Source organism: Larus michahellis, chromosome 1 (genome assembly GCF_964199755.1).
Source record: "Larus michahellis chromosome 1, bLarMic1.1, whole genome shotgun sequence".
In the NCBI taxonomy this organism is placed as follows: Eukaryota; Metazoa; Chordata; class Aves; order Charadriiformes; family Laridae; genus Larus; species Larus michahellis.
The window spans coordinates 220,870,936-221,014,014 of NC_133896.1; the positions used below are offsets into that span (position 1 = coordinate 220,870,936).

A 143,079-nucleotide genomic window follows, 5' to 3' on the forward strand; every position below is an offset into this window, starting at 1 on the left:
TGCTCTACACCGCAGCCGGGGAGAACGGTCCTACCTGGAGCCTCTGGCAGAAAGCACCAGGGGAGACCCGAGGTCGACCCCTAGGGTTTTGGAGTCGGGGATACAGAGGATCCGAAGCCCGCTACACTCCAACAGAAAAAGAGATATTGGCAGCATATGAAGGGGTTCGAGCTGCTTCGGAAGTGGTTGGTACAGAAGCACAGCTCCTCTTAGCACCTTGACTGCCGGTGCTGGGTTGGATGTTCAAAGAAAGGGTCCCCACCACACATCATGCGACTGATGCTACATGGAGTAAGTGGATTGCACTGATCACACAGCGAACTCGAATGGGAAACCCCAGTCGCCCAGGAATTCTGGAAGTGGTCATGGACTGGCCAGAAGGCAAGGATTTTGGAATGTCACCAGAGGAGGAGGTGACGCGTGCGGAAGAGGCCCCACCATATAATAAACTGCCAGAAAATGAGAAGAAATATGCCCTGTTCACTGATGGGTCCTGCCGGATTGTGGGAAAGCATGGAAAGTGGAAGGCTGCTGTGTGGAGTCCTACACGACAAGTTGCAGAAGCCAGTGAAGGGCAAGGTGAATCGAGCCAGTTTGCAGAGGTGAAAGCCATTCAGCTGGCTATGGACATTGCTGAGCAAGAAAAATGGCCAGTACTTTATCTCTACACTGATTCATGGATGGTGGCAAATGCTCTCTGGGGGTGGTTACAGCAGTGGAAGCAGGGCAGCTGGCAGCGCAGAGGCAAACCCATCTGGGCTGCTGAACTATGGCAAGATATTGCTGCCCGGATAGAGAATCTGGTTGTGAAAGTACGCCATGTAGATGCCCATGTACCGAAGAATCGGGCCACGGAGGAACATCAGAACAACCAGCAGGTGGATCGGGCTGCTAGGATTGAAGTGGCTCAGGTGGATCTGGACTGGCAACAGAAGGGTGAACTATTCATAGCTCGGTGGGCCCATGACTCCTCAGGCCATCAAGGAAGAGATGCGACATATAGATGGGCTCGTGACCGAGGGGTGGACTTGACCATGGACACTATTGCACAGGTCGTCCATGAATGTGAGACATGCGCTGCAATCAAGCAAGCCAAGCGTTTGAAGCCTCTTTGGTATGGAGGGCGATGGCTGAAATATAACTATGGGGAGGCCTGGCCGATTGATTACATCACACTGCCACAAACCCGTCAAGGCAAGCGCTATGTGCTCACAATGGTGGAAGCAACCACCGGATGGCTGGAAACATACCCTGTGCCCCATGCCACTGCCCGGAACACTATCCTGGGCCTTGAAAAGCAAGTCCTGTGGCGACACGGTACCCCAGAGAGAACTGAGTCGGACAATGGGACTCATTTCCAAAACAGCCTCATAGACACCTGGGCCAAAGAGCATGGTATCGAGTGGGTATATCACATCCCCTATCACGCCCCAGCCTCTGGGAAGATAGAACGATACAATGGATTGTTAAAAACTACACTGAGAGCAATGGGTGGTGGGACTTTAAAACATTGGGATACACATTTAGCAAAAGCTACCTGGCTAGTTAACACCAGGGGATCTACCAGTCGGGCTGGCCCTGCCCAATCAAAACTTCCACGTACTGTAGAAGGGGATAAAGTCCCCGTAGTGCACATGAAGAATATGCTACGGAAGACAGCCTGGGTTAGTCCTGCCTCAGGCAAATGCAAACCCGTCCGTGGGATTGCTTTTGCCCGAGGACCTGGGTGCACTTGGTGGGTGATGCGGAAGGATGGGGAAGTCCAATGTGTACTTCATGGGGATCTGATTTTGGGTGAGAATAGCCAATGAATCAAATTGTGTGTTGTTAATTACTAAGTAACACTGTCACTGTATGTCCTCATTGCTATACTTGCTATCGGTTGTACTACGAGTAAGGCACCGGGATGATGGGATAAGAACTGGCCTCAGCAGCTGGCGCCCAGCAACTTCCTCCAGATCTACATCTTCAGTCCACGGACTGTGTGCATGAGCCACACTGGGTGCACCAGTCACAAGCTCCAAAAAATACAGCATGCAACAGACCAGCACCACACAGCATCTCACCTGCCCTGAGAGGGTGTTCTAACAGATGGAGCCCAAAGCCATGGATTACAAGAACTCAACGGACACTTTGGAGGGACGGCCCATAAACTAAGGGCATTATATCTGCATGAATATATACGTGTATATATATATGACAGGGGAAAGTGGTGGCAATTCATTGGAACCTGTAAGAACTGGGCATGGCATAGATGGTATGGAATAAGGGGTGGATAATGTCCTGGTTCCAGCGGGGACAGGGTTAATTTTTCCTGGTATTCCATGCCATGTGAGCCATGCCCACCCTGAGCTGCCGGGGGAGGGGGCAGGAAGTCGCCCCTTGGAGCGGGCTGGGGCATCCCGGGTCGGGTCGGTTGGTCGGGGAGTGGCGGGGAGCGGCGGTTCTGTAATCGTGTTTGGATATGCCTCTATCCGTGTTATTATTGTTGTTTTGCTTGTTCCCTTTGCTGTTCTGTTAAACTGCCTTTGTCTCAACCCAAGAGTCTTCCCTTTTTCTTCCGATTCTTCCTGTATTAGGAAGGCCCGAGCGAGCGGCACGTGGTGCTTTGTTGCCGTCTGAGGCTAAACCATGACAATGGGGCAGGTGCCTGCCTCTCTGCCTGTGCTGCAGGGGCGTGCTCACTGAAGATGGGAGAAGCAGGTGGATCTTGCTGTGCCGCTTGTTCTTGGTGTCCTGGCCCCGCATGCCTGCCCAGGGAAGCTGGTGCAGGGGCCGTGCTGGCAGCACCAGTGGCCCCCTGTGTCCCCCTCAGTTTGGGACAGGCTGCGGGGACCTTGCTGCTGTTGGCTGCCAACACCTTGTCTATTATTTCAGTCATGGCCACAGCCTTGCAATGTGCACGGTCCCGCGGTGCTGCTGGCTGCTGGCTGGGTCCAACCACACCACCCAAGTAGCAGAATGCAAAGGCAGGGTCTATGAAAATGGAAAGCCGCCCACTGTAGGAGAAGATCAGGTTCGGGACCATCTGAGGAACCTGAAGGTGCGTAAGTCCATGGGACCAGATGAAATCCATCCACGGGTCCTGAGGGAGCTGGCAGATGAAGTGGCCAAGCCGCTTTCCATTCTATTTGAAAAGTTGTGGCAGTCTGGTGAAGTTCCCGCTGATTGGAAAAGGGGACAGGTAACCTCCGTTTTCAAAAAGGCAAAAAAGGATGAGCCAGCGAACGACAGACCGGTCAGTCTCACCTCTGTGCCCGGCAAGGTCATGGAGCAGATGCTCCTGGAATCTCTGCTAAGGCACATGGAAAATAAGAAGGTGACTGGTGATAGCCAACATGGCTTCATCGAAGGCAGATCGTGCCTGACAGATTTAGTGGCCTTTTATGATGTTGCCACAGCATTGGCGGATACATCATGTACCAGCTCCTGCCAGCCCCTGGCCACCGAGGGCTGTTGGGGTGAGAGGGGCTGTGTTGCCCTCTCCCTGAGGCTCTCCAGCCAAGGCAGACTCGGTGTCCCAAGGTTCTGCAGGTGGTGCTGCTGCCATGGTGTCCACGCATTGTGCCCGGTCGTGCTGGGTGACAGTCACAGCCTTGCCCACGACCTCCGTCACGGTGTACAGGGCTGTGTCGTGCAGAGCCTCGTCGGAGGCTGTGGGGCCGTGTGGGGCAGGTGCCTGGCTCTCGGTGTCCGGAGCTGCTGCTGGTGGTGTTGCTGCTGTTGCTGCCGCCTTGCTTTGGGCCAGGTTGTGCTGGATGACAACCAGAGTGCTGACCACAGCTTTTGTCACCATGCACAGGGCCATGTCCTGCAGAGCCTGGTAGGCTGTGGGGCTGCGCGGGGCAGGTGCCTGGCTCTCTGCCTGTGCTGCTGCGGCAAAGTGCGGAGCGCCAGCTTCTGCCAGAGGGATTTCAGGCACTGAAGCAGCCGCTTCATCCTCGTATGGTGCTGGGAAGATAGCGGCTGTGCTGGTCCCACCGTAGTGGTGTTCAGACATGGGAGAAGCCATGTTTTCTCCATGCTCACGTGCCGATGGGATGAGAGGGGCTGAGCTGGCCTCTCCCCGAGGCTCTCCAGCCAAGGCAGACTCGCCGTCCTGTGGCGCTGCAGGTGGTGTTGCTGCTGCTGCTGCAGCCTTGCTTTTTGCCAGTTTTCCCTGGCTCAGAAGGAGAGAATTTATGAGAGCCTCTCTGACCATGCTTAGGACTGTGTCTTGACGAGCTTCGTCCTTGTAGTCTGGGGGGGTGGCGTATGGGGCAGGTGCCTGCCCCTCTGCCTCTGCTGCAGCCAAGGCAGACTCGGTGCCCTGTGGCGCTGCAGGTGGTGATGCTGCTGTTGCCGAATCCGTACTTTGTGCCTGCAAGCGCTGCCTCACAAGCACAGAATTGATGAGGGCCTCTCTCACCATGCTCAGGGCTGTGTCCTGCAGAGCCTCGTCCTCGTAGGCTGGGGGGGTGTATGGGGCAGGTGCCCGGCTCTCTACTTCTGCTGCAGGGGCCTGCTGGCTGGGGATGGGAGAAGCGGTTGCCTTTGCCTCCTCTTGTGCCGTGGGAGCCAGAGGTGTGCGGTGCCCCTCTTGCTCAGGAGTTCCGGCCAGGGCACAAGCTGCCGGCTCAGCATCTGTGGGACCAGGCAGGGCAGGAGACGCGCTCTGCAGGTCACCAGCTATGTCACCTGCCAGCTCTGTGCCCAGGCTGCTGGGCCGGCCGCACTCCTCCTGGGGACCATCGTGGGTGTCCTGGAAGAGCTCCGGGACCGAGGCGTTGACCCAGATAGTGTGGATGCTGATGTCTTCCCCTTGGGACAGCTCCTTGTCACTGCTGTCTTTGCACTTCTCCTGCTCCTCGGCCAAGGCCCCTGGCTTTTCCTCCGGGCTGTCCTGCTGCCGCTGCAGGGTGGCATTGCTGAGTTGGGCCAGGCTGCGCCTGGTGCGGGCCAGGCAGCTCCTCTCCAGCTCCTCCAGGGACTCTGTCTTGATGGGCAGGATGGCCGGATCCTCTGCAAAAGCCTTGCCTCCATTGGCTGCTAACACCTTGTCTGATGTTGGTGTCACGGCTTCAGCCCTTCCCCGTGGTGCTGCTGGCTGCTGGCTGGGTCCATGGCTTGCAGTGAAAACTTTACACAAAACCTTGTTTGTGATGTCCCGGGCGGCGTCCTTCCCTGCTGCGCTGTAGGCTGGAGGGAGCTGCCGGGCAGGCCTGAAGCTCCTCACCCTCGCAGGTCTGCCCCGCTCACCGTTGATGCCCCGAGGAGGTGGGACTGGCCGTAGGCAGCCGCTGGCTGCAGTGCTGTTGGCCGTTTGCCAGCCTGTGGCAGGAGAGTTCGAGGGTGCTGGTGGCAGAGGCGGCAGCTTGCAGCAGCTGCTGGCGCGTCTTGATGGCCGAGCGGCGGTTGCGTGCCCGGCTGTCGCTGCCTGCCTGTGCTGAGTGTCTTCCTGCAGCACCACCACCCTGTTGCAGGGCAGTGCCTTGCTGCACACCACGCTGTCTGACTGCAAGAGAAGCCAAGGAGACAGGCTGCGTGACTGTGGCCCTGGTCCCCACGGCTCGGCTGGAAGAGGTCCTGCAGCCGGGCTCCCCCGCCAGTCCCCCGGGCAGCGCTCGTCTCCGCAGGCGGCTGCTGCCAGTCCCAGAGCCAGCTGGGAGAGGACTGGTCCCCTCGCAGACCACGGTGACTCCCGGGAGCGCCCCTGGCATGCCCGGGCGGCCTGCTGGGCATGGCACGGTGGGCCCAGCTTGTGACAGGGGCCGAGCCCGCCTGTCCCCTCCTGCATGTCCCGCCTGCCCATCGGCAGCTCCCGGGGTTGGGAAGACGTTTGGCCCCGTCTCCCGCGGGCTCCCTACCTGTGCGCGGCAGCTCCCAGAGGCCTGCAAAGTCTCTGGGCAGGGGAGCTGTGACAGCCTGTCCCCATGCAGGGGGGGCTTATCATCTAGCTGGACTTATGCAAAGCGTTTGACACTGTCCCGCACGACATCCTGGTCTCTACATTGGAAAAGCATGGATTTGATGGGTGGAGCATTCGGTGGATAAGGAACTGGCTAGATGGGCCCACTCAAAGGCTTGCAGTGAATGGCTCAATATCCACATGGAAACCAGTGAGGAGTGGTGTTCCTCAGGGGTCAGTACGGGGACCAGTGCTGTTTAAGATCTTTGTCAGTGCCATGGACAGTGGGACTGAGTGCACCCTCAGCACGTTTGCTGACGACACCAAGCTGTGTGGCACGGTCGACACACTGGAGGGAAGGGACGCCATCCAGAGGGACCTGGAGAAACTTGAGAGGTGGGCCTCTGTGAACCTCATGAAGTTCAACCAGGCCGAGTGCAAGAGCCTGCGCCTGGGTGATGGCAATCCCAGGCACAAATACAGGTTGGGCGGAGAATAGCTTGAGAGCAGCCCTGAGGAGAAGGACTTGCGGGTGCTGGTGGACGAGAAGCTCAACGTGAGCAGGCAATGCGCGCTCGCAGCCCAGAAAGCCAACCGCCTCCTGGGCTGCATCAAAAGAAGCGTGGCCAGCAGGTCGAGGGAGGTGATTCTGCCCCTCTACTCCACTCCCGTGAGACCCCACCTGGAGTCCTGCGTCCAGCTCTGGAGTCCTCAGCACAAGAAGGACGTGGACTTGTTGGAAGGGGTCCAGCGGAGGGCCACGAAGATGATCCGAGGGCTGGAGCACTTCTGCTATGAGGACAGGCGGAGAGAGTTGGGGATGTTCAGCCTGGAGAAGAGAAGGCTCCGGGGAGACCTTAGAGCAGCCTTCCAGTCCCTAAAGGGGCCCTAGAGGAAGGATGGGGAGGGACTCTTTATCAGGGAGTGTAATGACAGGGCACGGGGTAACGGCTTCAAACTGAAAGAGGGTAGATTTAGATTGGATATCAGGTAGAATTTCTTTCTTGTGTATTAAGGGTGGTGAGGCACTGGAACAGGTTGCCCAGGGAAGCTGTCAATGCCCCATCCCTGGAAGTGTTCAAGGCCAGGCTGGATGAGGCTTTGAGCAGCCTGGTGTAGTGGGAGGTGTCCCTGCCGAGAGCCTGGGTGCTTTGGGCCAGGTTGTGCTGGATGACAACCAGAGCGCTGACCACAGCCTTTGTCACCATGCACAGGGCCACGTCCTGCAGAGCCTGGTAGGCTGTGGTCCTGCAATTGTGTCACAACAACCCCATGCAGCGCTCCAGGCCTGGGGAAGAGTGGCTGGAGAGCTGCCTGGTGGAAAAGGACCTGGGGTTGTTGGTCACTAGCTGTCTTTCTCCTGCGACGGACCAGGTACAGACGAGCACTGGGGTAAAATCATCATCTTTTATTGGCCTCAGAAAACGTCCACAGCCGAGCAGACCATGCTCAGGACTGTGTCTTGACGATCTTGTCCTTGTAGTCTGGGGTGGTGCTGTATGGGGCAGGTGCCTGCCCCTCTGCCTCTGCCGCAGCCAAGGCAGACTCGGTGCCCTGTGGCGCTGCAGGTGGTGATATTATTTCAGTCATGGCCACAGCGTTGCATTTTGCACGGTCCCGCAGTGTTGCTGGCTGATGGCTCGGTGCCCCGCTTCCAAGGGAAACCTTGGCCAGGACCTCACTCGTGAGGCACCGGGCTGTGTCCTTTATTGCTCCTCTGTCTATTATTTCAGTCATGGCGGCAGCCTTGCAATGTGCACGGTCCCGCGGTGCTGCTGGCTGCTGGCTGGGTGCCCCGCTTCCAAGGGAAACCTTGGCCAGGACCTCACTTGTGAGGCACCGGGCTGTGTCCTTTATAGCTCCTCTGTCTATTATTTCAGTCATGGCGGCAGCCTTGCAATGTGCACGGTCCCGCGGTGCTGCTGGCTGCTGGCTGGGTGCCCTGCTTCCAAGGGAAACCTTGGCCAGGACCTCACTCGTGAGGCACCGGGCTGTGTCCTTTATTGCTCCTCTGTCTATTATTTCAGTCATGGCGGCAGCCTTGCAATGTGCACGGTCCCGCGGTGCTGCTGGCTGCTGGCTGGGTGCCCTGCTTCCAAGGGAAACCTTGGCCAGGACCTCACTCGTGAGGCACCGGGCTGTGTCCTTTATTGCTCCTCTGTCTATTGGTGGCTGGTGGCTCCCAGCGGCCTGCAAAGTCTCTGGGCAGAGGAGCCGTGGCAGCCTGTCCCCATGGAGGGTCAAGGCCTGGCTCTGCCTGTCCTTCGGCGCTACCTCTGGTTGCCTGTGGGCCACCTGTGGGCAGGAGGAGGAGAAGGCCTTGGGTGGAGGTGGCTGCCTTGGCACAGCAGCCCCCACAGAATCACAGAATGATAGGGGTTGGAAGGGACCTCTCGATCAGCTAGTCCAACCCCCTGCCAGAGCAGGGTCACCCAGAGCAGGTTGCACAGGAACGCGTCCAGGTGGGTTTTGGATGTCTCTAGAGACGGAGACTCCACCAGCTCTCGGGGCAGCCCATTCCAGTGCTCTGTCACCCTCCATGAGGAAGTTCCTCCTCATGTTTAGATGGAACTTCCTCTCTTCAAGTTGCTGCCCGTTTGTGCGCGGTCCTGTCACTGGGCACCACTGAAAAGAGCCTGGCCCCATCCTCCTGACACCTACCCTTTAAGTATTTCTAAGCACTGATAAGGTCCCCCCTCAGTCTTCTTTTTTCCAGACTGAAAAGACCCAAGTCCCTCAGCCTTTCTTCCTAAGAGAGCTGTTCCAGTCCCCTCATCGTCTCGCTAGCCCTTTGCTGTACCCTCTCCAGCAGTTCCCTGTCCTTGAACCGGGGAGCCCAGAACTGGACACAGTACTGCAGATGTGGCCTCAGCAGGGCAGAGTGGAGGGGGAGGAGGACCTCCCTCGACCTGCTTGCCACGCTCTTCTTGGTGCACCCCAGGATGCCATTGACCTTCTTGGCCACAAAGGCACATTGGCCGGCTCACGGTCATCCTGTTGCCCACCAGGACTCGCAGGTCTCTCTTGGCAGAGCTGCTCTCCAGCAGGTCAGCCCCCAACCTGGACGGCTGCATGGGGTTATTCCTCCCCAGGCGCAGCACCCTACCCTTTTCCCCTCATTGAATTTCATAAGGTTTCTCTCTGCCCAACTCTCCAGCCTCTCTAGGTCTCGCTGTGCGGCGGCACAGCCTTCCGGTGTATCAGCCACCCCTCCCAACTTTGTAGTGTCAGCAAACCTGCTGAGGGTGCGAGTCCCTTCATCCAGGTCCTTGATGAATATATTGAACAGGACTGGACCCCGTACTGACCTCTGGGGAACACCACTCGTCACTGACCTCCAACTAGACTCTGTGCCCCTGATCACGGCCCTCTGAGCTCTACCGTTCAACCAGTTTTCAATCCCTCCCACTCTCCATTCCCTTAAGCCACACTTCCTAAGCTTCCCTGTGAGGATGCTGTGGGAGAGCGTATCGAAAGCCTTGCTGAAGCCAAGGTAGACAACATCCACTGCCCTCCCCTCATCTCTCCATCCAGTCATGCTATCCTACAAGTCAGTCATGCCAGCAAGCCCGGCCCTGGCAGCAAGGCAGCTCCGTGCGGCCCCGTCCCACCACCGTCCTCTCCCTCCTGCCCCGTCCCTCACCTGGCGCCTCTTCTGCAGGCTCGGCAGCCCCTTGTCGGGCTGGGAGTGGCTGTTCGCCTCCTCTTCCATTGGCGTCTTCGGCGTCCTCAGCCGTCGATCTGCTATGGTCACCCAGGGGAGATGCTACCTCTTGAGGGAGCTGCTCTCCTGGGAGTGGGTACCCCCGGGCTCTCGCTCCTTAAATGCCCCCACGGTCACCGGCGTCACAATGGCTTTGGTATGATGCGGCGACCGCGTCACAGAGCCCTGGTGGTCGCCATGGAGATGCCCACGCCTGGGACCGGCTGGGACCAGCTGTGCCGTGGCTCTGAACCAGCTGGGACCGGCCGGGACCAGCTGGGACCGGCACAGGGCAGCCCCTGCTCTCCCCTGGCGGGGGCCCTGCCAGGCCCGAGCCAACAGCTCCCACCCAGCCCGGTGGCAGCGGCCTCTGCAGAGCTCCCTCCTGGGGGCGCTCAGCAGCTCGGGGTGCCCCCGCCCTGGGCCTTGTCCCCAGGCATTGCTCCTGTATCTGGCTCCTCCAGGTGTGCCAGGGTTCCTGTGGGACATGGAGGTGTCCCCAGGTGCGCCGGTGGCTGCTCTGTCCCTGCCCTTCTCCAGCGGTGCTCCTCAAGGAGCCCAAGCGCAAGGCCTTCACCATGGCACCTGGTGCCAACTCTTGTCGCACCCGTCTCGCCGTCCTTGGCAACGTCAGCCTGCACGGACACCAGGCGGGCAGGGGGTTTCTCTCCTGCTGTTGGGGGCTGCTGGCTGAAGCAAAGAGGCCTTGGTGTCCTCTGCAGGCAGCTGCCTTCCCACCCAGTGACGCTCCAGTGCCACCATCAGTTCTGGCTCCGTGCTTGCCATTCTACCTGCTCTGGCTGGCCCCTCTGGGAAGGGGAAGCATCCATGACTTTAGGAATGGGGACGTTTTCAAGAAGCAGCCCTGTGGTTTTTGAAACCTTCTGAGAGCTGGGGGCTGCGCGGTGCTCGGATCTGGGTGGGACCTGAGCAGCTGCTCTGACTGAGACTGCCCTCCCCGCAGGGCCTCTGCTCTCTGGCCATCCCCGTGGGCTCTTTGGTCCAGGGAGGAAAGGGGTGGTGTGGACGAGGGAAAGGCTGTGGACGTTGCCTACCTAGACGTTACCAAAGCCTTTGGCACAGCTTCCCACAGCATTCTCCTGGAGAAACTGGCTGCCCGTGGCGTGGATGGGCGTACGTGGTGGTGAATGGAGTTCAGTCCAGCTGGCGGCCGGTCACAGTGGTGTTCCCCATGGCTCGGTGCTGGGGCCGGTTCTGTTTCATGTCTTTATCGACCACCCGGAGGAGGGGATCGAGTGCACCCTCAGTCAGCTTGCAGAGGACAGCGAGCTGGGTGGGAGTGTCGATCTGCTGGAGGGTCGGAAGGCTCTGCAGAGGGATCTGGACAGGCTGGATCGATGGGACAAGGCCAATGGTGTGAGGTTCAACAAGGCCAAATGCCGTGGGGATGTATGGGGCAGGGCTGGGAGGTGCTGCGAGGGAGGGTTATGGGGCAGGCCCGGGGGAAAGTGTAGGGCAGGGCTGGGGTTAAAGCACAGGGGAGAGCTATAGGGGCTGTGGGGCTTGATCTGAGGGGCCTGCGGCAGGTGGCGGTAGCTGCTGGTGGGGAGGTGCTGCTGGGGCAGGAGGAGGATGGAGGTGCTCAGTGGGGGCCGATGAAGGCAGAGGTGGCCCAAAGCTGACCACGGGGCTATTGCATCCCATGGGCATCGTGCTCAGTATAAAAGCTGAGGGACCAACGGGTCAGCCTCTTCCTTCAACGGCCGGCGTCCGAGGAGGACTCTGATACTGGGTTTGCGTATATTGTATTTTTCCCTTTTTTAGTAGTATGGTCATCTTTTATTGTTACTGTTAAGATTTCATTAAAGTCGTTTAGTTTCTTTCCGACCCATAAGCCTCCGTCTGCCTTATTCTCTCTCGCTTCTCTTCTGGGAGGGGAGAGAGGTTAAAGAGGGCGTGTGTCGTTCGAGTAGTGGCCAGCCCAGCCCAGCGCACAGCAGGTTTTTACGCCTCGGTGCCTCTCCCCGCCGCGGTGTTAATTGCGGGCGGGGCGGGGCGGGGCGGGCCGCCCGCGGTGCCCAGCAGAGCCGCGGCGGGGCCGGTGTCGGAGTTTCGTTCCGCTGCGGCCGCGGGAGCCGCGCCGGGGCGCGTTGTGGGATCCCCCGGCCGGAGCCTCGGCGGGCGGGTGCGGGCTCTGCTCTGCCCTGCCCTGCCCTGCCCTGCCCTGCCCTGCCCTGCCCTGCCGGGGTGGGCGAGGGCGGCAGCGTCCCCGGGCCGAGCGCTGCCGCGGGGTCGCTGGGGGGGTTTCGGGACCGAGCCCGTGCCCGGCCGGGGGGAGCAGGGGCGGCCCCGCCCGGCTCAGCTGCTCCTGGCTGGGGCCGGGCGGCCTCTGCCGCTCCCGGCGCGGGTCGGGCAGAGGCGGCCCGGGGGGCTCCGGCGGCGGCGGCGGGCGGGTCGCGGCGGCCGCAGGGGCGGGGAAGGGCCCCGGCTGCTGCCGCCGGGGCCGGGGGCTCTCGGGGTTGGGGGGACGCCGGGCGGCGCTGGGCTCGGAGGGGGCGGCTGGGCCCGGCGCGCCCTGCCCTCGAAGTGCCGGACCCCAGGGAGCGCTGCCGGGGGGTCTAGCTGTAGCATGCAGTTTAGGAGGTGTCCTTAAGCAGTGAGGTGTTAGTTGTAAAGCTTTATAAAGAGAGGCAGCTGAATGTAACCGGTTGTTGTGTTTTTTTTCCTGATATTTAGACGGCGTGCTCTGAAGTACTTTCTTTCTGTCTGGCTTTCAGTGGCACGTTCCCCTGGCAGCCCAGTAGCATCTCTCTGGGGCAGTGCAGCTGGCTGGATGTCCCTCCTCCTTGGGTGGCACGCAAAAACCCCTGTAGTCCAATTATAACTCTGTATTTTGGAGAGAGCTAATGTAGTGGTATCAACTCACAGCTGTGCGAGCTAAACTGGTGCCAGAGGAAAGTCGAATACTGTTAGAGTGTAAGTATTTGTAATGAGTGTCTGTAAACGTGGGCACACCTTTTTGACATGAAGCGAACGACCGAGCTTTGTTCTTTATTGTTCCTTTTTGCTGGTCAGGGTTTGACCCGTCCCTCTTAGCTGCATCGACCCAGCGAGCGAGGTGGGCAGCGGCAGCAGCGCGAGGGCTGTAGTTGCGGCGGTGGCTCCGTCAGCATCGATTCCGGTTACGGCCCAGCCCGCTCCTGCCGCCCCGCACGCAAGGCAGTGGATCTCCCTGCGGCCGCGCTGGGAGGAAGTGGCCCGGCGTTTCCCAGCGCCAGCCGGAGGGTTTGCCGTTGTGCTAAGGACGTGTTCAAAATGGCATCGGTTAGTCTTAATCCTGACTTTAAGAGTTGAGCTGGCGCTGGCTTTTGAAGGTTGTGCTGTATTTGGAGCTGAGGTGTTTCCCTAGAATCCTCCTGTAGCTCAGCTGCTGTCCCATCCCTCGCTCTGACGGAATTCCTCTACTCTCTTCTGTGCTATTTTTTTAGCACACTGAACTCTAATTGGGGATTTTTGTTTTCCAGGTGCCTCGTTGTACGTGTCTCGTACTGCTCGAGAGATGCCCCAGCCCAGGTTTGCAGGCGGTGGCGGAGCCCCCCTGAGGGGAAGGGGCCAGCCCTGGGTCTGGTCGTTTTGCTCCTTTTTTGGGGGGAATAAGAAAGGGGTGTGTGTGTGTCTGGGGGGGTGGTGCTGTCATTTGGGACACTGCGATGTCACCGGGGCAGCGATGATGTGTCACGAAAGGTTATGGAGCAGATACTCTTGAGTGCCATCAGGCGGCATGTACAGGACGACCAGGCCATCAGGCCCCATCAGCATAGGTTTATGAAAGGCAGGTCCTGCTTGACTGACCGGATCTTCTTCTATGACAAGGTGACCCGCTTAGTGGGCGCGGGAAAGGCTGTGGATGTTGCCTACCTAGATGTTACCAAAGCCTTTGGCACAGCTTCCCACAGCATTCTCCTGGAGAAACTGGCTGCCCGTGGCTTGGATGGACATACACTTTGCTGGGTGAAGAACCGCCTGGCTGGCCGGGCGCAAAGAGTGCTGTGGTGAATGGCGTTCAATCCAGTTGGCGGCCGGTCACAGTGGTCTGCAGGGCTCGGTGCTGGGGCCAGTTTTGTTTAATGTCTTTATCAACGATGTGGAGGAGGGGATCGAGGGGATTTAATGGAGTCCATAGTGGTGTTGAAATACACAAGTCTCACTGTGAGTGTTCTTGATACGCAAGCAGGCAGGAGGATTTTGGATTTACTCGCTTCCTGGTGCGGAGTAGATGTAACTTAGTGTCTTCTCTGCATAGATTAAAGCCATTTTATTTGCAGCAGCTTTTGGCCTTGGGTTTTTTCCTAGGTGTGAGAACTTGCAGAGACGTCTGACAAAGAACCCTCTCTTCTGGAAAACGTGAGCTTAAATTACGTCATTTGAAGCGCTTTCTAAACAGTGTTTTATCCTGTGTTTCGTCATTTAAGGAATGGAAACACAGTCATCATTACTACTGAAAACTGGCTTCCAGAAGAACCAGGAAGATGTGGAACGATTTGTTAAAAAAAAAAAAAAAAAATTGAGGCCGCGTCCTTGGGTGGAAGAGGTTAGGGACGGCTTATTAAGGTGTTGATCTGTAGGATCCCCCTGAAGAATGCTTAGGCCCTTGGTCCCATTTTTACTTGGCACTTAGTTCTCAGCAGACAGATGACGTCCGAGAAGAGCTTGCCATCACCACTGTGATGGTACCAAACTGAGCAAGAAGACGAAGAATAGCCTGAGCCGCGTCCTCGCTTTTTTGCTTAAAAAGTGAACTCTCGCCTCCTAATTATGGGAGCGTTTGCTGTTGCTGAAGCCTGTTGCAAAGCAGCTCCTAGCATAAGGCAGCTGTGTTGCTGTCTCTTTTGGGTGGAATTCATCAGTTCTGAATTTAGCCATGGGCAGGTTAGGGATTTAATGTAAGCTGATCATCTAGGCTCCATCTACAGTCGAGAGAGAGAGAGATCTTCCATCATAAAGCAAGAAGGAATGGATCACCTCTGGAAATTCCTGTCTTCCTCCAGTGATTAGAGAAGGAGCCCTGAGGGCTGACTTAGTTGGGCCCCCGACTCTTAAGATCAGGCTTGCCATACAGAAAAGCCAGTCGATAGCGCTGTTGGTCTGGTTTTAGTCCCATGAGCTCTCTCTGTCTCTGAACTGGCATAGTGAAGCTCATGCATAGTCTAGTCATGCACTGGAGTCCCTTCTCGGTAAGGACCTGAGCAAATCCCCAAATACCAGGGGAGACCCTGCCTCGAAAAAATAGAAAAAAGGTGTCCAGGGCAGCGGGGAGCTGCGAGGGGAAGCACAGCAAGCGGTGGCCTGACCCAGGTGCTTTGCCCCGCGCAGGTGGCGAGAGCGGAGTTTCTCCTGCTGTGCCCATGATGGTGGCCCGGTGCTGGAGAGCGGCACCTACAACAGGTTGAGGGCAGGTGAGTAGGGCAAGGAGAGCCAGGAGCCGCATCCTGCTTAGGCCATCTCCGTGGAGGCACCAGCGTCCTGATGGATGGGTTGGTGATGGGTGCCCATGCTGTGGTGAAGGACGGCTGCATCTTGGGTTGTCTCAGTCTCAGGTGGCAGTGATTTCTCCTCTCTGTGCAGCACCGGTGAGGCCATATCTAGGCACTGGGTCCGGTTCCCACTGCCCAGCACCAAGCAGATTGTGACAAACGGGAGTGAGGTCAATGGGGCCGCTGAGCTGGAGGACGAGACGTTTGAAATCTGGATTTGCACAGTGAAAGAGAAGGTCAAGGGGCGTCTTATCGCTGTCTCTGCAACCATCTAATGGGAGAGGGTAGAGAAGACAGAGTCAGATGTCTCTCGGATGTGCAGTAGCAACAGCACAAGCTGTAACCTTGGAAACTTTGGGTGGCCATAAGGAGAGAAAAAGAAATCTTGCCCATGAGGGTGGTCAGATACGGGAAGAGGGGCCCGAGTGGGGAATATCTGCCCTCAGAGATGTTTGAAGCCCTGAGCATCCTGATGTAATTAGCCCTGCTTCAAGCAGAGGTTGGGGCAGAGACCTCCAGACGTCCCCTCCAACACGCATTGCTCTGTGATGCTGTGAAAAGAGAGCCCGGAGGTGCCGAGGCCTCTTGGGTCTGCAAGGCAGGGTGGGATCGGCTGGGGACCCTCCCGTGCACCATGTTTCTGCCCCCATGGAGCTCTGTCATCCAGACAAAATGACACAACCTGGGCTGCCCGTGTTTTCAGCCCGGTTCTGTTTGCTCATGATGGCTGGCAAAACAACTGCAGATATTTCGGTAGCTCACTGTGTGTCATCTTTTCCAGAGCTCAGCGACATGCCTGCCATCATGGCCTGACACAGGCAGGGATGGGATGTGGACCTGCCATCTGAATGGGGACTGGAGAGCAGAACCTCCCCTGCTGCCGCTTCCTGCAAGGCAAACCCCAGCCTGCCGAGGAAGTAGAACGGCTGCGGAGCATCAGGGAGAGTGAGAAAGAAATTGATTGTTGGACTCAGACTCTGACCTCCCCGAGTAAAAAACCAGAAGAGCCACCAAAAAGATCCCGAGCTGAAGGAGATCTGGTACCTTGCCCCTGCCAGACTGAAGGCAGTGGACAAAAGGAGGCTAGTGAATGGAGGGTAGTCCGTAATAGGGGAGGCAAGCGAACTCCCTCCTTGCCCACATCCCCTAACCAGGTGCCTCTGCACAACAGGTACGAGGCTCTTGGGGAGGTAGGCCAACCCATGGATGGCATGGAAGATGGTTTGGCTACCCCAGAAGAGATGCCGGGAGCAGTAAGGCCTACCCCCAGTTTAAAACCTGCCTCTACAAGGAAGAAGAGGCAGGTTATAGTAGTAGGAGACTCCCTTCTGAGGAGAACAGAAGGCCCAATGTGCTGGGCAGACCCTCTTGACAGGGAGGTATGCTGCCTCCCCGGGGCCCAGGTTAGGGACGTCACTCAGAAACTTCCCTGCCTGCTTCGGCCCTCGGACTACTACCCGCTGTTGCTCCTTCACGTGGGTGGTGACGAGGTGGCAACACATGGCCCAAGAGCAATCCAGAGAGACTTGAGGGCCTTGGGAAAGTTAATGAGGCAGTCTGGGGCGCAGGGTGTCTGTTCTTCTGTTCTCCCAGTTACAGGCAGGGACACTGTAAGGAACAGACGTGTGCAATCTGTCAACACGTGGCTCCGTGGCTGGTGTCACCGCCACAGTTTTGGGTTTTTTGACAATGGGATGGCCTACGCGGCACCAGGCTCATTGAATCGAATGGGGCTCATCTCTCTGAAAGGGGGAAGTGGGTCTTTGCTCATGAGCTAGTGGGGCTCGTTGACCGGGCTTTAAACTAGGCTTGTTGGGAGAGGGGGATGCCACATGGAGCTCCACCTGGGCATGGATGAAGACCCAGCAGAGAGCTTATGGGTCAAGATTAAAGGGAACGCAGGGGCAGGGGACATTACGGTAGGGGTCTGCTACAGGCCATGTGACCAGGACGACAGAGCGAATGAGGCCCTGCACAGACAGATAGGAGCAGCATCGCGTTCCCAGAGGCTGCTCATCATGGGGGACTTCAACCACCCCGATACCTGTTGGAGGGACAACACAGCAGGGCACAAGAAATCCAGGCAGTTCTTGGAATGTGTCAATGACACATTTTTTCTTCCTCAAATGGTAGAGGAGCCAACAAGGAGAGGAACTATGCTGGACCTTGTCCTTAGCAACAAGGAGGGGCTGGTGGCGAGTGTCAAGCTCAAGGGTAGCCTTGGCTGCAGGGATCGTGAAATGGTAGAATTCAAGATCCCGGGGCAGCGAGGAGAGCACGCAGCAAGCTTGCTACCTGGACTCCAAGAGAGCAGACTTTGGCCTCTTGAGGGACCTGCTTGGCAGGGTAACATGGGAAAAAGTACTGGAGGGCAGAGGGGCCCAAGAGAGCTGGTTACTATTCAAGGATCACCTCCTCCAAGCTCAGCTCAGGAACGGTGCATCCCAAGAATGAGGAGGTCAGGCAAAAATGCCAGGAGGCCTGCGTGGATTAACAAAGAGCTCCTGGACAAGCTCCAAAGCAAAAAGGAGGCCTACAGAGGGTGGAAGCAAGGACGGGTTGACTGGGTGGAATACAGAGAAACTGTCTGAGTGACCAGGAACCAGATTAGGCAAGCTAAAGCCCAGATAGAATTAAATCTGGCTAGGGGCAGCAAGGATAACAAGAAAAGCTTCTCTAAGTACGTCAGGGGTAAAGGCAAGACTAGGGAAGAGGTGGGCCCTCTCAGGAAGGAGGCAGGAGACGTGGTCACCCAGGATATGGAGAAGGCTGAGGTGCTGAATGACTTTTTTGCCTCGGTCTTCACCGGCAATCACCTTCGATCTTCACCGGATCCCAAGAGTTGACTGTACTGGAGGCAGAAGTGAGCCTAACTGGGAATGAGTGGCAAAAACATCCCATTGTGACTGGCCCAGAGGCTCCATGCATCCTTGGTATAGATTACCTCAGGAGAGGGTATTTTAAGGACCCAAAAGGGTACCGCTGGGCCTTTGGCATAGCTGCCTTGGAGACAGAGGAAGTTAAACAGTTGTCTACCTTGCCTGGTCTCTCAGAGGACCCTTCTGTTGTGGGGTTGTTGAGGGTCGAAGAACAACAGGTGCCGATTGCTACCACAACAGTGCATCGGCGGCAGTATCGCACTAACCGAGACTCTCTGATTCCCATCCATAAGCTGATTCGTCAACTAGAGGTGCAAGGAGTGATCAGCAAGACTCGCTCACCCTTTAACAGTCCCATATGGCCGGTGCGAAAATCTAATGGAGAGTGGAGGCTAACTGTAGACTATCGTGGTCTGAATGAAGTCACGCCACCGCTGAGTGCTGCCGTGCCGGACATGCTAGAACTCCAGTACGAACTGGAGTCCAAGGCAGCCAAGTGGTATGCCACGATTGATATAGCGAATGCATTCTTCTCAATCCCTTTGGCAGCAGAGTGCAGGCCACAGTTTGCTTTCACTTGGAGGGGCGTCCAATACACCTGGAATCGACTGCCCCAGGGGTGGAAACACAGCCCCACCATTTGCCATGGACTGATCCAGACTGCACTGGAACAGGGTGAAGCTCCAGAACATCTGCAGTACATTGATGACATCATTGTATGGGGAAACACAGCAGAAGAAGTTTTTGAGAAAGGGAGTAAAATAGTCCAAATCCTTCTGAAAGCTGGTTTTGCCATAAAACGAAGTAAGGTCAAGGGACCTGCGCAGGAGATCCAGTTTTTAGGAGTAAAATGGCAAGATGGACGCCGTCAGATTCCAATGGATGTGATCAACAAAATAGCAGCTATGTCTCCACCAACTAGTAAAAAGGAAACACAGGCTTTTTTAGGTATTGTGGGTTTTTGGAGAATGCATATCCCAGATTACAGTCTCATTGTAAGCCCTCTGTATCAAGTAACCCAGAAGAAGAATGATTTTAAATGGGGTCCTGAGCAACGACAAGCTTTTGAACAAATCAAACAGGAAATAGTCCATGCAGTGGCCCTGGGGCCAGTCCGGGCAGGACAAGATGTTAAAAATGTGCTCTACACCGCAGCCGGGGAGAACGGTCCTACCTGGAGCCTCTGGCAGAAAGCACCAGGGGAGACCCGAGGTCGACCCCTAGGGTTTTGGAGTCGGGGATACAGAGGATCCGAAGCCCGCTACACTCCAACAGAAAAAGAGATATTGGCAGCATATGAAGGGGTTCGAGCTGCTTCGGAAGTGGTTGGTACAGAAGCACAGCTCCTCTTAGCACCTTGACTGCCGGTGCTGGGTTGGATGTTCAAAGAAAGGGTCCCCACCACACATCATGCGACTGATGCTACATGGAGTAAGTGGGTTGCACTGATCACACAGCGAACTCGAATGGGAAACCCCAGTCGCCCAGGAATTCTGGAAGTGATCATGGACTGGCCAGAAGGCAAGGATTTTGGAATGTCACCAGAGGAGGAGGTGACGCGTGCGGAAGAGGCCCCACCATATAATAAACTGCCAGAAAATGAGAAGAAATATGCCCTGTTCACTGATGGGTCCTGCCGGATTGTGGGAAAGCATGGAAAGTGGAAGGCTGCTGTGTGGAGTCCTACACGACAAGTTGCAGAAGCCAGTGAAGGGCAAGGTGAATCGAGCCAGTTTGCAGAGGTGAAAGCCATTCAGCTGGCTATGGACATTGCTGAGCAAGAAAAATGGCCAGTACTTTATCTCTACACTGATTCATGGATGGTGGCAAATGCTCTCTGGGGGTGGTTACAGCAGTGGAAGCAGGGCAGCTGGCAGCGCAGAGGCAAACCCATCTGGGCTGCTGAACTATGGCAAGATATTGCTGCCCGGATAGAGAATCTGGTTGTGAAAGTACGCCATGTAGATGCCCATGTACCGAAGAATTGGGCCACGGAGGAACATCAGAACAACCAGCAGGTGGATCGGGCTGCTAGGATTGAAGTGGCTCAGGTGGATCTGGACTGGCAACAGAAGGGTGAACTATTCATAGCTCGGTGGGCCCATGACTCCTCAGGCCATCAAGGAAGAGATGCGACATATAGATGGGCTCGTGACCGAGGGGTGGACTTGACCATGGACACTATTGCACAGGTCGTCCATGAATGTGAGACATGCGCTGCAATCAAGCAAGCCAAGCGTTTGAAGCCTCTTTGGTATGGAGGGCGATGGCTGAAATATAACTATGGGGAGGCCTGGCCGATTGATTACATCACACTGCCACAAACCCGTCAAGGCAAGCGCTATGTGCTCACAATGGTGGAAGCAACCACCGGATGGCTGGAAACATACCCTGTGCCCCATGCCGCTGCCCGGAACACTATCCTGGGCCTTGAAAAGCAAGTCCTGTGGCGACACGGTACCCCAGAGAGAACTGAGTCAGACAACGGGACTCATTTCCGAAACAGCCTCATAGACACCTGGGCCAAAGAGCATGGTATCGAGTGGGTATATCACATCCCCTATCACGCCCCAGCCTCTGGGAAGATAGAACGATACAATGGATTGTTAAAAACTACACTGAGAGCAATGGGTGGTGGGACTTTAAAACATTGGGATACACATTTAGCAAAAGCTACCTGGCTAGTTAACACCAGGGGATCTACCAGTCGGGCTGGCCCTGCCCAATCAAAACTTCCACGTACTGTAGAAGGGGATAAAGTCCCCGTAGTGCACATGAAGAATATGCTACGGAAGACAGCCTGGGTTAGTCCTGCCTCAGGCAAATGCAAACCCGTCCGTGGGATTGCTTTTGCCCGAGGACCTGGGTGCACTTGGTGGGTGATGCGGAAGGATGGGAAAGTCCAATGTGTACTTCATGGGGATCTGATTTTGGGTGAGAATAGCCAATGAATCAAATTGTGTGTTGTTAATTACTAAGTAACACTGTCACTGTATGTCCTCATTGCTATACTTGCTATCGGTTGTACTACGAGTAAGGCACCGGGATGATGGGATAAGAACTGGCCTCAGCAGCTGGCGCCCAGCAACTTCCTCCAGATCTACATCTTCAGTCCACGGACTGTGTGCATGAGCCACACTGGGTGCACCAGTCACAAGCTCCAAAAAATACAGCATGCAACAGACCAGCACCACACAGCATCTCACCTGCCCTGAGAGGGTGTTCTAACAGATGGAGCCCAAAGCCATGGATTACAAGAACTCAACGGACACTTTGGAGGGACGGCCCATAAACTAAGGGCATTATATCTGCATGAATATATACGTGTGTATATATATGACAGGGGAAAGTGGTGGCAATTCATTGGAACCTGTAAGAACTGGGCATGGCATAGATGGTATGGAATAAGGGGTGGATAATGTCCTGGTTCCAGCGGGGACAGGGTTAATTTTTCCTGGTATTCCATGCCATGTGAGCCATGCCCACCCTGAGCTGCCGGGGGAGGGGGCAGGAAGTCGCCCCTTGGAGCGGGCTGGGGCATCCCGGGTCGGGTCGGTTGGTCGGGGAGCGGCGGGGAGCGGCGGTTCTGTAATCGTGTTTGTATATGCCTCTATCCGTGTTATTATTGTTGTTTTGCTTGTTCCCTTTGCTGTTCTGTTAAACTGCCTTTGTCTCAACCCAAGAGTCTTCCCTTTTTCTTCCGATTCTTCCTGTATTAGGAAGGCCCGAGCGAGCGGCACGTGGTGCTTTGTTGCCGTCTGAGGCTAAACCATGACAATGGGGCAGGTGCCTGCCTCTCTGCCTGTGCTGCAGGGGCGTGCTCACTGAAGATGGGAGAAGCAGGTGGATCTTGCTGTGCCGCTTGTTCTTGGTGTCCTGGCCCCGCATGCCTGCCCAGGGAAGCTGGTGCAGGGGCCCTGCTGGCAGCACCAGTGGCCCCCTGTGTCCCCCTCAGTTTGGGACAGGCTGCGGGGGCCTTGCTGCTGTTGGCTGCCAACACCTTGTCTATTATTTCAGTCATGGTCACAGCCTTGCAATGTGCACGGTCCCGCGGTGCTGCTGGCTGCTGGCTGGGTCCAACCACACCACCCAAGTAGCAGAATGCAAAGGCAGGGTCTATGAAAATGAAAACCCGCCCACTGTAGGAGAAGATCAGGTTCGGGACCATCTGAGGAACCTGAAGGTGCGTAAGTCCATGGGACCAGATGAAATCCATCCACGGGTCCTGAGGGAGCTGGCAGATGAAGTGGCCAAGCCGCTTTCCATTCTATTTGAAAAGTCGTGGCAGTCTGGTGAAGTTCCCGCTGATTGGAAAAGGGGACAGGTAACCTCCGTTTTCAAAAAGGCAAAAAAGGATGAGCCAGCGAACGACAGACCGGTCAGTCTCACCTCTGTGCCCGGCAAGGTCATGGAGCAGATGCTCCTGGAATCTCTGCTAAGGCACATGGAAAATAAGAAGGTGACTGGTGATAGCCAACATGGCTTCATCGAAGGCAGATCGTGCCTGACAGATTTAGTGGCCTTTTAGGATGTTGCCACAGCATTGGCGGATACATCATCTACCAGCTCCTGCTGCTGCAGCCTTGCTTTTTGCCAGTTTTCCCTGGCTCAGAAGGACAGTGTTGGGGACGGCTAGCAGAAAAGTACAAGTATGCAAGAAATTCGAGGGCATGCTGACCTTGCAGACCTGAGACAAATAAATCTGAGGAGCCAGGGAACAACTGGCCTTGCAGGTCTGAGATAAATAACCTTGAAGAAGTAGGGAGTAGGCAACAAGTTATCACTGTAGCTTTTAGCACATTCCAAAATTGTAGCTTCTAGCATGTAGCGAAACCGCAAGTAGGAGGGATTATTGTAATGAAACATTTAGAGCTAAACCAATTAGAAATGATAGAATTTGTGTAATTTATGTAACTGTTAAGTAGCTGTATAAAAAGCTTTCCGACGCGTCTAATAAACCGACATCTTGCTTGCATCAAGCAGCGTCCTGTCTCTCAATCGCGGCAAATTGGTGACCCCGACGTGATGGGGTGGTGAACCGCCTAGCTGAGCGGCTTGCTGCGAGTCCCACGGATCTTTGAATGAGCTGCTGAAAGGAAGCAGGAACTGGCCAGGAATCCCTCTGGATTTAAGAGGTGAGCTGTGGGAAACATGGGGAATCAGATGTCCCCCGCAGAGAGAGACGTATATGAAGTTATGAAAACGCTCCTCCAGAAACATAAAAAAGATATTTCCGGGCAGGACTTAAAGATCATGCTTAAGTGGGTACAAATGAAGATCCCCACTGTTACGGCCTCCAGTATTTTTACCCGGGAACTTTGGGACGATGTGGGGGTAAAATTGTGGGACTTAGCGACGTCAGGGAATGCCGAGGCTCAGCGTTTGCTTCCGTGGTGGAGAAATATCTTTGAGGCTATTAAGGCACAGGAAAGGGGCCATAAAGACTCTCCAGATACTAAGGGGGAACCTTCATCAGCTCAGCCTTTGCTTCCCCCTCCGCTACCTCCGCGACGCGCTAAGTCGCCCGGACCCTTAAAGGTCTGTGCCGCAGGCTACCCTCCTGAGGAAGATCCGCTTGACCCGGGGCCCGTTGATCCCGATAAAGAGCCTGACTTGTACCCCCCTGACCCTCATGATACGTGGGCGAATATTAGACGTCAAGCTTTAAAAGAAGGTGACTTGGAAATAGCGCGAACGATAGTCGCCCCTGTTATTTATCAAGGCCAGGGAGTGCAGTGGGAGGCTTTGTCCTTCCCAGTGATTAAAGAGCTGCGCCGTACCGTCACAGAACACAGGCTCTCTTCCCCATATTTTGCGAACCTGCTGTCTTCTGTCTTTGATACGTACGTTATGACTCCCCATGATTTAAAATCGCTAGCGCAATTGTTATTAACCCCTTCCCAGTATTCCCTGTGGGAGTCGCGTTGGAGGGGGGGCCTTCAAATTCTCCTCACCAGCTACATGGGTCATAATAATGCTGCTCTTGCCGCACTGACCATGGAGCACCTTATGGGTACGGGTCAGCACTCTAATCCAGCGGCACAGGCTCAAGATTGTCCACGAGAGGCCCTGGAAGCGATCCGCGAAGAAGCAAAAAAGGCTTTACTTAAAATACCCGATTCCAGTAAACCTCAAAAGGCATTCACCTCTATTATGCAGGAACCTTGGGAGCCGTACATGCAATTCATTGATAGACTTAAGCAAGCTTTAGAACGCCAAATAGATAATACCGAAGCTCGAGAAATTTTGCTATTAAAATTAGCAGTTGAAAATGCTAACGCCGACTGTAAAAAATTACTTAAATCTCTCCCTAACCCAGCTCCGACTTTGGTTGAAATGGTAGAGGCTTGTAATCATATCGGTACTGTGGACCATAAATTTGAAGCGATGGCAGCTGCTTCCGCAGCTATGAGAGGCATGTCTGGGGGAGGAAATTGTTACGGTTGTGGTAAACCAGGCCACATCAACCGAAATTGTCTCGCTTCTAATGGGGGGGGCTAAAGCCCAAGCCCCTGGGATCTGCCCCCGATGCAGGAAAGGGCGTCATTATGCTAATCAATGTCGTTCTAAGTATAATTTTCAAGGGCAGCCGATACAGGGAAACCGCTTGCGGAGCGCGGGGCAGCGACGCGCACAGACACAAGTTGCTGAACTTGGAGTTGTCACTGAGGCCGAGACGGATTAAGCCTCGTATAACAACATCTTCGGTTAGGAAAGAAAGACGGGTCCTTGTAGTAGGGGACTCGATTCTGAAGGGAGTAGAAGGTCCCATATGTAGACCAGACCCAATCTGTAGGGAGGTCTGCTGTCTCCCTGGGGCCAAAGTTAAGGATGTCCGGAAGAAACTCCCTACCCTAGTTAAGCCTGCTGACTACTACCCTTTATTGATTTTTCACTTAGGCAATGATGAAATTTCAGGAAGAAGCCTGAGGGCAATGAAGAAAGACTTCAGGGCCCTGGGACGGATGGTTAGGGGATCAGGAGCACACATAGTGTTTGCTTCTATCCCAACAGTTGCAAGGATAGATGAGAAGATTAATAGGAAATGCCAGCTGTTCAATGCCTGGCTCAGAGACTGGTGTCATCGGCAGGACTTGGGGTTCTTTGCTTATGGGCTGCTATTCAGGACGCCAGGCCTGCTGGCAACAGACGGCAAAAGCCTGTCTCAGAGGGGGAAAAGGGTTTTAGGGCAAGAGTCGGCGGGGCTCATTGACAGGGCTTTAAACTAGATTTGAAGGGGGATGGGGATAGATCCATGCTTGCTAGCAAAAAGCCTGAAGGTGGCATGCTGGCACTAGACTTGGAAAAGATAGGGGGCATAACCAGGCTCCTTAGGAATAAGTCTGGGGGTGGCAGAATTTCGGCTCCCGCCAGTAAAAAGGAGAAAGGACCTGTAGCCCAGCTGAAGTGCTTATACACTAATGCACGTAGCATGGGTAACAAACAGGAGGAGCTGGAAGCCATTGTGCAGCAGGATAATTATGATGTAGTCGCCATCACAGAAACGTGGTGGGATGACTCACATAGCTATAGTGCTGCCATGGATGCCTATAGGCTCTTCAGGAAGGATAGGCAAGCAAGGAGAGGCGGGGGTGTGGCCCTGTATGTTAAGGAGTGTTATGAATCCTTTGAACTAAATGATGGTGATAATGAGACTGAATGTTTATGGGTAAGAATCAGGGGCAGGGCTAACAAGGCAGATATCGTAGTAGGAGTCTGTTATAGACCGCCCAATCAGGATGAGGAGGCAGATGAAATATTCTGTAAACGGCTGGGAGAAGTCTCAAGATCGCGAGCTCTTGTCCTCGTGGGGGACTTCAATTTGCCGGACATCTGCTGGGAATACAATACAGCAGGGAGGGAACAGTCTAGAAGGTTCCTGGAATGTGCTGGGGATAACTTCCTGACACAGCTAGTGAGAGAGCCGACTAGGGAAGGTGCCCTGCTGGATCTGTTGTTTGTAAACAGGGAAGGTCTTGTGGGGGATGTGAAGGTTGGAGGCTGTCTTGGGAACAGTGACCATGAAATGATAAGAGTTTTCGATTCTGCAAGAAGCAAGGAGAGGGGTCAGCAGAACTGCTACCTTGGACTTCCGGAGGGCGGACTTTGGGCTTTTCAGGAGCCTGGTTGACAAAGTCCCCTGGGAGGCAGTCCTGCAGGGCAAAGGAGCCCAGGAAGCCTGGATGATTTTCAAGAAGGAAGTCTTAAAGGCGCAGGAGCAGGCTGTCCCCATGTGCCAGAAGACAAGCCGTCGGGGAAAAAGGCCGGCCTGGCTAAACAGGGAGCTAGTGTTGCAACTTAGGGAAAAAAAGAGGATCTATGGCCTCTGGAAGGAAGGGCAGGCCACTCAAGACGACTACAAAGAGGTAGTTAAGCTATGTAGGGAAAAAATCAGGAGGGCCAAAGCCCAGCTGGAACTAAACCTGGCTTCTGTTGTCAAGGACAACAAAAAAAGCTTCTATAAATATATTAGCAATAGGAAGAGGACTAAGGATTATCTCTGTCCTCTAGTAGATGGGGCTGGCAACATAGTGACCAAGGATGAGGAAAAGGCTGAGGTACTTAATGAAGTCTTTGCCTCAGTCTTCAGCAGTAGGACCAGTTGTTCCCTGAGTACCCAGACCCCTGAGCTAGAAGACAGGGATGGGGAGCAGAATGAAGCCCCTCTAATCCAAAGGGAAATGGTGAGGGACCTGCTTCAGCACCTGGAGGTGCGCAAATCTATGGGGCCGGATGGGATCCACCCAAGGGTATTGAAAGAGCTGGCGGAGGTGCTCGCCAGGCCACTTGGTATCATTTATGAGCAGTCCTGGACAACCGGGGAGGTCCCAGCTGACTGGAGGTTAGCAAATGTGACACCCATCCACAAGAAGGGCCGGAAGGAGGATCCGGGGAACTACAGGCCAGTCAGTCTGACCTCGGTGCCCGGGAAGGTCATGGAACAGATCCTCCTCAGTACCATTACACGGCACATGCAGGAGAACAGGGTGATCAGGCCCAGTCAGCATGGGTTTGTGAAGGGCAGGTCATGCCTATCAAACCTAATGTCCTTCTATGATAAGGTGACCCACTTAGTGGATGAGGGAAAAGCTGTGGATGTTATCTACTTGGATTTTTGCAAAGCTTTTGACACTGTTTCCCACAGCATTCTCCTGGAGAAACTGGCTGCTCATGGCCTGGACAGGTGTACTCTTCGCTGGGTAAAAAACTGGCTGGATGGCCGTGCCCAGAGAGTGGTGGTAAATGGAGTTCAATCCAGTTGGTGTCCAGTCACAAGTGGTGTCCCCCAGGGTTCGGTGCTGGGGCCGGTTCTCTTTAATATCTTTATCAATGATCTGGATGAAGGGATCGAATGCACCCTCAGTAAGTTCACAGATGACACTAAGCTGGGCGGGCGTGTTGATCTGCTTGAGGGTAGGTTGGCTCTGCAGAGGGATCTGGACAGGCTGGACCGATGGGCTGAGACCAATGGTATGAGGTTCAACAAGGCCAAATGCCGGGTCCTGCACTTGGGACACAACAACCCCATGCAGCGCTACAGGATTGGGGCAGAGTGGCTTGAAAGCAGCTCGACAGAAAAGGACTTGGTTGACTGCCGGCTGAATATGAGCCAGCAGTGTGCCCAGGTGGCCAAGAAGGCCGACAGCATCCTAGCCTGTATCAGGAATAGTGTGGTGAGCCGGACTAGGGAAGTGATCATCCCCCTGTACTCGGCACTGGTGAGGCCCCACCTCGAGTACTGCGTTCAGTTTTGGGCCCCTCGCTACAAGAGGGACATTGAGGTGTTGGAGCGTGTCCAGAGAAGGGCTACAAAGCTGGTGAGGGGTCTGGAGGACAAACCTTATGAAGAACGACTGAGGGAGCTGGGGTTGTTTAGCCTGGAGAAGAGGAGGCTGAGGGGAGACCTTATCACCCTCTACAACTACCTGAAAGGAGGTGGTGACTCTTCTCCCTGGTGACAAGTGATAGGACAAGGGGAAACGGGTTCAAGTTATGTCAGGGGAGGTTTAGATTAGATATTAGGAGACATTTTTTCACTGAAAGGGTTATTAAACATTGGAATAGGCTGCCCAGGGAGGTGGTGGATTCACCATCCCTGGAGGTGTTTAAAAAAAGGGTAGATGGGGCACTTAGGGACATGGTTTAGAAGTGGCTCTTGTCAGGGTAGGCTAAAGGTTGGACTCGATGATCTTAAAGGTCCCTTCCCAACCTCAACAATTCTATGATTCTATGATTCTAAGTATCGTCGCCGGTGGATCGAGCCATTCAGACGGGTGTGACCTCGCCACAAGTCTTCGCCCAGCAACAGCTGGTAGCGCCGGATTGGACCTGGCAACCTCACACGCAGTAACGTTGCTTGATTCCTCTGTTCATTTATTAGCAACTAATGTTTCAGGTCCTTTATCCCCGAAAACCCAAGGGCTACTATTAGGGAGATCATCAGTTACCTTAGCCGGACTTTTTGTATTGCCTGGAGTAATTGATGCGGATACCGTTGGGGAAATTAAAATCATGGCCTGGACCCCATTTCCCCCTTGCACAGTACCCAAAGGAAGCCGCATTGCACAATTACTACTGATCCCGCAGAACGCAAGCTCTCTTTCGCCTCACCCACCTCCGCAGCAAAGACAAGGAGGTTTTGGATCTACTGGGGATCCACAGATTCTCTGGGTACAGTCCATTTCCCAGAAGCGACCACTTTGTCAATGTACTCTTATTCATGGCACTCAGCAAGTAATCCTAAATGGGATTACTGACACAGGGGCCGATGTTACCGTAATTTCACAGGCGAAGTGGCCTCCACAATGGCCTTTGGCAGCTGTGCCTCAGGCGCTAGCCGGAATCGGAGGAGTTGGTAGAAGCCACCAGTCCTCGGAATTGATCCAAATCAAAGGCCCAGAAGGACGAGTGGCTTCCGTCAAGCCTTTTGTGCTGCCTGTTCCTATGGTCTCATGGGGACGTGATGTGCTATCACAATGGGGAACTTCCATTCAGTCGCATTTTTAGGGGGGGCCATTGAGGTGCGCGACACCCTAAAACTGACTTGGAAAACTCAGACGCCCATTTGGGTAGATCAATGGCCCCTACCACTCGAAAAGCTTCGCGCTCTCCAAGAACTGGTTACGGAACAATTAGCAAAAGGACATATAGTACCTACTACTAGTCCTCGTAATTCACCTGTCTCTGTTATTAAGAAGCAATCTGGCAAGTGGCGCCTGCTCCATGATCTCAGAAAAATCAATCATGCTATGGTAGATATGGGAGCTCTGCAGCCAGGGCTCCCTTCTCCAACTGTGATCCCCCGCAATTGGCATCTCACCATTATTGACCTTAAGGATTGCTTTTTTAATATTCCACTACACCCTGATGACGCTGCCAAATTTGCTTTTTCAGTCCCAAGTGTCAATATGCAAGCCCCTGTGCAACGATATCAGTGGGTTGTACTGCCACAGGGAATGAAAAATAGCCCGACAATTTGTCAATGGTATGTTGCTAAGGTACTTAGCCCTGTCAGGGTTGCGTTGCCTCAAGTTCTGTTATATCATTATATGGATGATATCTTGATGGCTGCGCCTCACCTTGAGCTCATGGAACAGGCCGTAGCCCTTGTCATGGCCGCTGTCAATTCGGCAGGCCTCTGTATTGCGCCCGAAAAAGTCCAGAAAATGCCCCCTTGGACCTACTTGGGTTGGCGCATCAGGACCCAGACGATAGTTCCCCAACCTGTGCATATACAGGCGGACATTAAAAATTTGCACGATGTTCAAAAATTATTAGGGACCATTACCTGGGTCCGACCCTTGTTAGGAATCTCCAATTCAGACTTAAGCCCTTTGTTTGAACTCCTCAAGGGAGATTCCGATTTACGCTCCCCTCGTCGACTTGGTCCTGAAGCCGCTGCCTCATTACAAAAAGTAGCGGAAGCCATCGCCTTACGGCAAGCACACCGCTGTGCGCCTGAATTGCCCTTCAATTTAATTATTTTGAACCCTGCACGTCAGCCATATGCTTTGATTTTTCAATGGGACCCTAACAATCCTGATCCCTTATTAATCATTGAGTGGGTCTTTTTACCCAACCAGCCCACTAAAACAATTTGGGCACAACATGAAATGTTTGCTTCCTTGATAATTAAAGCACGGCAGCGCTTGCTTGCCCTGTCAGGGATGGACTTTGCTTCTATCTGTTTACCTGTAACTAATATGTACCTACAATGGTTATTCCAACAGTCTGATGCTTTCGTGTTTGCCTTAACAGATTATACGGGTCAACTAACCTCACATCCTCCGTCCCACAAGCTTCTACATGCTCATTTTAACTTAATATCCATACCAAAGAGATGTCACCAGCCCCTCCAAGGCCTTACTGTGTTCACCGATGGGTCTGGAAAAACACACAAGTCGGTGACTGTCTGGTGGGATGACTGCTCTCAACAATGGGAGTCGGACGTTGAGACAGTCTCCAGGTCCCCTCAAATCGTAGAGCTTGCCGCTGTTGTTCGAGCTTTTCGTAAGTGGTCTACACCACTGAATCTTATTACTGATTCTGCTTATGTTGCAGCCGTCGTCGAACGGGCAGAGGCCTCGGTGCTGCGTCATACTTCGCATGCTGATTTGTTTGCTTTGTTGCAGGAGCTTGTTTTCCTTTTAATCTCTCGAACACATCCCTATTTTGTTTTACATGTTAGATCGCACACCTCTTTACCTGGGTTTATTGCAGAAGGCAATCGACGGGCCGATACGCTCACTCTGCCGGTACAAGTTTTACCTGACCGTATTGCACAAGCTAAGCTTAGTCATTCCTTTTTCCATCAGAATGCAGGGGGCCTCAAACGTCAGTTTGGCCTCACTTCTCAGCAAGCGGCGAACATTATCGCTGTCTGCCCTGATTGTCAAAAACATTCTTTTCCTACGGCACCAGGTGGGGTTAATCCCAGAGGCTTACAAAGCCTGCAATTATGGCAGAACGGATGTCACACACTATCCAGAATTTGGGAGATTAAAATACGTCCATTCCTCTATTGACACCTTTTCAGGCGCTCTATTTGCCTCCTGCCATGTGGGGGAGGCGGCGAAAGATGTTCGCAGGCATCTGCTGCGTGCTTTTGCTACCTTAGGCATCCCTGCACAAATCAAAACAGACAATGGCCCTGCTTATATCTTGGCTGCACTTAAAACCTTTTTTATCTCTTGGGGGATCACTCACATCACTGGGATCCCGCATTCCCCTACGGGCCAGTCCCTGATTGAACGCTCTCATCAGTCTTTAAAGCGCTTGTTACAACAACAGAAAGGGGGAGTAGGGACAGCCACCCCTGAAGAACGTCTACAGAAAGCCTTGTATGTTTTTAACTTTTTAAATTGTTCTTTAATAGATAACAACCCTCCGATCGTTCGCCACTTTAACACAAACACTTCTTTCGAAGCCAGCGTAAAAGCTCCAGTCCTGATCCGCGACCCTGAGACAGGTAAGGTCTTGGGGCCATACCCCCTTGTCACATGGGGCAGAGGCTATGCTTGTGTTTCCACAGAACGAGGCCCCAGGTGGATCCCAGCGAAGAGCGTGCGACCTTTCCGTGAACCCCTACCACAATCGGACGGCCACAACACCAATCCACAGCTAGATCATTCCCCTGAACAGCATACCGAAAAACATTCGGAGGATTGATGCAGTGCTCTTATGGACAATAGAGCAGAGACTCCAGTAGAACATATTCATTGCGTCGCCTGTGGTAATTGTGACCCTTAGGTTTTATGTGACTGCTATCGCTGTGGTAAGAGATGGTAGCGATGGTTAACATTGGCCAATAGATGGTGTGACAGTTGCCTAATATATGAAGTTAGCATTGTAAGAATTTAGCATTGCAAAAAAAAAAAAAAAAAAAAAAAAAAAAAAAAAAAAAGGGGGTGGGGGGAAGAGTCCGTCAAACATTATGATCCTGTTAACACTTTTTTGTATATGTGCAGCCTGGACACATGCCAATCCTTTGCCAGGGTATCACCCTCACCTTTTTGACCCCCGTCAAAATGTCTGGGTTACTCTGGCCAGGTCGCTCAATACAACTAGCTTTTGTGCCAGTCTTGCTACACCCAGCTCGCCCTTCACCACCTGCTTAGTAGGGGTACCACTGAATAACTCGACCTTTTTACTGTTTAATAACTCTATGACAACCTTACGGAAGCAGTACAATATTTCTGGAAGGCTTCCTTTTTCATGGAAAAATCTTAAGGACCTTTTTGAAAAATACGATAATTGGGATGATAAATTACCAATAGGGCCCGAGCCGCAGGAAATTGACTTAGTAGATTCTCTTAATGCTTCTCATTGTTTGTTTATTGGCCTTAGGTCATGGTCGGGGGCCCGAAAAGAGGGGCGCTTAGTAAAGGATTCTCCACCGACCATCATCTCACCTATTGGTAATGCTACCCTCTGGCAACAACAATGGTGTTTGAGCATTGCTCGAGACGCCACTCACTCAGCCCCCGGTACCATGCTCCCTAGGCGGCTCCCCTTGGGGTTCTTTTTTATTTGTGGAAATAGAGCTTGGTCTGGGATCCCTTCTAACCCTAGAGGAGGCCCGTGTACTATTGGACAGCTTAGTCTTGGCACTCCTCACTATCATCCAAGCCCAAAACAGCGGTTACGTTTTACTCGTGACACAATACAAGCATTAGAAAATACCTGTGACGATAATGTTAAGCTATGGAATCGCTGGGAGGTTTTTTTCGCCTCGCTATTTACCCCTGGGGTGGCAGCAGCGAGAGCCCACAGAAACTTAGATGCAATTGCCTGTTGGGTTGTTAAGCAAGCAAATGCTACCAGCCGCATACTATCTGAGATGGCTGAAGACTTGTCTATGGTACAACATGCAGTCCTGCAAAACAGAGCCACTATTGACTTCTTGCTACTAGCCCACGGACATGGCTGTGAGGATTTTGACGGAATGTGCTGCATGGACTTAGAGGACCACTCTTCTTCGATACATAAGCAAATTACACAACTCCTTGCGCATTCACAAAAGGTGCAATCTGATACGGACTTCTTCGGATTGGGTACTTTGGGTGATTGGTTTGGGCTAAAGGGCTGGCTTAGGAGCCTGGTACAATCTGCTGTACTCATATTAGTTATTATATTGGTAGGCCTTTTGATTCTAAGCTGCGCTCTTTCCTGTGTTAGGTCTATGGTGACTAAAGTTGTTCGATATACATGGTTTATTCAAAACGGCGATATCCCGAAGATTTACGGTAGTGTTAGTTCTGTCCAGCTCACTGAGTATGATGACGTTTAAACCCGCGCCTCAGTTCTGCCTTTAAAGAAACAAAAAAGGGGGAGATGTTGGGGGCAGCTAGCAGAAAAGTACAAGTATGCAAGAAATTCGAGGGTATGCCGACCTTGCAGACCTGAGACAAATAAATCTGAGGAGCCAGGGAACAACTGGCCTTGCAGGTCTGAGATAAATAACCTTGAAGAAGTAGGGAGTAGGCAACAAGTTATCACTGTAGCTTTTAGCACATTCCAAAACTGTAGCTTCTAGCATGTAGCGAAACCGCAGGTAGGAGGGATTATTGTAATGAAACATTTAGAGCTAAGCCAATTAGAAATGATAGAATTTGTGTAATTTATGTAACTGTTAAGTAGCTGTATAAAAGCTTTCCGACGCATCTAATAAACTGACATCTTGCTTGCATCAAGCAGCGTCCCGTCTCTCAATCGCGGCACCTCTCCATCTGGACATCAAGCCATTGACCACCACCCTCTGGATGCGACCATCCAGCCAATTCCTTATCCACCAAACAGTCCACCCATCAAATCCGTATCTCTCCAACTTAGAGAGAAGAATGTTGTGGGGGGCCATGTCAAAGGCATTGCAGAAGTCCAGGTAGATGATATCCATTGCTCTTCCCTTGTCCACTGATGCAGTCACTCCATTGTAGAAAGCCACCAGGTTGGTCAGGCCGGACTTGCCCCTGGTGAAGCCATGCTGGCTGTCTCAAATCACCTCCCTGTCCTCCATGTGCCTTAGCATAGCTTCTAGGAGGATCTCTTCCATGATTTTCTCAGGCACAGATGTGAGGCTGACAGGCGGAAAGGTTGCAGGTCTGCTCTGCTTCCCCTGCTATTTGCTCCTCCATCACAAGGTCCATTCCCTGGAGTTTGCTGCACTTCAGATGGAGCACCAGTAGCAAGCCGCTGTCAGAGGCCTCAGGTTGCCGTGAGTGCTCTTCTCCAGGCTGGTGGGGCCATGACTGATGCCCCAGTACCTTCTCACTGCCACACCGGGACTCCTGCCCCAATACCTTCTTGCTGCCACGCCATGACTCCTGCCTCAATATCGGCTGGCTGCCATGCAGTGACTCCTGCCCTGGTACCTCCTCACTGCCACGCTGGGATTCCTGCCCCATTGTCTGCTGGCTGCCACGCCGTGACTCCTGCCCTGGTACATCCTCGCCACCACTTCCTTGCCACCATTCCTGCTGTGGTACCTTCACACTGCCACGCCGTGACTCCTTCCCTGGTACTGTCTCACTGCCATGCTGTGATGCCTGCATTGTTGGCTGACTCATTATTTCAGGGCATTTATCTGAAATTTCCTTTTCTGCTCCTTTTACCGATCTCTTTTCTGTATTGATGTTGCTCTGAGATTTTGGAGCAGGGGACTTCAATACTTCTGCCAGAGCCTTCTGGCTCCAAACTTGACTGCTTTGCTGGCTTCTGTTGGTTACTCTTCTGGTTGTTCTCCAGCTGACCCCGATGACCCCCTCCTCCAGGCTGTAGGCTGCCCTCTGAGCTAGCTCCGCTTGGTCCCTGGAGTCCATGCTGAGCTAGGACTCCTGCCGCTGGGGATGCCAGTTGCTCTGACACAGCTCGTCCCGCAGGCAGGACTCTGGCCTCAGGGACCACCAGCTTCCCCCACTGGAGACCCGCTGCCAGCTGTGACAGGAGTCCTGCCTTAGAGAAACACTCACGGCACTGCTGGGCTGCTGAACCGTGCCACCCATCTTAGTGCGCGAACCACCGCTCCCCTGGCTTTCTTCTGCCCCCAGTTCTCGGGCATCACCTCCTGGTTCTGGTCCCATGAGGTGTTGGCTGCTGCGCTGGTGCTCTTGTCCCCATGCCTGCTGGCTGCTGCTCTGCGATGCCTGACCCTCTGCTGTAGCCATTTCAGGAAACAAAGCTGAAATTTCCTCTTCTGTCCTCTTCACTAGTTTATTCTCTGTATTGATGCTGATGAAGGGGACTTGGAGCTTTCTTCCAGAGCCGTCTTAGAATCATAGAATCACAGAATCATTTAGGTTGGAAAAGACCCTTGGGATCATCAAGTCCAACCATCAACCCCACTCTACAAAGTTCTCCCCTACACCATATCCCCTAACACCACATCTAAAAGACTCTTAAACACATTCGGGGATGGTGACTCCACCACCTCCCTGGGCAGCCTATTCCAGTGTCTCACCACTCTTTCTGTGAAGACATTTTTCCTAATGTCCAGCCTAAACCTACCCTGCTGCAGCTTGAACCCATTCCCTCTTGTTCTATCACTATTACCTGTGAGAAGAGACCAGCACCAGCCTCTCTACAATGGCCTTTCACATAGTTGTAGAGAGTGATGAGGTCTCCCCTCAGCCTCCTCTTCCTCAAACTAAACAGTCCCAGCTCCTTCAATCGCTCCTCATCAGATTTATTCTCCAGGCCCTTCACCAGCTTCGTTGCCCTCCTCTGCACTCACTCCAGCACCTCGAGATCTCTCTCATATTGAGGTGCCCAAAACTGGACACAATACTCCAGGTGTGGCTTCACCAGTGCTGAGTACAGGGGGACAATCACCTCCCTCCTCCTGCTGGTCACACTATTTCTAATACAAGCCAGGATGCCATTGGCTCCATCGGTGGCTCCTTGCTGGCCTGAGGGCTGATGCAGGCAGGACGGGGTCCCTTGCGTCTCTGAGGGTCTCTGGGTCAGGGAGCTCTGGCTGCTCACGCACTCTCCCCCCAGCAGGTCTCTGCCTGGGGCACGGCGGCTGGCATCTCCCCACGGCAGGGGCTCGCCAGGCAGCTGGTGGTGGTGTGGGGCAGGGTGGTGGTGTTGGTGTGGGGCAGGAGGGTTCCTCTGCCTTCTGCCCACCCCTGACCTCCGGAAGCCCCCACCACTGGGAGGTCACCAACCAGACCCACTGTTGCCTGGCGTGTCTGTCCCCCAGCCCCACGACTACCCACAGACTGTGCCCACAGCCCCACAGCTGCCCGTGCTGGTCCCCCCTACGCTGCTCTGCATCTGCGCCAGCCTGTCCCCACCACGGCCACACAACGGCCTCTAGCCTGAATTCTAAATCAGCACACGTATGGAGAGCTATACTGCACCCACTGGTTAAAAAAAGGTTTTTTCGTGAATTAACAATGTAAGGACACTAAATTACTGACAAGAAAAACGCCCAAGGAAGCAAAGGAAAACTTTAGAGGTAAAGACTTCCAGGGATGGGGCAGCCACAACTTCTCTGGGCAACCTGGGCCAGTGACTCACCACCCTTACAGCAAAGAATTTCTTCCTGAGATCTCATCTAAATCTCCCTTCTTTCAGTGTAAAACCCCAGGGCCTCCCCTGGCCCCGCTCCAACAGCTCCGTGTCCTTCTGCTGTTGGGGGCTCCAGAGCTGGAGGCAGCACTGCAGGGGGGTCTCCCCAGAGTGGAGCAGAGGGGCAGAATCCCCCCCTCGCCCTGCTGGCCATGACTAAATGCTAATGTATAACAGCCACTTTTTCTGGAGTTTACTTCTGTCCCATATGCCACCAAGGCTGTGGAGCCACCTTACACAGGATGAAAAGATGTTTGTAGGAATGTGGGGTTTGTCATCGGTAATTTTCTTCCAACCCTCACAATATTCGTTGGCTTTTTGAATTTTCTCACAGCAAATTCTATTGCTTTCCAATGTTTTAGAGTAAAGATGCAGTCACTTTTGGGTGTGCAGGAGGTCATCCAGCAGCACCCCAGTGGATACGGTAAATCTGTTCAGTGCAACAGTATCAACCTGCTTGAAGGGCCAAGGCAATTGCAATACCAGTCCTGTGGCTTTATACGGCTTGAAAGGGAGCACATAGAAGATAAAACGCATATAGAAGATAAAATGTTTCCCAAAATGCTGCTGGAAAAAAATGTGCCATTTTCTCCTTCCTTTGCAAGACTCTAGAACTCCCTGGGGAACCTGAACTTTTGTGAAGGATTGACCATGGAGTGAAGGACATGGCCGACATTCTACTGCTCTCAGAAGAGCCACAGAAAAGTCACAATCTGCAGATATTCCCTGTGGACTTGTCAAGCCTTCCCAAGGAAAATTCCCAAGTGACTTCATTGTGCTGTTGTGTGTGGTGCTGTATAAAATGGCTCTTTGCAAGTCCCAGCTGGACCTGAACCACTGACAGCGAGGGCAGGCCCTCGATTTCGGTAGGCTTTTCTCCATCTTTGGTTGGCTGCATTCATCTGCTGCCTGGTTGTTCCATCTTCCAAGTGACGGCACGCAGTGTGGACCAGCCGGCTTTGAGCAGAGATGGGACCTGCCAGCACAGAGGAGGCTGGAGCCATGTTGTGTTTGGGGGGCAAGGAGGGGAAGGAGCCTGGGGTGCCTTTCTAAAATCCAGGCTTCAAAGGAGGACATTGCCTGGGTGTGTGGCAACACGAGGGGTGAGAATTGTCCACCAAGACCTGGTGCTGGTGTCACTAACACTGAGTGGAGCTCAGTAGATGTGGGAGACCTCTCTTGGTCCTGTGCATTGGGCTGACTTTGCCTGCTTTCATAAAAGTCCATATTGTAGGGTGTTGTGCGTTATTCTGCTGCTCAGCTGGGCTCAACCACCCAACAGCACGGCATGCCAGGCAGAGTCAGCAGCACTGCCTACCAGACTTCAGGGACCGTGACATCCGACTGGGAAGCAGCAGTGACTGGACCTCAGTTGTTTCACCAAAGCCAACAAGATGCTGCACAGAGACAATCACCAGCCAGACAGGGCTGCAAGGAGATCTCCTTCCTCCACCACCCCCCTGCCCAAGGCACTCTGGTGATGGGAGTGCGGTTACACCAGCCAAGGCTAGACTGGGAGCTGAGCTACCTTCTCACCATACCTCTCTGATGCTTCTCTCCCCTCCCTGGCTGCCAGGACCCAGCTGTCCCAGGGATACCACCTGTCCTTAGACATAGGCCCATCATCCCCACCACCACCGTCTCTGTGAGCCTCCAGACATCCCTGCTTCCCACAGCAAGCTCAGTAGACGATGTGGCATCGCAATGTTTTCCAGCGTTGTGCCAGGCCAGCTTGTCCACGCCACCACCGTCGTCCTTCCACTCACAGCTCTGTCAGCCTCCCACGCACCCCACCATTTTGGGGGTGCTGGGACTCTGCCTGCGTGTGCCTGTGTGTCATATGTGTTAGCGCCTGCTGCCCTCTTTGTATTCACGCCAAGCGATGTAACATGAAACACATGTGTCCAAGTGAAATACTCCAATTAAAAAGCATCAAGGGGTTGGTGGGAGGCTGTTCTGCACTGCACGGTTGTGGTGGTGTCTGCACGGGGAAGGGTGGGATCAGGGCTCCCAGGTCCTTGTTGGGGACAGAACTTCTACTTGGAGAGTGGGACTCTCTGGTGAGAGTATCCAGCAACGGGGAGCAAATCATCAGTGTGCCCGAACTGGAAATTAAGAGAAATCTTTTCTTTTTTAGCTAAAAAAACACCGGTGCTCAGGGAGTCTCCATTGCTCGTTCTCTAAGACAAGAGCTTGTTCCTCCACAGAGGCCAGTTTTGAGCTGAATCCCTGGAAGTTGGAAGGACTGAGTGAAAAGTTTCCCTGTGGGAGTCAGACTACCAGCCACGTGCGTAACGGCATTGCCAGGCGCTGCTAGCTGTGAAGGAGAAAATTTATGAGCTGACATGTGACAGCGCGTAAGGCACTGCAGGCCACCACAGGACTCATTGGCCAGGCTCTGCCTGGACCAGGCTGATGAGGAGGAGGAAGGTGAGGAAGGGGCAGCAGGCAGGTGCGAGACCTGCGAGGAGGGCGGGAGTGTGTGGAGAAGAGGCTGGTCTGATGGGAGAAACGTGGGCAGCTGAGAACAAGGAGGACTGGAGGATGCTCAGATGTTTGCAGCATGTGTAAAACACAGCTGTGGAAACAGAGGGCTTACACACGGCAGGAGGGATCCCAGGGTGACTGTCCTGTGGGGTGACAGTGGTCTCGGAGGGAAATGGTGGCTCCCATGTGGTTGCTGCATCTCATCACGGTGCACAGCTGCTTCATGGCTGCAACTCCATCTGTGCTGCCCTACACACAAGGATCCCTGCCAGGCACGGGATTTCAAGGAAAACTGTAGGAGAGGAAGCTCGGTGCTCATCTCGACCGGGGTCATGGAGGCAAACGGCTCTTCCTCACGAGGCGGATCTGAGCCCTCCCAGCTGGCCCCCTCGGCAGGCTGGGGTTTGCCTAGCAGGAAGGGGCAGCAGGCAGGTTCTGCTCTCCAGTCCTCATTGAGATGGCAGGTCCACATCCCATCCCTGCCAGTGTCAGGCCACGATGGCGGGCATGTCGCCGAGAAAAGAAGACACACACTGAGCTACCAAAATATCTGCAGGTCTTTTGCCAGCCATTGTAAGCAAACAGAACCGGGCTGAAAACGCGCGCAGCCCAGCTTGCGTCAGTTTCCCTGGATGATAGAGCTCCGTGGGGGCAGAAAGGTGGTGCACGGGAGGGTCCCCAGCCGATCCCACCCTGCCTTGCAGACCCAAGATCCCACCCAGATCCAAGCACCCAGCACTGCTCAGCCCCCAGCTCTCAGAAGCTTTCAAAAACCACAGGGCTGCTTCTGGAAAACGCCCCCATTCCTCAAGGCACGGATGCTTCCCCTTCCCAGAGGGGCCAGCCCAGAGCGGGCAGAACGGCAGGCAGCGGAGCCATAAGTCATGCCGGCACTGGAGCGTCACTGTGTGGGAAGGCAGCTGCCTGCAGAGGACACCAAGGCCTCTTTGCTTCAGCCAGCAGCCCCCAACAGCAGGAGAGAACCCCCCCTTGCCCCGTGCCCGTGCAGGCTGACGTTGCCAAGGACGGCGAGACGGGTGCGACAAGAGTTGGCACCAGGTGCCGTGGTGAAGGCCTCGTGCTTGGCCCCGTTGAGGAGCACCGCTGGAGAAGGGCAGGGACAGAGCGGCCAGCGGAGCACCTGGGGACACCTCCGTGTCCCACAGGAACCCTGGCACACCCGGAGGAGCCAGACAGGAGCAATGCCTGGGGACAAGGCCCAGGGCGGGGGCACCCCGAGCTGCTGAGCGCCCCCAGGAGGGAGCTCTGCAGAGGCCGCTGCCACCGGGCTGGGTGGGAGCTGTTGGCTCGGGCCTGGCAGGGCCCCCGCCAGGGGAGAGCAGGGGCTGCCCTGTGCCGGGCACGGCTGCTCCCGGCCGCTCCCAGCTGCTTCAGAGCCACGGCACAGCTGGTCCCAGCCGGTCCCAGGCGTGGGCATCTCCAAGGTGACCACCAGGGCTCTGTGATGGCATCGCCGCATCATACCGAGGCCATTGTGACGCCGGTGACTGTGGGGGCATTTAAGGAGCGAGAGCCTGGGGGTGCCGGCTCCCCCGGGAGGATGCAGCTCCCTCGGGAGGTGCATCTCCCCTGGGCAACCGCGGCACATCGACGGCTGAGGATGCCGAAGATGCCAGGAGAAAAGAAGGCGAACGCCCACTCCAGGCTCAACACCGGGCTGCAGCGCCTGCTGAAGAGGCAACAGGTGAGGGACGGGGCAGGAGGGAGAGGCTGGTGGTGGGACAGGGCCGCACGGAGCTGCCTTGCTGGCACCGGGAGGGCTGCTGTGCCAAGGCAGCCACCTCCATCCCACGCCTTCTCCTCCTCTTGCCCACAGGTGGACAACAGGCTGCCAGAGACAGCGCCACAGGGCAGGCAGAGCCCGGACTCGTCCCTCCATGGGGACAGGCTGCCATGGCTCCCCTGCCCAGAGACTTTGCAGGCCGCTGGGAGCCGCTGTGCACAGGTAGGGAGCCCGCGGGACACGGGGCAAAACGTCTTCCCGACCCCACGAGCTGCCCATGGGCAGGCGGGAGGTGCAGGAGGGGACAGGCGGGCTCAGCCCCTGTCGCAAGCTGGTCCCCCGTGCCATGCCCAGCAGGCCGCCCGGGCATGCCAGGGCTGCTCCCGGGAGTCACCGTGGGCCGCCAGGGGACCAGCCCTCTCCCACCTGCCTCTGGGACGGGCAGCAGCTGCCTGCGGGGATGAGCGCTGCCCGGGGGGCTGGTGGGGGAGCCCGGCCGCAGGAGCTCTTCCAGCCAGGAGACGGGACGTGGGGAGCAGGGTCACAGTCACGCAGCCTCTCTCCTTGCCTTCTCTTGCAGTCGGACAGCGTGGCGCGCAGCAAGGCATTGCCTCGCATCAGGGTGGTGCTACAGGAGGAGACTCCCCCCAGGCAGGCAGCGACAGCCAGGCACGCACCCACCAGCACCTGCTGCAAGCTGCCGCCTCTGCCAGCAGCACCCTCAGCAGCTCCTGCCGGGGGCTGCCAAACGGCCAGCAGCACTGCAGCCAGCGGCTGCCTACGGCCGGTCCCACCTCCTCGCGGCATCAACCATGAGCGGGGCAGACTTGCAAAGGTGAGGACATTCAGGCCTGCCCAGCAGCTCCCGCCAGCCTACAGAGAGCTGTAGAGGACACAGCCCCGTGCCTCCCGAGTGAGGTCCGGGCCGAGGATTTCCCCGGAAGCGGGAGACCCAGCTGTTACCGCAAATGGAAGCTCTCCAAACCAAAAGCAGTTTAGAGAGGAGATACTGCTTTCTTTGACGTCGGGTGCTAGTGGGAAAACCCACAAATCTAGCACACCTTCCTGGGGATATTCACCCATGATTTAGACACAGAACAGTCTCATCCTTCCGCCTACCTAATACATGGCTCCACCTAGGCTTACATGTTGGTTGGGATGACCCAATAGTCTTTTTGCACATGTGTACCAAATTTTGCTGCGTCAGCAAAACGCTTCTGCGCAAGCGTGAGTGTCTTGGGGGTCCTTTGGGTAAGGAGGCCCTTCCTCACATTACCCTCTTAAGGCATCGAGTCATCTCGGGACAGTCAAAGTTTCCTCTAAGTTTGCCAACTTCCTGAGGATGATAAGGATGCTCCTCGAAGCAGCCACAGCTGCCCAAGGAAGCAAAGGAAAACTTTAGCGGCAACGACCTTCTGCAAAAGGGAAAGACCTTCATGTTGCAGCACAGCTGAAGTCTTTCGGGGACAAGCCAGGGTCTCCTGAGGCAACAGGAGCTGGGGAGTCACAGACAAAGCACCCCAAAGGAAGTGCACCTGAAGAGCAGCACAAAGGAAATGCAGCTGCTCCAGCCGGTGAGACAGCTTCATTGGGCGCCCAGCTGAAGTGCCTTTACGCAAATGCACACAGTATGGGAAACAAGCAAGAGGAGTCAGAGATGTGCGCACGCCTCCAGGGCTATGATCTTGGCATCACAGAGACGTGGTGGGATGGCTCTTACGATTGGAGCATTGGAATGGAGGGATACAGACTCTTCAGGAAGGACGGGCTGGGGAGACAAGGAGGGGATGTTGCCCCCTATGTCAATAAACAGCTGGAGTCCATGGAGCTCCACCTGGGCATGGATGAAGACCCAACAGAGAGCTTATGAGTCAAGATTAAAGGGATCACAGGGGCAGGGGACATTATGGTAGGGGTCTGCTACAGGCCACCTGACCAGGATGACGAAGCAGATGAGGCCCTCCATAGACAGATAGGAGCAGCATCGCGTTCACACGCCCTGGTCATCATGGGGGACTTCAACCACCCCGATACCTGTTGGAAGGACAGCACAGCAAGGCACAAGAAATCCAGGAAGTTCTTGGAATGTGTCGATGACAACTTTCTTCTTCAAATGGTAGAGGAGCCAACAAGGAGAGGAACCATGCTGGACCTTGTCCTTAACAACAAGGAGGGGCTGGTGGGGACTGTCAAGCTCAAGGGTAGCCTCAGCTGCAGTGATCATGAAATGGTAGAATTCAAGATCCTCAGGGCAGCGAGGAGAGCACGCAGCAAGCTCACTACCCTGGACTCCAAGAGAGCAGACTTTGGCCTCTTGAGGGACCTGCTTGGCAGGGTAACATGGGAAAAAGTACTGGAGGGAAGAGAGCTGGTTAGTATTCAAGGATCACCTCCTCCAAGCTCAGGACCGGTGCATCCCAAGAATGAGGAAGTCAGGCAAAAATGCCAGGAGGCCTGCATGGATTAACAAGAAGCTCCTGGACAAGCTCAAAAGCAAAAAGGAGGCCTACAGAGGGTGGAAGCAAGGACGGGTTGACTGGGTGGAATACAGAGAAACTGTCTGAGCGAGCAGGAACCAGATTAGGCAAGCTAAAGCCCAGATGGAATTAAATCTGGCTAGGGGCACCAAGGATAACAAGAAAAGTTCTATAAGTACATCAGGGGTAAAGGCAAGCCTAGGGGAGATGTGGGCCCTCTCAGGAAGGAGACAGGAGACCTGTTCACCCAGGATATGGAGACGGCTGAGGTACTGAATGACTTTTTCACCTTAGTCTTCACCGGCAAGGGCTCCAACCACTCCACCCAAGGACGAGGGGTAATGGTTTCGAATGGAAGGAGGGTAGATTTAGATTGGATATCAGGAAGAAATTCTTTCCTGTGAGGGTGGTGAGGCACTGGAACAGGTTGCCCAGAGAAGCTGTGGATGCCCCATCCCTGGAGGGGTTCAAGGCCAGGCTGGATGGGGCTTGGAGCAGCCTGGTCTAGTGGGAGGTGTCCCTGCCCAGGGCAGGGGGGTTGGAACTAGATGATCCTTAAGGTCCCCTCCAACCCCAACCATTCTATGATTCTATGACTTGGGAAGACAAACGTCATTACTCTGAACATGCCCCCTTCCTCCTTCTTTCCCTGGCTTTATATACTGAGCATGACATCAGATGGCATGGAATGTCCCTTTGGTCAGTCGGGGTCAGCTGTCCTGGCTGTGTCCCTTCCCAACTCCTTGCGCCCCCCAGCCCATTGCTGGTGGGGCGGTGTGAGGAGCAGAAAAGGCCTTGAGAGCTCAGCAACAGCTAAAAACACCAGTGTGCTACTACCAGTGCGCATCCCAAATCCAAAACACATCACACTACACCATCTGCTAGCAAGGAAGTCATCCCTATCCCAGCCGAAACCATGACTGTTGGGTGATGCTGGACTTCAGGAGGTTCCTGCTGGCCCATTTCTGCAGCCCATCCAGCTCCCTGGGCACATCGGAAACAGGAATGTCCTATAAGGCTGAGAGACCACAGGGACCCAGATTTGGGAGGAATCGGAGGAATGTTGCCAAACAGCAATGATGGGAGGAAGGAGACGCAGATGTGGAGTACTAAACTGAATCATAAGGGTCAAACTGTGGGAAAAAAAGAAGCCAAGGAAATACCATTCCCAGTGGACACAGGAGCCACAACGTCACTTTTGAACGTCAAGCCTAAGGGGCAACTCTCAGCCGACAGAGTTTTGGTTCAAGGACTGTCGTGGTTTATCCCCAGCCGGCAGCAAAGAACCAGGGGGCTGCTCGGTCACTGCCCCCGGGACAAGATGCACAGTCTGCACCTGCCTTCTAGACTGTGGCCTCTATTTCTCGCTTCCACAGGGACTACCAAACCAGCCTGCTTTGCCTTTTCAGGGTCTCCACCTTGGCCCCAATGACTTGGCCCAAGTGGGCTGTGTTCACAGTTTGCCCTTGCGTACATTCAGCTGTCATGACATCATAAATGGGACCTCTTTGCCCCCTGGCAACGGCTGAACTTGGCAGAGGGAGGGTCAGAGGCAGAGAAACCAGATCTTGAGTTCTGGAGGGAGACCGTGAGAGCTGGAGAAGCACGCAGGGAGCTGAATCCTTACACTGCCCAGCCTTGAGAGTGGAACTGGTAACTTCTGGCATTGTGTTTGTTGACTTACTTGTTTTATCACTATCACTATCATCACCCATTGGTCTTCCAACTCGCCAGCCTTCTCTCTGTCTACTGCAGCACAATGAGTGAACATCTGCTTGAGCCAAGGGGTGGAACAGCTTATTTTGCTTCTTGCTCTCAATAGGGATTGTACCTTAATCTATGGCAGGGCGCTACCTCCGATGATTGTCACGGAACAGCACCCCAGGCAGATAAGAACAGCCATTTGTACTACTTTTGTACGGACAGCACTGTTCAAGTATGTACAGCCCAAAGCACGGGATACTTTTAGGCACTGGCCATCAGGCCACGAACCATTATCAATTACAGCTGATGGTAACCAAAGATTTCTAGAGGCTGTGGCTGCTCTTTCAGCAGTTGATACCATCTCACTGTTTAGCTAGACTGAAGGCCAAAAAGTTAAAGGGTGTGTCCTGTGCTTGTACCATGATTGTTCTTCACTCCTTGTTTTTTTTCCTTTTTATTTAGGTTAGGCTATAGTTTAGAACCCAGAGCTTGTTTGAGCCTGACAGCTTGAGTACAGAGGCAAAGAAAGGACTGTTGGGTTTAGAATCATAGAATAGAATCATAGAATCTTCATGGTTGGAAAGGACCTTTGAGATCATCGAGTCCAACCATACACACACCCCAAAAAAACATGGAGCAGATCATCTTGAGTGCCATTACAAGTCATATAATGGACAAGCAGGGGATCAGGCCTAGTCAGCATGGGTTTAGGAAAGGCAGGTCCTGCCTGACGAACCTGATCTCCTTCTATGACAAGATGACCCGGTTATTGGATGAGGGAAAGGCTGTGGACATTGTCTACCTAGACAATGTCTAGGTGCTCCGCTGGCCACTCTGTCCCTGCCCTTCTGCAGCGGTGCTCCTCAACGGGGCCAAGCACGAGGCCTTCACCACGGCACCTGGTGCCAGCTCTTGTCGCACCTGTCTCGCTGTCCTTGGCAACGTCAGCCTGCATGGGCACGGGGCAAGGGGGGGTTCTCTCCTGCTGTTGGGGGCTGCTGGCTGAAGCAAAGAGGCCTTGGTGTCCTCTGCAGGCAGCTGCCTTCCCACACTGTGATGCTCCATAGAATCATAGAATCGCTTAGGTTGGAAAAGACCCTTGGGATCATCGAGTCCCACCATTATCTCCGCTCTACAAAGTTCTCCCTTACACCATATCCCCTAACACCACATCTAAACGACTCTTAAACACATCCCGGGATGGTGACTCCACCACCTCCCTGGGCAGCCTATTCCAGTGTCTCACCACTCTTTCTGTGAAGAAGTTTTTCCTCATGTCCAGCCTAAACCTACCCTGCTGCAGCTTGAACCCATTCCCTCTTGTTCTATCGCTAATTACCTGTGAGAAGAGACCAGCACCAACCTCTCTACAATGGCCTTTCAAGTAGTTGTAGAGAGTGATGAGGTCTCCCTTCAGCCTCCTCTTCCTCAAGCTAAACAGTCCCAGCTCCTTCAATCACTCCTCATAAGATTTATTCTCCAGGCCCTTCACCAGCTTCATTGCCCTCCTCTGCACTCGCTCCAGCACCTCGAGATCTCTCTCGTATTGAGGTGCCCAAAACTGAACACAATACTCAAGGTGTGGCCTCACCAGTGCTGAGTACAGGGGGACAATCACCTCCCTCCTCCTGCTGATCACACTATTTCTAATACAAGCCAGGATGCCATTGGCTTTCTTGGCCTCCTGGGCACACTGCTGGCTCGTGTTCAGCCGCTTGTCAATTAGAACCCCCAGGTCCTTTTCTGCCAGGCAGCTCTCCAGCCACACTTCCCCAAGCCTGTAGCGATGCGTGGGGTTGTTGTGGCCCAAGTGCAGGACCCGGCACTTGGCCTTGTTGAAGCTCATACCATTAGCATTGGCCCATCGGTCCAATCTAGCCAAGTCTCTCTGTAGAGCCTCCCTATCCTCATGCAGATCAACACTCCCACTTAGCTTCGTGTCATCTGCAAACTTGCTGATGATACACTCTATGACCTTATCAAGGTCATCAATAAAGATGTTGAACAGAAATGGTCCCAACACCGAGCCCTGAGGGACACCACTTGTGACCGGCCGCCAGCTGGATTTAACTCCATTGACCACCACTCTTTGGGACAGCCCATCCAGCCAGGGCTTGATCCAGCAGATCGTATGCTCATCCAGGCCATGAGCCGCCAGTTTTTCCATGAGAATTCTATGGGGGACAGTGTCAAGTGCTTTTTGAAAGTCTAGGTAGACAATGTCCACAGCCTTTCGCTCATCCAATAATCGGGTCATCTTGTCATAGAAGGAGATCAGGTTCGTCAGGCAGGACCTGCCTTTCCTAAACCCATGCTGACTAGGCCTGATCCCCTGCTTGTCCATTATATGACTTGTAATGGCACTCAAGATGATCTGCTCCATGTTTTTTTGGGGTGTGTGTATGGTTGGACTCGATGATCTCAAAGGTCCTTTCCAACCATGAAGATTCTATGATTCTATTCTATGATTCTAAACCCAACAGTCCTTTCTTTGCCTCTGTACTCAAGCTGTCAGGCTCAAACAAGCTCTGGGTTCTAAACTATAGCCTAACCTAAATAAAAAGGAAAAAAAACAAGGAGTGAAGAACAATCATGGTACAAGCACAGGACACACCCTTTAACTTTTTGGCCTTCAGTCTAGCTAAACAGTGAGATGGTATCAACTGCTGAAAGAGCAGCCACAGCCTCTAGAAATCTTTGGTTACCATCAGCTGTAATTGATAATGGTTCGTGGCCTGATGGCCAGTGCCTAAAAGTATCCCGTGCTTTGGGCTGTACATACTTGAACAGTGCTGTCCGTACAAAAGTAGTACAAATGGCTGTTCTTATCTGCCTGGGGTGCTGTTCCGTGACAATCATCGGAGGTAGCGCCCTGCCATAGATTAAGGTACAATCCCTATTGAGAGCAAGAAGCAAAATAAGCCGTTCCACCCCTTGGCTCAAGCAGATGTTCACTCATTGTGCTGCAGTAGACAGAGAGAAGGCTGGCGAGTTGGAAGACCAATGGGTGATGATAGTGATAGTGATAAAACAAGTAAGTCAACAAACACAATGCCAGAAGTTACCAGTTCCACTCTCAAGGCTGGGCAGTGTAAGGATTCAGCTCCCTGCGTGCTTCTCCAGCTCTCACGGTCTCCCTCCAGAACTCAAGATCTGGTTTCTCTGCCTCTGACCCTCCCTCTGCCAAGTTCAGCCGTTGCCAGGGGGCAAAGAGGTCCCATTTATGATGTCATGACAGCTGAATGTACGCAAGGGCAAACTGTGAACACAGCCCACTTGGGCCAAGTCATTGGGGCCAAGGTGGAGACCCTGAAAAGGCAAAGCAGGCTGGTTTGGTAGTCCCTGTGGAAGCGAGAAATAGAGGCCACAGTCTAGAAGGCAGGTGCAGACTGTGCATCTTGTCCCGGGGGCAGTGACCGAGCAGCCCCCTGGTTCTTTGCTGCCGGCTGGGGATAAACCACGACAGTCCTTGAACCAAAACTCTGTCGGCTGAGAGTTGCCCCTTAGGCTTGACGTTCAAAAGTGACGTTGTGGCTCCTGTGTCCACTGGGAATGGTATTTCCTTGGCTTCTTTTTTTCCCACAGTTTGACCCTTATGATTCAGTTTAGTACTCCACATCTGCGTCTCCTTCCTCCCATCATTGCTGTTTGGCAACTTTCCTCCGATTCCTCCCAAATCTGGGTCCCTGTGGTCTCTCAGCCTTATAGGACGTTCCTGTTTCCGATGTGCCCAGGGAGCTGGATGGGCTGCAGAAATGGGCCAGCAGGAACCTCCTGAAGTCCAGCATCACCCAACAGTCATGGTTTCGGCTGGGATAGGGATGACTTCCTTGCTAGCAGATGGTGTAGTGTGATGTGTTTTGGATTTGGGATGCGCACTGGTAGTAGCACACTGGTGTTTTTAGCTGTTGCTGAGCTCTCAAGGCCTTTTCTGCTCCTCACACCGCCCCACCAGCAATGGGCTGGGGGGCGCAAGGAGTTGGGAAGGGACACAGCCAGGACAGCTGACCCCGACTGACCAAAGGGACATTCCATGCCATTTGATGTCATGCTCAGTATATAAAGCCAGGGAAAGAAGGAGGAAGGGGGCATGTTCAGAGTAATGACGTTTGTCTTCCCAAGTCATAGAATCATAGAATGGTTGGGGTTGGAGGGGACCTTAAGGATCATCTAGTTCCAACCCCCCTGCCCTGGGCAGGGACACCTCCCACTAGACCAGGCTGCTCAAAGCCCCATCCAGCCTGGCCTTGAACCCCTCCAGGGATGGGGCATCCACAGCTTCTCTGGGCAACCTGTTCCAGTGCCTCACCACCCTCACAGGAAAGAATTTCTTCCTGATATCCAATCTAAATCTACCCTCCTTCCATTTGAAACCATTACCCCTCGTCCTTGGGTGGAGTGGGTGGAGCCCTTGCCGGTGAAGACTAAGGTGAAAAAGTCATTCAGTACCTCAGCCGTCTCCATATCCTGGGTGAACAGGTCTCCTGTCTCCTTCCTGAGAGGGCCCGCATCTCCCCTAGGCTTGCCTTTACCCCTGACGTACTTATAGAACTTTTCTTGTTATCCTTGGTGCCCCTAGCCAGATTTAATTCCATCTGGGCTTTAGCTTGCCTAATCTGGTTCCTGCTCGCTCAGACAGTTTCTCTGTATTCCACCCAGTCAACCCGTCCTTGCTTCCACCCTCTGTAGGCCTCCTTTTTGCTTTTGAGCTTGTCCAGGAGCTTCTTGTTAATCCATGCAGGCCTCCTGGCATTTTTGCCTGACTTCTTCATTCTTGTATTGCCAAAAGGGAGCAAAACCATTGATGCAGCTGGGTGCAAGCCACAGCTCTGTAAGCAAACAGGGTGTACAGACTATTTTCCTCATATGCAGATTTCCCTGCAAAAGGATGGGGTTCAGAAAAATCTGAAAGGATAAGGAAGTTTTCAGTTACTAAACATGAATATGTCTAACTAGAATAAGCCTAAAGGTTTTTTACAAAATTGAGGTTTTCCTGCCTGAAAAACTCTTTTTGCTCACAGCTGGCATTCCAAGCACCAGTATTTTGGATGTTTTAGCTTTTTATGAAGGCAACCTGACATCAGCCTGACAGTGAAGACTGGCATAGCGGGGATCGTAACTGGACAAGGATAATGATCTCAACCAGACTAGAGTGGAACACCGCAGTGGCTCGCTTATGAAAATTGCTGACAGTTCTCTCTAAGTTCTGTTGCGCTGCAGAGCTTCCAATGAACAGCCGGGATCTGCAAAGCTTTCTAGAAATTGTCTTTGGATCTACTCTTGTACCTGGGATAATTTCCAATATGTCAAATAAGATCATGGCATGAGCTGTGGGTGCAGCATCTTCTAACAGTAATAGAAGTTGTCTGTCTCTTAGGATGGGTGTAATGCACAAGCCCCCCCCCGCCATCTCCACGGGTGAGTGGGGATTACTGTAGCATATACTGTTGTTACACAAAACCGATTCTCTGCTCCTGTCTAGGGACAAAATTGATCTGCTGACAGTCCCTTCTGTTGGTAACATTGGGAAACTTGTGTATTGAATTCTGGTTGCTGTGGCTGTGCTCACCAGCTCTGTTCAGTAGCACTAACAATATTCATGCCTTTTTCCAGAAATTAACACTTCGATTGAACAATGACTATGAGCTGCTGGACGACGAACTGCTACAGCTCACCTTATCATGCCAGAGGCTGTTATTTCTGAAAGTGCGGGCATTTCTAAGTGTCACCTTTGTGGAGAGGCTGCTCCAAAACCATGCAGAAGGGAAATGCAGTTTGACTACTATAAAGGTAAGACTTTGTGCTCCAAAACTCCCATTCCCTTTCTCTCTCCAATGCCCAGAGAAAAGTGAGGTCCCCATGCCCAGAGAAAGGTCACTTATGGAAATGTTAACATAACTACCTTCCCTAGATTATGTTTTAGCATTATAACAAGCCTGAGAACCACTCACAGAACTGGGGCTTTCTGACCTCCTTAGCCAGATACAGAATACTGCAGAAGCTGAATAACAAGCCCCAGCAATTCCACAAGTCCTTCCTAGGCTGGGGTTCCCTGTGTCTCCTCTAGTTCAAGCTGGGGATTCTCAGTCACCTCCCAGCCCCAGCGCTTACGTCTATGCTGAAGTTGAGGCCCACTTTAAGTTGAATCCCACTAAACCGCCAACAGATGGAAGCACACTTCACTCTTTAGGGATGCCGTGTTGAACCGGGGCCAGACCACGACTGTAGCTGGTGTACACCATGTTGCCATGCTGCTTTGCGTGCCAGATGCCGAATTCAGTGGATCCTCCCTGATCTGTGCAGGTCCCGGGGAGGCCTCAGTTCTGGGGGTAAAAGCAACCTTGCTCTTCCCAGAGATTCTTCAGCAGGAGATGATGTTTTCAGTCAGTTTGGAGTGAAAACAATAACATCTCAAGACTTTACTCAAAGCCAAGGCATTTGGCTTCTCTGGGTTCCTCATTAGCCACAGAGGCTTCTTTTCTCACGAGCTTTAATGGGCTGGGCGTGCTCCATGTATCTGAGAGACGTAACTGTCATTCATTCGTACAGGTCGGGATTTACACAGCCCAAGAAGACACCAGTGAAGAGGGTCGGCTCTTGCATGATATTTACAGGAGGTTCAAATACCTGATTGACTCAGAGATCAATTATTTTGTTGTCATCCACTCAATGGCATAAACCAGAGGAAGCGAGAAGAACACTCAGTGCCATCTGCAAGCAATGAATGGATCCTTTGGAGGACTCTAGGAAGGGATTTGAATCTTGACAGCAGTGTCTCTGAAAGAGAGAGACCTTTACAGCAAGACAGAGGCAAGGGACAAGGTTACGCTCCACGCATTAAAATGTTAGATTTGGGAATGGGCCTCCTATGTCTCCAGCATCATTTCTTCTTGCCCTTGCTTTGTTTTTCCTCACCAGAACCAAAGGAAGCAGCGAGCCCTTTTCCACCCTTACGGGCATCTCTAGGAAAATTAAGGCCCTCCTCTTTCTTCAGCACCTCTGACTGTAGAGCTTGAAACACCTTACCAATGAAGCCCATCGCGCTGTTTTCATTTTACAAAGAACAAAAGTGAGACATGGGGTGATGTCGTGGTTTAACTTCAGCCAGCAACAAAGAACCAGGCGGTCGCTTGCTGACTTCCCCCCTGCTGTGGGAGAAGGGTAGAATGGGAAGAAAAAGGCAAAAGTCGTGGGTTGAGATAAAGGCAGTTTAACAGAACAGTGAAGGAAAGAGGAAAACCACAACAATAACGCTGTTAGAGGAATGTACAAAACACCATTAATGTACCACTGCTCACCGACTGGACCCGGGAAGCCCCCAGCCCACTCCCCAGCTGGGATTTCCTGCTCCCTTTTCCAGCCAGCTCCTGGCTATGGAATACCTGTGTCCCATGCCAGCTCCTTGGGAAAATTATCCCTATGCCCGCCAGCACCAGCATGTTGCCCACCCCTTGTCCTATACCATCAGCGTCATGCCCAGATCTTACACTTTCCAGTGAGTTACCACCACTTTCCCCTGTTTTTGATATATACACACATATATAGACATGCAGCTATCGTAGAATCATAGAATTGTCCAGGTTGGAAGGGACCTTTCAGATCATCGAGTCCAACCATCAACCTAACATTGACAAAAAACACCACTAACCCATGTCCCTCAGCACCACATCTGCCCGGTTTTTAAATACCTCCAGGGATGGCGACTCCACCACTTCCCTGGGCAGCCTGTTCCAATGCTTGACAACCCTTTTGGTGAAGACATTTTTCCTAATATCCATCCTAAACCTCCCCTGGTGCAACTTGAGGCTATTTCCACTTCTCCTATTGCCTGTTCCTTGGGAGAAGAGACCGACCCTTAGTCTTGCGGCCATCCCTCTACAATGTCCGTTGAGTTCATTTCATCCATGGCTTTGGGCTCCCTCTGTTAGAGCATTCTCTCAGGGCAGGGGAGATGGTGTGCAGTGCTGGAGTGCTGCATGCTGTATCCAGAGCTCACGGCCGGTGTAGCTGGTGCAGCCCCTGCCCATAGTTTGTGGCTTGAAGATGTCAATCTCGAGGAAGTTGCTGGGCGCCAGTTGCTGAGGTCAGGTCTGATCCCATCACCACTGCACATTACTCAGGTTCATCACAGTCCATCTGCCATTGTTTTGGATGATGCTTTTTCTAATACCATTGGTATGGCATCTAGCAATTCCAGTAATGACAACTTACAGTGCCAGGGTTATTTAGCAATTAACATCACACAATTTGATTCATTGGCTATTCTCACCCACACTCAGATCCCCATGAGGTGCACATCAGAGCTCCCCATCCTTCTACATCACCCACCAAGTGCTCCCAGGTCCTTAAGTGAAAGCAGTCCCATGGATGGGTTTGCCTTTGCCTGAGGCAGGACTAACCCAGACCGTCTTCCCTGACATATTCTTCCTGTGCACTATGGGGACTTTATCCCCTCCTACAGTACGTGGAAGTTCTGGTTGGGCAGGGTCAGCTCGATTGGTAGATCCCCTGGTGTTAACTAGCCAGGTGGCCTTTGCTAAATGTGTATCCCAGTGTTTTAAGGTCCCTCTACCCATTGCGCTCAGTGTAGTTTTTAACAGCCCGTTGTATTTTTCAATCTTCCCAGAGGCTGGTGCGTGACAGGTGATGTGATACACCCACTCAGTGCCACGCTCTTTGGCCCAGGGGTCTATAAGAGTGTTTCAGAAATGAGTCCCGCTGTCCGACTCAGTTCTCTCTGGGGTACCATGTCACCACAGGCCTTGCTTTTCAAGGCCCAGGACAGTGTTCTGGGCAGTGGCATGGGGCACAGGGTGTGTTTCCAGCCATCCAGTGGTTGCTTCCACCACTATGAGCACATGGTCCTTATCTTGGTGGGTTTATGGGAGTGTGGTATCATCAATCTGCCAGGCCTCCCCATGTTGATATTTCAGCCATCGTCCTCCATACCACAGAGGCTTTCACCACTTGACTCACTTGATTGCAGCACATTTCACATTCATGGATAACCTGTGCAGTGGTGTCCATGGTCAAGTCCACCCCTCGGTCACAAGCCCATCTCTAAGTTGCCTCTCTTCTTTGGTGGCCTGAGGTGACATGAGCCCACCAAGCTATGAATAACTCACCCTTATGTTTCCAGTCCAGATCCACCTGAGCCACTTCAATTATAGCAGCCCGATCCGCCTGCTGGTTGTTTTGATGTTCCTCAGTGATCCGACTTCGTGAGTATAAGAAGACACCACCAGTATAGTATGTATGAAGGCCACCACATTCCTGCTGCAGCTTTCATTAATTACCTCGCTGTGCAACAGAGATATCTTATTCCTCAGATATGCCGTGCTGTCAGTCAGAATAAAAAGAAGGGGGTAGCTGGAAAGAAAAGAATCCCTCAAAGTGCAGAGTAACACACCAACAAGCGAAACCAGTCGGATCTTTCATTGCAGGCACCAGCCCTGCACATTTACTCACCTGCCCCAGGTCCCACGGTCCCAATAGCAATTTCTGTGGGTAACACTCTCTAGGAGCTCTGATAAAGTAGCATCCTGAAGGCCTTACCATCAGGGGTGAGCTTCTTGAGTGCTGGAAACATGAATCTCTTCATATCAGTGTTCACCGTTCCCACCTTAGTTCTACCCTCCTCTACACCTGACAGAACCTATCCCACTGGGGGATAGTCAAGCACTATCCCACTGCCTCCCTTTCCCTCTTCTTTCACACTGCAAAGCAGCTCAAGAGAAAAGCAGCTGCGATAGCGGCAGCCAGTGCCTGGGACATCACAGTCCCTCACAAGACTGGCAGGCAGATGAGGGGAACAGAGCGGGGCAGCAAACGGTGCTGCTGGGTCACAGACAACTCCACTGTCACCCACACACATTGTCACGTCCCAGTCTCAGGAAAGAGGGGGGGTAAGTGACTCAGATTCATAAATCCCCAACGGCACGGGCTAAGGTGAGATAACTCTCAAGGTCCATATAGAAACATTTATTAGTTTCACAAAATGATTAGTGTAGGTCTTAACAAGTCCATGATAATTGGTTAGGTATATGACAAATTATGGCAAGTGGTGGGGTGTACATCCTATTAGTTAACAACAGATATACAACAACTTAATGGCACACAGTGCTTAAGGTCGTTACTTAACTCTAACCATTAATTACTCTAAATGCTATTTAACAACTTTAAGAGAAAAGAGAAATCAAGGGATAGAGAAAAGAAAAGATAGAGGAAAAAGATAAAGATGAAGAGTTCACCAATCCCAGTTCCAGCGTTCAGACAGCCAAAGCTGGGGGGGGGCGGGGCAGTGTCTTGTAGGAGCAATCTGTGAATCCCTCTGTTGTACTAGTCTTCCTCCCCTTTTATGTTTGCCGAATTAGCACGGCCTGCCCCACTCGTTATGGGGCAGTTTCATCTCAGGTTTTTCCCCCTCCGAGGTGACATATAGCATGATTTGTGTGGGGAGACGAGAACTATAGTCATACGTGTTTAGCGTGATCCCTATAATCTTCATTAGCATGTGCAGGCTGTGCACTTTCATATGCATTTCACGGATAATGAAGCAAAGGTCACTTATCAGACACAACGGCCTTGAGAACTGAGAACTAGCAACCTCACCACACAAATGGCAGCCTTCTGTGCCAGCAGCCCTGGTCAGGAGCCCAGGTCAGGCTTTGCTTTGAACTGATGGGTTGGACAGCCCCAAGGAGGGCGATGCGCCAAGGAGAACCAAAACCCGCTGTTACTCAGCTGGGGCTCAGCTCATGCACCACACAGTTCTGGCCCCAAAGACTGCCCCTTGAGCAGAGGACTCCTCTCACCCCGAAAGACTTCCTTTGATCACAATCATTTTGAAAGAACTTATGGCAAACCCATCATTAACATCTCCAAATGAGGCCAAAGCGGATGACAACATAAAAAAGGGACAGGGAAACCGCTTCTACACCTCCTGCCCCAGAGAACAAATGGGTGAATGCTGTATTTGGTGAAGGTGAGGGTTTATTTTTTAAGTATGGGACCAAACTCTTATACAATGAAACAGAACAAAGCGTAGGAAGAGGTTAACATTATTATTCAAGCTTGAACACTGAGTTTTATTGCAAGTCATTTTTTTTGTGAGAGTAAGACATGAAGCTCAGCTGTGAGCCCACCAGACTCCCAGCCCAGTGGCACTGCACCAGACCCCTGCAGAGAAGAGTCTGTTGTGCGAATTCTGATGGGAATCCAGATGATGCTCACACAGGGCACGCATACGAAATCTGTTCTGCCAAATTATAGCTCTCCCATGGCTATCAGCCACGCCTGAGCATTTCAAACACACAGATCCTTTACCCATGTGACGTTGTGCTCCCCAACGGATGCCAACCTGATCCTTACGTCCCGTAACCCTGCCCAAGCGATAACCACCCGTGGTGGCCATAATGGGTGCATCTAGTCATGATGGCAGCATCCGGGGCTCAAAGGTAGTTTCAGGGAGACAGATAACAACACAACAGCCAAAGGCTAACTCGAGCAATGCGCCCACCTAACCACAATACGGGTACTGTGGTCAATATGCAAATATGACTATAAGTCAATCATCTTGCCCTCGTAAATAGTGAACAGCCCAAGAGCCTTTGGAGCTCTCCTGAACAGCAGTGGGCTGCACGCCAGGATCTCCCTGTGAGTAGGGACACCTCTCAAGATTACTCCTTGAGGTTAAGAGATTCCTTACCACAATAGATCCTTGGTAAGTGCTTCATAGTATGCTAAACTTTGAAATTCTTATCTGAGTGACATAAAGCATTGATTGTGCACATATAATTTAGACGTAAACCATTGACCGAGTCTGGGACTAGGACTGGATCCAGCTGTACCCAGACTCCTCTCTGAGAAGTTTAGAAAGCAGAGGGGTCCTTTATGAAACCTTGACTCGACAGGGGGGTCTCCCTGAGAGCTCTGTCTCACTGTGTCCTCTATGCAGTAAATAACCAAGCGTGCCTTGCCATTGAATCTTGTTAAAACTGTCGCATCTACTATCAAACTTCGTTAAATCATTGTTCTATATCGATAAATATATTGCTGCTTCTCTCTTACGACTGAGGTGTACTACCCCATCCGTGACAACACACCTGTGTATGAAATGGTGTGGCAGAAAGTGTGGTCCATTCCCCCACAAACATACACCTGCAGAGGAGAGTCTAGGGGCCTTTAAGTAAAAAACAAGGGCTCCTCCTGCTTTCTCTCTCACCGCTTCCTTTCTATGCCACTTGCTCCAAAATTACAGAGGAAAACAAAGTACAGGGGGTGCCACTCCTACTTCAAACATCCAACCGCGCTATCTTCCTTTCAACAGTCCCCCCGGGAGGCTCAGCTTAAGCAAGGCTACTCATTCTGGGATCCTTAAAACAAACTGAGGACATCTCTCCCTTTCCCGCCCAGGACCGTCATTAGGTGACGCGACGCGAACTACATCTCCCGTCAGGCCCCGCGCCGCCCCGCCCGGCCCCGCCCTCTGCACGGGCGCGCCTTGCACCGCGGGAGTTGTAGTCCCGTGGCGCCTCCCTGCCCCCGGCGCCCGCGCTCCGGAAGTGACTCTGAGTCCCTGGCGTGTTGATTTCCGGGAGACGGCTCTCATGGCGGCTCCGGAGCAGCGAAGCGTCTGAGGGGGTTCGGCGGCCGCCGCCATGTTCGGCTGCCTGGTGGCGGGCAGGCTGGTGAGCGCTGCCCGGGCCGCGGGCGGGGCCCTCAACCCGCTCGGGGCCGGGGTGGAGCTGCCGCAGGGCCGCCCCGCGGGGCTCGCCCTTCCCCAGGCGGCGGGGGGACCTCGCCGTCCTCGTCAGGCCCGCCCGGCGCCTCGGCTGGCTCCTGCCCCTCATCCCCAGAGGCAGCGGCGTTGTAGAGCCTCGCTGCCCGGAGGCAGCCAACATCCTCTCTTCATGGAGAGGCTCGGGCTGCTCAGAGACAAGCTGCGGGCTTAAAAGAAGCTTTTTAAGGCTAGATTGTGTGTTGGCTGCAAGGATGTGTCATTTCGGGTAACGAGGAGGGTATCTGTTGCTCTGGCATTTAGCCATCCTTGTGCTGCCTGTCTCAAGGTCTATTGTATTTCCTATGTGAACAGGTTTCCATGATCCTGGGGTTGTGCCAGCCAGGTGGTCAACAGCCACTGCTTATAGACTTGGCAACCTCTTCTGCACCCTATTTTCCTCCTACGCACATGGGGAGCGAAGGTATTCTCATCCTGTAGTCCCGGGTGGGATATATGTTCAGTGCAGGTAGAACAAGACTGTTGTGCCTTTTCAGTAATATTTTTTGCAGTTGTTCTTCTGCTGTGTTTGACTCTTATCTGGCTATTTGCTATTTAGGTTAGTACGTTCCTCACTTTTTTGTTATGTTCCACTGTAGGTGTATTTCTGTAAAAGGAAATTCACAGTTACAGTCAAAAATGAAAAACATAGTAATACTAATACAGGTTTTGTTCTCTCTAGGTACAAGCAGCCCCCCAACAAGTGGCTGAAGACAAATTTGTATTTGATTTACCGGACTATGAAAACATCAACCATGTAGTGGTCTTCATGCTGGGAACGATACCATTTCCGGAAGGAATGGGAGGATCTGTCTATTTTTGTTATCCAGACCAGAGTGGGATGGCAGTGTGGCAGCTGCTGGGGTTTGTGACTAATGAGAAGCCAAGTGCCATCTTCAAAATTTCTGGTCTGAAATCGGGTAAGACTGGTAAAACGTCGCAGTCAGTGAAACAGCTGTGTTCCTGCATGCATGAGGGGATAAATGTTTGAAGGTGGTTTTGAACAAAAAACTACTTGAAAAGGCAGATCACTCTGTGTTTTCAGGCAGTCCTGAGCACATGTGGAACTAGAAGCAGTCTGTCAGCTTTATGAAGTCTGTCTGTACGTTGATGTTCCCAGCAAAGTTTCTCATTCATCTTCTCTTGTATGTGGTGTTGATCTGGAAATTCCTTTGAGCAGGCTTGGCATGTGTTCCAGTGCTTCTGCATTGATAACCTGGGGAAGAATGACTCTGTAACTTCCATACCATGGGATTGAGGCATTTGTCTAGACAAGCCTGCAACGTTTTCTTTCAGCTTCCCCTGTCAAGTCGTTGTATTCTTTATAGCACAGAGACAGGTTTTGTAATGAGTAAAGTCTGACACAGTGATTTGAGATAGGCGCTTCCCATCCGGGTGCGGCTGCACTTTATAATTGTCCAGTAGAGGGTGTCGTCACTGGAAAGCAGCTTTCCAAATGTTTTAGTATTTTTAATATAGACCCGAGTCAGAGAAGCGTGACTGATATGGGAGTCAGAGAATACTGGTGCTACCTGAAGTAGGTGCAGGCATGTTTTCCTAAATATGTGGGTTTTTTTCCATGCATGTTATAAAAATTATGAAGTGCCCCAATGGCACACCTTTGCCTTATTAAAGGGACAGATATGTCAGTCAAGCAGCTTCAAGTGTTATGGTATAAAGTAATACACATCTTTTATAGGCTTCAGTGTAGTCTACAGCCTTGACTCAAATCTCTAGGTAAGCGTTGAGGTTGCTGTGATAAAATGTATTAATTCGTAACGTGGCATGTGTTCTTTTGAATCAGTCTTGCATGGTAGCGTGACGTGACATAAGGACTCTCAACGTGCAGAGCAAAATGGATTCTGATCACATATGTTCCTTAAAAATTGGTGCTTTCTTCAGAAGATATAACAGCCACAGGAAGGGTTTGGGGGGCATGTTTTTGTATATTCCAAAGTTGTGTTGATGTGAAACAGTGAAGTGTATCGCTGGTTCTTTTGCCAGCTTTTGCAGGATGTTTCTCATGCTTGAAAGACTTGCTGTATTATGTATGCTTTCAGACAGCTTCATAGGAAAACTCATTTTCAGGTGCGTTTTGCATGATTAGCCATAACTTCCAAGTAAGGACTGCTCTGGAGGAAGAGGTCTGTGCCATGGTCGAATGCATTTGCAGTGCTGTGAGGCAGTGCTGTGCTTGATCTGAACAACAGAGGCCTCCACTGGTCCCATTGTTGTCTACAGCTTCTCTCCGACTGTAGAGTCAATATAAGCTACACAGCCTTAGTTTCCATGACCATAAACAATTGTATGATGGAGGAGACTATGAGGCTTTAGAAAGGGGATACCAAAGAGCTGGGAGGGGATAAGAGAGAGCTGGAATCATTGAGAGACGTTGCTGACTGTTGAAATCTGCCTTTTGGATTTGACTACCTCAGGCAAATTTTTTGAACAGGCCATATGTTTCTGTGAAATGAACGAGGAAGAAGAGGACAAATGTCAATGGCATGTCCTTCAAGAAACGTTGGGGTGCTCGGATGGCTCCTGATTCAGCGTAGCAGGTAGCAGTGCTGTTCCACAAAGAGATTGAATAAAGAAATTGAACTAGAGTTTTATCCCCTGTGTAAGTATGGGGCGATTACATTTGTAGCTTGGCTATTGAGGCTCCATTCATGTAAAACAGCAGCTTAAAGCTGAGTGGCTCTGCTGTCAAGGTGTTTTCAGCCTCGTCACTTGTTCTGGGGATGTTGCAGGTGGCAAGTGAACCTGTAGGTGAGGCTTATGAGAAACACGGAGGTTGCACAGATATTTCTGTGTTGGTAAATGAAGGCTAATTTGAGAATCATAGAATGCTGAGGGCTAATTTGGAGAATTAATAGCAACATGAAGTTGATGCTGGCTTTACAAAACTTAGTGTAATAAAGAGGCTGCCTGTTACTTTTGTGAGCTGGAACAGCGTGGAGAGCTTTTAAAAATGGCTAGATTATGTCAGCTTTTTGGTAGGTTCTGTTAGGAATACATACATTAAAAACTATGAGAAAACAGGTAAATTTTTCTGACATGGATGCAGCGTATTTTGTGACATCAGCTTGCTTGCTGGGGATGTTACATAGTTGTGTTAATGGCTGTGCCGCAGAGTAAAAATATTGTGGAGTGCTGTGTTTGCTTCAACTTAATCCCTTGTTGAGAGGAAGAAATGTGCATCCCTGTTTGTCAGCTCCCCATGAAAGACTGGTTGTAGCTGAGTATCTTTCTTGCGTGATGAAGAGGACCAGCGTGTTTCGTATGTGGACATGAGTGGCCAGCTGAAGTGGTGTAGTGTTTTATTACACAGACTTCGGGAAAGGTTGAATGTATCATTTGTAACCCTTATGTTAAGTTTATCTTTAGTGTCTGAAATGCCCTGGAACTGTACAGGCTTTGTGATGTGTGTGACTTGCCTGTTGCTCAGTGAGTCATGTGACTTGCAGCTGGGGTGTAGAAAAACCACATATATCGTACTAATCGTTGCTTAGTCTTGTGTGCTTGACAAGTAGAACATCTGTGATCAGAAGACATAGGCCTGTGATAGACTCAGAGGCATCCTATCGAACATGCTTGAGATTCCTGCCTTGCTGCCGGAAAGATCAAAGCACAGTGGTAAACTGCGCCTGCATGAATCCCTGATACACAGGCAACAATGGCAGGCTCGGTAATGCCCTCTAGCAAGGACTGAGTTACGTGGTGCCTGCGTTCCCCCTTGTGTTTGTCTGCCCGGGTGCTGCTTCAGAGATCCCCTGGTTCGTGAGGTATCGAGATTAAATTTGCTCTTTGCATTTCATCCGTGGTTTTGTGGTTGTTCCTGCATCCTGCCCGTGTTGGCTCACACATGTGTTCTCTGTATTTCTACGTTTTGGAATGCTAATTGCAAGAGCCCAGCAGCGAAAAGGTGGAGAATGTTTCAGTTGGTGTAAGGATGGCAGGGGATGCTTTTCTCTCAGCCTTTTAGGCAGACATTTTTCCAGGAGAGTGGTTCCATGGGGTTGCATGCAGCGACAGAATGGTCGCATTTTATTATTTAGATCATGAATGTCTTTCTAAAGTAGTGATGGATTTTGATGGAGCCTGTTGCTTGAGGATGTTATACTTTTATTGTAGATGTCAGCTTCTCAGGTGAAGATGTGACAAGATGTGTAAGTCTTACCTTTATCAAGCAAGCAGCTATCTACAGTAAAGTTTGAGATCATACAGCAATGGCATTTCACAAAAACGCTTCAAAATAGCACATCAGGAGATGAACTCTCTTCTTACTGGCCTTGTGTTGAAGTAACTCTGAAATACTCTTAAACGTAGCACTGCATTGCAGTTGTAGATCTGAAGTGAGGAGTGACACTGGACTTCAGTTGAAGAAGGTACTGGGTTTTCAAACATGCTTTCCGTATGGGTTGGCTGTTGGCTTCTTTTTGGTAATGCTTTGTGTCTCTGCAGAGGAATGGTCAGGTTTCTGAGATCTTATGTCTTTGAGCCCCAGTTCCGCTTCGCAGACTTGTGCTGGTTTTGCTGACTGAGACTTTGACCACGGAAATAAGTCAGGTGGTGCTTTAGATTTCAGTCAGTCTTTCCTGCAGCTCAAGATCGCGTTGACTGGTCTGTAGGATGGTTCGCGATGAGCTTTGCTTTCTCCTGCTAGTAAGAGGCCAGAGCGTGCTACCGAAACATCATGTGTGTGTTAAGACGGTGCTTGTCTATTGCGTTTGTTCGACTTAGGTGGAATATTAGTATTTGCTTACTAATAGCATTGTGGTCCCCAGACCTTTTTCCTGTATTTTCCTTTTTGGATGCTGACAAAGCAATTGATTTAAGTGTGTGATTTAAGCGGTTCTAGATGCCCGTCCTTGTCTGCAGAGACCCCAGCTGAAGCTGGGACTAAAAGTACTGGTTAATACTCGGTTGCAAAAGGTCATAAGTGATGGCAGAGGGCTGGGACGATGCCTGTGTGAGCAGTGTGCAACCTGGGGGCGTTTTTCTGCCTGATTCACTCTTTCCTCTGTGGCTCTTGCAAAGTCGGAGGCCTTTCTGTTCCGTGGCTGCTCCTTTGACCTTTGCTGCTGTTGCTGGTTTGGGGCAGTTCAGACGAGACCCCCGCAGGGATGGCTTTGAGTCAGAGTGATCTTGAAGTAACATTCTCTATTTTTCAGTGCACAAACAGGTTCGCAAGCACCTGGTTCACCTGAGTGAATCAAACAACTCCGCAGCAGTGCTGCGCTTCCTGTTTTTCTGCAATTGTTTCAATATGAATTAAAGGCTTGGTCCTATAGAGAGAGGTTCTGCTGGCTTTCACTCACAGATCGTATTTCTTGTTGAATCCATTTACTTCATAGGGAGCTTTAAAATGGTATTTTTCCTTTTCTTAGAACTTCCCTTAAGATGTGATGTGTTTTTTTAAATGTACCTACCGCACTGCTTCATCTGTTGTGCTTGTGTGTACTTTTGTCTGTGCTTGGACTGTGTGATTTCCACGTATTTCTGAGGTAGGGAGATCTCTGGTGGGAGTTGAGGAGTACCTTGTACAGAAGAAACACGGTAATTTAAGTAACACAGTCTTTACACGTGTGCCAGATCTAATGTGTGCTGTTTGATGCTTTCAGGGAAGGGAAGTCAACATCCCTTTGGTGCCATGAACCTCCCTCAGACGCCAACAGCGGCCCAAATTGGAATCTCGGTGGAACTGCTGGAGAACCTGGCCCAGCAAACTCCTGTTGCCAGTGCTGCTGTGTCATCAGTAGATTCGTTCACAGAGGTAGTTTGGACATTCTGTTTTCAAAAATTCTCCATACTACTGAAGTCTTAAGAATTTAGCCTCTGAAGAACTAATTAAAAAAAACAAAGCTGCTATGGGTGGCTATAGGATTGTAACCATCCTAATAATTGCCATATCATTTGGCTGGATGCTTTGATATTTTGAAACTACTTTGTTCTTACACTGGAAAACTGTGTCTCCTGTAAAGGGTTGGATTTTGTGTGCTCAGTGGAATCAGGCCAATAGACTCACTTGTCTGTGTCACTCTACTGTAAAAATATTTATGATAATTCCTTATAGAAGCAGCTGTGACTAAATGCGTGTAAGAGACAGTGGATCTTTGGTGATTTGTAGGTGCTGGAACTCCAGAGCACAGACTTGCAGGGATGGTCAAAAATTGACTCAACGTCAAGGCAGGCATGGGCATGGATGCAGATAGATGTTCAAGTGTACCACTGACCCGTGAGAAATCCTTCTGATGTAGTTCTGCAGAACTACAGAATCGTGGCCTCTCCCATAGTAAAAAGTTATTTATTTTTTTTCCTAGCTCTTTCCCTGTGGACCAGGCCTTGGGCTGCAACACTGCCATTTTTTAGCCCGTTTTGTTAGCTCAAACCTCTGGAAATCCTCAGCCAACACTGGCAGTTACTTGGCCATCTAACAGCAGTTGAAGGCAAGGCAGATCTGCATGGCAGATCTTCATTTCCCTAACAGTGACGGCTCTGGCATTACCTTTTAACATCTCAGCAGTTGGTGAGGCTTTGCTTGAGGCTTTTCCTTTTTTCTTGCTCGCTTTCCTTACAGACGCTTGCTGCGGTAGAGTGGTAGTTGAAGAGTAATCCTGATAGCGTAGCTGATGCCCTTTGGCAGTTTATATACATGGGTGTATAAGCTCCAAATAGGTGATGTCTCGTGGAGAAAGTTATCGTGACTAGGAGTTGACCAACAGCTATTTTTGTGTAGTACAGTTAACTGAGCTTTTCTGGAGTTCAGAGCGACAAACAACATCTAAATAACGTTTCTGATTCCACCAATTTTTGTAACCGCGGTAGTTGGGTCATGAGGTAATAACATGCGGCTTGGGGTCATTTGCAAGGTAGCTGGTGGAGTTTTCTGACAATAATATATAAAGCAGAAAAAAAGAACCCCACCTAATAATTGCATGGCTTTTCTTACAAATGTTATTTCCAGTTCGGTGGTTTTCTCTATTAAAAGAGTCGCATCTTAACTGAAATTGTATATTGCTTTCAAGGAAGGCAGTTGAGCCAAAGGTTGTAGCAGTAGTTACTCTTACAGAGAAAATGTGTAAAGTCATAGTTGAAGAAAACCTTTGAGGGAGTAGACGGCAGAGGAAGGGGATATGACTGGAGTGTGTTTGTGAATGACTAATGGCTTTTAACACTTGGTGTCATCTCTTTGGAACCACTACGTTATAGCAATAAAAGTATTTTTTTTTTCTAAAGGCAAAATCATCTGTTGCTACTCTAAGTTAAGGGGTTGCTCTCCCACTACATTTTTAGTAAGTTTGATGAGGCTTTATGATTGTCTATATATATTTTTTTATATATATATATATATATATATAGTTAAATTATTAAAAAGTTGTACGGAAAAAAGTGGGACAAAACCAGAGAACATTCTGCCTGGCCGTGGGGTGACGCCGAGGGTAGGCTTCGGGGACTTCCGCTCCTTTTGTCAGCGCCGGTGGAGGGAAGCCCGAGTGTGCATATATTGCCCCAGGCTCTGTCTTCCTCCGTCATTTCACTGTCTGCTAAAATAGTTTGTTCTCCCACCAAAACAAGGCATGTTTTTTCTTAAAATAAAAAGAATAGGGGAAAGGAGGTACTATAGGCTTATCTCTCTGCAGACTGGCTGGGAATGTGCTACAGCCTCATCCTCTGCACGCAGGGCTTACTGCTTCTCGGCCTCTCTCTCACTCTTTTGCTTCCTTATTCCTATAGTTTAGGAGTTTCCGATGTATCTTTTTCACGTTTTCCCCAGCAAGACCTCGTGGCAGAGGGTGCCAGGGTAGCAGCCCTCCTGTGGTGAAAGCTAAAGGAAATTTCCCTGTCCCTGGAGTCTGACAAGTTGTAACGAGGCGGGTTGCGGACTTTTCAGCTGCTCTAGCGACTGGTGGTTTGCCAGGAGCTGGAATGGCAGCTTTGACCTTCTGATGGTTTGTTTGATTTGGAGGAGAGGGACAGCTCTTGTCGCTGCATCGCTGCTTTGTCACAAGAAGAAAATGTTCTTCCCAAAGCTGTTTGTCCAGTTGGATGAAATGGGGCAGGGAGAGGGTGAATAAAGACTCTGAAAATGATTTCTGGGTGCTGGATGGATCCGAGGGCAAGACTGAGAGTTAGGATGTTTTGATCAATTTAAACCAGACATCCTCAGACCTACTATATCCACTTTCTTTGTCCGTCGATGGCAATGTTAACTTTATTTCATATAGGAGTTGTGTATCAGCTAAACTTTTGCACCAAAAAAAAATCAAATTGAAAAAACAACTTAGTTAAAATTTCTCTCTCTCTTTTTTTTTTTTTTTTTTTTATTTTATTTCAGTTCACTCAGAAGATGTTGGATAACTTCTATAACTTTGCTTCCTCGTTTGCTGTTACTCAGGCACAGATGACCCCAAATCCTTCGGAAGCTTTCATTCCTGCAAACGTAGTTCTGAAATGGTAATGGTAATGATCTCTAGGGACAAGCGTTCTTTTTTCTAGGCATTAAACCAGCTGATCTCTGAGTATTGAACTGCTGTCATGCTATTCAGCGAGATGACGCAAAAATGTTTAAGAGCGTTTGTTATTTATCTCAAGTATAGAGATGTTCTCCCCACTGTTTTTTGTGTTTGTCAGCATCTTCATACCAATTTTTTATTAGGAAATTGATAAAAAGCCTAGGAATTTTTTGCTTCTAGAAAGGTCGCCCTTGACACCTGTGGAGTTGCTGATTATGCAGATGCTCTGGAGCCACACTGATACTTGCCGATTTGTTATGCTTGGTCTCTTCCTAGACGTAGTTCCAGCATAATTATGTTGCTTAAGAATATGTGAGAGATGGAGAAATCATGTTCCTAGTTGACTGGGTTCTGTCACCAAGACCCTTGAGCACAAATACAAAAGTCTCTGGGTTGTTTTCCAGGGACTGGTTTAAGAAATAGCTGTTGATGGGGAAAGCCCGTGTAGTCTGGAGATAAATTGTGAACGGCGGGCAGTCCTTTAGGATGTCTGAAAAAAATTCTTTGCTGCAGTTTATCAGTTTAGCCCTCTTTAGCCTCTACGATATTAACCTAAACCCTTTTTAAAACAGTATTTTGGGCTGTCTGAATACAGTTTTATCACTAGTACAGATCTCATGAGTACGCAGTTAATGTAAATAATAAGTTTTCTTTGGGAGTGTGATGATGCAGATCTATTTAGAAGGTGACTCTACACGCTCTGTAAACATATGTGGGTAAGGTCTTTGATGAGAGAAGTCGAAGGGAAGACAGGCTAAAGAAGCGGGGTAATGGCTGGGCATTGCCTGGCTGATGCTGGATTCGCTTCTGACTGTTGTTCAGAACAGTTTCGTGAAGTGAGGCATAACTCTAGTAAAACCCAGTGGTGTATAGAAATCTATTAATGGGATTACAGTCACAGAAAACCAGCACTTTTCGGCTCTGTTTGTATGTTTGTGAGTCGTCATGATGTGTTTAATTATAGCTTGTAACTCGTAGAGTATCCTAGGTCTGTGCAATGAGCTGGCTGGAAGGGAAATCCAATAGTCTGGCTTAGAAATTCATTCCTAAATAAGCCTTTCTCTAACTTGAGTGGGTTTAAAACCCTTTAGAGTCTCTTTTATCTTTTAAGTTGGGTTAGGAGTTATGAGATGTAGAACAACCTGGTTTTTTTGTTGTTTTTCTTTGTTTCATTGGCAGTACCTTTTGATACCTTACAGCTTGGGCTTGTGGGGATTGAAAGGGGTTTTTAGGCTTTTGTATCTCAAAGCCTGTAAGCTGGTTTGTTTTTTTTTTTTTCTGGAAGTCACGGAAATCATATACTTTCCCTATTTCTTCTGTAGGTCAATAACGAATTCTGATACTCGGTTTGTTTGTGGTTTGCTTGTTTCTGTGAGTATGGAAAGTGAAATTAGGACAGCATGTATGCGCGTGCATACTGGATTCCATTATTTGTTAGAGAATTCCTTTTCCTCGTTAGATTTTTACCCAACGTTACTGTATATAGTAAAGGCGGAAGTTAGAATTATTTGGTAAGGGCGGAAAAATAATGGGGACGACTTCGTCTCAAGGTTACTATTAGAACTGCAAGGCCAGTCGATGCGCAGCCTTGAGCGCAGAATTGTCTGCAGTCCCCTCGCCCTTCCCTGTGAGCAGGTGACACACAGCCTGCCACCAAGCCATCCTGAATTGCAGGCTGTGCTCCCTGTGCGAGCCCGCCTGAGCCTGTCGAGCTCATGGCCACTGTCCTGGGAACTGAGACGTGGCTTTGTGCACCAAAGAGGTAGTACAGGGACAGCTGAATTGGATTCAAAAGCCGTGGCATTACCTTGTTTTTCCCAATTTTACATTTTATCCCTAAATGGCGTGAGGGTTTTCTTGGTTTGGTTTTGCTGGGTTTTCTTCTGGAAAATACCTGTCTTGGGGCAGAGTGGCTGGAGAGCTGCCCGTCAGAAAAGGACCTGGGGATGTTGGTTGACAGCTAGCTGAGTATGAGCCAGCAGTGGCCTGTGTCAGGAACAGCGTGGCCAGCAGGACTGGGAAGTGATCATCCCCCTGTACTCGGCACTGGTGAGGCCCCACCTCGAGGGCTGTGTCCAGTTTTGGGCCCCTCGCCACAAAAAAGACATTGAGGGGCTGGAGCGGGTCCAGAGAAGGGCAATGGAGCTGGTGAGGGGTCTGGAGCACAAGTCTGGTGAGGAGCAGCTGAGGGAGCTGGGGGTGTTCAGCCTGGAGAAGAGGAGGCTGAGGGGAGACCTTCTCGCTCTCTGCAGCTCCCGGAAAGGAGGGGGTAGCCGGGGGGGGTCGGGCTCTTCTCCCAAGGAACAGGCGATGGGACAAGAGGAAACGGCCTCAAGTTGCGCCAGGGGAGGTTTAGGATGGATCTTAGGAAAAATTTGTATACCAAAAGGGTTGTCAAGCATTGGAACAGGCTGCCCAGGGAAGTGGTTGAGGCACCGTCCCTGGAGGTATTTAAAAGCTGGGCAGACGCGGTGCTTAGAAACGTGGTTTAGTGATGGGTTTTGTCAGCGTTAGGTTGATGGTTGGGCGTGATGGTCTAAAAGGTCCCTTCCACCTTAGGCAGTTCTCTGATTACTAGGATGATGGGCAGCCTCAGAGTCGCACTTCTACCTGCCTGAACTTTGACTTTCTAGCCCCAAAAATGTTGTGCACAAAATAGCCGCTTTTAATTCACTTACAATTTTACTAAGCTTGAATGAGCATCCTCTGGGATGCCACTTTAATGGAATCCATAGTGTTGTTGAAATACACAAGTCTCACTGTGAGTGTTCTTGATATGGAACCAGAGAGGGGGATTTGGGATTTACTGGCTTCCTGGTGTGGTGTAGATGTCACTTGGTGTCTTCTCTGCATAGATTAAAGCCATTTTATTTGCAGCAGCTTTTGGGTTTTGTTTTTTGTGTCTAGGTATGAGAACTTCCAGAGACGTCTGACACAGAACCCTCTCTTCTGGAAAACATAAATTATGTCATTGGAAGCGCTTTCTAAACAGTGTTACCTGAAAGACACAGCAAGTAACTCCGCTGAAGAATTTTGGGGGAGGGGGGGGAACCAACGATTAGTCTGAATAGACAAACTTGTAACTTTTGTATTACTCTTGAAAATTATTTAAAATTAAAATCCATGAAAACTACTTGCCTACGTGTTGTGGGTTTTTTTAACTGAAGTACTTGGCTGCCACAAGAAATCAGTGTTCCGTGCGCGTGCATAGAAATACTCTTGAAACCGCATTTAAAGCGGATGAAATTACAAGATGAAAAACGGCAGCACCGTTTCATGCTCCTCGTGATGTTTTGGGGTGTTTAGTTGTAAACAAAATAAATGTCGTTTTTCCTTCTTTCCCTCGCTATGAAGGAAGATCAGGCAACTGAGGATATGCTGATGGTTTTCCTGCTGCTGCTTACCCTGTAAGTTCTTTCATTTTGTGGACCACCGATATTCCTGGCCCCAGCTCGTATAAATGGTACAACAGTATTTCCCGCTCTTTGGTGTGAACGCGCCATTGAGCCTGGTCTCGGGGTACCTGTCTTTAACTTTTCCTGGATGGAAGTGTAAAGAGGAGAAATCTCCGGGGATTCTTTCCCTGCTGCAAGTCAAATAGCTTTGGAACGGCCCGTATGGGCCCAATCAGAGTCGTAGATTTGTACTTTGCAGCCCCGGACTGTTCAGTGAGACGCGAGCTGCTGCATCATTGACACCGGAGGTATCTGACGAATTTGTCTTTCTCTTCAGCTTTCTCTAATTATGGTATGAAGAATGATGTGGAAGGGGAGAACAATAAAGCATTATGGTTCTTAGTATCTGGAAGACTTTTTCCATGAGGAAAATGGGTTACATCAAAATGTTGCAGCTCTTTGTGGGGTGTAGTTTCTGTTGTTTGAGAGGAAGCTATTACGTTCCGCTTTAAGAAGCTCATTGCAGTGAACTGGAGCGTGGTTTGACTGTCCTGTGAGCCTCCCTTGGTCTCCTCTGAACTTGCCTGTGTGTCCTGGTTGCGGCTGGGATGGGGTTAATTCGTCACTAAGAAGAAAATCAACTCTATCCCAGCTGAAACCAGGACACTGTGATTCTACTCGGAACTTCCGACAAAAGCGTCTCCATCAAAACAAGGAACATTGTTCTACGTTCTTCTGGAGGGGTTGGAAGAAGCTGCTGGCCCTTCGGTTTGGCAGGATGAAGGTAGCTTCCGCTGTGTAACGCTCCAGGCGGCACAGTGGCCCTAGAACTGCCGCAGTGAAGGAACAGCTTTGTCTGCTGAATACCAAATTCTGCCGATAGTGGGGGTGTTTCCCTCTCTCTCACGGGGGATATTTGTTTTCTTCTGAGGAGAAACGTCATCTGGGGATGGCTGTAGGAAATGTTCATCACTTGTGCCAAAAAGGAATTTCACTTCTCGGTCTGGGAAGTCCAGCCCTCTTTCTTAATTGGTCAGGGACTTCCCCAGAGGAATGTTTGGGGACTGAATATGAGAAACTTGAATTTGTGCAGGCAGGGTCAGTACAGGGATCCCAGACTCTGTGAAATAAAAATTGCTTCTCCAAAAGAGACTCTGCAAGGTCTCTGGCCTCTCCCAGCCAACTCTTCACAACTGGACTAGACAAGGCAGGGGGAAAAATAGTATCACCGGGAGTAATGCTGATTTCCGTGAACAAGTCGGACGAGTTCCAGTCTTCAAAAGGGCCTAAGAGTAGGACAGATGGGAAGGAACGGTCTTAGTTGTTTTTATGACCTGTTTGAGCGTCTCTGTGTGTCATTCTCATGTGAATCCTCACTGAGACGCTGTTTCATGCTCACAGGGCTTCTTCCGGCCCTTCCTCGCAGGGGTCCTGTGTGAAAGTAAGGGCAGCTGATACGAAGGAAGGACCAAGGGAGAAAATCAAGAGAAGAGGGTCCTCAGGTGAGCCTCCTGAGAGAACACGGGGTGGAGGGGAACATGGTGCTTTTGTGATTGTGTGAGATGTTTCTCTTGGACGTGGTGCGATGGGTGTGAACTCTGGAAAGTTTTGAGTGTGTGTCACGAGGAGTTACAGGAGGATCTGTGTGCGTAGCTTCCTTAAGAACCTTGAAGTCTGCTTCGTTTTCCTCTGGAATTGTCTTCCAGTGCCCAGACCTGTTCAGTAACTGGAAGAACCATTCCAGAAGTGGAGGACTACTTTGTTCCTTGATTTGAATGAACCTGCTCTTTTTGTCATGAGATCAACGTTCAGGGTCTAGCCCCATTTTGTGAGAGGGAGGAGAGAGATGTCCAAATGCTCTCTGAACTCCTTCTTGATGGTGTCCATGTGTCTGAGCTTTGTTCAATGCTTTGAAGTGTTCCCAGAGGCCAGCGAAGCTCAGAGGGGAGTGACCACAAAGGAGCTCTTGCTTTGAGGTGAAAGGATGGTGCTTGACAGGGCAAAGGATGATTCAACCATCTCGTGCTCCCCAGAACCACAACCGGATTCATTTTTATGGGTAATTTGGCACTGAAGGGGCCTAGATCTGGGCCTCCTGACCTGGACTTGGGTGTCTGGAACCAGAGCTGCACTTTACAGCTCGGGATTTCTTGCGTTGAAAGAAAAGAGCAGACGACACGTCGTTTTCCTGTAGATCTGCCTTGTGCAGCATAAGCAGGTCCCCCGCCGTGAGCATCAGCTTTAAAACTAACTTGTTCTGGCCTCGCTCAGACTCTTCCCAGTGTGTGTTTTTAGGAGTCTGCCTGAAGTTTGGAGAAGCTCCTGGGAGGATGTGGACAGCAAAAAAATACTTGAAACAAAACCTAAAACTGACCCCCCCCAGCTCTTGTATGGTTGGACTCTACGATCTCAAAGGTCCTTTCCAACCAGAAGATTCTATGATTCTTGACTGTTACATCAAAGCAATACAGGCACATTCTATGAATTATGGTATTTATAGTGCCACCCTTAATTGTAAAAAAAATTTAGTAAGATTGATGTTGATCCTTAAAAGAATCCTTATAGGTGTGTTCAGTGCTATGTTCAGTTGCTGCTATTGGATCTTTCTGTAACGGGTACGAGTTACTCCCTTTTTACATCATGGTTTTCCAGGTCCACGTGCACATGAAATGCGTGAGCCTGTCGTACCTGGATAACTGCTACGCTGCCAGGGGACAGAAACTCGCAGCGTTTGTAGATCATTTGGATCATTGACCACAGTAGGAGGTTGGTTTTTTTTTTCTTTCTGCGGGTGAAGCTAACCAGTGCTGACAAAGGCTGAAGACAAAGGTAAGGAAGGCAGGTGTTAATAAAACCCTTTGCCCCCATCCCAAAAGGAGACTAATCCTCTGGGCTGTCGGCATTCCTGTGCCCTTCCGGGAGATGGAGAATCGCGCTGTGGGGCAGCCTGCAGGAACAGTCCTGGCAGCCGCTGCCTGGGGGAAGAGGAAGAAAACAACGGCAGAATACGAGGCTCAGAGGGCAAAGAGTACACGCGGGACCCAGGCACCGCCTGAGCATTTTCAGACATTATGAAAAATAGCCTGTTTTCTCCCCCCAGGTGACGCTGAGTTTTGAAGCTATTGAAGACGTCGTGTAAATCTCGGTTTCACAGCGCCTAGGGGGTGATTTTTGTCTCTCAGGCTTGGCAGGAGGGAGAAGGTCTCAGCCCGAGCCAGAGGATGGGGGAGCAGCTTGCTGTGCTGAGGGCATTCGTTCTTCTCTTCTTCTTCTCATCTTCTCTTCCAACTGGCTCCTCCCTGGCCCAACAGGATGGCTCTTCGCCAGGACCGCGATTTCAGCTGCTGCGACGGCTTCAGCCAGTCGTGTCCGGGCATCTTGTAGGGGGGATCGCTCCAGTTGGCCTTCCCGCTCACTAGACCTAGATTAGCTTGATCACAAATACTCTTCTGAATATATCATGTTTTTGTAAACTACTTTCCATAGCTAAGGACTGGGACTTGCTAAGAATTAGGACCACTGGCATGAAAACAAAAATTTCTGTTGGGTTGAGTGGCTGAGGAACAAAGCCTTTAAGGATTCCTTTATCAAGTAAAACCCTTAGGAACAACTGTCATGAGAACGGAAACACACTCGTTTGACGCCTTGGAGACTGCTCCATGACATTTCCTGTCTTCACACCTCAGCCTTAAAATGGACAATTTCTCCCCGCGCGTTCACAGCCGAGGACCCCATCGGAGAGAGTCATGTCAAAGAGCATGAGCTCGACCTCGGGGCCACAAGAGGAGAAAAACAGCAGACAGACGAGACCCAGAAAACCTGTATAAGAACTGCTCGTGAAAAGTAAAATTAATCACATGCCAGGTAACGTACGGACAGAGCTCTCAGTTGTTTCCCAGAAGCCATGTAACAGGGCCAAACCTTCAGCTACTTGGTTTCCTGCTCAACCAAGGAATTAATTTCCTCGAAGACACATTTGCAGGCCATCTGTTTGTGGAGAAGCAGCGCGGAGGGCAGTCATCAGTGAGGCCCGGGCTGAACTCCCTCCTCAAATGGGTCATTAGGACCATTCCGTGTGACCTGTCAGCCCCTGCTGTAGGGTGCAGTAGGTTTGTCACCCAGGTGGCAGATGCCTCACAGAGCTGAGGAAGTCACAAGTGGGAGCAGAAGAAGACAGAGGGACCAAATGGAAGCTGGAGTTAAAGCATCGTTAAGTTGTGACGCAGCACCGGAGGCTGCTGGTGGTCATTGCGCAGGTTCTCACGCTTCTAAGGAAGCGTCTGCCTGGTGTGGAAGTAAAATAATTAACACTTCATAGGCCTTTGCAAGGCCTATGTTGGTCCTAATGGCGAGTTAAGAAATACATGTCAGCGTGACCTAACAGCCTCACTGCATCAGCGTGACTTAATTAACAAAGGAGTGAATTATTTGTTTAAATAAAAATAAAAAGAGGTACCATGTAGAGCTTCTTTATCTGGCTATCCAGAGCTTCCCTCTGTGAAGTAATCCACACGTTACCACTCTTCCTTGCACTTTTCTCTAGTCCTGCTCGCTTACCTGACGCGGGTTGGTGAAGAATGAGTCGTACAACCTAAAGGTACGTAAGCCCTGTCAGGGCCCCCTTTGGGCAGGGTTGGCGCTCTGCTGCTCTGTCGTTTCTCCCGCAGCTGTGGTCACAAACTGCTGCTGTTCTGACCTGCCCCAAACTGCATTCTGGTCGTTCCACGCCGCTGGTGGGATCGTTGTTGTTTGGGCTTCAGGAAGCCAGACTAGACCAGGTGGGTGGGATGGCTAAATCGCTCCAGCACGAGCTTTGTGACTGCTCTTGCCCTGGCTCCAATCTTTAAGGCTATAAACGAATATATGTAATTACACGCGCTTTAAATAATTCAGCAGCATGTATTAAGAAGTTCTCCCAGTGCCGCAGCCGCTGTGGGTTCAGCAGGTGGTGTCTGAATGTGGCACACGCTTGAGGCCATCACTGCAAACCACTTTCCTCTTCCCAGCCTGCTGTGCCTGAGCTCGCGGAACAGAGATTGGAGAAGGAAGACTCCATCCCCCTTCTAATCGGATCGGAGAGGTGCCTTTCAAAACCACTGTGAAGGTAAGAACTTATTTATTTCTACGGGTTGTTTCTTTGGACTGCCAAGCTGCGCTGCTCAAGCATAAGGGGTTTTTCTTTCTGCCTCACCCAACTTCTGTTCCACATGGTTTTGTCCCGAGAGACACCAAAAGTCTTTACTGTTTTCTTGTGAAGGAAAACAAAAGCCTGATCGCTATCGTTCAAAGTAGAAGCCTGGAACTGAGCTATTCAATCCACCTTTTCCACCACCTGGACTTCAGAAGTGACGTTTGCAAGTGTTTGGTTAGCTTTTACATTTGTTTTGTCCCAAGAGCCAGGAACTCTCGTGGGTGGCTCTGAAACAAACTGGGCGTCTGGTCCCAGCGCAGGAGAAAAGCTGTCGATGCAGGAAGGGGCCAGAACTTCCAGCAGTGACACTGCCCTTCAGAGACCTCAGGGTCCCCTCCCCAGCACACGGACACGCTGTCAGAAGTAATAAGGATGAACAGGAGATTAGACACTAGCACAAAAGATTGATAATTTTTTTCTTTTTTTTCCTGAGGGATACTAAAGATGCCTTGGTCTGCTTGCTAAAACGGAGAAGCATTTCCTTGTTGGTGAATGGAATAAATCTCTTCCTGCACTTTCCTGTTTCAGGATGAACAGTGTTTTAGCGTCTTTTCTCCGCATCTTTCAGATGAAAGGGAGCCCAGGGAAGGGACGAGGTTTTGTACTACGCCTTCGCGAGTCAACAGCCAAACGCTTCTTCAACACATCCATCTACACAGATACACGTATCTCACAACAATACTTTTTCCCCTCAACACGTGGGATTAAAAGGGAAGAACAGGATTATATAGAAGGAGCTCAGGAATAAGCCTGAGGAGAAAGAGAACGATACAATAAACACAGCAATCTGTCCTGCCTTTTACATATATATTATTTTCGGGTTTCCCCCCCACACACACACACTAAAAAACCCTTCCCCCAGTTACTTCCAGAGATGTAATATAAATCATTTGTAAAGGTCTAATTATGCAGAGAGGTGTGTTTTTGTACTTTTGTTGGTTGGTTTGTTGTTGGTCTTTTTGGGTTTGTTTTGGTTTTTTACACTGCAGTAACTTTTTATTTTTTACTCCGTCACCAGCAGATGGAGCAAAGCCTCAGCGAAGGGCGCCGGGGCTCTGAGGAGGAGAGACCCTTCCAAGGGAAGCGCTCACCCAACAGCCAGGAACCTGCCTTCCACTTCCAGCTGCGCTGCGAGCTTTCTGGGGGACTCTGGGCAAGCCTCTGCCTAAAAATCAGAGTTGTGGTTCGAGCCCGATTAAGTCTGAGAGCTGGTGGAGAAAGACAAGGCCTTCCAGGTACCTCTTCTCTCCAGCTTATTTATTTATTTTTTTTTTTAATGGAGGGATGAAAGACGACTCTTTTCAGAGCTACTCGGCGTGCGGTAGTTGAAGGAAACGGCTGCTTTTAAACTTTACTGTGCGCTTTATCCAGAGGTCATACAGAAGAGACAGCTGTAGCCTCCTGAAAGAGTTTCCTGGCTGTGCTGCAACCATCCGTCAGGAGAACCGGGGCCAGGCAGAGCCCGATGTACCTCTCCCTCATCTGCCTTTGCTGAGATGGGAAACAGGAGAAGCCGATTAGGGAATTTGTCAAAGAACAGACCTACAGGTGGCTTTCGCGCAATGGCAAAGAACACACACGGTAATGTCCTTCGGGATGTTTTGGGTAGGTTTCTCCAATACGAGGGTCAAACCACCCTTCTGCTGAAGGACTTGGCACTAGGGCTCTCAAGGGTACGTAGGGGAGCACGGTTCCAGCTTATGCAAAGGAATACAGTTACACAAAGGTATTATAACATTAAAAGTTTTGGAGAACATTAAACTCTTCTTCTTTAAATTCTTTTGCAATGATTATAACTCTCCTAGCTCTGTATCTTCCAGAAGATGCACAATAACAATAATTTGATTTCTCCCTTTTTTTTAGTCCAGAACTAGGCAAGTCTGGGAAGAAAACACCCCACTGAATTAAATACACAACTTTTATGCTCACTTTATGGGTCTGAATGGTGAAAAGTTTTGTTTCCCTTGTGGTGTATATTCAAGAATTATTAGTCCTAAAAGCAGATGGGGCTGAGTGCTGTAAAGGAGATTTTTTTTTTTTTTTTCCTCCCTGTGGCTTGCTCCAGCGCTGCTTTTGCGAGTTCACATTCTCTAGTTCTTCCCTTCATTAACACTTTGGAATCTGCTTTCAGCTCCATCCAGGTTTCTCAGGGCAAACCTGCTGGACCATTTGGCTGTACTTTAAGAGAACCGCCTTCAGCATGTTTGTAAGTTAATACAGAAGTAATTAAGCCCGACTCTGTGGTTTTACACTTGACTTCCTGATGATCATAGAGTCATAGGGTTGGAAGGGCCCTCTGGAGATCATCTAGTCCCACCCCCTGCCAGAGCAGGGTCACCCAGAGCAGGTTGCACAGGAACGCGTCCCAGTGGGTTTGGAATGTCTCCAGAGACGGAGACTCCCCCACCTCTCTGGGCAGCCTGTGCCAGGGCTCTGCCACCCTCACAGCAAAGAAGTTCCTCCTCATGTTTAGGTGGAACTGCCTATGCTCAAGTTTGTGCCCGTTACCTCTTGTCCTGTCCCCGGGCACCACTGAAGAGAGCCTGGCCCCATCCTCCTGACACCCACCCTTGAAGTATTTATAAGCGTTGATAAGGTCCCCCCTCAGCCATCTTTTTTCCAGACTGAAGAGACCCAAATCCCTCAGCCTTTCTTCATAAGAGAGATGTTCCAATCCCCTAATCATCTTGGTAGCCCTTTGCTGCACCCTCTCCAGCAATTCCCTGTCCCTCTTGAACCGGGGAGCCCAGAACTGGACACAGTACTCCAGGTGCGGCCTCAGCAGGGCAGAGTAGAGGGGGAGGATGACCTCCCTCCACCTGCTGGCCACGCTCTTCTTGATGCACCCCAGGATGCCATTGACCTTCTTGGCCACAAGGGCACATTGCTGACTCATGGTCATCCTGTTGTCCCCCAGGACTCCCAGGTCTCTTTCCACAGAGCTGCTCTCTAGCAGGTCAGCCCCAACCTGTACTGGTGCATGGGGTTGTTCCTTCCCAGGTGCAGCACCCTACACTTGCCTTTGTTGAATTTCATAAGGTTTCTCTCTGCCCAGATCTCCAGCCTGTCCAGGTCTCTCTGTATGGCGGCACAGCCTTCTGGTGTGTCAGCCACCCCCGCCCAGCTTTGTGTCATCAGCGAACTTGCTGAGGGTGCACTCTATCCCCTCGTCCAGGTCACTGATGAATATATTGAAGAGGACTGGGCCCAGTACTGACCCCTGGGGAACACCACTCCTCACTGACCTCCAACTAGACTCTGTGCCCCTAATCACGACCCTCTGAGCTCTGTCCTTCAACCAGTTATCTATCCACCTTACTGTCCATTCATCAAGCCCACTCTTCCTAAGCTTCCCTATGAGGATGCTGTGGGAGACGGTGTCGAACGCCTTGCTGAAGTCAAGGCAGACCACCTCTACTGCCCTCCCCTCATTTATCCATCCAGTCATGCCATCGTAGAAGGCTATCAGATTAGTCAGACATGATTTGCCCTTGGTGAATCCATGTTGAGTACTTCTGATAGCTTTCCTTTCCTCCACATGCCTTGAGATGACGCCCAGAACGAGCTGTTCCATCATCTTTCCAGGGATGGAGGTGAGGCTGACCAGCCTGTAGTTCCTCGGCTCCTCCTTCTTGCCTTTTTTGAAGACTGGAGTGATGTTGGCTTTCCTCCAGTCCTCAGGCACCTCGCCTGTTCTCCAGGACCTTTCAAAGATGATGGAGAGGGACCCAGCAATGACTTCCACCAGCTCCCTCAGCACTCTCGGGTGCATCCCATCAGGGCCCATGGACTTGTGAATATCTAATTGATCTAATTGATCCCTCACTTGATCCTCCTCAACCCAAGGGAAGTCTTCTTCTTTCCCCGTAACTTCCCCCAATGCCTGGGACTCTTGAGGGTTGGGCTGAGCATTAAAGACCGAAGCAAAGAAGGCATTCAGTAACTCCGCCTTCTCCGTCCCCATGGCTCCTGTCTCATTCAACAGCAGGCCCGCAACTTCTCTGGTCTTCCTTTTGCTTCCCATATACTTGTAGAAGCCCTTCCTGTTGAGCTTGACATCCCTGGCCAGGTTTAATTCCAAGGAGGCCTTGGCTTTCCTCGTTTCATCCCTGCACGCTCTGGCAGCATTCTTGTAATCCTCCCAAGGGGTCAGTCCCTTCTTCCACTTATTGTAGACTTCCTTCTTCCACTTGAGCTTTTTCAGAAGCTCCCTGCTCAAGCATGCAGGTCTCCTGCGCCCCTTGGCCGATTCCTTGCTCTTAGGGGTGCACAGACGTGTCCCCACAACCAGCCAGTCAAGGGCACCCCTCCTGCAAACAAACATGCTGCCCACTTGGCTTGTGCAAGAAAAAGAAGGTTCAGAAGCCAGCTCAATTTAACGCCGGTTTGGGACAGACTTGTGCTGTGATGTTAGTACCGCACCTCCCCAGTCGTAAGGGCGAGGATTGAAAAAGGAAAAAAAAAAAGGGGGGGGGGGAACAAAATCACACGTTACAGAGAAAGACTTGTAAACTACTTGCCAGCTCTGGATCTCATTTTTTGCAGGCTCCTAAGGACACAAATCAAAACTGGTTTAGTCATATTACTTCAAACTGAACAGGTAGTTTATCTAAACAGAGCGTTTACAAACCTCCCAAACCGTAACAAACAGGAAAAAGGAACATCCTGAAAGATAAGAGTCAGATATGCACTTGAGAAGTCAGTAGCAAAGAGGACTACTTAACTTAATCTACTGATCAAAGCACACCAATGATAGTGTATGTGTATTTATATAATATTCTAATACGTTCTTTTCAAGTTATGTGTTATGGTGAAGAGCTCAGAAGGAAAGAAAGTATGTAAATGTTCAGGTTCCGTACACGTTATTAACCACCTCCTCCTTCATTCAGGTACACACAAGCCGTTGTGCAACGCCTTGGACCGCTTCCCAAATACAAACACGAACATTTCAACTGTACGCTGACACGACAGACGCAAGCCTTTTGAGCACAGATTCTCTCTCTTAATGATGTCTGCCGCTTTACCCATTTCCCCCCTTTCGTTTTTATTAATTGTACATATTTTAAACCTATATGAAATAGCATTGATTTTAGAAGTCATTATTCTTAGGGCAAGTAAAACATTGATGAGGCTATTCAGGGATAATGACAATACAGGCAGTTAAAATATATTTCCAACAACTAACTTTGATTTAAGATAATCACAGTAACTGAACAGCCAGAATCCAAACAATAGAGCAACGTGATCCCCCCCCAAAAAAGCCAATACAATTTTTTTTTCCCCTATTCAAGTAACAGAAATGGTGAAAAGCACATCCCAGTTTCAGGTTATTAGAACTTTGTTGCACCTTGAAATTGATTAACTTAAGGAATGAGCTCAAAATATTTTTAGCAGTGATTTAACATTTATTTATACTATATTCTTAAGTGTAGTATTTCCTTTATGTGGAAATAGCGTCATTAGGTTTTCAATCAAAAAGGCACAGATACAGCTGCATGCATACACATACCAAACTTCTAGCAAGTTGCCATATATTTATGTGCTAGCCGTACGCAAAATAACTTCACAGGCCATAAGCCAAAACTCATTGTGGGAAATAATTAAAATGGACAATTCAGAAAACTTTACAAAAATACTTCTTTTTATTAAAAGCAGCAATTTCAAGCAGAACAATACACAGAATGTAAACATCACTAAGTTCAGCTCCAGCCTGCCGAACCTTTTGAGAAAGTCTACGCTAAATGCATCTACCGTACTAGCGAGTTAACAGACTATATTAGAATTTGAAAATATATTTTCTACTTTGAATTAAGAAAAAGTAATTTATCGTAGTCTGTCCCAGCGCCAGATACTGGCATCGTCACACACAGCTATAAGGATACTACTATCCCTGCTAAAACTGGTTTGTCGAATGGCAGCAACACATTTAGGATGAGTAAGAGTCGTACACCTGTAAATGGAAGAAAATTATTCAGCTGCAGCATTAAATTTGCACTTGCTACTACATTACGGAGCGCTGTTTCACCAACCTCTTCCTTATGTGACCTAGGAGGAACTGAAGGGCAACAGGATTATGCCCTTCATGATGTATTTTGTATTCCAAATGTGGACTTGGGAAAGCAGTAATTTCCTGTTCACTGCCATTTCTCATCCACCCAAATTTCCGTTTGGAAGTACAGAAGCACTGACTGAAGGCTTACTGAATCACTTTATTTAGGACTTGGTAATCAGTGTTCTCTCCCAGCGGTTAGGAATAAAATATTGTAATTGTGTGACTAAAGACTGCAGCATTTTCAGGAAGTTCATATGTTTATCTATACTGATATGCACACACCCCTATTCATATAGATTTACAATGCATATATTATATATACATTTTATACATATAACGGGTTTGGTATTTGTACATTTTTATATAAAGACATGCTGTAAAATTGCCTGGCCACACAGGTGAGGAACTGGAAAGCCATACTGTTTCCTTTATATTCTCATTACTCTAGTCCTTTCACCCACCCAGCGCATCTTAATTCCACCTAATTAGTTTGTAAGTTCTTTGTGGAACAAATTGTCTTTTACTGTATCTACCTATGGTACCCAGCACAATCTGACTGGGGCCTCTTGGCCCTGCTGTAATATAAATAATAAATCAGCAAAAAATAATAAATGTTAACCTTCAGAGGCTCAGAATGTTTCTTACTTAGTAGGTAAAATGGGAAGTGACTAATACCATTAAAGATTTTCTACCATTATCAATAAAGGAAAAAGGAAAGTACCCCAACTCCCTGTCTTAAAAATAAAATAAAATAAATAAATAAATAAATAAATATGTAAGTACTCACTTGGCTTTATGAGGATCCTCTATTTCTAAATCCCAAACATAAAGTTTGCCAACCTGATTACCCAGAGCAAGCATCTTTAAAAGAAAGCAGAGGACACATTAGTTTTAAAATACTATCACAAAGAATGGAAGTCAGAATTTCATAAAGGCTCTACAGTTGATAAAATTGTGTGTGAATGTCGGAACGTGAATGACTTCATGACTTTGTTAGAGGGGTTAAAAACGCTATAAAATTCGCCTCCTTTTCCCCCTCTTTATTATCCATCTCTGCAGATGGGGGAGGAAGAGATCAGTAAACATAGCTTTGGTAGAAAATAAATATTTATTTCGTGGAACTTTTTGCACCAGGCAGAACCCTGAATGAAAAAATCTGGAGCTCCTCCAGTTTCATATAAAGCCCCTGGCAGCAAACCATTTGTTTCTCAACATCACAGGAACCAAGACTTTTCCCATGCCCATAAACATGGAATTAATGAAAAGCTACGCACCTCCAAATACAGCCAAGTCAGAGCTCACACATACCTTTTGCCAGAAATCCATCGAAAACCTCATGTACCATATATCACACTGGCTGTAATCAAATCTCCCAAGTATGGTCACATTTGACTCACTGGGCTTGATTTTATCTATATCATCTTCCATTTTGCCAGGTTTCCAGCACACAATGGCATTTTCACAAGACTGGGGTGAAAAAATGGAAAAAAAAAAAATCACCTATATTTATAATTTATACTGCACATTCAGTTTAACTATACTTGTAAACAAAAGTTTAATCTCACAGCTTCCCCGATGACATTAAAAAAGTACAACTGGAAATCTCACCTCTGTCCTGAGATCATAGCCAGGTCACCAACACCACGTCGCGGCCCGTCGCTGGGAGCCTGCTGCCCTCACAGCTTCGCCAGGTGACAGGACAGCAAGAGCCTGCCCTCCCTCACCTGCTTCAGGGGAATTCAACCCAATGTGCTCCAACACCTTTCCTGAGCAGTTTAAATTAACTTTCGTTTTAGGATTGTTCGCCCAATCCCTTCGACGAAAAGGATCACGCACGCACCAATTTCTGGCAACAAGGCAGTTGGACCGCCTAGTTTAATATCTGCAAGCCAACGTTCCTAGTGGACACAACACTCTAATCAAAGTTACTCCATTTATGGGAACCCTCATTTCTCCCTTTAGCAGCAGGATCCCTCATCAGCATCTCTATATTCTCTTTCTGTGCGTTCCACGCAGGCTCTGGTTAGCTGGTATCCCTGTACTTTTAGTAGAGGTACAGCTCTAGTAACATCTTAACTTTTTAAGTACAAAGCTGCTTATCCACACATCGTAACGGTTCATAGAACCACAGAATGATTTAGGTTGGAAGGGACGTTAAAGATCATCCAGTTTCAACCCCCCTGCCCTGGGTAGGGACACCTCCCACCAGCCCAGGTTGCTCCAAGCCCCGTCCAGCCTGGCCTTGAACCCCTCCGGGGATGGGGCAGCCACAGCTTCTCTGGGCAGCCTGGGCCAGTGTCTCACCACCCTCACAGGAAAGAATTTCTTCCTGATATCCGATCTAAACCTACCCTCCTTCAGTTTAAAACCTCTACCCTGTGTCCTATCATTACACTCCCTAATAAAGAGTCCCTCCCCATCTTTCCTGTAGGCCCCCTTTAGGGACTGGGAGGCCGCTATAAGGTCTCCCTGGAGCCTTCTCTTCTCCAGGCTGAACCCCCCCAACTCTCTCAGCCTGTCCTCACAGCAGAGGGGCTCCAGCCCTCTGATCACCTTCGTGGCCCTCCGCTGGACCCACTCCAAGGGGTCCATGTCTTTCCTGTGCTGAGGACTCTAAAGCTGGACACAGTACTCCAGGTGGGGTCTCACCAGAGTAGAGGGGCAAAATCACCTCCCTCGACCTGCTGGCCACTCTGCTGGGGATGCAGCCCAGGATGCAGTTGGCTTTCTGGGCTACAAGTGCACGTTGCTGGCTCATGTTGAGCTCCTCATCCACCAATGCCCCCAAGTCCTTCTCAGCATGGCTGCTCTCAGTAACAGTTGATAAAATTCACAACACACTCCATAAAATCATTTGACACAGCATACCAATTTAACCCAAGACCCAAATTCTAGTAAAACTTGTACTGTTTAAGACCCTCAAAACAAGCAAATATCAGTAATATAGCTGAAAAAGCTGCCACTTTACCTTGGAAAGAATTAGATCTCCCAACCATCGTACACAGTCAACATAGTTTCTATGTATGTCTCTCGTAGAAAAGTCAGGAAAGTGAATTTTCTGGGAAATAAAAGGCCTATAGAGAAAATTACCAAGTGAGGTCCAGAGAAACACAGAAGCACAAGTCTAATTTTTAATGGCCAGTTTTAAGATATCTCAATGTTAAAAGGACAAGCCTGTCGTCTTTGTTGTTTTAACAGTTCTACAGCAAAGTCTGCATGTTTTGTTGGGGTTTTTTGTGTTTTGTTGTTTTTCGGTTTGTTTTTTTTTTTTTTTTTTAATATTGGGAACAGTCCCTGTTTTCATCCTTGTTCCTACTGAAGCAATGTTTCCCACTGTACAAGACTGTGCAGAGACAGTGCTAAACAAAACCACTCCTTCCGATGCTGAATACAGCTTTCATTGCCAAATACTTCAAGAACTAATTAAAGCCCAGTTTTCCTGGTGCTGCTTCTGCAACATCTAAATTATTAAATAGAAAAGCACACTAAAAAAACCCCATCATTTTTTAAGAAAGCACGCCAAAAAAGCATCATTTAATATTTGGTAACATTACCAAAAAAAGCGAGAGTATTTTAACAGCTAGTTTCATTGCTGAACATGGTCAGTGTGTTTTAAACTCTTCAGTTCTCTCAATGGTTTAACTGGAAGTTAAGATTAAAAAGGTGGCAAACTTCATAAAGCAGGATTTATCTATCATGTACCCAATTGTTATGTTTACTTGACAAGTTACTCATATCGGAGGTCAGATCAGAGAATCACGAAAATTGGGGTTATTACTAGAGAAACAGTTTTGTGCCCACCCTTAAGTCAGAAAACAGATACCATAATTGTGATAACTGCTCAATATAAAACCTTTTGCTATATTTAATTAGACTGATTCGATTCCTTACTAGAAATTATGAAATGAGAGAAAGAAAAGCCACTGACATCCTGAAACACAGTGAAATACAAGCTTTAATTAAGAATGATGGAGATAATAATTCCAGACATTGTCTAGTCAAGCAGATAAGAAAGAATCAAGACATTTAAAAATAAAAGCATCAGGACTTTAAATCTGAATTCAATAAAATTCAACCAAAGCAAAAATCAATAAAACACATCCGTCTAGAGAGATTATATATCCAGCACAATCCCCAGGTCACTCACTATCCCCCAAAACTCCCAATTTGGATAGAAATTAGCCCGGGCCATTGATGAGAATATTAATGTTTTGCAAAGACAGACAAGAAGATGCAGACCACATACCTGTTGGTTTTATTTGGGTTGTACTCATAAGACTCTTTGATGGCATTTATCATTCTCTTGGAATTAATTCTCCAGAGTTTTAGAGAGTGATCCATCCCACAGGACATGATTTTTTCACCAAGAAGATCATAATCCTATATATATGAAATAATTTTGAGGACCCCCAGCCTAAGCTGCATTATATCAACCGAAATATTCCATCATTTCCATCAAAACAGCATTTCTGGCGTAGAGAATACAATACAACTGTGTATTTCAAATAGAGAACTACTAGTAACTTAATCCTGCTCAGTGCAAAGCCACACAGTATCTTAATAATTATATTTACTCTTTCTCAAGAAAGAGAGGCACATTAAACAGCACTGACAGACCATGAATCTACTGCTAGTGCTCTCCCCTCAGTAAATTCCCTAGGTTTCATTTCATGGAGCAACTTTGGCAGAATTCCAGGGCTACAACATGGGTGATGACTATTTACAACCACAAAAGAATAATACAGTGTCGGGTCTTATATAGATGCATCCCTCGCTTTTCAGGTCACACAACAGGAATGGAAACAGTTCTTAAAAGCAGCATATTAAAAGTCAACTACTCTATTTGGTATTTGCTGGGTACCAGTGTCTGTTCACAGCCACTGAAAAGCAGCATAACTCACCTGAAATAACTTCTTTCCTTCACTACCATGTCTCTCAAGGTTTATTTTCTCTTGCTGCTTTGATAAGACCTCAAGAACTTCAAAAGTGGGACCATCATGAAAACTTTTTACTCTTTCTAGCCCCACTGAGCTCTATTTTTTTTTTTTTTAACTTCTAGGCTGCACTGTGAGAAAACTAGCTACCAAAACATAGAGAGAGTGAACACCTGTCCTGTTTATTGAGAGGTGGCCAGATCAAGCAAACCACCTTAGATTTAAACTTGTCTATCCCCTTAAAACAGTATTTATGCACTTTAGGTTTTTTCTTAAGTAGGTATAATATCAAAAACAGTGCACAAGAGTTGCATATTGTAAGCTTACTACCCTCTGTAAATCTAAATCACTGCCCCACAGTCTTCCACTTACTGCACTTAACACCTCATCCCTGTGCCCTTCTACTCCTCCAAATATTGCAACCAGCGTGTCTGTCTGGATGTTCCACAGTCTCAATGCATGATCTATAAAGAACAAATAAAATTACATGCTGCTTTTTATAGGTACATATGAATAATATATTTCAGCTTAACCACTTTCAATCAAGGGTGTTCATGTAAACATCAAAAAGGCACTTAATTCTTCTTCTCCACTTGTTAGAAACAACAAAGCTGCATTAACTAAAATTGCCATTACAACTAAACTCCTGTTAGAGTAATTCTGTAATTGGAAAGTGCACCCACCACCCTTCCCTAGGGCCAGCCTCTAGCAAAAATACACTTGGATCTTTAGATCACCCAAAAAGCAAAGAAGAGTCTGATCTTGGACACATATACTTTTATTCAGTCTTATCTGAAAAATAATTCTCTATATCAAAAAATGCTAGAATTCCTTTCAGCCATTTTTACACCAGCATTCAGAGAAGTTTTGATTTTCCATTTTTTTAATCTTTAAAATGTTATTCTTTATGAACCACAGACTGTAGGGATGGAGAAACTGTTTCTATAAACAATATGTATTCCAAAGTCAATGGGACTAATCCACTTGTTTAAATAAAGTTTTAACAATTTCTAATGAAGAACCTCTACTGCATTTCCTATTTGGAAGTGGGAACCTCTAGTGTATTTCCCTTTTGGGTTCCACAAGTACACCAACTGGAAGGCCACGCAATCCCAAATATTTCCCTCTTTTTCTATTCATCTCTCAGCCAAGCAGTTCCGAGACTCTAATATCTACTGCCTCGTGCCCTCTCGGAAATAGTACCCAGTCCAGAGACTGCACATTAAAATTTGTAGTACTGCTGTTGATACCATAATGTTATTAAAAAGAGAACCTAAAAAATATACAGAACTCAAGAAATTCAACATTACAGACCCACAGCACAAACGTTACAGTTGCAAGAATCATAGAGGTTCCCAACTCCTGTTCTCGTGTAGCTTCATCAGAAATACCACATACGCTAAAGTCGGAAGTCCCCTTATGTGAACGTTTTCCCCTCTAGCATTCCTGAAGGCTTGCTCTTGTGGCAGATCAAATATCCCCTAACTTAACAAAACAGTCAAGATCAGGAAGTTGTGACTGTTTAGTTATTGTGGACAAGCCCTTAAGACACCATACCAAAACCTCACTTCTCCCTTCACTAATACGCTTTTTACACAAAGTCCAATTTAGGTCAGAGCTGCTCCTAAGCGATGGAGAATCGAAGTTTTCCCCGTGAACACAGTAGTGAATGCTGTCCGCGACATTAAAACATCCCCACTAGATGGCAACACGATTCAACAACTGAAAAAATTTAACTCCACTGTTGGAAAGCAGAGAGCAACCCCAATGCTCATGTTTCTTCTTTCCTGAAAGCAGCACCGTTCACGATCCCTTTGGACCACAGGTGGAGTTATGTTAATTGTAGGCCATGGATTTACTACGTACAAGATATATAGACAGAAAAGAGCAAGGCTTGTTCTAGACTTTCAAGGTAAACTTGTTCAGTGCCATTCATAAAAAACTTCACTGAGGTTTTGGCCATTTTCAAGACCAAAAGCCAATCCAAAGTATCCTGATTTATTAAAAAAAAAAAAGTATTATTTTTCCTCACCTTTGCTTACAGATAAAAGGAGATTTGGATCTCTTGGATGGAATTTCAGTTCATTGATTGCATTTCCATGGCCCACGTAGTGCTGGGATAGAATTCAGAGACCAAGTTATCATTTCCCCTCATGTTTACATATATTTAGAAGACAGAAGTTTCATGCCTTACCGAAACATGGGCTGTATCTCAAAGTTTGGAGCACTCACCTTTATGCACTGCATTGTAATAGGATTAATTATCCTAATAATACCCCTGGACCCTGCCACAGCCAGAAGAGGATGGCTCGTATTGCTGTCATATGTCCACGCACAGGTGTAGAAATTTTCATCTGCCTATAACATCTCACGTTAAGGAACACAGAAGAAACAGGAGGGGGTTTTGTTTGTTTGTTTTTTAAACAATGTGATTTTTTTTTTAAGTAAATTTGTTGCTATTTTATGCCCAGGAGTCTCTGCTGGACCCAATAAAAAAAAAGATACATATTTGTTTATACATCTGCAAACACAAACACCACCACCTTTTCTATAGATGCCAGTTTCCTCGCTTCTATTCCATAACATAGAAGGAACACCTGCTCTCTCATGGCATCACTTTTCAATCTCTTTCTCCAAAACATTTGAAGATTGGGAATAAAATGAGGATGACTCAAGACTGAGTTCAAAAGTTATTGATGCATATACTGCAAATGATTAACACAAGTTATTACCACTTCAGAGCATGAAACGTGATTCTTGGGCTTTAAACCCAGTTCCAACTCACAGGGAAACTGAGACCATTGTAAAGCAGTGAATGTCAAACATTACACAAATATTAGTGTTGGGAAGATTAAACTGATGGAGAATCAGTTTTCACATATTTTAATACAGCATGGTCCATGAGTTTGCATTTTTAATATTTTTTCAATAGGAGGGACTCTAGGATGTGGGAAAGAGGCGAGACTTGGACCTAACATAAGGAATGTGCCACATGAGCAAAGTATTAAATCACAGACAAAACCTTCTTGTGCTTTTTCTTACAAAGCCTCTTCATTTTTGATAAAGAGGAAGCAAACAAGTGGCTTTAAAGGATACATCAGCATCCACATAGGACTGCAGCAGACGGATTTCTCCTTGGGAATGACATTCGTATAAAGTAACCTGGAGAAAAAAAAAAAAGTGGGAGAGATTGCTGCTTACTTGTGATATTTCAAAAGGAAATCACATGCACCTGTGTATTGACTTCCTGATGGGGAGAGGTAGTGTGCCTTTATGGTTTAGGTCTCATCCATCATCCCTTTATTTCTAACAGGTGGAAATGGTCTAATAAAAGAATGCTCACAGCAATCTCAGTAAAGCACCACTCCAGACTTGTCACCAGTCCTTCCCAGATATTTATTATTTCAATTGTCTTAGTAAGATTATACTCTATTTGGAATTAGTTACTGCAGCCATCTCTAACATGACTTGGTCTTTTAATGAGCCATTGGATACCTTGTTCAATCTTAGTTTAGCACTTTTGGTAACCGCCAAGCGGAACAAACCTGGAAATGAAAGGTTTCTTGTTTATTCACATCACTTGCACAGAATGCACTTCAGGAGTTATTTTCAAGACTGAAATGACATAGATCCTTGTTCAGAAAAAGCCTATAAATTCACTCCATACAGGCCACTAATTTAGCTACTGAGCTGCCTGGCACCACTGCAGACACTTCTCATCCCATTTTAGAGCATATGACCTTTTGGAAACAATAACATCTAAGAAGAGTGATTTTAGCAAGAAGATACATTTATCCACCTCCCTTCTTTAGCCCATATTTTATACTACTGAAGGATTATTTTTTTTTGCTTTACTATATAGGCTAATTCCTAAATAGCTCACACGTGACTTCATAAAACAATCCAGAGGATGCAACTCTCCCAGACAACAGATGCTAGAGACCTGAGAAATAAAGCTTTCTATATGAAGTATCCTGTGTCCGTCTTAAACAAGGGTAAAGGGATTGGTTGAAAAAAAAAAAAAAAAAGAAAGCAAGCAGAACCACACAGAATGGTTAAAAACAGATTACTCACTCTGTTGCTGCCTACAGTGGCAAAAACGAGAGGATCACCTTCTTTACTATGCCAGTTAAACTGGACTCCAAACAAAGGCTGACCATGGTCCTCCTGTAGATGTAAAGTAAGAGTAGAGACAAAAAAAATAAAACCCACAAGCATATTATTTCAGTGAAATTCAGCCGTGGTGGTAAACAGTTGAATTGATATGTTTTCTTCATCAAAATACGGGGTTCACATCCAGTATAATTTCAGATAGTGAACGGTTAAAAAGAACAGTTTTGTAACATCACATTTTAACATGGCTGTCCCAAGGGAATTTAAAGGAATATTCTGACATGCCCCTCCTTCTTTTCTCCCCCCCACCCCAAGCTTTTAAAAAAAATGAAGAGGAAGGACTGTTGTCTCATAGTTATGGCCAGAAGCTGGCAGAACTCCTGAGTTACATTTGCAGCTCCGCTACTTTGTTTTGCAATTTCCAACAAGGCAACCTCCACGTCTAAGGCCACATCTACATGCATTTTATACTGTTACCATTACTTCCACACAAAGATTCACAATTTCAGAGAAGAATTATACTGGTATAAGGGTGGAGAAGGGCCACAATGAACTATTATAGCACAGTTAGGTCTTGCAACTCTATCAGAGACACGACGAACTCTCTCCAGCGTGTCACAATGCTGCTGCAAAGTTCATGTCTACAAAGCGTTTTCAGGTTGCCTTCACAAACAGTTACCAGAGAAATGCCAAGTATTATTTTTATACAGCTTACATCAGTTTAATAGAGAAAAAAGAAGCAGATATGTTTATGAATTGTGATGAATATGGTGGTGCTTGTTAATAATTGATAACAGTATTTTGGCCTGTCCTGACAGGATGTTTTCAGTAAGAATAATGTTCATTAAAGTGCCTCCCCACAGGGGACTGTCTGGGACAGCGCAGGCAGGAAGGAAGTGTCTCATGACGGCTGTTAAGCAGCCTTCAAATGGCAGTGCTTCAGAGGCAACAGGAGAAATATTAGCCCTGGCAGCTCTGCCCTATCCACGAACTAAAGAATAAATTTGAGGAGGGGGTGTGGGTGAGGAGCCCAACGCGACTCAGAGAAAAAAAAAAGTAAGTCTGGAAGAATTTAAAATAGCATTATTTACTGAGAAAGGCAGTATCTGTTACTAACAGACATAGCTAGAAAGAGAAAGGAAGGAGAGAATCTTTCAGAGATGAAGGCCCTCCTGCAATTCTCAAAGAGTTGGTAACTACTTTCAAAGCTGAATACAGATTAAAAAGAATTGTTCGAAGTTTAACTCAAAGTAGTACGCTCCATAACGTAACATGACAGAACAGACTAGTGGCTTTCTGATGAGGGATATGGGCTATTAGCTAACAGAAAAGTAGCAAGGTTATAAGTGACCCCAGGACAGAGGGAAAAAGCAGGTATCCATCATCTGTAAAGTATTATAGTTTAATTAGACATGAAGAACCAGTAAGAACTCAATGAGTGAGATATGAGGAAAACTGCATACGCAAGGCCATGATTTTTAGTGTCCAATAAAGTTATGAATTTTACTCTCTAGGCTTATTTTTTGAGTGTATTTAAGTCTTCATTGAAAAGAACGGCTGAGAGGTCAAATACAGAATACTTTAAAAAAAATCCACTAATAATTAGTTGGGTTTGAATTTCTGTTTCAAAAAATTCATGGTGAATACCACAGTTTCTGACATACTACATGAAGGTAATACAAGTAAAATGCATGGATTCTTACTGCTTTATTACAGAGACATATTATCAAGTTTTGCCCTTGTTTTTCTGGAATAACCTTGTTCTTTGCCACATGCACTGTTTCTGATAAATTTAGTGAAATGGGAAAAGTTAAGAGGAAGATGTTTTTCTCCCTCAAGATAGGATATTTTTCCAGCATAAGTTGTGATAAAGTTGTGATTTTCTAGGTAAGACCCAAACAAGGGTGATATGTTATAAATAGAGATACAACAGAGGGCTATATTGTTTCTGTATTTCTATATTTGAGTACATACCTGAAGTATTTAGTAAGCTTTTTCAAAGACAACCTATTTCCCTGGAAAAATTACTCTGCGAGACAAATGCCTTTAGACTTCTTACATCATCTGCACTACATTCCTCACATTGAGTGCTGCAACCTCGAAGAGCCTGTCCGCACATATTGCCGTTTTTTTGGTGTTTAATGGATGAAGGAGTGAGGCAGAGGTTATTGCAGGACATCACTAAGGTATCTGAAGAAGTTATGCTCAGCTCATTTAAGCTACCACCATCCTCACCGGTCAGAGAGCATATAGCTATTTTGATACCTGTCTGCTCAAATTTTTGTCCCAAGTGCTAAACAATGAAGCAGGTTTTTAAAAACATTATACTTCTAGGTGCTGCACGTTATGGTTATCCTGATATACCAAGCAATCTGACCACAGGTTTGTACAGACAGAAGAGTTTCACCCAGATACTGGTCCAAAAGTAGAACTGTGAAACACCATCTTGACCCCAGTATGAATAAAGGGCACAAACACCAAAGCACTCAGGTTCTTTGTGCACCAAAGAAAGAAAGCAGAGGCAAAAAATAGACCTACAATTGTTACAAAAGCAAATAAATAAATAATCAATGGTTTAGTTCTGCCCTTATTCACTCAATGCCAACTCAGGTTCAGTCAGAGAATAACCATAGAATTGGCTGTTGCTATGATCATAAGACTAGACCTGTTCTTAGACTGAAGGCAGCAAAGTAAATCCTGTGCCAACACAAAAAATAATCACCTGCAATGACGCGAACACATTTTAGTACCCTGTCACCCACGCTGCCAGCAGGGAACCAACTGACCACACACGCATTTCCAGTTCCCAGAAGTGGAAGCAAGCCATTATTGCCAGCGGCTTTAGTTACTTCTCCTTTACACATCAACAAGGTAGAATCTTGCGTGTGGTTGGTTACTGATTCCCAGCTCACGGGACAGCGAGTAGAAGCCGAGAGACACCACCGGACTGCTAACAATGCCTGAGCCCCACCCTTAGCAAGAGCAAAGGGTAGGGCAAATAATAGCACTGTTTTAAACACAAAGCACATCAAAGCAGAATATACACTGTTCTTTGTTGAAGATCTATAAGCAAAACATACATGGATGTATGTGAGGATGTGCATCTGTTAGCTCTATATGCTAATTTATAAACTACATTTCCATTCAGCCCACAGAGCAAAAACTTTCAGTACACCTTACAGTAATTTAGTACTTCAAAAAGGAAAAAAAAAAAAAGGTAGTTATTGCCTGTCATTTTCCAAGTTATATTTTTGTTTTCCTGATGCTTAAATTTCAGTCAAAATAACTTCCACGGTAGTGTTTAAAAAGCATATTTAGCAAGCACTGACTCTTCCAGGCTGAATCATAACCATTTAACATTCAAAGCAGACAGTAATGGCCATATTTCTTTGCTTCTCCAAGGAAGCAAAGTAAAAAGCAAAATAAGAGGGAAAAACAAGAGCAAGAACGTGGAAAACCACATAGTTTATACATTCCTAAAGAATATTAAAATAAATTTTAATGTTTTTAAATTGTGGTGACTTTTCATTAATTTCAGTACATGCACATTGCAGCACAGTTCAAAGACATATAAACTATGGGATATATGATGTGATCTCCAAAGAGCCAGAAGTGTCTTTCTGAACCCACATACAACATTCAATTGTTAGAGTTTATCTACACAGTATCTGCAAAACTAGTAGGAAGGAACAGGATAAAGAAAAGAGAGGCTTCCTCAAACATGAAGTAAAAAGGAGTTACCAAATTTGGCTGCTACATAATCTTTGTATTAACACGCACGTTTATTATTATTAGCATTAATTTCAGTTCAAAGAGAAATGGGGGGGGGGGGGGGAAGATAATAGAAATATCCCACTTAGCTGAAACGCTACATTTACTCTCTCACAGCTTGACTCCACTTGCACAGGAATCTGTTCCCAGGCCCTGATCCAAATCCGCAGAAGTCAGGGATTGCTTAACTTCATAGGGTCACCCTACAGTGGGGCCTGGGTTGAAGCTGGGGTGAGGGATTGTTCTGTTTTCCCAGAAGACACTTGAAAAGCACTAGCTACTTTGGAATATTTGGTCTGCAGATAGAAAACAAATATGCTTAGCAAAACTCAGAACTTGTTAAATGTTTGGGTGCTGAAAGGCCTGCGCTTGTATTTGAAGCATGACTTGAAGCCACAAAGAGCACTGCCTGCGGGGGCGATTCATGCGAATCGCAGGAACAGCTGCCTACCTAGGCAAAAATGAAAGACTTTCCCTTCCTCCTACACCCCGAAAGGACTGGAGATAATTCTTATACTTCAAAAAACACATTAAGATCAACTTATTTCCCAGCTACTTTTGTCAGTATAACTTCAGATCACAGTTTCTCCAGTGGCAAAGCTCCTTTATGAGGTTTCCATGCTCCAAATCTCTCATCCCCTCCTGCTCGGCTACCCCAGAATTTCAGTAAGGCTTTCTGAAGCCAAAGTTCAAAAACAGCTACATCAGCAGAGCTCAATAGTTAAGCGTGGGGGAATGACAAAAACCTCTTAAAGCAATTCTGCAGAAAATATCCACTATGGAACTGCACACATCCTCTTGTCAGCTAAATAAAAAGTTTAACAGAACTCCCATCTTGTTCCAGACACAGTCTTTATTTAGAAATCTTATAAAAATCCAATCAGATGGCATATTTACAGCTTCTGCCACATAAATATCCCACACAGGGCTGGGGAATGAAAGAACAACATCCTGACAGCGTAAAAGAATCACAGAAAATTCATTCAGTTCACCATAGTTTGTCACCAGTGCAGAGGAAAACAGTAATACCCTAAAACACAAGAATGGGGAGTAAAGACCATGAATCCACATCCCTTAACACCACCGGGTATTACATGGGAAAATCACTATGACCCAGATCAGGTGCAAACACATAATCACAACGCTCAAAATAAATTAACCAAATTGCACTGTATAGCATTTTTGACAACTCCCAGAGGACAGAAAATATCTGATCTGATAAGTGTGAGGAAAAAGCTACTCCAAGACTGTTGGGTTGGGTTTTGGTTTTTTAAAACTACATTTCAACAGGTGGGAAAATCTGTACAGGTTCTGTGGATCAAGTTGTCACAGATTTTGTTTTATTTGAATTTGTTTATCCAGTTTCTTATCCTTATCTCAAGCAACTACAGCTTCAATGAAATACATAATTGTAACATATCACACATAACTTTGCAAACCTGTATAAAATTTGGGTTAACTGCAGCACTACCTACTGTTTCCTATTTCTCAGTATCCCCTTTCTTCAAAACTTCAGCTATTCCAAATAAGAAAAGTACTTTCTTCAAATAAGCATGGAACGTAATTGTATACGGATATTTAAAAATATCTATCTTGATACTGTCTCACAGTCAACATTAACATTACTGCCAGCAAGCGGTGCCCAGCATTCCCATGTTAAAGCTTACATATACCTACCTTTAGGCTATTTACACATTTGAAGGAATATTTGCACTTCTTTGACTTCCATTTTCCTTTCCCCCAGCTTTTTCTTCCCGGCGCATTTGGAGTGTTTGTTGGTGTATCAGGGCGTTCGGTGTTAGTACCGCTTTCAATACTAACGGCATCATCCTGAAACCATTTAAATTATAGAGAATGTAATAAAGATATCATTAACTGCTGTATAAATTCAACTAATTTTGCAGCACTTGGCCTTTTCACTTTTCCTTCTCCTCCATAAGAACAGAAGATCTCCTAGGACATGGTGTTATTTAGATTCACGTATTTAAACCTATTACTAACATAATAGCATTCCTCCCTAGAAACAGAACATGAGTCACATGAGGACTAATCCAAGAGGGACAGACGTGAACTGTGATCTAGTGAAGTTTCTTCAGAATACTAGTAGCTGCTCTTAAGAAAATGCCTAAAGTAAGTGGTCGCTTTCCCTAGGAAATGTCTTTGACGTAGATGAAATGAGTACTTTAAAAGTACTCAAGGAAGAGGTTGTTTCTGTGAAAACATTATGTTTAGCCATACCAAGAATCTAAGCCTTCTGACACTTGTGTACGCCCTCAGCAGCACCAGACACAGCACAGCTCTGCAATGTCAGCACTGCCACTGGAAGAGGAAGTCCCACCTCTCCCTTCTGCTCTTTCCTATAGATACTTGCTTCAACTAAAAGCTAAGTTAAAAGAAAACAAAACCAAAAATAAAATTAGCTTGCTGTCTGATCAGCTAACTAATCCAACGAGCCTTCCAACTGCCATCAGCTAAGGTAAGGATGGGGAGAGCTGAAGAAAGGGGTGTGCAAAACAACCCATCCAGTCACTGTGCAGCTTTACATCAGCTTTGGGCAATTAACAGAAACTACAATTTCGTATGCCATTTGACTGCAGGGCACTACTCAAAAGGACATTTCTATTCTCTGCATCACCCATCACAGTGCACTTCACCTGCATCATAACTGGCAACCCCGTGCTTCCATGTAAGTAAATTCATGTTGTTAAAAATCAACCTTTTTTATTCTTCTGGCAAAGTAGTCTGTTCAGTTTCCATCAGAGTAAGGAGGGAAAAGAACTCATCCCAAAGCCATGTGACTTCTAGATCTGAACTAAGGGAGACAGAGGCAGACAACAGCCTGCCACTGGAAGAGATTAAGTGTAACATGAAGCTGCAGCAGGAGCTCCACTAGGAACATGAAATAAGGTCAACTATAAACATTAATACACCAATTCCCACCAAACATTTATTCTCTGTCCCAGTTTTATATCTGTATCATCAGAAGCCAGGAGAGGCATACTGGTCTTTCTTTGCCCAACAACTCTGAAAAATCAGGACACTGAGAGGAGAAACAGCAGGAGAGACAAGACACAAGGCTGTAAGTGAACTGCCCAAACCTGGAGTTACTCCCTTCATGTTGCACCCCTAGAAAAGCCAACCCTCCTCTAATATACATAAGTGAGTCTAACAATTTTTATGGCTTCCAGTTTCTCCTCCTTTACCCTAAGAAATTTCAGAGCTTGCCAAATTCTCATCTCCCAAGCACACTTGCTAGCCAGGGCTGTAATACTTCACAAGCCTGATGTTTTCTCTGGACTAGTCGGATATTGTCAATATAGGAACACCAGGAACCTGGTATGATGCAACTACGCTGAGTACCTGCAACTACAACTCAACCAACAAACCTGCACCCAGGATACCTGTGGAACAAAATACATCCCTTCTCCAAATCAACACTATTAAGCCAACTTATAAACAGAATCCCTGTCTTTCAGGAGTAGTGGAGTCCAGTAACAAACTGTTGAAACAGGAGTCCTTTCATCATTGAGCCAGATCGCGTTTTCAATAACTAGACAGCCCACCTTCAGTGGCCACTGAGAGCCTTCAACAGGCACTCAAAGCAAACCTGAATGCCTTTGTCACCAAATTACACTTGGATTCACAAAAGCTGCTGAGCAGTAAAAAAAGATTCAGTAACAGCAGTATGGAGCACCTTGAACCTGTCTGTCGCCTCACAAGCACTTCCGCAGTTTATGGGGGTTGTGGTCCAGATCCTTCACTTTCTGGATAACTAGAAAAAAAACCCACACTGCATAAAGCTAATACCCAAATAATATCCCCTGCTCAGTAACTACATAACATGACTGCTAAATATCTCAAACTGTTTGTCTTTCAAGTATCAAGCTATGCTGTATCAATCACTTTACCTTTGTTCTGAACACTAGACTGTAGGCGAATTTAGAGATTACAGCCCTCAGCCCCCGCCTTCTGCTGACAGAAGCTTATGAGCACTATCCCCTATTCCTCATTCACCAAAGGGCTGCACGTATAAATTTATGCTGCAGGTTACTCTGAAACGTGATGGTGAAGACGAAAGATGGGAAATTTTGCTGTTTTGCAGGGGAAAAAAAAAAAAAAGGGAAAAAAAAAAGTCTGACATTTTGAAGCGGACTTCAAGAGCTTGGGCCTCAAATTCTCCCTCACCCACGTGGAGGAACCGTGAGTGTCTCACCCCCAGACCCACGCCGGTCTCTCCCACCCGGGCCTCCCGCCTGCCTGGAGGGGCGGCCACCGAGCCGGAGCGGGCGGGCTGACACCCTCCGCCCCCTCTTCGCCCCCGGCCCCTCTCCGGCCCGGCATGGGCCCCCCTCGTCCCGCCGGGGTCCGACGGGCACCTCAGCCAGCGAGACAGCCGCGAGGGGCCCGACCCCGGGAGGCTCCTCCTCACGGGGAGGCTCGGCCCCGGGAGGTCCCTCACGGCGGGGCCCGGCCGTTCCCCCTCGCCTCAGCGCTCCCGCCCCCGGCGCGAGGCCCCGCGGGCTCCCGCCTCACCGCCCCTCCCCCGCCCCAGCCTCACATTCTCGTCGCCGGACAGGTCCCCAGGGTTGCTGTTCTCGTCGCTGCTCAGCTTCTGCTTCTTCGCGGGCATCTCACCCCCCGCTCCCGCCGATGCCGCCGCCGCCGGGGCTTCTCCCCGCTCAGACATCTTCCCCGCCCCCCAACCCCGCCACGCAGCCGCAAAGCGCGGACGGGGAGGCCGAAACGCCTGCCGTAAAGCAAGCCCGCGCCCCCGCCGCCGGCCGGGCACGGCGGGCTGCCACACTGCTGAAAAAGCGCTCTTCCCGCGCCCGGCCTCGGGCTGAGGGGACGGACCGCCCCCGCCCGGCCGCGGCGGGGCTGGGCCTTAAATTAACCTATCTTTTAACAGCTAATGGCACTTTATATCGCCGCCGGGCCAGGCAGGGCTGGCCGAGGATGCTTGTGAGGTAGAAACAAGCGGTCCCTGTCGTCATGGGTGTTAATGGTCCCTCTGTCCGTCTTCGCGCGGTTCTCCAGTGCCGTTTCTCTTGCCGAGTGGGTTTGGGTTTCTTTTGTTCTCTTTCTACAAAAGTCCTTTAGCATGAAATCAGTGTTGCCGGAGAATGAAAATAGGCTGTGCTCTGTTGCCTGCCGTACTCCCTTGCAAGTTCCTACTGCAGCTATAAATGAAGTAACAGCAAGTTGCCAGATTTTTATTTATTTATTTCAGAAACCACAGGTCCCAGAGTCATAATAATTGTGAACAGTAAAAAAACCTCTACCAAAGGGGAAAAGTAAACTGCCCACAGGCACAGCGTCTTATCTGCGTTTCGCATAGGGGCAGAAACAAGTCTTTCCTCCCTGAGGGAGATATTCCAGTCTCAAAAAGCGATTCCTTTGAGGGCCGTGACAGAGGTGAGCCATGCCCTGTATGTAAAATTTAATCTCGCATAACCTTCAGAGATAAAGGAGATACGCTTAAAACGGTGCATGTACTATAGTGGTTTTAGCCATAAACAGCCTCTCCTGCAGAACTGAAGGCTCCAATGAAGCATTACATAATATATAGCAAAAGGTTGTAGTTCACAATTCATAAAAGCTCTGCCCGGGTCTGTGCTGTAAGATCAAGGTTGTGATAAAAGTGTTTGTGGGAAAATATACAAAGAAAGAATAGGCTTGTTTTTAAAATACGACGGGATGTTTTTAGACTGGCATCATAACTAAGACTAAATCACCACTGTGCTGCAGATATGTCAGAAGAAGGGCAGACACAAAGGTTTCAGCGGTGAGAGTTTTTGACTTCTCCCCGTGGGTGCCCTTGAGCTACTGGAGAGAAGACAGCTCCCCTTCATTTTACAGCTGTCAACTGACGTCCTCCAGATGGCCAGCTACGCATTCACCACATTTCACTGGCTCATCCAAAACATAAGGAAAGCGAAAGCCTCAGCTCGGCTGTGCTTCTTGGCCTGCATGCAGGAAGGTTCCCCACCCATGCCCAGAATCAACCAGTTCAGTTTCCATCATCGACTTACTGGGCCCAGACTGGTCTGTGCCTTCTCTCTTCTGGAGGCGAGAGGGCTTCCTTTACCAGGTGACAATCCTGCTGGCCCCTCTAGACAGTTCTTAGTCTAAACCACATGCCTTTTTGTCTTTCTCAGAAGACATGAAAAGCCAATACACATGGGGAGCTGAGTTTCCAAAAGTCATAGTACACTTCCTCAAGCTTCTATTTAAAGAATTAGTTGTGTGGTTAAACACAAGCTTGACAGTTCAGAGAATTTGCTTCAATTTGTGCTCTGCCAAGATTCCCTTTGGAAAGCCCCTGTGCTTTTCTGTACCTCAGTTTCTCAGCTGCATTATGGGAGAAGCATTTCTTACATCCCAGGGGGGCGTTATGAAAAGATATATATAGTATTGTTCATTATTTGTTTAATTAGTATGATACTGCTATATAATTACCATACATATATTAACTAAGAAGTAATAGGACCCTTGACATAGTGTATAGAGGAAAATGGGAGAACAATAAAATATTTTTTTAAATATTTTAAAAAACTGCCGTTAGTTTCAAGTAATGATGATTTAGTGGTATTTTAAAAGCACACAGTGGATACTTGGGAGGGCTAGATTTGATATACATGGGAGGATTTTGACAAATGTGAGTTCTCATAGGATTGCAATAGTAAATGTCAAAAAAAAGAATTTCTGGAATGCCTTGAAGACATGGAATCTTAAGAGACGAGCTGTTTTGTTGGGGGATTTTTTCACACACCAGAGTATTTCTGGGTCATTCAGGGCCATTGAAATACTTTTTATATATGTGAGTTGAAAGCAAATCAGACTCACTCCTTTAATTCATCCTCTTCAAGCCACATTTCTTCACAGAAAGGATCACTTCCAAAGCTCATCATCTCTAACCCCTGCTCAAAGTAGGGCCACTTAAAGCCAGTTCCTCATGGCCTTGTTGAGTTCAGTTTTGAGTACCTTCAATGCAAGAGATTTGGCAGCCACTGTGGTCCCCTGTTTTCAGTGTTTGACTGCCCTCATGGTAATCTTTTTTTTTTCCTTGTAATAAGTCAGAAATTCCCATGCTTTAATTTGTGTCCCTTTCCCCTCATCCTTGCCTTTCATCCTTTTTCTGTGCATCTGTTCTCTCTACATCCTCTCATCAAGCACCTGTAGACAGCAATAATTTCCCTTCTCAGCTTTCTCTTAAGGCTGAACAGACCCCGTTCTTTCAGGCTCTCTTCATACATCATGAGCTCCAGTCCCCTGACCAGCGTGGTGGCCCTCGACTAAATCCAGCATATCAGTATATTACTTGTACTGGGAAGCTCAAAACTGGACACTTGTAAGATGTGGTCTCCCAAGTGCCATATAGAGGAGAAAACCCGCTTCCTTTACCTTACTGGCTACACTCTTGCTAATAACAGCCTGGTGTGTGGTTAACCACCTTTGCCACACGGCCACTCTGCTGACTCATGTTCCACTCGCTGTACACCAGGACCTCTGTGTCTTTTTCCACTAGGCTCTTTTGTTGACCCCTAACCTTTACTGTTGGATAAAGCTACTTCTCCCCCAGTGCAGGACGTCACATTTGCCTTTGTTGAACTGCATGAAGTTCCCGTGGATCCATTCCTCCAACCTGTCTAGGACACTCTGCATAGAAGCCCTGACCTCCAACTTATCAATCATTCGCCCCCAGTTTAGTGTTGTCTGCAAATTTGCTGTTATTGTCCCCCATCGTGTCATCCAGGCCATCAGTAAAGACATTAAACAGTACTGGCCCCGGTATGCATCCCCGAATGATGCCACTAGTAACATGCAGCCAGTTGGACTTTGTACCATTGATCACTCTTTAAGCCAATGGCCAAGCGAACTTTCTACCCACCTCATAGTCCACTTATGCAGCTATATTTCACCAATTTGAATGTAAGGATACTACAGGAAAACATGTCAAAAGCTTTGCAAAACCTTTACAGCATCCACAGCTCCCCTTTTGTCTGCCCAACCAGTCATCTCATTGTAAAAGCAATCTCTTTCATCTGGTAAATACATATTGGCTGTTCGCAATTACCTTCTTGACCGTCATGTTCTTCGACATGGCTTCCAGCAGGATTTGCTCCATCACCTTCCCAGGGAGACTCGTCTGTCATTCCCTTGATCTTTCTTCTTGCCCTCCTTGAAGACAGGCGTGACCAATATCCAGTCATCAGGAACCTCCCCAGATCACCATAACCTTTCAAAGACGATAGAGTGGCCTCTCAATGACATTGGCCAGCTTCTCTAGCAGCCTTCGTTGCATCCCATCTGGTCTTGTGGACTTGTGTTGTCCAGTTAGCTTCAGTGCTCCCTCAATTCCGTGCTGGGTACTGCTTCACTCTCACAGACTGCTACTAGGCTTTGAGGAACTGGGAAGCCTAAGGGCAAACGATATCAGTGAAATCCATGGCAAAAAAAACATTGAATACCTCAGCCTTTTCCGCGTCCTTTGCCACTGTGTCCCCTGCTCCATGGACCAGTGGACCCATATTTTCCTCAGCCTTCCTTTTGCTGCCAGTGTACCTACAGAAGCCTTTCCTGTTAACCTTCACCTCCCTGTCTGGTTTCAACTCCAGCTGAGCTTTGGCTTTGATAACACCAGCCCTGCATGCTCAAGCAATGTCTCTGTATTTCTCCTGGGCAGCCCATCTGTGCTTCCACTTTTTGTACACTTCCTTTTTGTGTTGGAGCTCAGCTGGGAGTCCCTTGTACATCCATACTGGCCTCCTGCCACACTTCCTTGATTTTCTGTACATCAGAACGGACTGCTCTTTTTCTTACAGGAGGTTTTCTGAAGAGCAACCAGCTGCCCTGGGCCCCAAGCCCTCTAGGGCAGTCTCCCATTGGATCCTGCCAGGAAGATTCCAGAGTGAATCAAAATCTGCTTTCCTGAAGTTCAGGGTTGTGATTCTACTACTTACCTTGCTCATTTCTCTCAAGATTTTGAACTCTACAGTCTTGCATTTGCTGCAGCCAAGACTGCCCCTTCACATATTTGACCAGTTCTTTCTTGTTTGCAACATGTCCAGCAAGACATCTCCCCTGGCATTTTCCTTCCTCAATCTGCTTCAGGTAGTCTATATAAAACAGAAGGACCTTCATCCTCCTGCATTCTTCTGGTGGTGATTTTGGCAATCAGCTGGTCCAGTTAGCCTAGAACTTTTTTTCTTCAAGAGTAGGCAATAGAGGATACTTAAGAAAGAGTGTAAGAAATAGGGGTGGTTCAAAGAGACGAAGAGTTAGCTTAGGGTTTCTCAGCCGTGTAGGTAACACTGAATTTTTCCATCCTACAGATGAAAGGCCTGTGCTGGGAAAGGAGGATACTTGAAACAGAGAGCTAGTGGGCAGAGAGATGAAAGAGCAGAGCCCTGGAAAACGAAGCTGCTTGTTCCCACTGCCACAGGGAGCATGGAAAAGGCTGGAGAGGCATTCTCCCCAGGCAGTACCTGTTGCCCTCAGACCTCTCCCGTTACTCAGTGGAACAGATAGAAGTCTGGCTTTTTTAAAGCTCCAGCATTTACAGCGGGGCCCTGGCCTTTGTGTTGCCCCTGGTATTATGCTGCCTTAGGCAACAGTTAGTTTACCTATGTACAGAGATAGCCCTGCACCTAAATTACATGATGCTGGCATCTGCTCTATAAAAAGTTTTCCTTCTTATTGATATTAACTGTTTTCTGTGTGTGTATAGGTCAGAATTGCTGAATTAACTGGAGAAAGTAATTCTTTTAATTCTATTAGCTTGATGGGAAAACATAGCCATGGCAACTGAGGTGGATTCTGTTCTGCTTCCTGTATTGTCAAGAGCCCTGTCAGTTAATCTCCAATTACAGAGGCTGTTTTACTGGTATTTTTATTAAGAATCTGAAAACACAGCTGGATTTTCAGAACACCAGTGGAGTTTGTAAGTCTGACAGCTAAAATCATAGTTTTTGCCTTATGAAAATAGCAAATTTAGAAACCAATGAAAAAGCATTAACACAGAAACCCATAGCCTCCCTTTTGCGTAATGGGAGTGCAACAGCCAGAAAGGCTGCAGTCTTTTTTCCCCCTCTGACTTTTGAAAGATTAATGGGTCAAACCTTTAGCTGACTCATGCTCTGAAAGCAAGGAACAGCTCACACATTTAAATCTTGCTTGCTTGTTCAGGATGATGTGGATAAAAGGCATATATTTTATCCATCTGCTAGAGCTAACAACCTGCATAAAAATGGAAGGTGTATCTGAATCAGAAAATGAGACAGCTGAGTTGATCTAACAACTCAACACTACTGAAGGAAGGATGTTTCACCCACCTCCCTTTCCAAACCCTCTCCGTTTTCTTAGTTCTGGTTTTCCACCATGTCCCTTCCATGGGCTCTGGTTTTCCAAAGGCTATCAGTGAGCCAGTTCAGCTCACTAATCCAGAAGAAAATTGATAAGCACAAAGTAACTTGATCTTTTCTCTTTAGCTGATGAACGAGACCAGACCTCTGCAAACTCTCTGATGACCACCAAAACTGGTGCAAAGGAAGGCTGGAAGCTGCAACCAGGAGTGGAAGACGACTGGGAAACAAGATCTCATCCTGATGGTAGTGGTGAGATAAAGCTCAGCAATCTCCTGAAGTATCCCTGTGTGCCACTTCAGTTTGTGGTTTTTCTTCAAGGGTGAAAGAGTTTGACCCAAGGTGTAGGATTATCTATCCTATTGTAACAACTCTGCTGTAATGGTGACAGAGGGGCAGCAATGTGCAGTCAGCATCACTAAAGCCTAAACTCAGTCTGTGTCTTCGTGGCCAGCAGCAGCGCTGCTCAGGCAGTCCTGTTCCTGCCCAGCCAACTGATTTCTTCTGCTTCCACCTGCCCTCCCGTTCTCTGCCGGGGAGTGATTTATGTAGCTGTGTAATGAATCACGCAGGTCAAATGATCTGGCAGAAGAAAACAAACAACATTTCTCCATTTTGCCTAGTTGTATTAGATCAGTTCCCTTGTTTGTTCACGATGTAGCTACACAAACAGTTCTGCTGGCGCAGCGCAGGGAGGGGCACATGAACAATTGGTGGGAAGAGAGGGAGGTGGGAGGAAAAAAGCCAGAATTACTTAAGCCAGTATCGTCACCAAATAAATCCTCATGGACCCACAGCTCATGTGAACAGAGCCTTTAGTCTAGTTTAAAGCGACCTTTCTTCCAGAATAGCTTGTTCTGTGTGTGAAGGAGCTCTCACTGAACCAGCAAGGCACATTCATAGCGTATGAAGTGTATTTCCAAAGGGACTTTAGACCCCAGTTTATGGAACAAATGTGGGGGATTTGCAGCCCCTCACTGCTCTGAGACAAAGTCCAATAACAATACAACCTCCATCATCAACAGGAATTCAGCTGCTGGTTTGGCATGATACGCCTGTACGAGCAGCAATTAAAAATATCCTAATTGCTAAGGGCTGATGACCATCCTTTTGGCCATCCCAGAACTTGTTCCTAGAAGTGTGAACAGTAAAGCACTGAATCTATCACTATGGCATCAAAGAATCTGAAAGGCCAGTATAAGAAACTAATGTTCAGATAAACTGTATTTCACTTGCCCTGTCTGTATCGTGAACAGAGGTATGTGCACCTACCTCCCTAGAATTTTCTCCACGTCTTCCCAAGAAAACACTACAAGGATGATCCCCAGCAAGATTTGCATTCAACTTGGGAAAGATGCAACAGGTCAGGACCATCCAAGGGAAGCCTCGTGCTTCCTCTGTGGAGCAGTCGACACGCTGGAGGGAAGGGATGGCACCCAGAGGGACCTGGACAGGCTGGAGAGGTGGGCCTGTGCCTCATGAAGGTTCAACCAGGCCAAGTGCAAGGTCCTGCACATGTGTCAGGGCAATCACAAGCACAAATACAGGTTGGGCGGAGAATGGCTTGAGAGCAGCCCTGAGGAGAAGGACTTGGGGTGTTGGTGGATGAGAAGCTCAACATGATCTGGCAATGTGCGCTCACAGCCCAGAAAGCCAACTGCATCCTGGGCTGCATCAAAAGCAACGTGGCCAACAGGGCGAGGGAGGTGATTCTGCCCCTCTACTCTGGTGAGACCCCACCCAGAGTACTGCGTCCAGCTCTGGAGTCCTCAGCACAAGAAGGACATGGACTTGTTGGAACAGGTCCAGCGGAGGGCCACGAAGATGATCAGAGGGCTTGAGCACCTCTCCTATGAGGACCAGAGGAGGCCAGGAAGATGATCAGATGGCTGGAGCACCTCTCCTATGAAGACAGGCAGAGAGAGTTGGGGGTGTTCAGCCTGGAGAAGAGAAGGCTCCGAGGAGACCTTATAGCAGCCTTCCAGTACCTAAAGGGGGCCTACAGGAGAGATGGGGAGGGACTCTGGATCAGGGAGTGGAGTGATAGGATGAAGGATAACGGTTTCAAACTGAAGGAGGGTAGGTTTAGATTGGATATCAGGAAGAAATTCTTTCCTGTGAGGGTGGTGAGACACTGGAACAGGTTGCCCAGAGAAGCTGTGGCTGCCCCATCCCTGGAGGGGTTCAAGGCCAGGCTGGACGGGGCTTGGAGCAGCCTGGTCTGGTGGGAGGTGTCCCTGCCCAGGGCAGGGGGGTTGGAACTGGATGATCTTTAAGGTCCCTTCCAACTGAAACCATTCTATGATTCTATGGTTACCTCTTGGCGCCTCTTGGCCTGGCTCTCCCCTTAACACCAGGGAATTCTCTTAGATAAACAACTCTGTTACACAGCGAGTTTGTGGGGAAGTTAGGACAGACTCAGGCCTTGCGCTGCATTGTCTGTTCTGGGTAAGCATCACTCAGCAAAGGTGCAGCTAATGCAGAAAATATATGGAGAATTGAATAAAACTTTGCAAAATGTGGCTTTTGCCTTTTCCTGTTTCTACATAGCTTTTGTAAAAAAAGTTCCCATGCCCCACCCTAGTTTTTCTATGTAATTTACCATGACAATACACTTTCCCTTAAATATTTTTCTATTGAAATAGCCCCGCGCAACACTTAGCCCAAAATATTTTCCACTGAAACACACACAGCCATGATGACTGTGTTGGCATCATCTTCAGAAGCTACTCGCAGCGCTAAAATATCAGTGCAATGATTAGCTGCAACAAAATCGGATGATTTAGAAATGACTTACAGACATGCTTATTCTTTCTAATTCAGGCTTTCTTTAGCTGCACAGTGCGGGAATTATTTGCTGGGAAATATGGTCTGGCACCTAAGGTTAATCTATATTTAAATAAATGGGTTATTCTCTCAGCTCATATTTCAGTTTAATTTTTCAGTAGTTGTACTGGAAAAACTCCAAAGCAACTGTGAAACCTCGTAACAGGGTGGAGGCGCAGATTTGCCAGCAGCGCTAAGGGGGTAACAGTCCGCACCAGCAGCTGCTGGAGCAGCTCCTGGGGCCTTTCACCTCATGGCTTTGTTGTTGCTCTTTCTTCTCCCCAGAACCCTGCTCCCCAAGGGTCTGCCTGTCTCAGCGGTGACTGGCAGCTTTCTATTCCTCAACCGTTCCTCTGGTCACACCAGTTCGCGTAAACCTGTTACCTCTCTACAAAGAGAGTGTCGCGCCTTCGGTGCTTTTCCCCTGGCACACACAGGGCCTGGGGACAAGTTCACATGCGCAAAGATTTATTAGTGGAGTTCATAGCTGAGGGCATACATCGACTCTAATAGTGAAATAGAGACTGAGAAAGAGAAGGGAAAGGGAGAACTCTTCTTAGCGGGCAGCTGAGAAAAAAGCGAGGGGGGGGTACCCAGAAAGCGTCCCTTCTTGGACTCCTCTCCAGCCCCCCCCCCGTAGTGCTTTTCCCATAGGAAAGATATGATGTTTATTGGGAGCCGCTTAAAAGCTATTGGTTGTAACCGCTTCTGGTGCAGGTGCCACAGGCTGGGTGGTTGTTGTGCTTTGTGCCCCTCGTAATGTAAACCAAAAGCTGCAAGCAAAGGACAGGAGAAGGGAGGAAGAAGGGGTGATTCTCACACTGGTGGCAATCGCTTCCCATGAGAACCTGCCGATAACACTATCGAGGAGGTTTGCAGGTGCAAGGTCATGACAATAACAGCATGAGAACAACAGCATGAGAAAAACAAGGGAAAGATACTGCTCCGGAGGCCCTGGGAAACATTGCCAAGGCAGACGGAGTGAGAGGACACAGAGCTGGGGGTGGGAAGCAGGTATGGAGTTATGATGGAAGGCCCTTAGCAGCACGGAAGGCTAAGGCACTCCAGGCACTGGTGCCACAGCCCCAGCACACACTGCTGGTATTTGCTGTGACTTTTTATCAGTCGCACAGCCACGCACTGAGCTGGTGGAAGGCACAATAAAGGAGAATCTTTTCTGAGCCAAAGCATCCTTTTAGCTAGCCGAAAGCCAGGCGGGAAACTACTTCTTAGGGACCCCTCTCCTATGTTCAGCGCCTGTCTTGAGCCAACATTACTGACTGTTTAGATATGCAGTCAGCGAGATCAGGGATCTGATCAGACTGAAAACTAACCAAGCCAAAGAGAATAGAGTAGTTTTAAGTACAACACCCAGCATCGGAGAGGGGACAAGAGCAGACAGCTCCACGGGGCCGTTTCTCTGAGCAGCAGCGAGGGCTGAGTTTTTCTTAAACCTGTTGTGAGCGTACACTTCCAGCCACGCTTTCCTGTCCTCTTCCTTGTGTGGCCACAAGCTCCACAGTGACCTGGTGCAGGGCACGCATCCAGCCCTGGGTGACATACCTTCTCTTTGTGCCGTTTTAGTTTTCTCCCAACCTGGTTTACCACTTGGCTGCACAAATAATTGCGTTGGCCTGACAAGAGAGCCTGTGCAGGGGTATGAGCAAGTGCCAAAGGGAACTTAGGGAACAGAACACAAAAGCTGATGCCGCTTTTAAAAATAACAGGTTAAACCATGGCCCAACATGGCTTTGCACCACTTTTCCGCTCGAAGACCTTAAAAGGTTTGGAGGTGACACAAACCTGGTCTGTCTCTGTGTTGGGTACTACTGGACTAGCACAGTGCTGTTGCAGTCGCGTCGTACTGTTCCTTGCTGCCATCCTTTATTAGTATAGCCCCATTACCGAGTGGGACTCTCCCTTGTGAAGTCTTTTTTCAATCTATTCAATACTAATTTAGCTGCTGGAATGGAAAATGGGCGCATTCCACACAGAAATGACAAAGAGGTGGGAGGGGACTGAAAATACACTGGGGTATAGGATTAGAATTCCAAAAGCTCTTCACATATTTCTAAAAGGGTCTGAAAATAGCTTTTTAATGGGGATAAATTCAAGATACTATGCTTAGGCAGAAATGTTCAACTGCACCAGCACGGGACAGAGAACACAGAAGTAAGGACCAGGATTCAGGAAGGAGGCTGAGGGAATTATAACAGATAAAAAGTTGAATAATGTCAAGTAGTGCAGCTCCTCTGTTTACCCAGTTCCAGGCACTTCAAGAGCCGTATGACTCAGCTGGAGAGTGTCCAGAGAAGAGCCATCAGGAATGATGAGAAGGCTGAAACTGTGACCTGAAATGGAAAACTGGAACAAACTGGAACTTCTTACCCTAAACAACAGAAAACTGAGAAGAGAGATGATAATAGGCATGAAGGAAAAGAAAGGCCATTGAAAAGAAAAAAATAATTTCTTTTCTACAGGACAAGAAGGAATAGGCTTTAATTACAGTAAAGAAGATTCAGTTTACATATAGAAAAACTATAGGAATAGATAATGGATAGAGATAGATTGCTGTGGAGGATGGTATATGGAGACTTTAAGGTTAGAGAAATGCCAATTGGGAATATTTTAGGTATGACTGATGCTATGTAACATATTGTTGATAATCCTTAAGAAACTCAAGAGTTAATATTTCCACAGTGAGTATGCTGTGGATGGTTAGGAAAAAATGGATGGTAGAAAGAACCAACTGTGAAGACTATGAAGCCTTCAGATCCTTCCTGTGTACCATGGCCTATGCTTGGCTGTTTGCTGTGGCTCTTTTGTGGATGAAAGCTGTTGTAATATTGTAAAACAATTATAGGAATAGCCTTCCTGAGCTGAAGGCCTGCTTTTAAATTGTGTAGCCAATTGCACAGACAGTCCGAGTGCATACATGCTCACCGTTCCTATTCATGGCTTCATGTAAATACTCAGCAGACTGGCAGGCATCTCTCTCTGCGCGTGCAGAGCAGCTGCACAGCTGCGCACTGAATTTCGGGCTGAGCGTCAGGCACTTTACATCTACTCTTCTCCCACCTGCTATCATTCCTTTGCTGTTGGGCTGCACGTGACCCACACTGCTGGCGATGGATCGACTCTTAACATCTTGACTACAGCTAAAGGAGACATTAAATGGGTGGAAATGACACTCCAGAGGGTACCAGAAATGCTTACTGCTTTTAACTATATATTGTCTGTTGTTTGACTGTATTTGGTGGAAATCATCAGGGTCAGATCCAACTATAAACAAGAAAGTCCCTTAGCCTGCTTCCTTCAGCATTATTATCAAAAGACAACCACAGAAAAACCTTTTAAGAAAATAAATTGGCTTTCTTGTAATAAAATAAAGATATTCGTATACTAATAATCTTGTCAGCTGCTTAGAGACAGCAGGATCACTCACTAGCGCCTGACTAGCTATGGGCAATTCACTTTTTTCACGTCCATGTATAAAACTGAAGGAAATTATAATGCTGATTTCCTCACTAATGGGCTTTGGACCATTGTTGAGGGAGAGTTCTCTTTTAAGAGCTGCTTTATTATTTTCAGGAGGAAAAAAAGCCCGGATTTTTAAGGACTCAGAGAGCTTTTGAGATGACTTGCTGAGAAAATTGCAGATTTAAGACTGCATGAAAAGCGTGTTACTCAGCCTTCGTTCACATGTAGCATCTGTTGTATCCAACTAAATTTGCTTCTCTCTCCTTACCTTTCCCTTGGCACGAAAGCATACTTCTTTTTCCCATCATTTGTAGTTCTGCTTTTATATAACACAACCCGTGTCAGACACAAAGAATGCTGAATTGGAGGTAATCATAGCTAAGGGCCTTCAGACAGAGACAGACTGACCCTAGAGGAGGGTTCGGCAGGAGTAGGATGCTGTCCTGGACACCAGGTCACCGGGAGCTGCAATATTCCAGCCCAAACATTGCCACTGACAAGGAAAGAGTATGAGTGTCTGCCCTAACCGGTTCCATAGTGGAGCTCAATAGCTGCTTCATTTACACTTCATGGATTTTTAAGAGCAGAAGGGGTATTATATCATCCGCCTTGACCTCCTGTTTAATAAGCACAACAGAATTTTACTGAGCTGGTTAGTGTTGAGCCCAAAATCTCATGTTTATTAAAAGTATTTTCCACAAAGACATCCAGTCCTGGGCTGAAGACTTGAAGAAATGGAAAATCTACTGCTTCCTGTGGTAGTCTGTTCCACTGGTTAACCACTCGCACAGTTGAACAATTGTCCCTTATTTCTCATGTGAAATTTGCCTGGCTCCAGCTCTTGCCATCTCTTCTTGCTATGTCTCTCTCTGCTAAAATAAAGAGACCTGGTATTTCTTCCCTGGTAAGAATAAATTTTATCAAGCCACTTAGATAAATTTTGTTATCAGGCCACCTAGTAGTCTGTCTCTGTTTTTTTTTTTTTTATTTTTTATTTTTTAAAGATAAAATATACAGGCTCTTCCAGGGTAGGAACCAGCATGCGTATTGTAAACAGCTATGACCACAGCAGTACTTGCTGTGAGTGCCCTGTGTACCCTCTTGCCCTGTCTCTCTTCTGGAGGTTACTGTCCCTTGTGCTCTGGCAAGACCTCTCTCCCAGCCCACTTCAGTCCCAAACAGTTTGGTTTGCTTAATTCCTTTAATGGTGAGTGTCTTGGCTCAGCATGACTGGAGGGGGCAGCTCTACTGGCATATCTGGGGCAACAGCACCCTTTGGTGGGAGGAGGAGGCTGGGGACCAACAGCTGTCACGGCTGAGCACAGGAAAGGATCTCCACCCACAGCCATGGGGCTCTGACCCACAGCGCTAGTCCAACTCTGGTGACAACTCTGTGACGATTTGAGCCACTCTAATTGCCACAACCCTGATCAGTCCCTGGCTGTATGATCCCACCCTGTTTCTAGTGCCAACTCTCATGCTCATACGACCCTTGATGACCCACTCCAAGGCAATAAATCAGCAGAAAACTTTCACTTTTTTTTTCCCCTGAAGTAGTTTCCTACCAGTTTGGTGCCCAGAACCAGCTCATCAAGGGACTGGACAAATTCCAGTGTCAGTGCAGTGGAAGACATTGAAATCTGTGTTCATATTATAGATGTCAGCCCCTACAGCCGTTTTTAATCTTGCCTGGGACCATGAGTCACAGCCCTGAGTTTCGCTGACCTCATAGTGAAACGCCACAGTCCAACACCAGTCTCGCAATTCATCCGTAGAGCTAAAACCACCTCAAAGCTGACCATTTTATTTATAAAGCCAAGTTTCGATACAATACAGACACACGGAAGTGGTAATATTAGGACAGTATTTTCAAATTGTTGCTGGAGGAGCCCAGCCTACATCTTGGACTACAGACTACAAAGAAAACTGGAGACCAGCGTATTTTCGAGGTGCCTGAAGATACCCACTGGAATGCAGCCACTTTGTTAAAGACCTGAACTGGAGGCCAGTGGTTTAGGGAGAAGGTCCCAGTTAACAACCTTGGCTAAATCTTCAGCTGCGGCACATCAGGATAATGTGTAGACTTCTGCAGAACAGCCTTATTTTACTCTTGGCTCAACAACGAGATGTTTAAATACTGGAAAAGAAAGCCTGCCTTGCTTTGGTTTAAGATTTCTGACAATGGTGATCACCTAATCCAGCCTTTCTTTTGTTTTACCCAGGGAAAGGCACTTCACACATAAAGAAGATGTAATATCTTCGTGATACTCATGCTCATGTACAGATTCCCACAGTAGCTGAAGAGGCACTGGCCGTCAGGCTGCTGGTCACCATCGTCTGTTGTCCCCTTTTGCACGTTCCTCTCATATGCGCTACAGTTCTGATTCATAGCAATTTGTAAAGTGATAAATTCCTTACGGAAAGGCGGTGACATATCCTCCAGGAGAAGTCTCAAAAGCTTTTGGGTAAAGAAAATAATTCACATATCGCTGTTTTCTAATATAATCCCAGGAATTATTTTGGCTCATATTGGCATGGCTTTATTCATTAAATAGATGTTGGAATGCAGCCAGCTGCCACAAACAATCAAAACAGAGTTATCTACCTGGTTTGTAGGTTGAAGAAATGTGTCCAATGCTAAAACCAGATCGTACTTGGCTTTGCAAGTTCACAGCAGTTAAAGATGTGGCTAACTTTAAATGCATATACACGTGGAGTTACTGTACACACAGCATTTCCACACCTTCTCAGCCGTAATTACATGCCGTAGTTCCATCAAGGAGTTTAACATTGTGCTGAATTGGAACTTCAGTGTATTCCAGTTTGCAAAGACAAAAAGGCCAAAAGAAGGAAATCAAACCCCCCCAGGAAATTCTGCCTTAAGTGAGAGCCTTATTTCATATCGAGAGTGTACAACTTTGGAGACATCTGAAGACAAAGGTTTTACTACATGCATTTTCCCACATACAGCACAAAACACATCAAGCGTCACTGTAGTGAGAAGGAGGATCTGAAGATCTTTTACGAAGAAATTACAAACATCGTTTCAAGATTAAGCAGATCCCACTGTCTCATGCTGTTGGCGCTCAAAGCCAACCAAGGTGATTCGATAGAGATGTCTATATTTTTATGGCAGTGATGCATCATCTTTAATCCGGGTGTCTACCGAAGTGTTAGGTGCTTGCACAGGAATTATACTAGATCTGCATTGTGATCTATTTAGTTACATATTCTATCCTTGGTAATTGCCAATCCTATAAAACCAGGTGCATGGATACTTGTGGTCAGTGGTTTCTCCCTAACAGTATCACTTGCAGTTTGGCTGCATCCACGCCGTGGAATTTTAGGCGTGAATATCTCTTCCATATATCTCTTCCATACCACAATTTGATCCCTCTTTCTTTAAGTGGGGATGTTTGCATTTTTCATGAAAACACTCAGAAAAGACTCATGAAAAATTCAAAAAATGCTTTCTTCAGCCCAGCTAATCTCTCACCCTAATACCATGTAAGTCAGTGGAGGTTGTAGTGTTTGAAATAGTATTTCCCTTCTTTCTTCTACGCTCACCACTACTGTATTTCAGTGAATCACTTCTTGAGAAAAGCACATGAATGGAAGAATCCCCGTGTGCTTCTTTCAAGCGTTCATTTCATGCACTTCATCATAGTCTCCCTTCGTTGTGCTGTTTCTAAAATTAAGTTTCAGCATTTTTCCTTTAATACCCGTGTTTTTCCATTATTATGTGATTTTTACTGCCCATCTCTCAACCTTTTTCTTCTAGCTATATCCTTTATTAGACACAGTGGCCAAGCTGAGCACATTACTCCACGAACATCCCTTCAGAAACTCTTTGCACTGTCTCCAGGTCTCTCCTTCCTTAAATAGTACTGACTAGTCTGCAGGTTTTGCCTCCCTACTTCTCACCTCTTTAACCAGCTCGGTAATGAACATTCAAAAATAAATCCATGGACACCACTCCAAACGAGGAATATGATGTGAGTAGCCCCCAGATGGCAATTTTACAGGTAATAATGCGAGTTGTTTTCCATATTACATAAGCGAGAGTTTAGTTTGGGTAGAAAATGCTTTATTGATGTCAGTTTTATGATGCTTTTCCTTTGGAGAAGTCATGGTGAGTAGAAAGGGCATTTGTTGTCTCATTTAGTCCTTCTCACCAGAACAGATTTTGGGACAGCATTGCTTCTGGCATTTACGACATAGGTGACACTGTCCCCACCATTCACTCCCAGGGCTGTATCACATGTTATTACAGCAAGAGGGCAAGTTCTGCAGTAAGACACCAAGCTGTGAGGACCAGGATGTCTCCTGCCATTTGGCAGCGCGGCCAGGCCATGCTGAATACTGCAGCTTCTACTCTGAACTTTTTGGCTACTCAGTGTTAACTCCTGACTGTGATGAACGAGGGTGGAGTAAGTACTTACTGATTTCTCCCATCTCTGGCCTGTGATCTCTCAGAGAGATTAGTTATTGCTTGTAACTGATTCAAAGGCTCATTCAAGTCCAACTTTCTGTCACGTGATTCTTCCCCTCTTCCTATTTTATTGATGGATTCAGAGTACGATAATGTAAGGGTGAGACAGAAGTTTTCTTTTTAGACGATGTGTGAAGAACTGTCATATTTTGGTTGTCTTTCTAGTTTATCTTTCAGTTTTGAATTGTAGTTCAACCAGTATCCCAGGCACCCAAGCATGGCTTTGCTACTGGTTGTGTACATAAAATCATAGAATCATAGAAGGATTTGAGCTGGAAGGGACCTTAAAGATCATTCAGTTCCAAACCCCCTGCCATGGGCAGGGACACCTCCCACCAGACCAGGCTGCTCAAAGCTCCGTCCAACCTGGCCTTGAACCCCTCCAGGGATGGGGCAGCCACAGCTTCTCTGGGCAACCTGTTCCAGTGTCTCACCACCCTCACAGCAAAGAATTTCTTCCTGATATCCAATCTAAATCTCCCCTCTTTCAGTTTAAAACCGTTATCCTTCATCCTATCACTCCACTCCCTGATAAAGAGTCCCTCCCCATCTTTCCTGTAGGCCCCCTTTAGGTACTGGAAGGCCGCTATAAGGTCTCCCTGGAGCCTTACAACAGGAATGAACTAGAGGTGACACTGAATTTGTATTATGTTACTGGTTAGCACAGGGACTCTCAGTTCTCAGCTGGGAGGATTTAGCCCTGAGGAACATTCACAACTAGGCATGTTGCTGGGTAGAACACTTATAGCCACAGTATATCACTTTTACCAATAGTTAAAGATGATTCTATAAAAATTAGACATGTACACACAGTCCAGGGTCATCCAGACTTGCCATTGGTAAGGCCAAAATAAGTTTTTGGAAAGAGCATAAAACATCCCACCAGATTTCAACCTAGTAGCCAGTCTACCAATATGACTTTCATATGGGATGCATTTTCCTACTTCTGCTTTCTGAAGGGCATCTTCTGAATCTCCTGAAAATGGCTCATCAGTAACATGACAGTGGATAAGATCAGGAACATCTCTACTCTACGGATCTGCAACTATGGAGCAGCACTAACAAGGGGATGCTCTACACCATGCTCGTCTGCATGATGTAGACAAACATTCAGCAGGAGACTGTGAGCTAGGTGAGCTTGACGTAAGTCCCACCAGGACGTCCTACTAGAAGACCAAGGATGGGGCTGACCGTGCCTCTCTTTTACACCTAAGAAAGCAGTGAAAGGTTAAACGAAGCACATATTGCTCATGCTCCTTTTCAGAGGCCAATATTGGTGTTTCCAGACACAAAATAAACATGAATTCCCCTGTCCTCTCAGCACTAAATCACTGGATGAGCATGCTGGATAATTTTATTCTCTTCTAAAGCTCTACAATGAGTATCCACAGTTCTTAAGTCGTGCTACCATTTTATTCTATACTTCTGTGACTTCCTTCCTTAGTCTTTGCTAATAACCTCATTTATTTTCTCCCGTTCTCTCGTTTCCCAGAATGCTTTGCAAAGAAAACTGATGCTAAAAAATAACCTCATTTCTCTGCTCTGTCTTCTCATCCTTTACCATTCCCCTCGGTCCCTGACTGCACCATGAACAGGATTCACAGGCAACTTGCCATTACATTTCCTATATCTCCTATGCAAAACATCATGCATATAGGTTGGAAAGCTAAGCAGATGCCAGATGGAAGGTTGTCCTAATTCCTTCCTCCTGTGAAATCATTCTGTACCCTGTTCTGTGGGACAAAATAGCATATGATTATGTAAATAAAGATGTAATCCTAACATATATGCTATAGTTGAGCAACTAGTACCCTTATTCTGCAGGTTTTCATGGGTGAAGAAAGAAACAAGCATTGCACATGTAGAGCCACCGTGAATCTTGACCCATCTGCTCGACTGCTCAGGCTGCCTGAGCTATAGGGACAAAATATACTCTTTGTTAGTACAAATGCGTAATTGTCCCATAGCAACTGTCAACATACGTACTCTGTGCTGGAACACAGTTACTCACATATTTTCAGGGATTTTCAGGCAATTTAGGTGGGATTCATTGCCCTCAGTGTCCGTAGCAGAGGTGACTCTGTCTCAGCTGATCACCTTGGGGTCCACGTGGAATCAGCAGAGGAAGCACCGTTCATCTGCTCTGTTTTAGACATTTACTTTAGGATGGGGCGGTTTCTGTCCTGTATGTCTCACTAAGAGTGTAGTAAAGGGGTGCAGTACAATCCCAAGACTATTAATCTTAGAATTGAAAAAGAAAAATAATAGGTTAACTCAGGGCTTAATATTACAATCTTTAGTTCCTCTAAGACCACATTCATACGTGATGTGACTAGGCCCCTGTTGAGTGGATCCTGTTAAACAAAGTTTGAAATTTTCAAGTATTAATCGAAAAAGATTTGCTTTTTGGAGCAGGGCTGCATTACATAAAGGTGACTAATTTCACAGTGCTGCACAGACACTGCAGCAGATCAAGATGCTGGTGAAGAGAAGGAAAGTGACAGTGTGTGGAACTGTAACAGAGAAAGTCGGGTGTAGATGTTACCAAAACATCAGGATCAACAGATCTGAGGCAACAACAACCACTGCAATCAAATGACAAACACCAGATAAGTTCAGTGCCTCTCCTAAAAGTTACTTGTGCGGGTGACAAAGCAGCAAGCTGAAGGTTAGGTCCTTGCCCACAGACAAAATAATGGGTAGAGCACAAGCTGCTGCTGCTGAGCACAAAAGAGAGTTAGAAAAACCATGAAGCACATCCCTTGTCCTTGAGAAAAGAAGGGTTATTTCCATTCCAGCAGGTATTCTCCTCCCTTTTTCCTGAGAATTGATATTCTTGCATCTGCAGCCCTTTCTTTATCAAAAAAAAATCCATTCCTGCCCATCTGCAAAAGCTTTCAGACGTCATGCCAGATCAACAGCATTTCCCAACACACAAGGCACGTTTAGCATAGGGTGAGAAACAGTTATCCAGAGGAACAGGGCACAAAAGGAAGGTAAAGCCGCTGAGGCGCCTACAGAAGTTCAGTTCAGAGGGAACGCTGGCTGATTTCACTTTGCTGACAGATTTCACTGGGCTAGAGTTTGCATGGATTTCTGTTCCTGATGAAGCCCCTGTAGCCATCTACACTCATTTCTGGCAGCTCCGTTCAGCCACACTGAGAGGTGCTTTAACCCCAGAGCAGGCGTAGATAGATGTTTAATGGTGATGGGCACCTGAGCTACTTCCCTCATCAATTGCTTTTTGCCTCCTGGCAGCGCCCAGTTTTCATATATTTGGGAAAAGCAAGTTTGGTGAATACATAGTTCTCGCCTGTCAAAGATATTTGCATTATTAATTACCGCCGTGGTAGTCGTTTAATTCTTCCACCTATTATCTCCTCGCCTAGATTGCAACAACAGAGAGGAGACGCCACACAAAATGAAAGACCTGAAGGAACTGCATCGCTGTAAATGACACCCTAGTTTCAAACATGAGGGTTGCTTGAGGGTAGGGTAGGAGGTCTAGAAGGACTTTTTCGAAGTAGGATATTTATCTCATAGAACTGTAACCACAGCCGTAACTGCTCTGGGGGGGTTCCAGGCTAGGGTGGCACTTGTCAGCCACTCCATAAAATCAGTGGAGCTTTTATTTCTGTTCTGAAGTAATTCCTTATGAGGTGTTTAAATACCTATTTCCAAAACCTCCATCTGCTTAAGTGAAATAGCATCCTTCGGTAAAAATAATCCTTAGATTATTGATGTAGCATTGACTGCGTTGTTTCTAGATCAAATGTGGTGGTATCTCAGGGTTTGGCTGTATGTAACACCTTTTCTGGTGTGTTTTATCTGTTTCTTGTTTCTATGGCATGAGATATGTTAGACCATTTTATATACATTACATTTTGGACATATTTGGGACATAGGAAGGGCTTATATTTTGGAAAGTTGTCTAATTTTTCAAGCTATACCAGCTGGTCTAACAAAAGAGCTTACCAATAAACCTTGTCTCACCAATACCCAACTGAAGCGTAATCCTTTCTCTCCGAGCAACAGATGGTAGAAACCTGCTGCAGGCTGGAAGTTTTCTGCCTCCCTTGGGCATATTCAAGAGGGTAGTGATCTTTTTTCCCTAAAATGTGGTAATTTACAGACACAAACAAAGTAAAAGAATTTTACCCCAACGTGCATGCTTGTGACAGTGTGTTGGCTTCAGAACCCAGCTGAAGGTTTTCAACTAGAAGCATGAAAGAATCAAACCCAGGAGAATGAAGAATTTGTAACAAAGGAAGCACAAGGCTAGTCTTTATGAAAGAGGACAGTGGAAATCTCCACCGGAAAGTTTTGGTGAAAAGTTATTTACCCTGGATTTTTTCAAAATCTGATTGTTCTTATTTACTCGTTGTGCTATGGTGGCTTGGGAGCCGTTGAGCTCAGCACTGCGTACACGTGGGCAAATACCTTTGCAATCTAAATCCAAGACGAAAGACAGCAGACCTATACGGAGAGCAAGAAAACAATGCAGCTGCATTAGTCAGCAAGACAGCACGTATTGCCAAGTATTTTCTAGGCATCAGGGCCAAGGAGAGCTACGAGGAGGAATCTGAAGGAGAACAATGAACAGGGCTGATAGATATTTAATGGGAACGGGGTTTTTTTCTGAAAACATGGCAAATACGAGGAAGAAGGAGCCGCTCTCTCAATATGGATGATCGGAAGAGACAGGAAGGAAAAGCTGTGTGCCTCAGTGAAGGTGAGGAGACACAGCTGAGGTCTGATGAGCACAGAAGGGGAAGCCAGTGAAACAGTATAGATGTGGCTACGCAAATAATACCTGGATTGCACATAATAACTGCATAGTTAGAGTGAATTACCCATAGTCTGAGTAAAGTTATCCATGAGTTTCATACTCTTAAGTAGTTTGATTCTAGACAACTTCTGCACCTTGCTCATGAAAAAGAACCTAAAGTTTACACAGAATTTCTGTCTGAGATGCACAGGAAAGCGTTTCTCCTAGGGGAACCTGAACAATCGAGACCGTCTGTATTTAAATGAATTCAAAAGAGGGCAAAGAGTTCAAAACTGATACCCAGCACATGGGTCTGATCGATTGGCACACAAAGCCATGATACGGTACAGGGGACCTGAGAAAAATGATAAATGGGTTTTGGTACCAAAGGCTGAAATGTCTCCCTTAGTTAGATGGAGTATAAACCCCCTACACTTTGGACAGAAGGGAGAGGACTCAGACATCGCTATTAAATGTATATCTACATGTGAGCCAATCACCAAGCTCCCTTTATAGACAATGGAGATCTATTAAGTGGATTTGAGGGCAAAATTCATTTCATTCAGGCTAAATATCTAACACAGACCAGTTCTGAATAAAAAGGTCCCTAACCTTGGTCCCTAAAAATGCCTGTTTCTCTCCGGTGCCTACAAAAGGCGCTTCAGATGCCTAATCTAGCTGCAGACATCTATGCTACAGATGCCTAATGTTAGGTGAGATGACTCTCAACCCTTGAGGCAGATCTGGAACAGAACTGGAAGTCTCCAAAATAGAGACTTCAAATGTGAGACTTCCCAAAGATAAAGTGCGAAGAGAACAGAGGTCTGTATGTTTGTGTGTGTACGTGCGGGTCGTCGATCTGTCATGCGTGAAATAGGTGCTTTCAGAAAGAATGGAAGAGTTCCTGCTCTGGACGGAGTCTCGCGCTGCATTGCACGTTGGCTATACTAGCATAAGGAAAGCAACAAAGTGATTTCCCTGATGATTACAGTTAAGCCCAGTTCCAAGAATACTGTCTGTGTATCCAGCAAACTCTCTTGGACATGCACATTTCCTTTGGCTCTAAACTACTAGGGCTACAAAATACCATATAAGTGCATGAGATGTCCAGAGTTTTTTTCCTTGAAAAGAAAGCTTTTGTCGTTGCAAAGCTGAGCGCAGCCAATATACGTCTCTTTTACTGCTGGCAAGGAGAGGTGAGCATCCTGTGCACGTGGCACATCTGTAAATAAAGCAGATGTGGCACGAAATTTGAAGTTGTCTCTCATTTCCCACCCAGATATCTCCCAGCTGTGGATGAAGGGTGTTTGGAGAGAAGCATGTTTTTAAAATAGTAACTTTGATAAAGAAAGCCAAAGCTTAACATTTGAATTAGAATCTCACCACTGCAATAAACTGAATCATGCCAGGATGAACCCTTTGAATGGATAAATGAGAACTGTGTGAAAAACTAAAGCAATAAATGCTGTCAGGTAATAAATCTACAGTCTTTGGTTGCATTGGTAAATCACCGTATCATGCCTATGTGCAGGGAAAGGATGAAAACACTTTGGGACTTTTGGCCTCTACAAATAAATAAAGATTCATCAGTTACGAGCAAAGGGGAGAAAGAAAAAAAAAAAAATAATTTCTTGCTTCACCAATTCCTGTGGTTAGAAAGTATTTGGGTAATGATGGGATATCAATAATAACCAGGAAGTAGAACAACAAACAACATAAAATAGCAAACTCAAAGGCAGTCAGCCCAGAGTTTTCCATCAAAGTCAGCTCAGAAAGAAAAAAAAAAAGGCAGATTTAAAATAACTATTGTGGATGAACTCACCACTGTGTTCCTACAGGCCGATGACATGATGACTGCTTTGATTTCAACGTGATGTAAAGCCAGACCAACACGCTGTTGACATAGACCCATTGTTTCATACCAGCGGAAATGCTGTGGAGTTAACGGGACAGGTCCAGACTGATTCAGACCAGAATCTGATATTGGAATAAGCCGACTGAAGCAGATTATTTGATCCTAGTGGAGAACTTTTAGTCCTCAAACTTCCCCAGGCTGTAGATAGATCAAGGGTCAGATAGCTGGATATGGTGAAGGACCAGAGCAGTGAGTGCCACGCGGAGGCTGCAATGACATTCCTGAAGCCCATCGAATTTCTCCTTGTGCAGAGACAATACAGGACCAACATATATAAATCCTGCGGGATCTACCCTGTAAGGTCATAAGCCTAAATTTGCGCCGAGGACAGTACAGGGCCAGGGTGAAGCAGTACGCTACGGCAATTCAGTGTGCAGGTCATGTAGCTGCACCAGGGATGGCAACGTATGACAGTGCAGAAGGAGACAATGGTGGTACCTGGGCAAGAGATCCCCTGTGCCAAGACTCATGTTGATGATGTCACACCCTTGGTAGAGATTTGTAAATACTCTCAAATGTCTGTTTGGAGATGCAGACCACAGCTTTGGCTTGAGCTGTCTTCTGTTCCACAGGGTGATGAAAATGCCTTCATAGGAAAGAGGTGGCCCCTGGCAAAACCTCCCATCGCAGCACATTGGCTGCCCATGTCCTCCCAAGAGGGTGCTGCAGAGCAGTAGCCCTGCCTACGTCACATCCTTTCGTGAGCTTCTAGAAACAGAAGAACTCCACGTGCTTAGAAATTATTTTATTTATTCTGTTAGAATAGTATACATTTTAATACCCATCTATGAATTTGGAAAAGTCGTAGCAAGTTGCCCACACGTGAAAAACTACTAGGCAGAGTTTTCTTTCCACATTACTATCTGTCATCTCTGCCCCTGCTCTGAAGCTTGAAGACCTCGGATTCAATAGAGCATTATTATTTAATGATGTGTTCTCCTGTATCAAGGCAATTAGCAGACTATATAAGTACCTAAACAAAGCTCATGAGCAGTTTTAACATCTTAACAATTTAACATTCGGTTAAATTTATGCTACGCTGTGTTGAACTGCAGAACCCCAACATCAGAAACAGGAACCCCTGGTTCCCTCTGTGCACGCTAAGAAAGCGCAAGGTCCCTTTCGGAAAGGAAATCCAAATTCATCCCGAGCATCATTTGGACGTCTGAGTCAAAGGTTTAGTAACATGTCTAGCCAAGCCGCAGAACGTTTTCACATCTGGATGTGTCCCGTTTGCTAAACTGCTTCAGTCTGTGCACAATTCCAAAATACACTCGGCTTTATTATTGTAAAAGAATGTAATGTTATATAACCAAACGTGAAAGCACATATTGTGGAATATTTCAGAAAGAACAACATGTTAAAACTGTGCTTTTAAAACAAGGTTTGAATTTGACGGAGAAAATGGCCTCGACTGGTCTGCATATGTCAATAGTTTACTTTACGTAATCGGCTGAGGGCAGAGCAGCCTGCCAGGAGAACTGCTTTTAGAATTAAAATCACACCGGTGGAATGGGAATAGCTTTCTAACCTTCGGAGCAGAGATGGGCCTAAGCCGCAAATGTCAGATCCGGGTTGTTCAAAAGTTTGAAGCATTTAGATCCTGGGGTATCGCCCCACTATGTCTTTGAAGCAGATTTAGAAGTTATCCTCAAGGACTTCTGGCTGTGTCTCTCTTAATAGTATACAAAGAAATCCTGAAAGGTTATAAAAATAAGATCTTGGGATGGAGGTGGATTTTCTGTGAAATATTTGCAATATCAAGACTGACTTTGCCCTGGTTTTATTGAATGGCTTCTCAGGCTCTGGAAAGCATCTTCAGTGCTTCTTCAACCTTTACTTCTAAGTTGAGGGCTGCCAAAATATCAACCAAGCTCATTCCAGGCACAGATAAGTGGCTGCGTTAGGAAGGAGATTGTGGTGCAGTGGAAAAATGCCAGCCCAGACCTTCCGGAGACCTTTTGGAAAGGCCAGTCTCAGATTCCTGCCTATAGAAAAAGAGAAGCAGCCTTCCACCTTACAACAGTACTGTGGGAATACGTGAGAAATATGTGTTTTCTTGCAATAGGCACCACTTACCGACAAGGCATCATGGCAGAGAAAGGTGTTAAAGATTTTCATAAGCAGAAGGTTTAATGTAAAAGAGAGGAGTGGACACCAAAGGGGACTCCTTTTTAATTCTTTGAGGTTTCTTTTATGTATCATAAAGATGGATCATCTGTAAGTTCTCTGTTCCTCTGGAGTTTTTGTGCTTTGTTATGCTGCAGAATTGCCTTTTTTTTTTTTTTTTCTCCCCCAATTTGGAGTTTAGTAGCTCATCAGCTAATTGTGGTCCTCTCTGTCACTTTCTAGGCTTGACGTTCAAGGCTTGACATCCTCATTTTCTGGATGAAGAACGGACAACTAACAACCCTCAGGATAACACTGCTCCCCATTTCTGCACTGCTGTTATCCAAGGAGGGTACCAGCGTGCTTAATAAACTGTGGGCAAAGTCTGCCTCTCAGATACGCAGCTTCTACCCGCATCGAAGAGGATGAGTGTGGTTCTCTCTGTACAGATACCCCTCCCGAGTCGCATTTCAGTAGCAGGCAGTCTCTGCGGTGGGAAACACAGCAGCCTTTCCCATTCTGTGCCACCAGGGTTACACAAAGGAAGGGAAGTGAGGAATACGTCATCCCACCGAAAGTACAGAGAAAATTCAGGAAGAAAGAAAAACATCTGAGTTGGAAGGTAGCCACGTCTCGGAGGTTAACACCCTCCTTCTGTGAAAAGTGCCGTAGTCGTAATGATAAAAAAGTGGTCAAGGCCTCATGTTTCATTCAAAGGAAGGTTTTTCAATTTAATTCCCATTAAAAAAAATATCAAAATTCAGAGCAATGCAGTTCTTTCTAGGCATGCTGAAGTTCTGGGTAAAATGTGCAACAGATAGGATACCTTTTTTGGTTAGGAAATCTTTTAAAATGTGGCGTGTGTCAGAATCCTGTGAGTAAAACAATTAATAATTCTCAGCTTATTTGTGAATCATTTGTTTGCATACTTTACTACCCATTACTCATGTTGTGTGGCCGATTGCTTAAGGCTTCGTCTTTGCTGCAAAAGGAATCTGTTCTTCGCTTGGAGGTACCTGGGCCAGATCAGCTTCGCTCCCCCAGCTGCATTTTTCCTTGCGTTTACAGAGATGGAAACCGCTGTGCCTTGCTTCCATTAGGATTTATACTGGGATAGCCAGCTGGAGAAAGACAGCTATTCTAATGGAAAAAACCACTGGGCTTGTGTTTGTTTTTTGTTTGCTTTGCAGTGAACATGTCATTTTTGTCCAAGACATTGTTTCGGCTCCCTAATTGAATGACGGAAATTTTTAAAGCAGAACAATGAAACGGCATTCTTCTTAAAAAAAAAAAAAAATAAAAAAATCTGGTCGTCATCCAACTATTTGCAAATTATTCTGATTGCAAAAGCCAGAGTAAAACAAACTCATTAAAGTATTTGTGAATACATTTGGTATTTTGTATTTTTCAATAGATTCTGCTTACTGCCACACTTGGGCATTGCTCTGTGAAGAGAAGGGAATCCTATTTCCCATCCAGCGTCACCGGTTTCTCATCCCATTTGATCCTACTCAGTAAATAAAGTCATGCACCAGAGGAGCGCAGCTTTCCTCCATCTTACGTTCCATGAAGCTTTAACTCATTCTGATAAGAAACAAGATATATAGAGGTAAGCAGGAGGCCCAGCTAAAAATATAACCAAATTAAAAGCTCACTTTTTGAATGACTTTCTTGTTATTTAAGGTCTGCCTGTCAAGTGAGGTGACATTCAGCATTGAACTGGATCTCAGAATCTCAGCCTTAGTCATTTCTGCTTAATGCAATAACCTCTTGAATGAAATAGTTTATTTCCTGGCAAAGGGCTTAACAGAGAAATTAGACTGTGCTCTGGCATGGCACTTAAATTGGCTTCCAGAAAGCTTGTGATTATCTTCTGAAGCCAGCTGAGCCAAGAGTCTGTTCTTTATCAGTGCTCCTTGGTCTGTTCTCTCCTTCTCATACCAGTTCCACACAGGACTTCAAGCCGATGATTAGGACTGCTTGGGAAACTGCTCTGATTTGGTTCAGGACATCACTTCTAATTTTGTTGTAGCTTCTTCATTTTGTTGCTGCAGACTGTGTCTTGTGCACATGTAGAAACCTTGGTCATCATCTTCGGAAAAAATGACTCAAGCTTTTAACCGACTAATAATCTCAGTTATTATTGATTATTCTTCCACCTGTCTTTCCTTTCACCCATGTACTGCTCCACCTGGTTACTCCTCCAAAGTCAAAGTGCTGAACTTCACAATTTTGTTCTAGTCTAATACTCGCTGAAGTCAATGGAAAGATTCATGTTGACTTCAGTGTCTCTGGGTTATGGTCTAGGTCTAGAAAGATATTTTCAATTTATGGTATTCCTCATAGCTTAAGACATAAGTGCTTACCTCTGGGAATGTAATTCACAGTGCTAAGTGGGCACTTACTTAAAAAATGCAATTATCTTTTTCAGCAAAGAGAATTGCACCTCATTCCTAGCAGATAATGTAAAGTTCTTGGTTTTTAATAAAGTCCAAAAAGACACACTATTCTGTCAATATGAGTTTATCAGAGGGGCAACCTGATGGTGTAAAAGAGAAAACAACTTTCATTACCAGTATAATAAATCCATCACAAAGGACTATAGAATGACTTTCTTCTGTCCTTGAGCCATACCCTCCACAGGTAAAGAGGTAGGTCATCTCCTCGCCATGTGTTTTTTAGTCTATTAGCTTGGAAATGCCCGCAAACTTGCAGAAAATGGCAGGCGGTATGAGGTTTGTGTCAGACATTCCCATGTAGGGAAAGGGGATTGCAAGTGCCCAACATCTTTCAGCGTGCTGCTGGCCAGTCTTGAAATCACTGCAACGTCCAGTCTACAAGTGAGTCATCAGGAGGTGAAAAACTTCAAACCCCTTTTTACTAATCCCTTGAGCTGATCAGGACCTTTCCTCTCTTGGGCATGAATGAAAAAAATTAATTTTCCAGAATGCTAAAAACATCTCCATCTAAGTATTTTTGCATATGCAGGCAAACCATGCAAACCCATTTAAGCAATGACAGAAAAGTCCAGAGGAATGTGAGCTATTTTAAAGTGAGAGAATGTCACAGAGGCTCCTACTTGAAAATTCTGCAGTTTGCTAGAGAAAGAGACCCTTTCCATGGTTCGTTCCATCAGCCTGGAGAACTCTGTAACAGGAGGCCCTTTCCATGGTTTGTTCCATTGTCCTGGAGAACTCTACAACAGGAATACAAACCTATTTAATTCTGGAGAGTGATCAAATTTGGAAGAGGTTCATAGAAACAACTTTTGCTGTATTGCCTAACAACAGGACACTGAGTTCAGGGAAGAACACAGCAGGAACCACTGCCTGCATGGTGCCATAGGAAAGGTCCTTCAACCCTGATCTGAATTGCTCGCAACTCCTAAGAAGTTCAGGTGTAGCTGGTCAACACCAGGGTCCAAAGCTGAAGTCTACGGAGAAGTTATTGGCAGTGTGCAGGGAACTTGCTCTCCTCTCCCTTGCTTTCCAGCCACTAATTTGCTTTAAAGGAGAACCTAAAAATACATCAAATGCTTCCTGATAAATATTTTTCCAGGTATGCTGTTTCTGTACTTGCCATAGGGCTGTCGTGAGAGTGAAATGTTCTACCAACCATTCTCTTTGCTAAGATGCCCAGCACATAATGGCTGTTTGAGAGCCTGGAATTTGAATGTCAGTAGATCCAAAGCAGAGGAAACACGAAAAATTTCATAGCTCCAACAGGGATGTGGAAAAGCTTCCTGGTTTAAAAAAGTAATAATAATAAAAAAGCCGGTGAAAACTGGTAACTCCACATTTACGCCTGGTGTTATGTGATCCTTCCTCCCTTTGAGTTACAGTGGATACCTTGTTCCACCTTCAGAAAACATCCGGCTCAGTGGAAGGAGGATGTTTGTTCTGTTCTTCTGAAGAAGTTTGAAGCAGAGCCCAGTCTGGGGCCCCTGATGAAAGGCTTCGTGATGCCACACTCCCTTGAGGAGATTTTGAAGGAATCTAATTCGCGGTGAGATACAAACGAAACCGTTTACTTGAACAGGTTTTTCCCCTTTGTGCATGATGCAATCCTCCTTTCACGCTGGTGGATTCCTGTCGTCCAGTTTTACTCAGGCACACACTGACTTATTGTGCGCAGCCAGTTATAATGTTAAAAAGTGTTGAGTGCTCTGACTATTGTGGCGGGGTTATTTGCACTTACGAATTACCAGAATTTTCAAATTTGCTGGCCAAATTATTGGTCCTAGCAATGTGTTTCTCAGATAATAATCTAGGTCACCTGGATATTTTTAAGGCTGACGTCATTCTTTGTTTCTTTACGATGACGGCAGAAGGTATAAAAAGAGTTTGTTTTACATTTATCCTGGAAAAGAGATCGGAAAACTTGCAAAAGTCTTATATGGAGTAGCCAAAAAATGAGTTTTAACAGGACAAAGTATTTTTCCACTGTTTAAAGTGTAGAATTTTCATTTATTTCTGTTGTTGCTACCAATTAACTTAAATTTCTGGCACATACCCTGAAGAAAACCGTATCTGTTCAAGATCTCATGCCTTATATTTATTTAGCTGAAACTGCTGAAAAATGCTCTGCTGAAACAAAGGAGAAAGCCGATTTCCACATTTTTAAAAGATAAACAACAATCAAACAAATTCCCAAACAAATAGATTGTCATGGCTCTAAAAATGTGCCAGCGAAACCATCTCCGTCTCAGCTGCCTGGTTCTTATATTGCTAAACCCAGGGCAGTTTATCTTTCTACACTGCACCAATGTGAGATCAGTGGTGCTCTGTGTGTGTGCCAAATTCTCCTGAAACTGCAATCTTGTCTTCTTTATCTAATAACTGGCCAACTGGGGCCATGCTTGGCTGCTGGTGACATCAATGATTCTAGCGAAGGGGCTAAATAAACAGTTAAATGCCTAAAAGTGCTCATCCACGGAAAAACGTCCCTCCAGTCAGAATGGCATTAGCTTTACAGTAGCTGAATCGAGGTCAGAGACCTGCCCCCTCTCATTGTCAGTGCTAATGACACCTTCACTGAAGATGGCAGCTTCTGCCTCTGAATGCAGGATGGAAATAAAACCAAAATCAAGAGGTTTTTGGACTATGTGCTTGTCTTGTAGCGCTGGTCCTCATGTCTGTACTCCGCTCTGGTGAGACCCCACCTGGAGTACTGTGTCCAGCTCTGTAGCCCTCAGCACAGGGAAGACGTGGAGCTGTTGGAGCAGGTCCAGAGGAGGGTCATGAAGATGATGAGAGGGCTGGAGCCCCTCTCCTATGAAGACAGGCTGAGAGAGTTGGGGTTGTTCAGCCTGGAGAAGAGAAGGCTCCGGGGAGACCTTGTAGCGGCCTTCCAGTCCCTAAAGGGGGCTTATAAGAAAGATGGGGACAGACTTTTTAGCAGGGCCTATTGCAATAGGGCAAGGGGTAATGGCTTCAAACTAAAAGGGCCTAGATTCAGACTAGATATAAGGAAGAACTTCTTTACACTGAGGGTGGTGAGACACTGGCCCAGGTTGCCCAGAGAGGTGGTAGATGCCGCATCCCTGGAGACATCCCAGGACAGGTTGGACGGGGCTCTGAGCAACCTGATGTAGTTGAAGATGTCCCTCCTCATTGCAGGGCGGTTGGACTAGATAACCTTTAAGGTCCCTTCCTACCCAACCCATTCTATGATTCTATGATTTTATGACTCTACGACTCTACGATTCTGTGATTTGTTCAGTAGATGCCAAACACTCTGCTTAGAAAAAGTCAAATGGTCACCATGCTCTGCCAGTACAGCCTGCTCCTGTAAAGCCACTTTGGTGTGATCTTGTATCTACCACAGAGCTAGAAAGGCTTAAGAGCATTTTTGTCAGTCAAGCGTCTTGTTTGTTAAGTAGCAAACGAAGTGGATCAGATTGTTTCAGTTCCAGCTCCAGCGGGTACAGCTGCTGTTTGATCTTGGCATGTTCCTTTCAAGCTTCGCTGTGTGAAAGTGGTGACATTTTTATTTGTTTATTTGCAAAAAGTCCTTGTGAACATATCCACTGCTCCATTTGGGGCTAATTTCATGGTGTTCAAATAATTCAGTTTTCAATCCTTCTCTCGCTGCCGCATGGGGAAGCTACAGAAAGCTATTTTCACTTCTGACATCTCGAGCAGGAGCAGACCACATCTGGGTTTGACTTCTTTCGAGGACGTTTGAGAAATTCCATTGCTTGAGGCGTTCTGCAAAGAAACACAAGGAGACAAAATCACCGTTACATAGTGCCTTGGTCCGGATGTCTTGGACCAGGGAAGCTAGCCAGAAATACTGCCCTTATTATACGGGATGGACTCAGAACCCTTGAGCTCCACTGATTTTGGACCAACAGGGGTGACACAGGTGTGCCTCCTCTAAAAGTCACAACCCCAAGAGTAATGACAGCCAGTCTGGCCTCTAGCATGAATTAAAGCAAAGAGTGACATCAACTCTACTGCTCGTTACTGAAGCAAAGCAACCTTACAAGCACATTTCAAATTTGTAAAAGAGTATTTATAAAGAGCATAATCTTGTCCAAGTGGTGTAAGAACATCTCAATAACAGCCTCTATGCATTATATAGAACAACTGATCAGATACCCCACAGAAACACGCTCCTGGCTTTGTGGTTTATCCATTACAATATTAAGAAAATGCTATGCAAAAATTCACTTTAAACATTTCATTAACCTTCTTAACTCTGACCCAGCATGATGATACATGCTGAGACACTAACAATATATTTTACATAGCAAATATACGTCTGTGTCCCAGTAGTTTCTGAGCACAGAATAAATAAACATGGATTTTCCAGCTGTACCAGCTGAGGAAATTGAAGACCCTCCTCAGTAAAGCACTTAGCATCTTGTTAATTTGAATAGCTCCCAAAATAAATGACCCTTTCCCTTAACAAGAAGTTAGGGGCAGCAAATAAGCAAATTTGCATATGGGAAATACTTCTTATTCACCAGCACTAAATATTTCCTGCTCAAGTTGGCAACGGAGAAGAATCTAATTCTCTGTAGTGTTTTATTGAGGAGCTAGGAAGTTAATGGGAGAGGGAAGATACTACTCATGTCTACCTGAGAAAATAAGCTAAAGCCAGCATTGATAATTCTGCTGAAGTACTCCCATATTCTATATTAAATGGCCTCTTAGTTGCTTGTTGAAATCCATATCTAAAGAAGACAGGCCTGAGGAAGGTTCAGGATTAATGTTGGTGGATTCCAATAATACAAACAACCTTTCAGGATCTTTTAAAAAAAATACACAATAACTACAAAGTCGAAGATTAACTTTCCCAAGATTTTCAAAAGCGTCTATGATTTTTGGTAATACACTGTGACAACTGGAAAGGGCTCAGTTTCACAGCTGAGGAGCACAGTTTTTCCAAAAACAGGCTCTCTGAGATATTTCAAGGAGGCCACTCAGATATTAAAGATGTTGGTGCATTCAACTCACCAGTATCTTTGGAAAATCTTAGCCACGCGGGAACTGACTTCTTCATAATGTTGCAAGCTGTATGAGATAACCAGCTTGGCTTTACTTTTCTGGCTAGCTCATAACGCAGCCCCTTCTGAGAAAAGCAACGAAAACACAGTTTGCTTGAAGTATTGCAAGAGGCCGTTCCATGAGGGAAGCAGAAGAATCTTGTATTCCTCTCGCTGCGCGACAAAATCCAACCACTGACGCTCTGATGTCCTGTCTCAGCGACCTAAGGGAAGCCACCTCACCATTTTGGCAGGCACCCAGAGCACGGCTTTTGTGTCCAAAGTCGGGGAAAAAAAGGCCAGAGAGGCAAATGATTTTGCAGGAAGATTGACACCAAAAAAAAAAAAAAAAAAAAAAAAGCGCGATTGGAGTATTTTTAACAGAAGCAAATATTTCACACAGTTTGACTTTCAAAGGCCTGGCCGTGGCTTTTGTTTGGTTTCTTTTGTACTTGGCTAGATCCCAGTGTACGATTTGCAGAACACGATCTGCCTTTCCTGTACCTACGGGGTTTTTTTGGTAGCTCAGGATTAGCATCTGTTAAAAGCCACATCTTGGCGACCTCAAGGCAGCGTATTCAACTGCACTGGCCAATATCTTATGTTAACGAGACCAGTAGCAGTGCGGGGGTTATACGACTGGAGGAATAGCTCATCTCGGGCACCTCATCAGTCATTAGCAGTCGCTGTAAAAGCGATAGGTTTCCAACAGTGACCGAAGGTGGATATCGAATGTCATAGCAGCCAGAATTAAGTGGTTTTAGGTTGGGGGCTTTTGTTTAAACAGCTGTTTAACTGGCGTAAGACTGGCCTGGTGCAAATATGTAGCTATTTCATATGGAGCACTGCATATACACATAATACCAGAAAATGAAACTAGAAAACTAAGTTATCTTTCCTTCAGCTGCACGGGTGCCCCAGTGCGTGTCGGATGCCCTGTTCCAGTGATGCCACCCCGGATCTACTGGGATGCCCAATGTTATATAAACAGCACAAGAACCTCCTGGTAAATCTAGCTCAGAAAAAGAAGGCACACAAGCATGTGTAAGGGATGTCAAGAGACTGTATCTTGGCTTAAGAGCCGTGCACTTAAATCTGCAGAGAAAGCCTCTGACACAGAGTTGTGTAAGGGGTTTGAAAATCTGCAATTATTCCATGGCAGCTGTTCTACCCGTGTCAGCAGGAGCATCCCACTGCGCTGGACAGACAGTCTGGCCTTGGTGGGGAGAGAGGCGAAGGAGAGAAGAAGCAGCTGAGAATGGAGCGCAGAGATGAAGAAGATGTCTTCATGTCACCCCAACCTCTGGCTTTTATTTGAGTGTTGTCTTTGTCCTCCTTCCTGCATCCCACAAAAACTTCACATCGCGTGGTCTCAGCAAGAGGACTGTTCTAAATCACACAAGGGCTGAGAGCTCCTTAAAGCCTTCCTACAATTCCTACGTGACGCTGAGCAGACAAGCTCTTTAGGCCACTCTCCACTTTCTCTTCCTGTGCAAGAGCATGGGGCCATCAGGTGAAGCTTGGAGAGTCCAGGTGTGGAACAAACAAAAGGAGATGGTTCTTCATTCAACGGTTTGGCCACTGTCCCTTTTGTCTCTGTGTTTTAGGGACAGGGATTAACCCAACTCTTGAGACAACTTCGAAGCCCTCCCTCAGAATCTAAGAAGGGCTGCAGAAAGAGAAGGCAGAGAAAAGAAGCCAAATGGCTACTGGGAACAGTGACTGAAACAAAGGAAAGGGATGGCAACAGAAGTTTAAACATTTAAAAGTAAGGAACTGCAGGGGGACAAAGAGCAATGACTTCCAACAGCACCACCGCTCTGGTAAACTGCCAAAACAGCAGTGCCGTTCTGTCCAGGAGCAGAAGGACGAATGGAAACAAGCCTCATAGTCTTGGGGATCAGTCAAGCTTAATCCTCCTGTTAACACAACTGGTTGGCTTGGCCAAGGCCAGAAGGAGGTAGGTGAGGAGGTCCCACAACGTGGTGGGGTCTTAGTTGGGACAAGTGTAAATAGAAAGGTGAGGAAAAAAGTGGAGTCTCAGGAAGAGGTTCTGGGGAAGCTGAAAGAGGGAATGCAGCCTGGCAAACTGGATCTAAATGTGTGCTAGGCCTCATGTTGCAAAAAGGGCATAAGTCAAGAAACATCTTGAGCTGCTCTATGAACATATTTCTGTCATAGAACCATAGAATGTTTGGGTTGGAAGGGGCCTTTAAAGGTCATCTAGTTCACCCCCTGCCATGAGCAGGGATGTCTTTCACTAGACCAGGTTGCTCACAGCCCCGTCCAACCTGACCTTGAACACGTCAAGGGATGGGGCATCCGCAACTTCTCTGGGCAGCTTGTTCCAGTGTCTCACCAGCCTCATCGTAAAAATATTCACTGCTTGAGTGGGAATTTTCCACTTTATGTCCATAGTGATCAGAGGGATTAGATCAGAATATAAACGGGGAGACTGGATACCAGGCTAATTAAGATCAGTGAACAAGAAAACACAAAGAGAAGAAGAAATCTCACTCTCAGGACAGAACATCTTGGCTAGTGATTCCCCTGGATATAGGAAGTGACGGCACAGAGATACAAGAATGATGACTGGATTCTCTTTGCATGTGTTTCCAACAGAGCTTGGCACTGTTACCACTACAGTTTTGGTAGTGCTGAGAAGTCAGGGATCCTGGCCACAAGGCTGTCAGTGCTGTATGTGCCAGCAGGCCTCAGCTCTCAAGTCCACAATGAATACAAGAAACAAGAAGAGACAATAAACTGACAGGGAGACTTTAAAGAAAATGGTAGGTTAAGGAGGGAACACCTATCTGTCTTTAGCCATGACATGTAGAAGACATCTATCACCTTGTTTTCTAAACCCCAACCAAAATTACAGAATGTCATAGAGTTCAGAGGAACCACATATTTCTCTCTGCTCCTCTGGAATGACAGTGGTAGGTGAACTGAGTCTTAAACAGATGATGCATGGAGGCATCTCCTTCCTTTTCCAGAAACTGGAGTCATTACTGAGACAGGCAGCTGGATGGAGGAAGACCAGCTTGTGGCATAAATTAAAGTACAAGAACACAGATTTTTTTTTTTGCCAGGTACCAGCTGTTTTGGAGACTCATTCAGATGATTTTTAAGTATAGGAGTTGCTTCACCTAACCTAGAGTTCATAATTCTGTCAGGGAATCCTACACAGCTCCCACAAGGAATGCCTTGTCCTAAGGGTGAGGGGAAGATGCCTATCTGTCACTGTGACATTCACCCACTAGGATACAGTCTTCCTGTCAAGTTTGAGGCCCTGTTGCAGCCCCTGTACTTAGATTACATATCTTGTTCACTAGGAGTTACAGTCTTTGTAAATGCATTCCAAATTCTGCTTGATTTAATCAGTGTAATTTTCTCTTCCCTAATGGATTGGCCTTTCCCTCTGTGAGCCAGGAAGGTTTCAGCTGCAGCGAGAGCAGGGAGGGCTGACTGGTGTCACAGCAAACCGTCCACCATCCCGCTGTTCAGGGTGTTTGTTCCCCGCTCCTTTACCAGCAGCTCCTCCTCTCAAGGTCCACTTCAACTCGGGGAACTTTGCAAGAAGCCCTGTCACTTCTTACGGCCACCTTGCTGCCCCCGTAAATACAGGCTCCTTATAAACTCTGTGTCACTGACTGGCTGCCTCCTGTCTCTGCAGTGACAAACTGCAACCTTCAGCTCAGCCTGATGGAAAATTTATGCCATCGCAAAACTCCCTCTTCCCTCCTTTTGTCATCCCCAGGACCTCACAGAGACCTGACCTCCGAAGGCTGCGGCAGAGCTGCTTTTAACAGGCTCCAAGGAACGGTCGGAGTTTGCCCCAGACCAGCCCCCACACCCTGACTTTCTCCTCCCACCCTCAACTTCAGCCAGAATTTAATAAATTTGGCTCTTTTCCAAGAGTGGAAACAAAGGAGAGAATATCGCCTTGAATCTGCAGGTCTTGCTTTCCCCATCAGTAAAAGAAGGGTAATAAAACACCTCTGCACATCTGCGTCTGTCGTGAAGGATGAATTAGTTAATGCCTGTAAAGCGTTCTGTAATTGCTCAAAATGCTGTAACGAGAAGTGTGAGCAGTATGTGAAAAAGGGATCACCTTCAGAGCCCCAGTGACGCCTTACAGAAAGGGCCATTTTAAGAACAGCAGCGCTGGATACTGAGCCCACTCCTAACGCTGCCGAAAACATTGTCCTGATGGAAGTGGGGAAAAGCCACCGCCTGCGGGAAGAGCCGTCCACGTTGGCCTAAAGCTCATCCTTTGCTCAGAAGGAAAATAACTAGTTGTGGAGGCGCAAGAGGTGCCTAACTGCCGTGACTTGAGAGGTAAGGAGGTATCAGGAAACCTGCTGTACCGCTATTACGCAGCACTAAGCGTGCGCTTGGCCGACGACCAGATGTGAAGGAGTCTGTGGGACTATGCAAAGGACATTAAAAGAGGCACTATCAGCAGCCCAGATCTGGAAACATCATGACTCAGATTCCATTACCATGAAATTTGCTTAAAAATCTCGACATTTCCTATAGGTAGCAATTGTGGAGAGGGGTTCCCCTTCCTTCTAACTCCTCAGCCCTCTGCATTCGTCAGTCCTTTCTTTGCAACTCTGAACAGCAGAAACCTTCCCAAGAAATAAACAAAAGTATTTCTCACGTAACCACTCAATTCCAGAAGCTGGGGTTTAATGTAAAATGCAAAGAATTAGAAATGTCAAGAGCAGAGCTAACAGCTTGGCCAAGTATCCCCTGTTCTTGGCAAAAGCTTCCTACAGGTGGCAAGTTTGGGCTCTGGTTCTGTCTGCTTCTCGTAAGGCACAGAAAAGGGCAGGTTGAGGGAAGGACACCTCTCACAACATGGTCCCTCCCATGTAAAATCAGCTCTACCCGGCGAGGACTATTGCTAAGGTATAAAGGCTGCAGAGATTTGTACTGATTTGCTGAGCAAGTGACTTCAGAAACAGGTATGGCTTCTATCTGTCCTCGCATTTTTGAGCCGTTAGCCAGCAAGGCTGTGGGCTCAGTTGCTTTCCTGCTACATGAACAGCAATATTTACAGCACCCAGAAATAGACTGAGGAGGCGAGACACCCAATCAGTCTGAAAGCCAAAGAGCTTAGCCGGTTCCATAATTACGTTTTAAAATACCTGCAGTCACATCTGCAGAGCCAAGCAGGGTATGGATTCTCCTCCCCCTTCCTCCTTTCCATGGGAAAGGTATGGCGCTGTCATGCACTGTCCGAGGGCTAAGGTCATGTTTGCTTTGATCTGATAACAAATCGTATAATAATAGCTCGTTGGCATTCAAGAAAAAAAAAACAAAAAACAAAAAACAACCTGCTTGTTTTAACTTGTGGTTTGTCATCAGAAGTGGAAACAAGGATTGCTTCTTTTCAGGGACACGTCAAATGAAGGACTATTTGCAGGAGCCAAATTCCAGACAACCGGTCCACTCTGCAGCAAGAAGACAATAAACCCCAGGTTTTAATATAGCTTCCAGCTACCTCTTGTACAGGGAATTTGGATGGTTGTGAGGTGGCGTGGGCTTGAAACCCAGCAGGTCCCAGGATCTATTCTTACTTCTGCTACAGGCTTGCTTTGCAGCTGCTTATTAGTTTCTAGAGAGGAACTGAGGAGTTCAATCTTACTTAAAATAAATTCCAGGGCATATCACCTTTGGCAAGCTTTTGTACGGAGATAATAGTGTTTACTCCTTAAGCTTTACAAGGGTATTGGGGCTGTTATTACAACTGTAGTACTTTGACCATGTAAATGCTACGTCGTCATAATTTTCTCTCCTTCGCTCTGTTATGTCTAAAACAGGACTTTGAGATTTATGGGTCTCTCAGTCATCCTTCTTTCCTGGGTGTCAAAGGCATCAGGAAGTCATGCTCGCCTGTGACAAAAGCCTGTGAGTCAATATGAAATACAGCTGAGGCTTTGACTCCCTTTTGGAGCTTGTTATTACATCACTAGAAGAAAAGGTAACCTGGTTAGAAGCCATAGATCAGGGATGCATAATTTACCACCTGCTCTGTGGGTACCGATGGCACGCACAGAATCGCCTTCTTGGAAAAGCTGGGCCTCTGACACCGCTGAGTGTCTTTATTTCAGAATCAATATTATCAACAAACCGTTATTTCCTCCTTCAGAGGCAGATTTTTACTGCAAATAAATACGCTTCCAATTCTGTCATCTTCAGAACTGTAACTCACGTTTTATTCCTTGGAATAAAAATGCTATTTTCAACATTAATATCGTAACTACCACTTTACCTTGTGACTACAAACTCTCTCCAATGCCAGTACAGAACTCCTGTACAGCCCTTTGGATACGGGCAGGAATTCTGATATATAAAACACTCCTTCGATTAAAAGGTCACTTAAGAATTCTGGTTTTTAAATGCTTCAACTCTTTCTTGCTATTTGAAACCCTCTAAAGCCTCAAATGAAGATCTCTGTCTTTCTTCCTCAGCAACAGAAGTCCTGGTGCCTTGCTTAGTCATTTTGAAAGGCTGAATTCTCACCGTTTTATTTAAGAATGGGGAGAAAAGCAGTGGCGTATTCTGTTTCGCGTTTGTTAAATACATAAATGAGATGATCAGCCGCAGGGGACTGGGAAGGGAGGACGGCTGGAAGATAAATCACAGTGGAAATTCAGTAACTGCATTTCTCTTTTTCAATAGCTTTGCAATAGTTTCAAAAGACATTCTTTATAGAGCACCACACGCAACAAAAGTTTAACCAGCAGGGCAGACAGAAGGTTTCGGTCCCGAAGCGTGGTTCAATATTCAGTCACTGGACTGCCAAAGACCACTGGCACAATTTGCATATCCCCAAACTCCCACTCTTTCCTGCGCGTTCCCACCTCTCATCGCCTTTCCTCTGCACTGACACACTTTGGAGCCACATCACAAATTGGATCAGGAAACTCTGATCCAACTGCAAAAATAACCCTGCCAAAAAGGGCCAGTGGTATTTTTTGGTCAGGTAAGTTCCTCGGTCGCATTCATCACCCAGCAGCGCAAATGCTGCATGCACAAGGGCAGGGCACGAGGAAGGGATGGCCATTGTGGGAGGAGGAGAGGAGTGTCACAGTGTCCGCTTAAGCCACCAGCAATGCCGACAGGCTGATTCTTAAACGAGTCATCTGGAGCCTTCACCCCGATGGTCTGTGGACAGGCTTCGCTTTAGACATGGTGAGTCAGTCCTGTCACTAAATGGCACTATTCACAGCAAAGACACCCTAAGGTTGTCCCCAGTTCTTGTGATTTTTGTGGGAGCCTGGAGTCATGTTACCCATGTGAGGATCTCAGCATCCCTTTGGAAAGGTCAGTTCAGCTTGCGTCCCTCCTGGCTGTGGAGGAAAAAAGCATGAAAGTGATACCTTAACAGCTCAAAAAGCTGAAAGCAGCGAGAATAATCTCATACCCATAACAGAAAAAATGTAATCGTTCCATAGCCCACGCTACGCCAAATGTATGGCTTTTATTTAATTCTTTTATATTAGCTATTTTGTTTGCTGTTCATTAAGGGAAAAGCAGCTTTCAATGCATCCTACTTTAAAAAGTGTGTGCCAAGAAGAGAGCAACAGAGTGTAGAACAGGATTGGGGGCACAGGAAGACCCACGGGCAAACAGTTTTGGGAGGAAGGGAAGGGGGGAGAGGGAAGGAAGAGAAGGGCGTGGAAAGCAAGGACAAGACGGAAGAAATGTCAGGAAGGAGACAGAGAAGACCTAAGGGTACATTTGCTCCATGGAATGAATGAACTAGCTGGGTTGCAGCACACAGAGTAGGTATTCTAGCTCAGCAATCCGTCTCATGGCTACACCTACCTGCTCAGTGGGCTGCTATAGGCTGCTCTGTAGGTGTAGCCTGGATTGTATTGACCTTGGAAAGAAAAATAAAGACCTCCGGAAAGATGCGGGAGGTGAGGGGAGACCAAAGGAAGGCACTGAAACCTGGGGAGAAGAAAATAGCTGGCTGAGCAGATGAGATACTTGGATTTTATGGCTGGTTTCAGCTAGATTACGGGGAACGAGAGAGTTTGGGAGGCTCATTAGGAAATTTTTTCCTGTATTTTGTCATGCGTGGGCCACCCAGAGATCATAGCTAGATACTCACATGTTCTGACCAATGGAACTTTTTAATTAAACAGAGGGTTGCTTCAGCATGATGCTGTGCAAGCTTCAGTTTCAATCGTCAAAGCTTCTTCTGTTCCTGTGCTACAACAAATGCCCTTGCAGTTTCTTGGGCCTCAGAGAAGTGTCAGCACAGTTCCAAGGCAGAGCATGTGACTCGTATCGTGCATGGGATCAAAGTTGTGTCAAAAGCCCTGTACTCATGGGAAATCCTCTTGGTAATTAACATTTATATAACGACTCCTTTACTGGCCAAACACATGTTTACATTCCTCCAGTCTGGTTTTTTTTAAGAGACAGTGCTGGCCAGAAGTTTTTGCAAGAGCACTGGAATTAGGTCTTTGTTTTCAGCTGTGCTCCATCTACCCATGAGATGTTTAGCAAGTCTCTAAGGGGACAAATGCTCCCACACATCCCTTTGTTTACCAAAGAACCTGGATGCATTCTGCTTTTGTTGAGAGTACGTTATCAGGGAGAAGTGACAGAGAGCCTGTGGGGTGACTGAGCCATCCTACCTCCCCCCACCAACGGGATATGGGGTTGGGGGTAGAAAAGGGATCTGAGGATCTTTGAAGAAGGATACCCAACAAATGTCTGTCACCTAAAGAGGTCACGGCTCTGTAGAGTGTCCTGCAAAGGGAATCAGTGGCATCGGCTTCAGGAAAGCCAAGATTTCTGTCTCATCCTCAAGTCTTTGGGGCCTTTCTTGTCTTTGTGCCTCCTCTCTTGTTGTTTATTGTCTGTAAAATGGATGGGCTACAATAATCTTCACCCACTGTGACTATCGGATACATCTTATAGACAGTCTGATGTGTATAATCATCACAGTCTCAGAAGATGGAACAAGAGTAAGATGTGGTCCAGCTGGCTTTTGAGTAACTCCTCTCCTCATTGCAAGTTCCCCTTCAATCTGGCTCACAGCCCCAGAACTACCGAAATTATTTAATTCTGGCTATAATCACCATCTTACTCAGGACTGCTACAACCTCCTGAAGGGTCAGAAACCCAAATTTAGGAACTACTGCCCAACAGGGTTCATGTTCTACTGTGGTTTCTGAAGGATAGCTTTTTAACAGGCAAACCATCTGTGCAGGGGAAAGTCAGTCCTATGAAACGATGAGCTGTCCTTGCTAGGAAACAAAGTGATCTGGATTAGAGAAACACCAAGAGGTATAGAATCATAGAATCATAGAATCATAGAATCATAGAATCGCTGAGGTTGGAAGGGACCTTTAAGATCATCAAGTCCAACCGCTAACCTACCCTGACAAAAGCCACTTCTAAACCATGTCCCTCAGTGCCCCATCTACCCTTTTTTTAAACACCTCCAGGGATGGTGAATCCACCACCTCCCTGGGCAACCTATTCCAATGTTTAATAACCCTTTCAGTGAAAAAATGTTTCCTAATATCCAATCTAAACCTCCCCTGACGTAACTTGAACCCGTTTCCTCTCGTCCTATCACTTGTCACCAGGGAGAAGAGGTCAGCCCCCATCTCTCTACAACCTCCTTTCAGGTAGTTGTAGAGGGTGATGAGGTCTCCCCTCAGCCTCCTCTTCTCCAGGCTAAACAACCCCAGCTCCCTCAGTCGTTCTTCATAAGGTTTGTCCTCCAGACCCCTCACCAGCTTTGTAGCCCTTCTCTGGACACGCTCCAACACCTCAATGTCCCTCTTGTAGCGAGGGGCCCAAAACTGAACGCAGTACTCAAAGTATGTTCTGTGATGCAATTTGGAAAAGTTCTTCAGGTAACTGTTTCTTCTGAAGCCGTGAAATGTCACATCTGGGAATGAGGCAATTTTCATAATTAAGTTCTTGAAAAAAAAAAAAAAAGAAAAGAAAAGCAAGCATTGCTAAAGATAGAAAAGGCCATAAATGTAAATTTGTAGCTGCCTGCACATAGCCTTCTCGTATAGGGGCCGGTGTTGCTCCCAAACGGAGCTGGGCTGTCTACAGAGAAGTGAATGGTGAGAGCAGCTGCCACATGCACTGATTTATTCCATATCCTTCATAACCTTACTGGCAGGAATTCAAATGGCAATTTAAAACAGTAAAACTTTGCAGGGAGGGTAGTAATGTCCCCCCTCAAGGATTTTCTCTGGATTCAGTCCTCGCTGCCTCAGGAAGAATCAGTTTTACCTTTTTGTAACAGGACCGGTTTGAAGCCCGCATCTGATTTCATCAGAGGCTTTCTTATTGGATTTTGCCGAAGTTTTTCATGACTCTTGAGAGTATCTTTGCTTAAGGATTTGTGTTTGAGAATGACAGAATTCTGCCCTTAAATTTGCACAGGAAAGTATCTACATAGTAAGACACTGCAGTTCCCTCATGCCCAGGGAGGGAATACATCTAGGCTAGACGTTGTAAGCACTAATAAGATGTTTACTCAGTCGATGTTTGTTCCTGTTTAATAAACAATTTATCCCATGTTAATATTCTACCTCTAACCTCACCAAAACCCATCTTATGCAAGTGGGCACACAGAAATGAAAAAGTGGTGGCTTTTAACATCTTAACATTTGAAAATGTTGCAATTTCATTTGCGATAAAAGACTGGATTCCCAAATAAACAAAACTATTCGTAGGCGATGGTGTGACTCGGTGCCAGTAAGAATGCCAGGGCTTGGCAAAAGGAGCTTGCCCATTTCAATATGTAAGTAGTTTTCCTCAAAATTTTCATGTCACTGATAATCACTTCTCTAGATTTTGTGCCTTTCAACAACTTCAAAACTGCTCTTCTGTTCTGTTAAAATATGTAGACTAGTCTCTGGTAAACCACCATATTTGATTTAGTTGAATATGTTTTAACATTTTCGGTTAGCATAGTTAGTTCACGTGCCAAGTATTACATTTTTCCATTCCCCACAAAATCAGGACAAACTGTACGTCTCCTGCTGTGTCCGAAGTTGATTTGGCAAACTTTCAACTATGCTAATTAAAGAACAGAGCAATCCTATTTTTATCTGATTTTAAAGTACTACAAATACACTGCTGGCAACTTTACTTGTTTTGATGCAAAATTAGTTAATTGCGCCAAAAGTTCAGTAGTTTTCTGCTATTCCTTTTCACATCCATGCACAGACCCAGGCTCAGATAGATATACGCCATAATGCTAAGAGATAACATAATGCTAACAATTATAAAGATTTATCAAGTCCACTTTCAGGATAAGGCTGAAGAATATAGAGTTGGATAAACTTCAGTAAACAGAGTGCCATGGGAGAGAGGAAAAGGTAAAAGAAAGAGAACAGCAATGCCAAGGTTTAAAGACCTTTACTGAACAAAACTTGCTACGATACCAAAAAGTTCTGTTTCAAAAAGAATGTTTCTAATGTTTCTGAACACTTTCTTTAACCATTTAAAAAATATTTACTAAATGATGTTATTAGCCTTAAGCACTCCAGCCAACAGACTTTAAAATATAGGGGTTCTAAAAAAAAGAAATTGATTCATATAATGTTCCAAGAGCGAAAGAGCTTTGTTAATTTGAAAATAAAAGTGTTGAGATCAGGCAGGCACGGAATTTGCAGGACCAACTCCCTCCTCCTCACCTTCACAACCCATTTCTCTACTGCGTTGGTATTGCTGGCCGTACTCTTAGCTTACAGGGGCAAAACCTATTCTGTTTGAAGTCGGTGGGCATTTTGCCATAGATTCGGTAGGAACAGAATTTGGCATCTGAAAGCATACTGCCTGTGATGAAATATGGACCTGCAAAGTATTTGATCTCTGGTTTTACCTGCCTACACTACTGCTTTCTGTAGTGCTCTTAGTTAAATGTTCTTTTAG

At 47.6% G+C, this 143,079-nt stretch overlaps 2 protein-coding genes across 6 annotated transcripts; one reads left to right on the forward strand and one right to left on the reverse strand.

The window, feature by feature from the left end:
• The first annotated feature begins 57,501 nt into the window (after window positions 1-57,501).
• On the forward strand, window positions 57,502-69,373 carry HIKESHI (heat shock protein nuclear import factor hikeshi). 4 transcript variants are annotated; one of them, XM_074572385.1, is made up of 6 exons: window positions 57,502-57,635; window positions 58,040-58,148; window positions 58,407-58,644; window positions 63,349-63,500; window positions 66,063-66,181; window positions 69,148-69,373. In XM_074572385.1, the coding sequence occupies exons 3-6, from the start codon at window positions 58,494-58,496 to the stop codon at window positions 69,200-69,202; spliced, it is 477 nt and encodes a 158-aa protein (XP_074428486.1). In that variant the 5' UTR covers window positions 57,502-57,635; window positions 58,040-58,148; window positions 58,407-58,493; the 3' UTR covers window positions 69,203-69,373. The 4 variants fall into 4 exon arrangements, with proteins under 4 accessions (XP_074428486.1, XP_074428485.1, XP_074428488.1 ...); XM_074572386.1 differs by having other exon boundaries at window positions 57,615-57,631; XM_074572384.1 differs by lacking the exon at window positions 58,040-58,148 and having other exon boundaries at window positions 57,512-57,635.
• An 11,072-nt stretch (window positions 69,374-80,445) lies between these two features.
• On the reverse strand, window positions 80,446-98,517 carry EED (embryonic ectoderm development). Of its 2 annotated transcripts, none has more exons than XM_074572388.1 (12): window positions 98,255-98,517; window positions 95,374-95,526; window positions 89,887-89,979; window positions 88,909-88,974; window positions 88,045-88,170; window positions 87,845-87,926; window positions 86,185-86,276; window positions 85,125-85,258; window positions 83,847-83,952; window positions 82,187-82,345; window positions 81,666-81,739; window positions 80,446-80,776 (listed from the first exon to the last, which is right to left on the reverse strand). In XM_074572388.1, the coding sequence occupies exons 1-12, from the start codon at window positions 98,381-98,383 to the stop codon at window positions 80,650-80,652; spliced, it is 1,341 nt and encodes a 446-aa protein (XP_074428489.1). In that variant the 5' UTR covers window positions 98,384-98,517; the 3' UTR covers window positions 80,446-80,649. The 2 variants fall into 2 exon arrangements, with proteins under 2 accessions (XP_074428489.1, XP_074428490.1); XM_074572389.1 differs by having other exon boundaries at window positions 86,143-86,276; window positions 98,255-98,425.
• Between the last annotated feature and the right edge of the window lie 44,562 nt (window positions 98,518-143,079).

What these genes read in the sequence shown, in the direction of transcription:
- HIKESHI (XM_074572384.1), top strand. Translation starts at nt 57,606, where the DNA reads ATGTTCGGCTGCCTGGTGGCGGGCAGGCTG. An exon ending in CAGTAGATTCGTTCACAGAG is followed by an intron (nt 63,501 to 66,062) that starts GTAGTTTGGACA and finishes ATTTTATTTCAG; the next exon opens with TTCACTCAGAAGATGTTGGA. An exon ending in GCAAACGTAGTTCTGAAATG is followed by an intron (nt 66,182 to 69,147) that starts GTAATGGTAATG and finishes TTTTGTGTCTAG; the next exon opens with GTATGAGAACTTCCAGAGAC.
- EED (XM_074572389.1), bottom strand. Translation starts at nt 98,383, where the DNA reads ATGTCTGAGCGGGGAGAAGCCCCGGCGGCGGCGGCATCGGCGGGAGCG. An exon ending in ACCTGTCCGGCGACGAGAAT is followed by an intron (nt 95,527 to 98,254) that starts GTGAGGCTGGGG and finishes AAATGGTTTCAG; the next exon opens with GATGATGCCGTTAGTATTGA. An exon ending in GTGATTTAGATTTACAGAGG is followed by an intron (nt 85,259 to 86,142) that starts GTAGTAAGCTTA and finishes TCATATATATAG; the next exon opens with GATTATGATCTTCTTGGTGA.